Genomic DNA, 144,179 nt, shown 5'->3' with positions numbered 1-144,179 from the left:
CTATTGTGGATTTCCTTATTCTCTGAAACTCTGTTCTATCCAGGAAAGACATATATTGATCAGGAGATTAATAATATCTAGCATATGAAAGATGGATTTGTAAAGGCTGTGGTTGTTGGGGCTATATTTGTGAGTACCCCAGTAATATGGATGCTGTATGTCACTGCAGGTGCAGTGCCAAAAATGTAACATGGTACAACAATGTCATGTAGTGTAGCAGATTTTTGCTGTAACCTACTGTAAACATGATGGTCTTAAAACTAAGTTTTAGAATAAAAAGATAGATTTCCTCAGGGGGGACATGTTTATAACTACATTAACATCTACGGAAATGCCCAATCCATTCCAGTGACAGAATGTTTTATATATGCTAATGATATAACCAAAGTGGGAGGATAGCTAATAACAGACCTTTTTCAACTCAATTGCTGTCTGAAAAATCAGTACCCCACTAAAACGTTAGTGACTCCCTTTCATCTCTGAGTCACGATATAATAATTTGATATGATTTGGTATGGAATATGACTCACTGCTGTTGAAATCATTGGGACTGACACTGGATTGTAAACGTGAGCAGGTAAAATGTAAGTTTAGCTCCTGGAATAATATAGCAAAGAAGCTGAAGTTGTGAGGGGAAGCTAGACACCGCTGTGAATTATGAAAATTGCCTGCTGTTATTTGCAGCCAAATGTGTGTGTCCAGTGGGGGAAAGGTTGGTTCAGGCAAAAAAATAAAAGGTAGATGTCATACTAAGTCAAAGCTTTTGTCGTGCTCACCCCCATCCATGGACAGTCTTATCATGCCTTAGGAATCACCCAGCCAGGGATCGAGACTGTGGTCACAAGTAAGATGAGACAGAAGACACCTAAATCAGTCATTGTAAATGGATGGGTTGCAGCTGTTGCTGGCAAAAGTAGGGAAATAGCTTTCTTATAACAAAAGAATCTCTTAGGAAAATATCAAATGTGATGCTGTTGGAGATGCAGCATTCCCATGTCATTCAGTATAATTAATGAGGGACGGAAATTAGTATTGATGTTAGCTAGCACCCGTGTGCAGGTGCAGAGTTGGGCTGGCCAAGATGGAGATGTTAACATTGTTTTTGAGAAAGAGCTGGCACAAAAAAATCAGACAGAAATAGGATTGTTATAATGACACAGACATATGCAAATGTGGGGACTTGGACCAGGGAACATCCACTGCTCTGTGCTCTCTGGAGAGAGATGTTTAATATCAAAGGTTTGGCCAGGAATACAGATGAAACATGGTGAAGCCTTGGGGAAAACAACACTGAGGACAAAGTGGATGAGACAAGCTTCAAAATGCAAGGAAAATTACTCCTAATTTCCACTAAAACTGTTGAGTTCAGTTTGACAATTATTATTTATGGAAGCAGAGAACCTTCTGGGCATTTCACACACTAGTTTGGCTTCAAGGTGGATTTTGCAGACCTTTTGGCCAGGACCTTCCCAGATTAGGCTAATTCTTACAGTGATTTAGACAATTTCCCAAACTGAGATCTAGTCCTGCAGAAAAAGTCCATCTTTCGTCATCTCCCATCTCATGATTTGAGGTGAAGTGTGAGCTCACCCTTGGGACTTCCATGGGTTTTGGTAGATGATTCAGGGACAATATGAGTTGGTGTCTCCTAAGTGCTGTGTATCCTTTCGGACAGACGCTCCCTTCATGTTGTGCAAGGATGCTCACGGTGTAACTCTCTCCTTGTGGCAGGCCGTGGCAAAACTAACACTTCGGAGGCTATAAACAAGCCAAGAACGTGTGTCTTTCTGGCAGACATACGTGTGGGTATGATTTTATGCATTTGGATTTTTTCTCATGTGATAGAATCATAAATAAGTACAACACAATTCAAAATTGATATGTAAATGAAAGAGATTAACAAGGTTTATGGGTAGTCTGGACATGACTAGACATGATGGCAAAAAGAAGACACTGGCAGATAAAAAGGTGAATGAGAAAGCTGAGTGTTAAACATGTTTCACTGCAAGTAGGGAGCAGTATGCAGCCTCTCTCCCTTCCTGCCACAGAGAAGCTGCATCTCCTTGTTGGGATTTCATCTCTTTTCATTGGTGCTGGGTGTTGGGTTTTTGGAGCATCTCAGTCATGCTGTCTTTTCGCACAGATGCTACTTTCTCCATCTCTTCCATATAAGGCATGTACAAGCCAAATTTCAGCTTTAAACCCTGAAGGGCTGGAGCTTTTTGCTTTTCTTTGCAATGTAAGTTATTAAAAATCAGTAAAATTCATGGATAGAAGAAATATTTAGTCATCCCAGAAAGCAGAAAAGTTTTTAGTTGATAGGTTGGAAATAAAAAATCCAACAATGAAACATGACAGGTTTCATCCCACTCTCTGATCACTCCAGAAGCTTATAAAACAAATAAAAATAGTGGTTTAGAATGAATAGACTTAATGCGTCTTAGTCAGTGTTGCTTTTACTCTATTGTTCTGAAGCCACTGGCACCTGAGAAAAGAGACATACAGTTAAATAAAATGTCACAACATAATACGTCAATAAAATCTTCCCAGCAAAATAAATAATTTCAAATGTCTTTAAAACAAGATGAATTCACCACATTCAAATATGTTGTTCCCCAACATGTTCCACCCCTGCATAAGCTGATCACATCTGCCTGTTGAGGAGCAAATCATGTTTGGTTTACACTTGATTTAGATGTTTTTTTCTTCTGTCTTTTGTTTCATTTCTTGTTCAGAAATACAGTGTAGATGCCCAGCAAAGGCTGCTTTCATGAAGATTATGTCTAAATGAGTGGAAGCAATTGAATTACTACACTTTAAGAAGCTGCCATCTCCTAGCTGACAGTCCCTTGGGTGAATCCTCTGATTTGTGTCTTCACGCACACATGCACATGCACTCATCCAACAGAAGTCATTCTGGAAGTTGCTCTCTTTATTAATAAACGGGGCAACAACTTTTTGTCTTCTTCATTGTACATTCTCTAGAAACTCCATCTGGATTTCTTTCAGAAGATGTAGGGAACTTGTTTGTATTAAATTCTGTCAACTGTAAAGTAGAAGCATACAGTTAGTCAAAAGCTAATAACTAGGGAAAAAAAAAAAGAGTGATATTGAGTAGTGTATTTCTAATGTATAAATGTTATTTGTTTTATTATAAATTGTAAAGTTCCTCTCCTGAAAATGCATAAGATAGTCATTCTTCAGAAGGAAAAGAGAACTCCAGTGTGTACAGTAACTGATAAAACTGCTATGTATTTTATTAAAATAAGGGTGTGAAAGCTTTGAAAACATGATTGTAAGTCAGTAAATGTGTGCAAAATACTATTCCTGACACATACGCCTCACGTAAGGAAGCAACAGAAACTTTTCTCCCTGCCTCTGTGCTTAATAATGCTCCCGTGGTTTGACGATGCCAAGAAATCACAGCTCCTGCTGAAGTGCTTGGTGCTTTGAATACAGCAGGGACTACATTGCCTGATGGACTTCTGAGTCCATCTGATACCCTTCTGAGAACTGAGGGTATGCTTAGAAAGTAAACTGCAACAAATAATTAGTATAGCCTCCCTCTCTCATTTTTGGTGAAACCAAGCAGTTAGAATAAGAAATAGCCAGGACAACAAAAACCTATCAGCAGTGTGGAATGGAATACTTGCATTTTAAAATGACATCTTTTTACAGCTTCATAACACATCTGTTTAGACTCCTTGATATCCTACAAGGATGAAAAGGTGTCCAGAAGACTCAGATGATACATGTCCAAGCTTCACCAGCCATGGCTTTGCACCAGTATATGATATGAGAATTAATTTGTATTTGATTCAGCTTGCTCTGTGTTTCTTGCTCAGGAAGGTGGCTCAAGTATCCAACATTTCATTTACTTTTGCTGGCTGGAATCACTGTTGTCATGCTCTAAATAACTAAAATTCATTACAATTAGTTTCTACTTTGGTTAAGGATTACTTTGCATTTGGAAAAATTGTAAGGTTTATCTCTTGTTTTTCAGAAATTTATTTCCTTGTCTGTAATGCCAAATGTTTTGAATTTGCAACTTGCAGCATAATACTTGCTGATCCTTTGAGAATTTATCATGATAATTTAGTACCACAAAGAGAAAAGTAAGGCACAAAATTGCTGTGTTGAAGTGCAAGATGACTCTAGGAAACATGAATCAATTGAGCAGATGAGCTTTATGTCAAACAAATCCACAAAGTAGGATTGCACCCAAAGGATATTACAAATATTCCCTGAAAATCAGTCAGCAAAATCACCTGGTAGGTGAGAAGGAAATAACCACACTTTCTTATTCTGGAGCAATGAATTAGTTGCAAATCACTGATTTAATTTTAATATGCATGGATAATAAGACCGATATCAGATACAAGATGCATGTTGTATTTGAACAAGCACTGAATCACTAAGGCCCGGATTTGTGTTACAGTCAAAACCAGAGAAATGTGGGAAATGTAAAGAAGAGGATGCTCTGAGTCATGTAGCCTCTTGACATATAAATTAATTTGATGAAACCTGGGGTGTTCATATTAATCTCTAAAGTCCACTACAATATTATTTCCCATCTGCATTGATTCCTCTTCTCTCTGAGCAGTGACATTTCCTTTTATGCATCTCTGCCCAGATCGTTGCCTCACATCACCCCTTTCCTGTGACTCAAGGATCCCACTGTAGTATTTGGAAAAACTCTGCATTTCCGTTTTCAAATTGCTCCTCAAGCCTCACTTCTGCCAAATAATAGTGGTTAGGGATGAAGGAAGACTGCCAATAACTGGATTATCAATAATTACATCCTCCTAACAATTCAGCATCACATCCATTGGCAGGTTCAGCATGTTCAGCATCATTTTCCATTTCACTCAGAAACACTTTGCCCATAGCATACAGTGCAGAGGCCACAGAGCTTGTACCACCTATATGTACTTCCACAGGAGGCATCCTTTTCTTCTCTAGCAGATAGTAGACAGTCTGCAATGAATCACATACAACTCCACCAAAAGAAAAATGAGTATGGTAGTCACAGACACTAGATGACAAAAACTGCTCATTTTTTTATAAAGAATATATTGCAGAGATTAATCAAGGGAAAAGTTTTAGGACAATCGTACATTACTGTCTCTCTGATTTGGAATCAGCCCTCTGCATCTGAAAGGGAACAAAGGTATGTCTTCTGTTTGGTTATCCAGGAGTTGGACATTTTATTGTGTTCATAAAGGCTTTATTGTCCCTCATTCCCTGCTCTCATGTGATCACAGTCAGCATTTCTGCACATCCAGAGGAATCCTCCTGGGGACTGGCTAATGAAAAGTGCTGTAATTCAAGAAATGCATCCCCTTTGGCTGCTGCTATTTGCTTTTCCTTGGCACTCAAACAGATATTGATATTCAAGGGCATCATCTACTGACTGGAATGTCTTTCTTCAGTCTCTCATATGGATGCAGATTAATAATGCATGCAATCCACTCCCCCTCAAAAACTGTAATTTTATTTTTTTGTTGCAAAAGTGTTTTTTTCTATTTACATTTTTTCAGTTGAAGAATAGATTGTTCTTTACCATGACCTCATGTTTATCCTGATTTGCACAGCCACTGGGAATTACATTGCTCAGGGCATAGTGCAAGCCTGAATCTGTCTGTTATATTTATGCTAACAAGACCATATAGCTACTTTTCTGTTCACAGGGAGATGTTGGGGCGGGAGGGGAATGATAATTCAAATCTCCTAAAATAATGCAGAGATGTATTATTTCTTAAATCCATTTAAAAATAAAATCACAGCCATCCTGTAGCATCGGTACTGGATTCAGGCCTCTTGCAGCTGACCGCCTGTGAGCCCTGTGCTGCTAACACAGCATCTTGCTCCATAAGGACCTGTCTCTGTCTTACACTAACCCAGGGCTTCCTGCTTTTGACAGAGCACCAGTTTCACCTCAAAGCCCTCCAGCCACTGCACAAAACCAATGTTACCAGAGTGATATTTAGACCGGTAAAGACCTGGAATGCCACAGACACAGACGTTTGTGTTTCTTGCTTTTGCTGACAAATACCTGCTGTGATGAAGGTGGCTGAAGCATTGGAGGGAATAGATCTGGACAGAATAGCCAAACAACTTCAAGAGGAGAATCCCACAAATCCTGTAAAGGTGTTCATATAATCACTTTGGCACCATTTTTGCATGTCCATTTCCCCTACAATCTACATTGGGACTGAGCTTGTAAAGCCTATTGTACTTACAGGTAGCATGTTGTCAGCATAATGGGAATACAAGGAGGTCCTTCCCTGTTGAGAACTCTCCTGGAAACAAAAGAGCGTATCTCAGATCTTGGGGAAATTCTCAAAAGCAACCAAAAATGCTGCAAGATCACTCAAAGGGCACTTGTCATATGAAGCACTTAAGCAGCACATTGATTCTCTTTACAGTTTATTTAATATTCTGGTTATGTCAGATCTGGATTCCATTTGCATTTGAAAGGTACCTGCTATGGTCAGAAGAATATTGAGAGGAATTAATTCATCTCATTCTGCATTAGGAAAGCTCTTTCATGACTTCAGATATTAAGTTCTGTAACAGTGATAGCTTCAAATTCATTGTTCTCAATGACATTTTCTTGTTTGCATACTTTTGCATAGAGAAGTTTCCTATACTAGCTTTTTACAGTTATTTGATCTACCTGGCAAAGTTGGACCATGACATCTAATACCACAATATGGGAAAAATTAGTCAGTCAGGACAACACTAATGGATTTTTGAAGCTGATAGTATTTGCTATATCTCTTCAGATTGGGACAATGACTTCTGACATCTTTACTCCTTGAAAACAAAAGTGGAAACTGTTCCCAGTTCTGGTGTGGTCTCTTCCCAGGATAAGGCAGGTCCAATGGTACTTCAATCACACCCATGCCCAGAGGTACATCTCCAGAAAAACACAGATTCATTTTCAGACAGAGGTACTCATGACAAGTCCACCCGTGGACATTCAGGACTGTTTCTGTGCTTCCTAGAACCCACTTTATGAGGTAAACAATTAAATACAAGATCCACACCTCTCTATTTTGCACTTCTTACATTTTAATGCTGAGGAAATCAGAAGAACCGGCTATTGACATCTAGTTGATACGTTTCTCTTAGCTCTTCTTCTCAACTACAGAATGATAATCAAACCAAAACAATTGTGTGAGTAATGCAAGATTTTCAAGGTATCACCTTAGGCTAAAGTTGAGATATTTTCAAATGCAGGAATCTATGTTTGTTAAGAAGGTTTTTGTATGATGTTGAAGTTAAACTGGTTGCTAATCTCATTCTCTGAGATTCTCATCTAGTTCAACTCACCAAAATCAGGGATAGTTTTGACAGCTCCAATCTACAGCCATATTGGCTTAAATGCAAGGTAAACACATCCAAGTGTTACAAAGTAAAACTGAAGTTTCATACTTGAGAAATTTTAGAAAATATTTTTAAACTGATCAAATTTAAAGGGTTACTTTTGCTTATTAATAAAAGCTTACCTCTTAAAAAGTATTATTTAAAAGAACAGTATTTTACTCTTTAGTAAGCTCAAAAATGAGTGATTAGGCACTTCTTGTAATGCTTTGGGTAACTTTATTCTCAATCATTTAACAAAGTATCTGAAAAGTATAACCTTTTTAAAAATAATTTGTTCTACAGCACAAGTGCAGAGATAGATTGATTGTATTATTTGCTTAATTTCCCATTAAATTTGCATTCCAAACCCTGAGAATATTATTATTCATAATCATCTATGTTGCAGTAATTCTTAAGAACAATAAGGACTGAAACTGCACAGTGTTAGATATGTTCATGCATACAGTTTCACGCGGAAAGTTCATAATGTAGATAGTCATGAGGTGAAACAAAAGGGTGATTGTAGTTACACACACTTGATCGGTAGCCAACAGAAGGTATAGATGGAGATGGGCTTGCCCCCAAAAGCTAGAGCAGAGCCAAGAACTGATCTGAGATTATTTAAATAGAACTAAAACATGCTGTGAAATATTACTCCAAAAGTAAAAAAGTTTCTGTTCTAGCTCTCGTGCTCTGTAATAAGAATGAAAGATAAGGCCTTTTTAAGGGCTTTTAAGTATGAAAGATTACAATATGGGAGTAAAACGGAGATGCTGCTGCCTCTTACACATGCATAGTACTGGATTTCATAAACAAAATATTTAGCAGTACTGAAAATTAATGATAGACAATTCTGGCACAACATCAGAATAAAACATCTAGTATATTGACATAATTTTTACTTCTTCTAACTGACTCTGCTGGAATCTGATTTATTTCAGCCAGCCCTTGTTCCCTTGCAGGAATTGTTGACATAGTATATTATAGCAATCAATCAATATCTTATTAAATGAATGAAGCTCTTTCATTACCTTCCAGCCCAGATTGAATTGCTGCAGCCATAATGGGAAGACAATATTTTACCTTGCTGCAGGGAAACCCCCACCCTGCTTCCCAGCCCTGATACTTATTGTTCATTTTGCTCAGTCGGAGAGTAAGATTTACGTCTCTTGTTTCCCAGCAGCAGTTAGGAAAGAAGGCAGAGGATTAACTGACCATGGGACCACTGTGGCATCACTTTACCTCTGAACTGAGTGTGCAGCTTAGACATTGTCTGCTAGGGAGGGAGATGAGAGGAAGGAGGATTTCTAGAATGAAGGCAGTGGAAGGGGCATGCCACATCACCAAAAATGCAAGTCCTTACGTTGGGCTTATCATGTATCACTTTGTTGTGAGATTGCTGAGATCTGCGCTAAATCTTTACCAGTGTCTGGCATGTTATTAGGAGGCAGAAGAAACAAAGTAGGCTCCAAAACTGCTTTATCAACATGATTAATTGCTGGTGGCCCAGTGGCTGGCTGGTGCAAGGGACTGTAACTCCGGTGCCCTCGGCAGAGAGACTGTGAATCTCTTCTCTCTGTAATTGCTTCCTGCTTTTCTCCTCTCTTCCCTTTTCATATCTCTAGCTTCATTACTGAAAAGAAGCAATTTACCGGAGCTAATGAAGTAATTTTGCAGCCCCAGCACTGATGCACCTAAAGGGAAAGGAGTATCATTGGCCCCTTTGAAATAGCACGAGCAGAGCTAATGGAGACTAACAGCCATGGTAGCTACTGTTTGCTTCTTGACCAGAGAGAAATATGGTCCTGGCTTTAATTTTGTTAATGGGAGATTAAGAAATTGTATTTCCCCCAGCCTAACAAACCTTGTTTGAGTGTTTGTGTATCATAGCACTGGCTCTTGTAAATCCCTTGAAACTATGCACAGAGGTATTTTGAAAATATTACAAAGCCAGACTTAAATTAGCTTAGTGCTCCACAGAGCCATTCAATGCTAAATCAAACTCTTACATGTGAGATGTGCCTTTTACATTTGTTTTTACACAGTCAATCACAGCAGAGGTGTGGTGTTTCAGAGGAGAAGCTGCTGGCATGTCCCCTTGCACCATTGCTAGAGCTCTGCCTGGCCTGCAGCAAGTCAATCCAGCAGATCTGTCACCCCTGACCAGCCCCATCCACCTCCAGACAGAGCATTCAGGGTGTGGAACCAGCCCTGTTCCCAACACTGAAGGATTGGTTGGGGTTGCAAGCAAAAAGCCTGCTCCCAGCTGTGTTTTACAAGACTCTGTTTCTGGAAACCTCTAACTTCCACTTTGCATTTGGGCTAAGTTCACTTTTCAAAGGGTTACTCATGTTCCTGGTCCCAAACACAGCAAGTCCTCAGAAGGAAGGGGCTATCTGTTACAGAGGAGCCAAGGGCTAAGCAACTATGCATTCTCGGTGGCCTCCTCTCTACTCTTCCAGGAGAAAGCAGCTGCTGACACAGACACCTGAGAGGATGGATTTTGCGCACCCGTTTCTAACTAGACCATCTTGTCCAGGGTGTTTTAAAATGCTCTTGCAATGACTGTCTCTGGTATGCAGGCTGGGAGATGGCATTGGCGTCTCACCTTGTGACTTCCCAGCGCAACCAAAGCTTCTAAATCCCTCACACACTCTGCAAATCCCAGTCCAGGGTTGAGCAGCTCTGGGTTAGTGGCACAGCCAGGATCACCTACCTCTCCAGTGCCCTTGACGCCTGTTTCTCCAGGCAGGGCTGTCATCAGCTCCATGATATACAGCCCTCTTGAGTGACAAGGGAAATAAGTACTAACCAGCTAACATGGCCTGTTTTGCTGGCTATTGCTGGAAGTTAATGCGCCCTGGGGAATGTGCAGCACTTTATCACTCACTTTGGGTGCACATTTAGAGTATGAAACCCTTGCCAAGTTGAATCAAATATTTTATTGGCTGGAATAAGTGATTATGAAGCTTTCTTGGCGTACAATTAGCTCTTTCTGTTTCCTTTTTCCAAGCATTGCAAACCTTTTAGAAGAAACACCAACTGAGAGAAAATGATTCAAGAGAAAATGATTTAAGGATCACAGGGCAATTTTTATGCTTTAATGTTATCTGCACTGTAAGAAATATGGCAGGTCCCATATTTTAAATTTGGGGAATCAAAATGAATGCTTTTAAGAATTGCCTTTTATGCTAAGTGAAAGTAAGAGCAATGACTGACTGTAACAAGGGTAAAGCACCTTCCCAATGTCAGAGAAGGATTGTGGGTTAAAAGTTGACCCTCAGCTGCCTTTTCTGATGTTCTTTGTTCAATAGTAATCAGATTTAGAAAAACTTATGTAAGGCAGTTAAAAGTAATTCCACTATATGCAAGACATGTAAGGGAGCATAAATGACATAATTTATGGACAGCCAAAGCAAAGAGTAATACTTTGGAAAAATTCAAATGGCTCCTTCCCATCATCCGTCAGCAGCAGAGGTTATATAGACAAGGTTTTAGATTTGCAATTCTTCCCACTTTTTGCAGTTTTAAGGGAAATTGTGGGTACATTGCCTACCATAACCTCTATTAACCTTCACAACATGACAGATTCAGGCTGTGATGGGCTTAGACAGGGGGTGGGAGGCAAAGGAAGAAGCTCACAGATGAGAATCCTTTGCCTTCACACAGATTTTGTCTTGTTCTTAAAAGAAGATGTGAGCAAAGCTGGGAGCTACACTGGGTTCTTCCATGGAACAGGCCTGTGCACAAAGCTATTTGGTCTCCCCACATGGAACCTCCTGCCCTGTAAAGCTGCAGAGACATGGTGTGGCTGAAGGAAGGCTGAACTCTGGGGTTGGGGGCACAGCAGGCATCATCTACTATCTCTGTCTAAGACATCTAATGACACCTATTTTCAGGCATCGCAATAGTTGGATCCAATTTGGCATCGTGTTTCATACTCTGAATTCAGACTCCTCTCTGCACGTACTAGAGCTGAGCTCCACCTCCTCTTTCAAGAGAGAGTCATGCCTATTTAAACATAAAAGGGCAAGTAAAGACCAGTGTCTGGCCATGGTAAACCCAGAGAAGTCTTATTGGTTTCACCAGCATTTGCATTGCTTCTTACGGGCTCATTGAGGCAGAAGCTGGAGCAGAGGTTACTGGTGGTGGACATCAGGAGTATCTGAGCTGGAAAAAAAAAAGCTGCTCTGGACAGCTGAAGGATATATAAAAATACATGAAAGATTACAGAAAGTCTTTGCTTTAGATGTCTTAGATACACAGTTGTAAATGCATGAAGTTAAAGTCTCTGTGGGAAAACTAAGTGATGTCAAGTATTATGTACAAACAACTAATTTATTGCAAGTCTAATCCATACAAGAGAATGAATATTGCTAGAATATTGGATTTACATAGGATATATTAATGTTTTATATTAAATTATTTTCATAATTAGGCTTAGAATATTTACAAAATTATATAAAGCTTATGTTTTCTGAAAGTTCTAACAGCTCTGTATAATAAAGATTTGTAATGTACTAAATGACTTGATTACTTTCAGAAAGCAGTAGGGGTTTGGAAAAAGAGTAGTCAATTATGTTCTAATGATGATGCTTATATGGTGGACACTTGCTCATGGGAATAGTCCTGCTGAGTTTAACAGGATCAGTTGTATGAATACAGCTACTAGTGAACACATACGTGAGAAGAACCCAGGTCTGCAACACTGTCTCTGACAGGGATACAGCAGTGTCTTGGTGTTTCAGGGAAGAAACTAGAGCAAGCCTCTCAACTGAGGTGTTCTGACATTGGTCAAGACCATCTAGTCCCCATACTTTCACCTCAAGTGTAGTCACTAAAAAGCATTCCAGCATTCACCTTTGGGACAGCAAATATAAATAATTCAGCTAGTAGGTGAAAAAAAAAAAAAAGATGTGTGTAGCAGAGTGATCTTTGGTAACTCTTTCTATGCTTCATCTATTAAATATCTATGACCATATCCCTTCACAAAGAATTTGCATCACCCTGTGTTCTTTCCTAGGAATGGGAGAAATAGTACCAGAACTTCTGTTCTGGGAGGGATGAGGAGGAAAGACGGAAAAAGCTGCTTTTCACTACCTGAATATTTCTGTAAAGCTGTAGAGCAGCTTTGTTTTAACTTCTTGTGTTAAGCTGCATTTTTTCCCCAATTTCAAACAGTACAGAGACAATATCTCTTTTATGAAGAAACTGTGCTCCAGAAGGGATTAACTGATCTCAAGACCAGCAGAGCTGACTTTCATCAGCCACCCTGATTTAATTTGAATGTGATCTCCTGGCCTTGCTTCAGCAGAGTTGTACCTAAGTTGGAGAGAGCAGCCAAAGCCACAAACCCTTTGCATTCACACAGCTCAGCATTGAAGGTGCTGCTGGTTCCCATAGGAGGAAAGGAGAGCAATCCTGGTCCTTGCTTTCTGCTCACTGGCAGGGCCTCTCTGCAGCAGAGGGAGGTTCACTTGACCTCTTCCTGTGGGCACATACTCATGTCAAATACTAAGAGATGCACAGGACATTTAAGACCTTGGTCAACCAATCCAGTCCAGCTGAGCCCTGTAAGGCATTGTTGTTGGTACTTTAGGGCAGGGTGACCATATCTCTGCAGGACTGCACAGGTAGACTTGCAGAAATTATCACCCAGAAGCTTAAACACTGACTGCTTTTATCTTTATATGCATCTTCTACATGAAAGCACCATAACATGGATGGAGAGGGGTAACGCAGTAACAACCTGGGAGCTCTCAGCTTGCAAACCAACTACCTGTTGTCAACTGTCTGATCGATTATCCAGTACACCAGAGATTTGCAGGAGCACAAACATAATAGGACGGTGGATTAAACTGGCTTGGGGGTTTGTCTGTCATTGGATTTGCCTTGTGCTGCACAGAGGGGGAAAAATCAGCCATGCACATTCTTACTACAGCAAGAAGTGTTTTCTCATAGCTCAGAGAATTCAAAATGAACAGTAGCTCCATTTAATGAGTCAGTCTGGCCTTCTTACTATTGACTAGCAATAGCCTGTGCTAGGAAATATATTAGAGAAAGAAAAATTAATAGGAAAAAAAAATCTATTTTGTGAGCAATTGCAGCTGTCAAGCTGCTCTCAGACTCTTTCTCATTTTTACTTTTATCATTGCACAAAAGATGTTTGTTTCAGTCTCTCCCTTTCCAGGCTGGGCTGCCTTCTCTCAGGGATTTAGATATTCAAAGCAGAGAGGAGCAAAACGTAAACCCTAGGCAGATAGAACTCCATGAAACCTGGAGTTTCCAGAGAGGGCAGAGGTCAGTGCAAATTCTACAGAAAGAGATGTCTCAGCAGAGATCTGTGCCAAACACAGAGACCTCTGACATGCCCAGGAACATAGTGTTAATGGGAGGTACAGAGAAACGAGTCCATCAGTCAGAGCAGGAGAGGCACAGCTAAAGCCACCCAAACACTGTATTGTCTCATCTCTAGTTAAAATAATAATTGTCCTTCCTATATCTCTGTTCACCTCCTGGCAGCCTGTCTCTGAGCCTGCTTGAAGTAGCGGCTGGATGGTTATGGGTAAACAAAGTTTAGTTCAAGATTGAGTAGTCTGTTTAATTGTAGAGAGAAATGCTTTTGTTGGGAAACACTGAACAGAACTTCAGCTACCTCCAAAGGTAGGGCTGAGTATTCTGCCTAAATGCTCAGAGTTTAATAGGGCCTGTATACCAAGGTGAGTCCTGACATTTATCCCAGGCTTATGTAGGTGCATAAAGAGCTTGTGTACAACCCCCTGCACTGCTGAGGACAGCTGGCTGAGGGAAGGCTCCAGTGCTGGCCCTGGATGGCTCCATGAACGGAAGTGCCATTGCTGTATCAGAAAGGGAGTGCTGGAGCCATTTAAACTGTATTGTCATCTGGTCACTGAGTGATGGCAGCTTTCCTGCAGGGTCACACACTCCTGAGGTCCCTTGCTTGAGCAATCTGCATCAGAAGCTTTTCTGACTATACTTAAAGGACTTCATAGGTAGGACACAGTATCAGCTACACATATGGCTAGAAAATGTGGGAGAGGGTTTTGAGACCCTGTTTGGTTCCATCTGTGGCACAGACTGTGGTTATGGCAATTTTTTATAGCAGAATAACTGTTGAAAGGGTGGTTTTATGACAAAACTGGGTAGCTGTGCAGGAGATGAACCTAAAACAGGTGAGGCTAACTCCCACCCAGGGCCAAAATGCATGTACTAAATCATATAACCCCGCCTCTTCCCTTCCCTCATTGCAGTTGCATCCAGCCTTCATAGTATATATACCTTTAAAACAGTCACAGCCAACCTGGGCATGTGAACAAGTGATGGTGTAATATCAGCTCTGCTACAGAACTCTGTACCGTCATTGCTGCTCGGGCCATTAACCAAGTTAGTGTGTAGTAATAGTGCCTCTGTCCTGCAGAAACGTAGTAGGTTCAGTGAGGAGAGGGCAGGGAGCTGCACTGTGTTTACCCAGATTTTCCTGTGTTAGATGACACAGAACATGCGCTGAACTGGGCAAGATTTATGGGAGAGGAGAGGGAAAGTGGTCTCTGGTCTTTTTGACATCCCCAGGAAATCTGTGCTTCAGAGTCTCCATTATTTCCTATGAAGACACATCTCTGGCACAAATCTGCAGTGCTAAGCAGAATTTGCAGTCTGCTTTTACCAAATGACAAGTAAATTTGTTTCTGTAGATAAGCTTGTAGGTCGAACACAGCTGGTGCGGAAATGATTGGTATTAATTTCACATTTGTTTATGTCCATGATTTGATTACTGCAATCCCTATTATCAGCTTCTTTAAACTTTTACTTATTATCGGACATCAGAATATGATTTATTTCCTTTTGACAGAAAACTGCTCTCCACAAAATGACAATCCGTCAGGTAAAACTGTTGTGTTAATCAGTCTACTCATATCCTTATTCACGTGCATGAATAAGAATGACTGAAGTTGAATTAAGAAGAGATCAGGAGATTGCAGAATATTATCAATAGTCATGGTCAGGAGTAATTGTCAGGATCACCTCTGTAAAAACACATGATTCAAGTGAAGGTTTTCCTCCTAGTTCTTACAGAACAATGTTTCAACATCAACGCACTTGCCACATGGCAATGCCCCTGACTGGGTCCGTGGTGGAGACATTACATTAGCAAAATGCTTTTCAAAACAGAATTTCTTTTTTGTGATTAGGCTGCATGCAAAGCAGTTTTTCTTCTCCCCAGATTTTCTAGGCAAAGCATACAGAAATCAAAAGGGGAAATGCTAAGAACTCAAAGCAAAGCCAGACAAACCGAGTGCCAGCTCCCTTCCTCCTTTATGAGAAGGAAAGTTTGATCCTTCCAAGACAAGACAATCTGTGGGTTGCCTTACTCAACATTAAAATTTTGTGTGCACCGACCAGCAGTTTATTAAATTTCAGGTGTCATCCTTATGTTTATATTTTAAGTGTTACGCATTCTTCCACTGTTCATTTGAAGTAAGTATTTTAGTCAGTATGTAGAGCACATACTATAACCTCTTCCTCCAAAAACTGGTAGTTTTGACATCATACATTGAAACTTGTCTCCATAGCAAACATGTAGAGATGGCACACCTTCCTCAGTGCAATTCTTCCTGCTTGCTGGCTGGAATGCCTGTTTCACCTTTGCTCTTCTCTAATCATGACAGGTATATCTAAGTTCAAATCTGCTCAGGTCCTCATTGAGTGCTCACTTTCCCATCTAAGCCTGTCCTAAGATGTCAAGGAAGTTTCTTGACCCTAGGTATCACACAGCAGTGTCTCAGGCATGAATTCCAGAAATTCCTCTAAAATAAATAATTTATTTGTAAGGTAAAACATAGAGAGCTGCCTCCAGAAGAGGGACCCTGAGCAAAGAACACACTGGGCAATTCTGTTCCTAAAATCCACGCTTCCTATCCCTCACGTGTCATTTCAGGCTGATTAGACTCTGGGGTCTCCCCAGTCTTCATTGGATCCCCTCATTTTCATCAAGTGGGGAGCTGTTTGTTTTTCACTGACCAGACTAGACATCAATCTAGGTCCTGTCCATCACCTGCTATTTTGCATCTGAAACTAGGAAGAAAAATAAGTAATTGGCAATAACCAAAACATTAATAAGTTTTCACATTCTGCTGTTTCTCATCTTCTTTTGATGCACCGTTCCATTCATTTACTTGTCTCTAGGGATGCAGCTCCTGCTGACAATCAAAAACAGTCTTGCCTTCTAGCTTGAAATGCTTCTGGGACCCTTCTTTGTTTATAGTAGGCAGAAAGTTCAAAAGTTCACAGCTCACGGCCTAAGCACATTTAGCTACTTATGCTAAGGGAGTTGCGCTAAACAAGTTCTATATAAGCAATTTCTAAACAAGTTCTATAAGAAGCAATGTCTATGATATCTTCCCAACACCTCCTCTCATGGACATCTGCTGGGAAATTCAATAGGTGTAGACGTCTATCATTGTTTAAAGATTGTGATGTACAGGAAAACTTTGATATTCTCTTTCTGTTTCCTTGATGGTGACAGTAGGCATTCTGGACATCAGAAACAAGAGTGACACCAAGAGATAATACCTGTAGATCTCGTTTCTGAAATCTGCCTGGGCTCAGCTTGAATGATATTGCAAAGTAAAACGGGTTCCCAGAGTTATAACTTTTTTTTAATGTAAAGTCTTAACACTGTTCTAGAACTCAGTTCTGTAAAGAATTGAGCCCTCTGAAACAACCACAAATTATTTATGAGGTCTGTGTCTGAAGAAAATATATTTTAGTGTTCTGTTGCTTTAGATGTGAACATCTGTCTTGGATGAAGCCAAGTGGAGCATCACTGCAGCACTTTTGTCTCTCCCATTAGACGTGATATAGCGCACAGTCTATAAGTGATGGAAATGGTGAGTAGCAGCTTTCTTACCTGGCCTGCATCAGCCCCTCCTGCCATGCGACATGCAGGATCTAGCTTCTAGAGAGACCATAAGGCTGTATGTGCTATCTGGGCTCTCCTGCCATGCGACATGCAGGATCTAGCTTCTAGAGAGACCATAAGGCTGTATGTGCTATCTGGGCTACTCAGAAATATCTTACATGAAAGATTTCAAAACACATCCATTCTTCAGTTTCCTTGAAGTGACTCCTTGTGTTCTAGTAAAACCTGTGACAGAAAAAACGTTGAGAAGGTTTTGTGCCTTATCAAATAAATTTAAAAAAAAAAAAAAAAAAAAAAAGAATTAACAATGTTCCCCAACTGATAGCCTGTACAGATCCCCGGCAAAATCCTATGGTGAGTCAAATCACATCTTCCTCAAAGAGAGTGTCTCTGCATTTCCATCAAGAAAATATAATCAGAGGAGGACTGTGCTGCCTTCCCCAGCAGTGGAAGAATGAATGGTCTCTGCCAGGGTTATTCGTACAGGAAATTTGATTGCTAATGTGCATTAAAAGGTGATGTTAAAATGTTATGACAATGAGGACTACCAAGATCAATAGAGAAACTGATGTTCTGGAAAACCAGATCCAATTAGATGGAGATCTTGATGCACTGAATACGTCCACTCTGCACAGGCAGTACATCACAGCTGCAGCAAATGCAACGAATTTGCTCTTCACAGCCTGATCTGTCTCCAGCTCCTGTCACAGAGAGACCCGCAGGAAAATATCAAAAGTGCCCAAGAAATTTAGGAGCCCCTGTCCCTTAAAGCCCCTAATGGGCCATGAGCAATTTGAGCAAGCAAGTTAAGCAAGGTCAGTGCTGGGCAGGCAAGCAGTGCCCAGGGCCACAGCATTGCACTGGCACCAGCACCCCGGGAAGGGTAAAACAGGTGTTAAGTTAAGCAAATAGCCATGCAGGCTGGTAAGAAAGAAAGAAAGATTCCTCAGAGTTTTGGAATACCTTTCCCAGAGAAAGAATAGAAATACCTGTAACCGGTTGTTTAAGGGGAAAAAAGGTTGGTACAAATACACAAAGTTATACTCCTGATGTTACTTATCTGTCTAAATGTCCTGTCTCCTGCTATGTTATATTTTTTAACACTTGTGCAGTATTTATGCCTGTAGTAAAATGCATTTTGAAGAAACAGTTAGTGTGGGGGTTTTGCCAAGAATATATGATCAGATTTATTCCATCATAAAGTGTGAATTGCAGGTTGAGACTTGGAATGACTTCTCAGTCCTCTGTGCCTTAGACCAAGGCAGAAGATTTAACTTTGGTCCTGAATCTCAATTTCTTAATATGGAAAATGTATGCCTATAATAATCATGTTAAGAATAGAAGAAAGATAGATAAAGCATTACAATAAAATTTTGGGCTTATTTTAATACGATTCAGAAGCCAGCAAAGCAATCTATCATAAGCTCAATTTTGAATGTGAGGCCTGTGCTGCTAAAATATGTTATGTGCTTTGCCAGACCAAATCTTATTACAGTAAGGCATTAGGCAAAAGGAACAAGCATTCACATTTTATTTAAGTAACAAACTACATTTTGTTCAATTTTTGTTTCCAAAGATGATGTTTTAAATTTATTTGTAACACCTAATTAAGCTACGATTGGATTTTGTATAGTACAGCCTACCTGCTCAAGGAATACCAGGAATCAAAAGCAAAGTAATTGCAAGTGTAGACCAAATGGAATTTCTGTTCAACCTGAAACAGATGTCTGTGAACAGACACCAATATTCTCCAGAAAGTTCTGTCTGTATGATACAAAATACTATTGAAGGAATGGGAATCTGGGGAAAGAAAAAAGAAAAGAGTAAGCAAAAATACAAATGCTAAAAACATTTCCCCAAAATCCTATTACCATTTTTATTATTCATCTGTCAGGCCAAGCACAGAAAGAACCTTCCTCATAACTGCAGTGGACAAACAGAAAGAGGGCAGACAGTGTGGTGAGGACCTTCCAGGTCCAACATGTCCGTTTGATGGTAGCACATCTCAAGGCAGCTTTCCTAAAGTCACACTCATCAGCAAGAGCAAGAGACCTGAACTCAGTCCACAAGAAAAACAAAAACACATTCCTGCTTCCTTTAGGGAATTATTTTGAAATGATGTTGCTCTCCGAACTTCTATGTTTTTATTTATTTAAATTAAGCAGAAAGTTTATGAAGCTGGAAATCCAGCAATATTAAAGATCAGAAAAATCAGAGCCACAAAGATGATTAGGTCAGTGGAGCATTTCCCTTATGAGGAAAGGCTAAGGGAGCTGGGTCTCTTTAGCTTGGACAAGAGACTGAGGGGTGACCTCATTAATGTTTATAAATATGTAAAGGGTGAGTGTCACGAGGATGGAGGCAGGCTCTTGTGGAGGGGATAGATAAAGATTTGTTGCTGAATTAGTCAGGCTCAAAGGAATCTCAAGGCCGCTTAGATAAGCTGAGAACAGAATCTGCTGTGAGAGAGAGGGGCATTCCTCAATCACCGGGGTCCTGGCGTGGCGTGAATCATCGGACGTATCATCAGTGAGACTCCAGCGCATGGACAGCCCATGATACTCATTTAGCGAATCCATGCTTGGAGCGTGGACGCGTGATTAGAATATAGTTGCATATATAAGGAGGCTGGTTTCTGTAATAAATGACTTTAACGTGATTCACATTGAATCGACTTGTTTTTCTGAGTCCTTATTTCGCTCTAGCAGGCTCTTCTTGGTGACAACCAATGATAGGACAAGGGGCAGTAGATACAAACTGGAACACAGGAGGTTCCACTTAAATATGAGAAGAAACTTCTTCTCAGTGAGGGTGACAGAACACTGGAACAGGCTGCCCAGGGAGTTTGTGGAGTCTCCTATTCTGGAGACATTCAAAACCCGCCTGGACACATCCCTGTGTAACCTCATCTGGGTGTTCCTGCTCCGGCAGGGGGATTGGACTGGATGATCTCTCAAGGTCCCTTCCAATCCCTAACATTCTGTGATTCTGTGAAATTAGATGTCATGTTGTACAATTGACTGTGTTAAATAGCAAGTAAAACTGAACTTACTCTTTCTGTCTTAAAGCTATATGGTGTTTCTAGAATTTAGTGTACTTTTTGCATCTTTTGTAGTGTGAGCTTTTCATAAGAAAAATCATAATGATTTGAGTAGTAAATCAGAATTCATCTTCCTTTAACTCTCTACAAAAATTCTGTAATGCCTGATAACACAATTCCTGTGGTTTTTCCCCCTGTTTCCTTCAATATAGCATAGAACTGGGTTTTTTATCATTTCAGGATATTTTCTGCTGGTGGTACTAGTAAAATATGATTCTAAAGTGAGAGCATCCCTCAGTGCCCTACCAGGCTGGGGGTGGAACAGGATGGCTTCTGCAGCAGAGATGGGGTTCCTTTGTAAACAGGATTTCTCAGGAGTTTTGGCTTTTATTTATTTTGGTTTCTTATTGCAAGGAGAAAAAATCCTCAGCCTATGAATGAAAACTCAAGATATTCTAAGACTGGTTAAAAATCATAACATTTTGCTAGCAGTAAAAATGAAAATCCACATCAATCTCTTCTTTTATGTGACAGGGCTCCTGATATATGAGCCCCAAATGATTCTTCCCTTCATTTGATATGTTACAAACACTGACATGCACAAGGTAAGTAATTTTCTTCAAAGCAGAGTGTTTGTAAGAAGATCACGAAGAAATCAAATGAAATAAAAAAAACAGTTGGTTCATGTAAATGCCAATTATTTGTAACGGAATAAGAGAGCAGAACAGAAATCTCTATACATGGATAGCTCTTCTGAGTATGAGGAAATATCAAATGAAGAAGCAGAATCAAAAATACGTGATACTGTATCCTCTAATATGCATCAAAATGTTGGGGCTATAGGGTAATACCTCTCCTTATAGCTCCCTCAGGAAAACTATGAAAGTAAGTAGTGAGATGCTATTAATTTTAGTATCCCCTGATACTGATAGGAGAGAAATGAGAAAAGATGCACTAAAAAATACAAGACTGAAAATGGTCTTATTTACAGATTCTGTAGCATGTCTAAGGAAAGAATTTTTCTCAGTATTTCAAAATAGTGAACAAAGATGTAGAAGCTGACGGCTAGGAGCAGAAGTGCGTTTTTTATTGGTGAAGGTAACTCACCTTTGCAGTTATTTCCTAAGGGAGTAGCAGTCCATTGGTAATTTCTTTAGTTAAAATGAGATATTTTTTTCTGAAAATCAGGCTGCAGTATACATGAGGATTTTTCAGGAAGTCCTAAGGCTTTGTACTCTCAGAAACACACTATCCAGAAGACTTCAGATGTAAAGTTCTGCCTAATCTTGTTATAAAAATAGAGGCAAAAGCTGAGGCATGATTGATGTTTTTACACTTACCAAGGTTGGGGTACTGGTTCCTTCAGCCCAGTGTCCTGGAGAAGCCTTGGACTGGAATTAAGATTGAAAAACAGCCTTTGCTTATTTATTATTGGATAATTACTTTTGTTTTTTTTGTTTTTTTTTTTTTTTTTGCATCCTTGAGGAGATGTCTGCTGGTCCAGATGCTATACCCACACAGAAAGCTGCATCTGCCTCAAGGGTAGAGGATGTACAGCATCAACCTGTACAGTGAGGGAGCACAGCATCGGATGGCACGCATGTGGCATGCAGAAGTTAGAGCTCCAAGCCTGGGGTGTTGCTCGGGAGCACCTAGCATGGGACAAACAGGGGGTGCAGTCACACCAGAGGGTCTGTGTTCAGACTGGACTGAGTCAGGGTGACCCAGGATTGACTACCCTCCTCAAAGGTCTTCTGAGCCACCTGCATCCATGCAGGCTGAGCTCTCTGGGGTGGGACTCCTGCTCTTGAGGTCAGCAGAAAAGCTGCGTCAACAGTAGCCACCCAGCCTCAGGACGACTGTCCATAGCCTCCTGGCATTTTTGTCTGCTTTCCACAAGCCATTTTTTTTCACACCACGAGCTTATGTTACCAGCCAGAGAGGCCCGGCAGCACCTTCTCCTCTGCTCTTCAGGGACAGTGGTCTCAGCTCTGCCCTGGAAGCACAGGCACAGCATCGTGCCAAGTCCAGTAAGGATAAATCCACTCACAACTGATCCCACAGACATTGGAAGAGTTGGGTCTTTGGTTCAGCATCTAAGGAGGTGTCTTCCCCAGTTTTTGAACAGATTTGAGGCATTTCTTCTATGAGAACGTTGGTTGTTTCATTAGCAGTTACAGTTAAACCTTGAACCACCTTAGCTGAGCCCTCATTTCTCACTTTGCTGTAGAAGAGCTGTGCAAGTCCTTAGACATGACACATTTTCAGCCAGCACCGTCATTTTGAGTACACGTAGATGCAATGAGATATTTCCCTTAAACAATGGATCTCTTCTTCATCTACCAAGGTAATGATTTATGTCTCATCCCCCTGACAGCTCTGCAAAGAACAGTGACAAGATAACAGCCTACCTTCGGTGCAGTGTGTACTTTGATGTTTCTTCAGTGTTTATTTTGTCCTTACTACTGACTCCACAGACAGACCATGACTCACATTTAGTGGGACTTTTTCACTTGTTCTAACACTCAGGTCCTGCTGACTTTGCCTGAGGCTGACAGCTCTCATGCTGCCAGAAGAATGGAAGATAAACCTGTCAGATAGTGAATTATTCCAGCAGCATCCCACAATGCCATGCATCTTTCACAGGATGGATGTCCATGTGTCTTTGAAGGAGTGACAGAGCAGCTCAGCTGATCTCCATGCAAAGAGCAGCTGTGTTTCTATAAGTCCTAGCCATGGATTAAGAAGATGGACTGCTCCTGGAGCCTTGCTCACACCAGACTAGGCCGGCCCATGGGCTAAGACAGTGGCGTCAGTCATTGGAGAAATTCAAAGTGGTGCCCTGTCTTCAATCTCTACTATAGCACTTAAATGCAGATGGTTTGCCACTCAATGCCAGATGATGAAAGCTTCAGTTTCCATAAAACTTCTTTAGATATAAAATACATGGAACTTAGTTGAACAGATTTGTATAAAAGGTAGGAAATGAATCACTGTGAAAGTAAATGTTCCCCTGTTCTCACACTCTCTATTGTGTTGATGCATTTTATGGGTAATATTGCCAAAATGGTTTTGTGAATCTTCCAACAATATTTTTAACACCAATATGCAAAAAGTATCTTATAAAAAAAGCAACAATGGAATTGGCATGTGAGAAGAGAACAGCATTTAGCCAAAAGTCACAAAACCCAGTCTTCCCCTGGACTTTACATCAAGCCTTGAACATTTTAACACTGATTTAGCACTCAGGAAAATCCAGAGTAATGGACAGAAGCTGGTTGACTAGAAGCTACCAATCTGCTTCTAAAACCATGGGACACCGGTGTGTGAAGATGATTTCCCAAAGCAAATAGAGGGCCTGAAGGCTGCTCTAAATGATGTCCTTTAGGAGTGTCCATAAGAAGTAGAGAGAAATAGAGCTTCTTGTGCTCTAATCTTTTCCCATCAGGAGATGCAACCTCTTCAGAAATTATGTGTTTGATGGGAAATGGGTTCATTTTGTGAAAGTTTTGCTGCAACCACATTATCTTTTTTTCCCTTGAGGAGATCTATCTGGTTTTGCACTCGGTGTTGTATTGAGTATGGAGGAGCCTGGGCAGCCTTGGTGCCTGGCTTAGGAGCACCCTGGACACTGATCCCAGAGCCAAGTACCACTGGGATGGCTAAGAGACAGGTCCTCTAGAATATTTCTTCTCTGAAATAATTCTTACTTCAGAAGCCAGTAAAACCCTGGGAAAAGTAGCTGCTTCCTTAAATAGGATATATTTTTTACTGGAGACAGAATTTGCATCATTCAGGGTATGCACAAGTTGTTAAGTGTCCTGGTGGGAGATGGACGCATAGTATGTTGTTAGGTAGATTTATCTGGAGGTGCATGGAGGTCATCGGGTGAAACAGCAGATAGTTTATAACTTAATCCAAAAGCCTATTCCATGGAAAAATTAATTTCTGAGCAGGAAAAAATAAAGTTACTTTTTCTGTCCCACTATGCAGCTAAAACGTGAAAAAGCGATCAGCAGTTCTCAGTCACTGATTAAAAATACCACTAGTGGCTCCTGATAAAAAGTGTGCTGATGTAGCATCTCCACCCATGAGTTCTTCACCCAGCCATAATCCCACCATCCTCAGGGGAAATCCACAAACCCCAGTCTGCACTCTTTGTGGCCACGGCACCTCAGCCGTGTCCCATCCAGCTGCCTTTGTCCCTTGGGTGCTAGTGCTCCCTTGCAGCCCCTGTCCTCACCTGGCAAAGAGCATCCATTAGTCCTCCTCAGTCCCTTCCTCCCTCTGCCCTCTCCTCCTGCAGCTGGGCCTGATTTTAACTGCTTTCTCCAGTAACTTTAGTCATTATCAGTGTTTGGTAACTTCCTGTCTGCTGGGGTTATGAATGTCTTCCACAAGGCCACAAATATCTCTAAGAGTATTCATCCACAAAGTGGTCGACTGCTTCAGTACAAATATGCCTCACTTTCTCACAGGTATGGACTTTACGTCCAGGTCCTGCAATGCTCAGACTTCACAGCAATGCCTGTGACTCCAGCTTTCTAAATTATTCTCTCTGGCAGCTATTTTTCAAGAGCATTTTTGTGTCAGCATTCACGGTGGTGTGCTGTTGTAAATATTTCACTGTATTTAAAGCCTGCAGGTGGTCTTCTTATTTCTGGCACTTCTGTCCTGTGCTGTTTTGATGGGATACTTGAAAAAATATTGAATAATTTCATCTTAACATCTGAGCTTCAATTTTAATTGGGTGTCAGGTCAGGTTCTGAATTTAAATTGATCTGTGCATTGTCTTTCTTTCCTTCTTCATTCTTTTCCCGATCTTCATTCCCATGGGATAGCATGACTTTTGCAAAAGCTGTTCTAATACTTTTCCCATCCACATTCAGTGGTTTGCCCGAGTTAGCACAAAAGCATATAGAAGAAAGATGAGAAATCAGAAAAATCCATTCAGACATCTCTCATTTCTTTTAATGTGCTTTAAAATGCGACAAATTAACATAATCCATCTTGGAGAATTGATCAGAACATTGCACTTTTAAAAGGTAGTGGCTGTGGGCTTTTTTTTGAAAAAAAAAAAAAAAAAGAAAATACAAGAAAAAGGGAGTTTTCCACTAATGTTCCTCATCTTTCAATAAAAATAAAAGCCAAAGGAGCGTTCTGTGAAAAAAAATTAGGCTGTGCTCTCCTCCCTGTTCCCATGTGCCTTTTCTTGGTTTTCTGCTGGTAACAGAGGGCAGAGGCAAGACACCAGGTTCATCCAAGGTCCACGCTGCCACTGCTACCCCCTTTCTGCCCCCAGACCTGCCCCTCCATTCCCCATGGAGGTGTCAGGGAGCAGAAGACAGCAAGAGGCACCAGGGGCAGTCAGGGTCCTCCTAGGGCCACCCTTCCAACTGCCACAGAGCGGCACAACCCCTTCTGCACACCTTTGCCACTTGAACTTGTAAAATGAAAGAAACAGGGAAACAAAACACCTGTTAACTGAGAAGGAGAAGAGTCTGTGGATCCCAGATAGATAATCCTGAAGCAAAAGTAAACATCAGCACCAACACAGCTACCAGGAGGTGAGTTGATCTGCAGGTTTCAAAGGAGCCATTCACACAAGGAGGGTTCACACAGAAGTTCCTATCAAACAAAAGCTTTTTGAGCTTATCTGGGTACTACTCACTGCAGTCAGCAAGCTCTTACGCATCCTTCATTGATCACATTGGGGTCAGTGGTGGAATGGCTTGACAGGAGGGATCTGTCCTATAGACTCTGCTTTTGTAGGAGTCCACGGCACTATATGGGAATGACTGCTGTACAGTATGGATAAACGAAATTCATGCACCTTGGATGTAAGCGCTGTTTCATTCTCCTGAAGAGCTTCACTGCTGAAACACTAACATGGTCCCTGTGCATTTCACCTGAATGGACAACATTTTTATGGGTTTCAAAGACCAGGGGAAGAAGGCTTTATTTTTCGCTTGGTACTAAAATGGCAGTTAGAACAAAGCGGACTGTCTGTAGTTCTGCAAGTGGACAAGATCCTGAGATGGTGGGATTAGACAACAGTCACAAAGAGACAATGACGCAGTTGGCAACAGGCAGGCCAGGAGGCAGGATAGCTTGAAGAATCCTGGCCTTGTTGCATTTACACTTGGATTTGGATATAGAGGAAAAGTGCTATTTCATGCAATTTGGCCTCCTGTTATAGATCTTTCTTGATGTACTTTCTTTGGTCTTGCTTTTGCATCTCTTCCATTCCATGTCAAGAGCACAACTTGCTCCCATGGTCAATTTGATCATCAGTGGCGATGGCAGTCCCATGCTGCTTCAGAAGACCTTATTATCTTCTGCTGCTCATTCTGCAAAAGCCTCTCTTCGGGCTGCAGAGCAAGGAGTGGGCCCAGGTGACTTCTGGGGTCCCTTCCCACTCAAATTACTCCAAGAATCTACGTAGAAGACATTTAGCTCCCAACCAAGCAGGTGAGAGGTGGATACATGCTTGGGTGGCGGGAACGCCATATACTCTCTCCAGAAAGTACGATGGATGATTTAATGAATCATTATGGTGTGTGGGCTCTGCCTTCCAGTGGGTGAGATCTGTTTCACTCCAGCTTTGTCTCACATTATAAAGAAGTAAAAATGTGCTCTTCTGGAACTTTTTATTTATATTTCACAATAAAAGCTCTGACAGCTGAAATAAAGCCTTTCATGGATTTATGCTTTTCAAAAGTACAGACTCAAAGTCACAGACAAGTAGAAATTGTGGCAAAAGATTTGGACTTACAAGGAAAATACGTGATAAATCACAGAAAAGTGGGAAGACGGTGGGCAGATGGCATCGCTTTGAGCATCAAGGCTGACAGCCATTTCTCACTGTCCGTTTTCTGCTTCAGCTGAATGGGACTCAAACTGAGTAGGAAGAAAGGCCATGACAAACCACCATGTTTAGAGAGCAAGGACCAAGGGTGGTCTCCCACCAGCTGTGTTTTTTCAGCACTTGGAGGACAAGGCAGCCCTCATGACAAGATATTATACCTGGGTAAGTAATTTCTGGAGGCCTGTAGAGCACCTGTCTGTGTTTCTGATGCCAAAGGGGGGTTGAGGTGCTTACGAGATGTGACTTTGAGCAAGACCTCTTGTCTGTTTGTGCTTTCACAGTCTAGCTCTGTGTCTCTTTTGTCTTTTTCTTTCCTGCAAGTCACTGTGAGCTTTTGCTTGGCCCATGTAGAGAAGAGATAGTCGTGGAGAGGCCTTTCTGATGCTGAAATCTGATGCTGAGGAAGTTCATAGCTGGGAAGGAAGGAGCTCAGTCACAGAAGAAGGAGTGGTACATGCTGTGTGTGTTTTTAAAGTATCCTAAACATCCCCAATAAGAGAAAAGGAAAATGTTAAGAATGAGGCATGAGGCTTGTGAACTTTCTTCTCTCATGTGTTACTCTTATGGTATGTGTCAGACCATAATAATATGGATGGATAACAAGGTGTTATACAATGGACTAAATAAACTGTGACATGGGCAATGGAGATAAATGAAGAAAGAAGGAAGATATTACCTGGAAATTAACTCCCTTGCTGTTCCTGGTATTATACATCCTTCCAGATTCTGTCTTTATCACTTCAGTGCTTAAATAGTTCAATTTTGGTGTCTTACTAAGAGTTAAACTTTCTACATAATTCTAACACTTTAAGGAATTAAAACTTTATCGAAGATGTTCTAAGAAAAACCTTTGTTCTATTTAACTTGTTGTTTCAGGAGATTTACTTTCCAAGATTTACGCACATTAGTTCCAGCTGAATGCTGTGAGGCAACAGTTAAAAATCTAGCAAGTATTGAAGTCACAAAACTGCTCAAGAGGTTATGTCTTCCTCTTAGCCCCTGCTTCTTGACTACCAGAAAACCCCTCTGCCCTTGACTCACTTTCTGCTTGGAGTTTTCCCTGCCAGGTCTCCTGGGAATGGTGTCAGCACAACTGAATGACAGCTGGATTTGCACAGCTGGATCAGCTGAGACGGTATGGTGGTGGACCTCCACAGACTCCGTCCTTTCAACATTTTGACCATTACACGTGGTAATAAATGTGTGGCAAGATTCCCAACAGCCTGTCTGCAGATGAACAACCTTATTACTGTAGAAAAAAATTCATTAGATCATCAGTCTCTGAAAAGAGGAGATGCTGCATCCTTTCACACAGAAGACTATCTTCGTGAGTAGTTAAGTGGAGATTGTAAAGCTGGTATCACTCAGGCAAGAGAAGCCTGTGCCTCCTGTCCTGACATAGTGCACTGCAGAGCCTTGATGATCCCCAAACCCCATCCTGCAGCATAGCCTTACAAATAGGCTCAGCTCATTTCTGCCTGGTGATTTAAGACAGAGCTCACAGGCCAGTGTCTCAGCTCCAGGCAAAGATGGGCAATGACTCAGCAAGAGGTCCAGATTCCCTCCACTGCATTTCATTATCTGACTAGAAATCCAGGATGAGGGATACCGCTACTTCATCAAATGGCTATCAGGTTTTCACCCATATGTTGGATGTTAGAAGCAGAATTTTTTTTTACTTCCCCCCCCCCCCCCCTTTTTTTATTATTAAGCTCATGAAAAACAGATGCAGTGGCACAGTTTCTCCTAAGTCTGTGCAGGGTGCCTGAAAAAGTGAGATGACTATGGAATGAAATGTCAAATGTAGTAAAGGTCTATGTTTATAACAGATTATTTCTCCTAACGATAACAGAGCCCTTACATGCACCGAAGCTAGGCTGGCTTGATTCACTAACTTTCACTGTTATTGATGAAAGACTTGAATTTTTTCCTCATCTTGCACAGGTTTATTAATTCTTAAATCAAATATCCATTATTTTGTTGTTTCTCAACTGAAAATGCCTGTTCTGAGACCAATTAAACTGAAGTATAGGGTGTATTTCTCATTCTGGCAAACAAATATAGCAAGATCTTTGTGAATGTTTTTTCTTGTAAGAGTCAGTGTTTCAGTGTTCATCTACTTTAATGAATATTTTGATGCTGCTTTGTAAGATATGTGCCTGTATTTACCTGTTTATCTCTGGACAGACATAGTTTATTTTTGAAAATATTTGTTTGTTTGTTTTTTTCTTTAAGAAACAGAAAACTTAAAATTGAAAAACAGCGCTATTTCTTCTGCATTTGGACTTTCCACCTTTTCCTTTGGAAAAATTGAGGACAATAAAGGAAAGCAAAGTATTTTTAAACCCAAATTTAAACCGAATGAACCCAATGGGTTTTCCTAAGCATTATTTGTTTTCTTAATTTTCTATGAAAAGTTTACTTTTTTGAAGTGGTTTTAGTAAAATTAACCATATTGATCAAATGTTACAAATCAATTGTCATCAAAGAAATGGCATATTGGTAAAATAAGAAACAATTTTGCCCAAGTCTTTTATTAAAATATGGACCTTATATATATTCAAAATATTAATTATAAAATGCTTTTCTATCTCCCTCAGCATTCTTAGAAATGGAAGTGCTATGCTGTCATAAGGAAGTTCCTAATTTATCGGTGATGCTACGTTCAGGACTGATTGCAAATTGAACTAGGGAGTATTTTCTAATAATATTTCTGGACCCATTTTGATGACTCAAGAGGTCTGGATAAGATTTGAAAAAAATAGATGGCCTTCTAGATGCTTCTTTTGTTCATCTCATTATTACTTAAAAATCACTTTATACAGAGTAGTTTGGATTGGCCAAATGTCCAGATACATTTCTTTGTTGATGTTATTACTATTGCTATGATTAACATTATTAATAATAAAGATAATAATAAAGATAACAATATGGGAGATATCAACATTAGTAAGAGTAACAACAAGACAATGATACAAATACTATGGTCAGCTCTACTGTCTGTTTCTGACTACCTTTCTGCCAGAAAACTTGGTTTAAAACAAAAACTTTGATAAATCAAATTTAGGTAAACTCAGAAGTGCATCAAAGTGGTAAAAGACAGAGTAGCACAGAGCAGAGCAGCATTGAGTAGAGTAGAGTAGAGCAGCATTGAGTAGAGTAGAGTAGAGTAGAGTAGAGTAGAGTAGAGCAGAGTAGAGCAGAGTAGAGCAGAGCAGAGCAGAGTAGAGGGGCAGCAGTGCGCGCTTTCCTTTTTTTCAGGATTAGCTGCTGCAGGAACAGTTCCACAATGGGACTACTGTGAGAGGCAGCTGTGGTCTGTGACTAAAAGGATCTTCTTCAGGGGCATTAATAGACTTTTATAGGAGACATTTCTACGGTAACAAGAAAGATAGTTTACACAATGAATGCACTGTGGTCCAAGGATGTAAAAAAAATTTTACAAAATTTCTCCACTTAAAAAACATGCACTAGAAATGAGCTATGAGATAGTGGAAGAACTTTCCACACTTCTCTAAGAAAGAGAAACCCAGGCAGAAGGATCCTATAGGACTCACAGTGTGTCAGTCTTGGTGTTCTCATTACATACTATAAATGTAATGGAAAAGGCCATGACTCTCACTCTGCATTGCCATCTGCAAAGTAACTGCACCTCCCAGATTTGATTCCAGGTGGGTGGACTGGAGTTCATCCAACTCATCATTCCCTGGGGAACTTCTCCATCTGAATGTGCGTGGTAGGATTACAATAAATGTACACTTTATGGTGACGTTTTGCATTAATACTTGTAACTAATGAGCAGCATAAGTATATTCAAATGTTTCTGTAGATACACACGTAATATACAGATGAATTAGAGACTATAATTTACCATCAGCTTGTCTTTTTTGCCTCACCTCAGAAACACCTCACAATCTGAAATAGTGATAAATGAAAACTCCCTGAATACTACTTCTGCCAGCTATAACCCCGATTTTAAATGAAGTATTCCCAATTCATTCTTTGAAGTAACTTCAACTATGTCCATTTGGACCAAGACTGAATTTAGCCATTGAAATTCAATAAAGTCTTTTGGCACAGGAAATGAACCCACAGACTTCTGTGGATCTAGACACATTGTTTTCTCAATGATACAGCTAAATATGCACTCAAAAGTTTTAGGCTTAGATCAAAGAGTTTGTCTGCAATTCACTCAACAGGACTAATCCCATTTACCTCATTTGTATGAAGATCCTCCTTTGTTTTGACCAAAGTCAAGCCTGAGAGGGCAGATGCTGGACGTCATGCTACAATTCTGATGCCTGGGCTGTAACAGGATTAAACATCTTGAAACACAGGAGGAAAGATGACAGTGACAGGGCTGTCAAAGGCAGAAGACCATTTTCATGTTAGAGAGCCAAAGGATGAATTCTACAAAGTGACATACATCTTCTAGATCTTTTCAGAGACCATCTGAATGATGATCCTCCTTAAGCCAGGGAAAGAAATAGCTGCCATGTGTTTATGCACATCCTTTCCACCCCAGCTTAGGGACCAGCTTCTTAGTCAGTGTATACTGAAAATGTCTGTTAGCACTGAAGCTGGACTCATCATGGGCAGCTAAGAGGTCAGTCTCCAACTCTCATCTGTAATTCCGCTTTAGCTTCCTCTTTTCAGTTCACAGCAGGGTTCACCTTTTTATTTCTTGGTCTATGATCAAAAAGTAGCTAATTACCTAAGCAGCATGGAGTTTGAATGGAGTTTGAATGATTGACAGATAACATCCCATGAGGGAACAAAAAGCTGCATTTTGAAAAGATAAGACAATAAAGACATTTCAACAAGAAGTCAAACAGCAGGATTCCAACAGGGAGTGCTAAAAGACTCCCAGATCATCACACCAGAATTGGTCTTTGGCAGCTGGCTTCATGAGAAGTGACAATTTCAGCTCAGAATATTTCATCAGCTCTAGCTCTTTTGTTCAAAACGTGAGGCACCTGAACTCAGTTAGTAGGCTTATCAAAATGAACAAACACATCTCTAGATCACTGCAAGAGAGGAGGACATGAAGCATTTCACACACGATTTTGCGTTGTTTTCCATCTTATACCTCCCTTCTCTGGAGACATGTCACGAAGAAAAAGCATTTCAGAACTGCACGTAGTATTGTGACACTTTCAACTCCAGCTTTGCTCTGCCTTTTAAAAGTATTTTCAGGATCTCAGCTGCTTTCAGAGACCACTTCACTCATATGAGGAGGTGACCTGGCCTACAGATGTCTGATTATTGGCATGTAGAGAGAAGCCAGAAAGAAGAAACTAGATTGTACCTATATTTTTTCACCTTCTTCACCTCTAATTTCAGGGGTTCACAGTATCACAGTATCACAGTATGTTTGGGATTGGAAGGGACCTCAAAAGATCATCTAGTCCAATCCCCCTGCTGGAGCAGGAACGCCTAGGTGAGGTCGCACAGGAACATGTCCAGGCGGGTTTTGAATATCTCCAGAGAAGGAGACTCCACAACCTCCCTGGGCAGCCTGTTCCAGTGTTCTGTCACCCTCACTGAGAAGAAGTTTTTTCTCAAATTTAAGCGGAACCTCTTGTGTTCCAGCTTGATCCCATTACCCCTTGTCCTATCATTGTTGGCCACCGAGAAAAGCCTGGCTCCATCCTCATGGCACTCACCCTTTATATATTTATAAACATTAATGAGGTCCCGCCTTAGTCTCCTCTTCTCCAAACTAAAGAGCCCCAGCTCCCTCAGCCTTTCTTCATAAGGGAGATGCTCCAATCCCTTAATCATCTTGGTTGCCCTACGCTGGACCCTCTCCAGCAGTTTCCTGTCCTTCTTGAACTGAGGGGCCCAGAACTGGACACAATATTCCAGATGTGGTCTCACCAGGGCAGAGTAGAGGGGAAGGAGGACTTCTCTCGATCTACTAACCACCCCCCTTCTAATACACCCCAGGATGCCATTGGCCTTCCTGGCCACAAGGGCACAGTGCTGGCTCATGGTCATCCTGTTGTCCACCAGGACCCCCAGGTCCCTTTCCCCTACACTGCTCTCTAATATGTAATTTCCCAACCTATACTGGAACCTGGGGTTGTTCCTGCCCAGATGCAGGACTCTACACTTTCCCTTGTTAAATTTCATCAGGTTATTCCCCGCCCAACTCTCCAGCCTGTCCAGGTCCCGCTGGATGGCAGCACAGCCTTCTGGCGTGTCAGCCACTCCTCCCAGCTTAGTGTCATCAGCAAACTTGCTGATAGTACACTCTATTCCCTCGTCTAAATCGTTAATGAATCTATTGAATAATATTGGCCCCAGCACTGACCCCTGAGTTGATTTCTTTGATAAGAGCCGTAAGTGTAGGCAAGTGGAGAGCCCAAGCCTGTGGCTCTCACAGACCCCAGAACCAGAAGGTGTCCAGGTTCCCACCTGTCCCAGCTGTTCCTGGACACCAGATTTTGCTCATAAGATGTTCTGCTAACAGCAACCCAAGAGGCACCGGCTGTCCTCCTTTCCACCTGCTACTTTTTGACAAACATGCCAGATCTACATTTTGTTAATGTATGTATAGCTCTACAGGCTTTATGTTGCAGCCTGTGGATGTGTTTCCACTGACTTCATTGGTCACAGGATCTCCACCAGTAACCTCTCTGCTGAACTGCAATGGCCAGCTTCAGTGTGCTGTGGCATCCTTTTATTCCTAGCCAAATGTTTGCATACCAGACTGATGTGTTCACCTCCAGCATTGCCCCCTCCACCTGCATCTTCATTCATCACCAAAACTCATGCTGCACTTAGCCTTGCTCAGCTGACCTGCCAAGTGTCCGCTTTCCCAGACGCCACATACAACAACAGGGCAACATCAACTCTCAGGTCACAAACGCAGCACATCCCTGTCCCCAGCCAGGTCAGTGCAGAGGACTACAGCAACATCATACGCTGTGTTTCTTCAGGAAAGGATCTGCTATCTGGGGAGGAGGCAGCCTGTGAGACTGTCCCATGTGAATTGTCTTAGGGACCCCATGTGAACCTGCATGTCCCAGCAACCGGTGAGGCTGATTTACATATGTCAGTGCAACACCAAGGGCATCCACTAATGCTACATGGTCTGGATTTCAGACTGCTTTCAGATGCTTGAATCCTTTTCTGACTGCGCTTGAGGATGTTTTGATTCAGTACAATGCCCCCAGCCATGCCACCATGTAAACAACACTTCAGAGCTTTTCTGTATCAGAGGTCTCCTCTTGGTAGCTGTGAACTTTAACATTCTCTACCTTCTCCAACTGTGGAGCAAATCTCAGTGCATTTGCTGTGAGAAAATTCCTCTTGAAAGAACAACTCTAATTTAGAGCAGTTGGTTTCATAAGCAATCACTCTGCTTAAAAGAAACAATAGTAAAGCATAATTTAAGCACACTATAATAAAGATAAGAATTTCTCAAGCACACATAATTTTTAGTACTATATGCAGGCTAATTACTTTAATAGAAACATAAAATTGCTTCTCAAGCCCCAGAGAGCAGTTTAATCAAATGTGCTAAAACATAAAGAAAATATTTGTTGCAAAAAAGACAAAAGCTATTATCAAGACATTAGTGCCACTGTTTATCATCAGTGATGATGAAGAGGTGTTTTGTGGCACATTTCTCCACTGGCAGGAATGTCTCTGTGTTTGAATTCAGTTGAGATGTGAAAGTGCTATTCCTGAACATAATCAGGAATCGATTCTCTGTGACACCACCAAGCAATTACAGTACCATTAAGTTCCATTAAGGTGGAGACACTGCCAAATTTAGACTCAGCAATTAAAATACTAGATGAAAGTGTGTGATCCCCGTACTTTCCTACCTTTTGCATGTCAAAAGAAGACTTGTCAAACAAAATCAGAACTGAGAATTTTTACGGAAACTTGTACAAATCAGAAGTTCACAAACTTTACCCACATTTTAGCAAAGCTATAGGCCCTGAATGAAATTAAAAATACATACTGACCTCCATCTTCCATCACTTAACAAGGTTTCTGGAAGTCACCTATTAATTTGTTTTAACATAATCCATAGTCGTTGTTTTTAAACCTCACAACTATATTCTCATAAAAGATGCACCATTTAACTTCAGTTTCCTTTTTACGTGTTGAAACTGTTCAAACAACGATTTTCCCTGAAGTGGCAGAAGTCCCCAAGTAATCAGTGATCAGTGTAAAAAAATTCAGTCTGGGAACTACAATAACTCGGAGGGAAAGTGCCTGAAAGCAATTTAGGGAAGATATAAAACCATCCAGGGCATTGTACGGTCAGACTCTGAAGTTAATGGAGAGATCCTTAAAACACAACAAACTGTATCTGCAAAATATTTCTGTCTTGTGGTGTCTTTTGCTAGACAACGATGTTTCTGCTCCATACAGAGTGCATTCAGATGCATACTTACACATCATAATATAACTGATGCCATATGAGCACTCCCATCATGCCGTGCCATCACAATACATCAGCCAGCTGGCTCCCCATGCACTAAAATACTCTCTAAGAAGCTGTTCTGAACAGTACAACAATGAAACAGCTTTATTGTATTCAGACCACAAATACAAGCAGTACACAGTGCATGATTGTCTTCTCCCAGAGCTCCACCTGCTTTTCATACTCATAATAAAGCGCTTCCATGATTCAATCTCCCATGTGCAAGGGGAGCTGTTTTCAGTTCAAGCTGCCCATGCCAGTGCCCTCCATATCCTGGGATGGGAAAGGACCTGCCCTTGACTACCCTTTGGGGTCAGCTGCATCCCAAATGAGAAGGGGCCTACACCAAGGGGAGTCCATCAGGAGCACCACCATGGAGGGTATCAAACAGACGCTCACGTCAAAGTCACCCATCACTCTGGGATCCATGGCCTTTTCCCTGATGGGATGGGGGTAGGCTTCCCATGGGTTCACCACACTTTTGACTGGCACTGCAGGCTGAAAAAAGTTTTCCTTTGTGCTCCCTGTGCTTTCCCTGATTCTTTTATTTATTTTTTTTTTTAAACTAGTTTATTGTAATTGTTTTGTTCTGTTTCTATTGCAACTAATATATGTTTCTGGACTGTACCCCTGGGAGAGATTCAGCTCAGCAGGTTAGTATCAACTAATATCACTGGATACATCCCAAAGGAGGCAAATGGGAGTTACAGTTCCCAGGGGTAGTGCCTGCATTCTTCCTGTTCATTTTATTCAATTTCAAGAGAAGCCAAACTACTTCCTGCAGCCTGCACCGTGCAGCTGTATATCCTTGTTTTATATGCACACTTCTACTGGTTTCAGCATCACCGGGACCCAGGGGCAAGGGGAAGGGAACAGGTTTGTGCTCATTTGAGAGAATGGCCCAGAACCTGTTGTCTCTTGAGCGTCTGGAAAGGCTCAGTGTACCCGGGGGGTCCTGCTACTCAAAAAGTGAGATCTTATCCAGAAGTTTGCTAAAGAGTGCAAAAATACTTGATCTTCCACAATCCATATGTATGCCCTTCCTACAGCAGGTGACTGAAAGGTGCTGATTTAGGCAATTTATATGGATGAGGCCACAACGCTGCTTTTTCCTGTGCTGCTGCTGTCTGGTGGATGTCAGAGGAAGCAGCAGGGTTACTGGTGTTGGCTTTCGGCACCAAGTGCAGCTGGGTTAAAGCAGAAGATCCATTGGTTTTGTGACAACTGAGGACAGTAAGGATGATTTGAGGGACTGTCTGATTTTAATAGGCAAATGCAGACTTGTTGATGGTCTCTTCCTAGTGAAAGCACCCTGCTTTTGAGCCAAATCACTAATCTTGTATCTTTTTTTTTCTGTCAGGCCATTACTCTCCTCAGTCTGTAGATGCTGGAAACAATACAGTTCCTTCCACTTTGTATTAAGAATGACAACGTTACCACAGAAATGATGTGGTAAATGGTCCATTCAGCTGATAATTTAACTTCAAGCACTGAAAAAATATTGGCACCAGAAAATATCATCAGTTAGATCCAGAAATATTTTCTGTGCCACATTAAAAAACTGTATATGACTTGCACTAATGGGATTTAACTTAAACAAGATAAAGACTCAAATTTTCCTTGAGTTGCAATTTCCTTCAAGAGCACTAGAGACTGTCTGAATGCCAGGGACCTTTCCAGCTTAGACACAATAAAGTTAAAAGAGGCTTTCCAGTCTTAGACATGTCGCCTTTTTTCTTCACTGCACTTCAGGCTTGAAATACTTAAAATAGGCTGAAACAACAACAAACCCCACGCTGAGGACAGTTATTTGTAACTCTTGTCATTCCTCCTTCGTCTCTCCTTGTTTTGACAGTCATTCTAGTTTGACTCCTTGTTATGCAATTGCCATATCACATCATCCTGAGTTTACCAAAAAGACTGCACTGCCAAACAGGTAGGTGGGATTTGCATATGTCATATTTGAAATATACAGGGGCTAACTATGAATTTATCCATATATTTGAATGAACCTTGCAGTGTACAATGAGGAACAACTAGATTAAAATAAAAGGCACATGAGAATAAAATATTATGGTTTAAGGCTCACAGAAATAAGCTTAGATGCACTGGAGTGAAAAATATTAAACAGCTTTAACTACAGTTAGCTTTAAAATAGGGATGTTAAATCTTAATTTCAAGCCTTGAATCAATGTAGCATTTACCCGATGCTTAAGCACTGAAAAAATTTCTTAATCCAGTATTTACATGGATAAAATTTGAGAACTTGGATTTAACCATATACTTAACAGTTTTACTAAGCCGACAACAGAATACTTTAATTGTGGAGAATTTTTATTTCCATAGCCAGTAGTGAGGAACAATTTGCTCAGCAAGTAATTTATGCAAATTGACTTAAATGAAAACTTCTCTGCTTTGTTAAAAATACAGAAACTTCTGAATAAGATTCTTCATATCTTACAGTGCTGACTCTTTCACTTCCTGTTTTTCTTCGGTGCTTTTCATCAAAATTAAAATTAAAACATCTATTTTGGAAACCCGCTTTCCTATTTGAAAAGTTGATTTCTTGTTTCTGTCTGTGATGCATATAATACTGTCAGAGGGAAATGAATAGGGTGTTTATATTCAATAACAGGTTGTGTTCATCTGGTTGTGTACCAGAGCTAATTGAAATTCAGTAGAAATTAAGTTCTCAGACTTCCATTTTAATCACATAGTCTCATTGAATTCTGAGAAAATTGCATATTTCACTTGGAGGAAGGGTAGTAAATACAGGAATTTGGGATAAGAGACTAGGAAAAAACATAGTATAAATTGTATGAGATATCAGTGATAGTAATATCATATGATGGGTTTTTTTTTCCTCTTAGTCCGTTGTGTACTAAAAGGCATTTAAGTATCAAGTCAGTCTTACATACTTTTAAGAATACTCTGGAGTCTGATGCTTGGTTGAGCTCACAGGTGTCGGGGCCTACCGTCTTTACTTTGGATATAATCTTTCTTCTGCCATATGGGTCAAAACAGAATCATAGAATCATAAAATCATTTAGGTTGGAAAAGACCCTTAAGATCGTCAAGTCCAACCATAAACCTAACATTGTCACAGATACCAAGAAAACCTCTATCCTAGAGACCAGCAGATAGTGGGCAGAGAATCTGCAAGAAAATTGGCTGTACCCTGTTTCCCATGAAAAAAGTAGGACCTACATAAACCTTAAGGAAGTGAGTTATGTAAAATGAAGAGCTGTGTAGGACCTTTCTCATTTTAATATTCTTTGGTGACTCTTAGAGCCTTCTGAATGTACTCCCTATATTATGTCTTACAGCATTTTTTATTGGCTATGACTCCTAAAGAAAAGTCTGTTACGAGTACCAGACTTGTCTGTGTGTGCTAACACAGGAACAGTTTTTGACCCTGCATTGCTAGAAGGGTAGGTGGGGCTCCTCACTTGAAAATTATACTCCAAATGAGGGTTCAAAGATACTGTTAGTCTTTTAGCTGTGACCACAAACTGCATAGAATATTGTTGCTTCAATGTGATACATCACCATAAACGGGTTAAAACATATTATTGTCCATTATTGCCCAACAGTAGCCAAGTGAAGCAGTCAACACTTCAAAACATATCCCCTAAGCATCCACATGCATACAAGCTAGACTGAGTAAATGGGATTTCTCGCTGCTATGGGCATCTCGAGAGCCAGCTCCTCCCACCCGGACAGTTAGCTTAGATTAGACACCTCACTTACAGATTACTAAAGTGGGAGAATTTTTCTCACCTCCTGAAAATGGCTTTACTTTTTGAGTGAAACGCCTCTCAGCAGACGAGACTATGATCTATTGCAGCATCTCAGCATATATATAGCTTTCCAGCTTTTGACACCAATATCTAAAAAAGCCGGCAAAGCTGATATTGGATGACACAGTTCAGGCCACAGGCATGAATCTTCAAATTTTTTACAAAGAGCCTGGGTTCCTTTGGTTCGATGATGTGAATCAATACTACTCCTGGAAAAGATTAGGCAGAGGCCTGCCTGCATGGACCGGCCATACTCATGGTCCTTTGCTGAGGTCTCTTGCATGCAGTTTGAAGGCTATTGAAAACCAGAATAAGTAGTTTACTCCAGTTTTAGCTACAGTGGTTGGTGTAGCTGTTGCACACTTACCAAAAAAGTGGCTTCTTCAAAACAGCCATGCTTCATCCTGGCTAGGCATGACAAGGAGTTGTGACCTGGGCAGACTCCACCATGTGAGCTAAAGTTACTTGGTGGGAAGCACATGGCTGTCCTAAAATCATATGGGTCTTACCAAACCAAGCGAAATATCAGACACCATAAGCTTCTGTGCTTTCCAATAATAGTGTAAGCAACCAGCATCCATGAAGAAAAGCTGGTATGACCTTTTATAACTCATGGTTGTTCTGGCTACTAGGGACTATTTTGCCTGTTTTTCACCACCTTTGTTGGTAGGCCACAAAAAAACATAAAAAAGAAGAAGAAAATGTGATATTGTTCTCATATGAATCATCCTTCCCACTAAACTGTCTCCTTGACTGGCAGTTGAGTTTGTTAGTCATCCATCGTTTCAAAATTGTGGGTGGCAATTATCCAGCATTTCCTCTAGGTGTCAAGTCATACGGATAATCCCCTGGGGTGTTTCATTACACCCACTGGAACTGCTGCGGTTTTGATGTCCCTATCCTTCCAAAGCAAAGAAAGTACGTTTTTCCTTTCAGGCTGCAACTGCAAAGTTTTTCAATGTTTCCACTGATTTTTTTCACAGATGTGTGATACTTTCACAAGCCATTACAGGCTCTGTGAAGTAAGGTCATGTTGGCACCTTCATCAGTGGCTTTCTTCTTCAATGTAGAAGAAAAAAACATGTATCTTGAATGGAAAGTGAGCTGCTCAGCCACATGTACATAAACAGAAGTCAAATAACAGAAAACTAAGGTGAGAAATGTGATTCACATTCATCATTTTAGCTCACTAAAGTGGCTACTTTGATTTTAGTCTCAGCAGTCTTGCAAAACCAGCTCAGCCTCCTCAGCTCTGCAGAGGAAACGGTGAGAATGGCAGGGGCTCAGGCAGGAGGGGACTGGCTTTGGGCAAGGCACTTTGAGGGGAAATGCAGCGCAGGTGAGTGTCCAGCAGCAGAACAACACAGCAACAGTTCTTCTGGGGAACAGTAAGGTCTCTCCATAGTGGGTCAAGGGCAGGGCCCCACACTGGTGTCTTGCACAACCCTGTGGGCAGCATTTTGGTCTGCATTAATTGTATGTGGGACTTGGTGAGTCTAGTGTCATATTTTAGGGCCAAAAATCAGGCATGATAACTGCCTCTGAGGGAGTCTAGTTTCACATAATTTCAGGTCCCTGGTGTTGGAGACCCCAGTGGTGCTTTGTGCTAGCTACCCCCAGACTGTGAGCCCTCCAGACTCTGAGGAGCTATCACCAGGCTCTCATCAAAGGTTGCCTTCCTGAATTACTTCTCCTGTCTGACCAAATCTCACTGGAACAGTTAGGTAGTCCATACCACTTAAAATCATCGTATTTTCTACTGCTGTAAAGACATCTCAAAAGCACGAGCCTTAGTATGTGTATATAATTGCCACAAAGAAGCAAAAAATAAATAGCTGAGCAATGTCTGTTGATCACCATAAAACCTTCAGGTCTGACAGGAGCCTTTCTCCCACTGCAGTTGGAGAGGTTGGAGTCACTTTTTCATTATTTTAATGTAAACCTTCAGCAAACTCACCAGTTTTAATGTCTCTGACTAGTATATCAGAGCAGCAGGTACATGTCTGTGGGGTTAGTTCTGGGATTTTCTAGCTATAGAAATAAGGAATTTCAATAAGCTAATTATGCCTTGATAGTACTGTGCATGTTACATTCTGTAATGATATTGGACAAATAGATGTGCATTGTTTTTGTTGTCTACTCCAGGATATTTTTTATTCCAATTGAGTCAATGTGGGTTTTAGGACATGCATTCGAAGAGGCACAAAGTGAAAGACTGACATGAAATATAATGTCAGGCTGACTACTTGAGAAGCAGTACCAAATCATACGTGCTGAATGAGAGCTGGGATGAGTGACAGCTGAAGATAGCAGGATGTACCTGTTAGACAAAGCTTAACATTTTTTAGATGCAACAAATTGTGTGGTAGCAATAACAAGTAACTATATGATCATTATTTTTATTTTTGTCCTGATTTCCTCTTACTTGCAAATAAGTTCTTGCTAATAGAACTTAGTACAGTACCAGTTACTACAGTGAAATTCCCATTCAATGGTGGGCCTCTAAACTTGAGGTCCTTTCAGAATAAATCCATTAAATAAGGAAAGAAAAGGAGAAGCAAAAAAAATGATGGGTCATCCTCTATCTGATTTACAGCAAAATTTGGACATGTGAAATTAAAATTATAATTCCATAGCTATTATTATTTGAATAATTTAAAAAAAATACAAGGAGGAATCAGAAGAAAAAGTGGAACAGAAAAACCAATGAGCTCAAAAGAGGGCTGGTATACTGTATAGAGAGAAGAAACATGAAAGAGAGAGGAAACCAAATAAAAAAAATAAAAAAAATTTAAAAAAACCCAAAACAATACATACTGTAAGAAAAAGTGCACTGACATTTATATTGTATTTGACAGGGCTAAGAAAGAATCCCAGCTCAGAAATTACTGGGTTACTCACTCTCTCATTGCTGTTCAATGTGCTCCATTTCCCAGAGGTGGGTGGTTCCTTCCACCATAGTTAATTGACTTGTAGGACTCCTTGCTACAGGAGGTTCTGGTTGCTAAAAGTTGACTAGAGCTGAAGTGGTAACTAGAGAAGTTAGCTGAAGAGAAATCTTTGGACTTTTCTTAAATACAAACCAGGAAGTCATTGAGAAGCCAGCAATTGAAAATTGGTATTCTGGGAAGGTAGATATATTGTAGTAGACAGTAGATGTACTGTATGCTTGTTCTGCTGTTACACTGTTCTTTGCACATCCTTTTTTTGGCCAGTATTCGACGCTGGGTTAACTAGACCTTTGTTCTGTTGGTGCAGCTGCTTTTTATGTTCATATTTGGAAAAGTCTGGACCAGATACCGATGTACCTAAAGGCAATGAAGACTGAGTTTTTTGGGATTTTCTTGCAATTCCAGATCACTGCAAGCTTTACCAATGGCATCCTAAGAAGTTTAAGTCAGAGCAGTGCAGGCTGCAGAAGATTGCTCAGACCTGTATCCAGTGGGATTTTGAGTGTCTCCAGGGATGGAGATATTCACTCAACACCCTTACAATGAAAATTTTTCCTTAGGTTTAAATGGAAATTCCTTTATTTCAGTTTGTTCCTGCTGACTCTTGGCGTGTCACTGGACACCACCAAGAAGAGCCTGGCTCCATTTTCTTCACACCCTCTTATTGGGTATTTATACACATTGATAAGATCCCTCTGAGCTTTCTCTTCTGCAAGCTGAGCAGATGCAGCTCTCCCAGCCTTTACTCATACAATACATGCACCAGTCCCTTAATCGCCTTACGGCCCTTCTCTGGACTCATTCCAGCATACCCATAGCTCTGTTGTATTGTGGAGACCAGAACTGCACCCAGCACTCCAGATGTGCTGAGTAGAGTGGAAGAATCACAGCCCTTGATCTGCTGGCAGTGCTCTGCCTAATGCAAGTGAGGATGCCATTGGGTTGCATTGCTGCAAGGAGCCATTGCTGGATCATGGTCAGCTAGAAGGAGTTCTACCAAAAAAAAACCCCAACTTTTCCTGTGCAATCTACACACCACTCTGAATGGAAAAGATTTTGACCTTTTGACCCTCTGAATAACTGCAGCTCTAGAGGAGAGATTATTTTGGTACTAGGGAAGAGTTGAATCATGGTGGGAAATCTGTCTGAGCAGTCTTTCACAATGTGGAACTACTTATGCTCTAGCAGTTCCAATCTTAGGCAAAAAAATGTATTTCCCTGTTAGACAGGGCAAAAGAGACCCACGAAATCTCACATTGTTTATGCTTGATTAACAAATAAGATAATAATGTGTTAGGTCATTTTGCATTAAAAGTAAGGAAATCAAATATAACTAATGTATTCAAAAATACTTTGGCCTTTTAATGGGAAACTACTACAATTAGGTTATTTTATTTTTAGATTTGTCTATGTCTTCATAGTAGTTCTTTGCTATTTTTTTTCCTGAAAATGTCCTAATCCCTCTTTGACTCTTTTTATCAGAACCTTTATTAAAACCTGTCCAAGTGAATGCCACTGGAGTATATACATAGCTGTAAAACTTTTGCTTCGTAGAGACAGAGAAAGTGGAGTAGTTGGCAAATCATTCTTTTTTCTTTCCCTTTCTTTTTCTGAATACTTGTTTTTAGAGGAAAAACTATTATTTGACTGGAAATGTTAAAGAAGCAAAGCAGCTTTTCCAGGCCATTTGTATCATGCACACGGAAAAGTTATTAGACTATTGGACACGTATTTCTCTGATTAAGTCTTAAGGGTTTTTCCTAGTGAGAAATTGTGAACTATTTCATTAAGAGCTAAAATGATGTCCTCTCTGAGACAGCATGACTGTCTAAAAATGATGTTCATTTATCTAGTTTTCATTTAGCTTAATAAGAGCAGAAGTAGCATTACATAGACAAAAGGTGGAATACATTTTTCAGTCACGTAATGTCTGCCTTTAAATTGGAGAACCTTTGACCTTGAGTGTTTCTGCCAAGATTGATTTTTCATATCTGTCCAGCTAAAATGAATTGTAGGCAGAAAAAGTATTAAGCATCTTCATTTCTATGACATTTGACTAGCATTGCAGCATTAAAACATAACTGTTGTTTCTGTGCTTTTTACAGAAATTTATTTTTAATGTGCATGTATTTGAAAAAATGTATATAGTGTATGCACTATCCAGATCTGAAATGAAATACTGAATGTCACAAAAATAATGCTGTTAAAATCTACTGTTGAAAATAGTCTTTAAAAAAAAGTTGTCAATCTTTAAAATATTTTAAATAATCAAAATGTCTTTCGAGTTGGAAAAGTGATTATATAAATGAAGACATTTAACAAAGAAGTGCGCACGGGAAACCTGAAGAGTAAATTCTCACATTGGAATAAAGCTCGCAGTGGAGAAATGTAGCTATTTGTGGGTGCAGTATTTCACACTTAATAATATTCAGATATGAGAAAAGAAGTATCTTAACCAGGTCAACAGCTGTTTCTTCATGCTCTATTGCCGAAGAATCATCAGCAGAGAACCTGACTCATGTTTTTTCTTTTTCAAGTAGCATTTAACATTAGTTTGCATGTTTATGTCAAACCCATTCACAAAAAAGTAATTAGACATTTTAAGAGCAAACATTCCTTTGACAGAAGAATTAACAAAAGAAGTTGATTTTCCAGGATAAAATGGGCTCAAGGGACACAAATATACACTACTTTGTAAACATGGGGAAATAAACTACTTGTTTTATGGTTTTCATGTTGCAGCTATGATGCTCATTACATCACTAAAACTCACTAATGAATAAGTGTAGGCATATGAGTCAATGTAGGAAAGGGAAAGACCTGCTTCAGAATGCTCTTTAGAAGTTTATCTGGAAAAAAAAAAAAAGAAATAAGTCATACATCTCTCATTGTAATTTCATATCAGAACATAGAGGAAGGACAATGAGGAAATGCAAAAATTATTTGGGCTGATACCATTAGAAAGGCTTTGTCTGGCTTCTTTGTTTTTGCCATCAGGTTGTTGTTCAGTGTCCCCAGCTGAGCAGTTTGTCCCCACCAAGGTGTCTCTCAATCATAACACCAGGCTTTCCCCCATGGGCACATGGAGGAAGTGCCCACCTGCAGCAGTGTGGCTCTGCCAGGTGTGAAGGGCTGGCTTGGTTTGCCCACTTTGCACAACATCACCCATCACAAATGAGATCAGACGAATCTCAGGAAGCTGCTGTCAGTATTGCAGCAGGGTCGGTCCTGCTCTCCATGTATGGGACTGGAAGGGGTCCGGGAGATCCCACATAAGGCACAAGCTCCATATCTCTGTCTGGATATTGGTTGAAATCTGAATAATCTTCCAAGTATCCATGCCTACCCATGTCAGGTATGTGCTACCTCATGGGCCTACATGTATCAGCATGTGCTACCTGAACAAAGACCTCAGGGCATAGTCTTTTCATAACTGGTTAGTTATTAGTTCTTTGGTTTAGTTCTTGTGCAACAATAGAATTTTTTTAGCCCATGGATACATATTGTTGGTATTATCAAGCAATATTTAACTCTGAAGAAATACAAACATGGAAAAGTAAAGCCCTGCAAGATCTTTTTATTTAAGAAGTTTTTAGTTTAACTTAAGTGACTGAATTATGAGCAGAACCCTTGTATCAGGTCTAGTTAGCCAAGGCACAGAGTATGAGAGCTGTCAAGTTGCTTCCTTGGGGTGTGATGCAAGTTTTACATACATGTAAGGAACTCATCCAAGTAATCTTGGTTACAAGAATGAGAAACTTTCATGTAATTAAATAAGAATTAGGAATTGCCTGGAATATGCATATGTAAAAGTGGATAAATAAGATAAATATGTGGGGACTGGTTCTTTGCAACTATCCCTGTGCTGATGACAAAGTCAAAGCTTGGTATCCTTGACCAAGCTGAAGGAATATGTTTGTGAGCATGGAGATAAACAGCTATAAAGTCTAATTTCCATAATTGTTTTTTGTGCCTTCCCAGGATAGAGCAGTTTTGATACAAGTAATAAAGCATGTTTTGTCTGACTGCATGCCAGAAAGAACCTCCTGACCCTTCAAAAGTGGCTGGTGAGTAACCAGTCAGAGATGAACCCAGAAAAAAACTTCAATTTGACCCTGTGTAATCTGGCAGCCAATAATACTGAGAATGCCATCAAAATAATAGTGTATAACCCTACATGCCATGAACTATCCTGCACATCAACCAGAAATTGAGATATACTTTGTTCAATGGTCTTGGCATGATGAGCAGTGAGAATATCCCTTGACAGATGAAATGAAGTCTAGTCTGAAACCTAACACTGTGTGGGAGTGGGTTATTTAGAAACTAGGGCTTAAAAGAAGATAAGCTCTTTCTTTTGTTTAACAGCTAAGGCTTTCATATCGGGAAGTGCAGTGTGGCAGCTCTCTGTAGCAGGCTGTCTGAATCACTGGCTCCTTGAACTTCTGTTAACTTCGTACGCACCTAAATCCGCCGTGGGCATGGTGGCAGGACATCTGCAAATGACCCTGTGACAGTTATCCCATGCAGGAGCTGAGGCTGCACCCCAAGGGCAGGGGCTGGTGCTGAGCACAGCTGGGCTGGGTTATTCTGTCTCCACAAGCGTTGGCCAAGCTGCTTCTGCTGTCCAGGAGCCATCACACCCAACCATCACTGAGGGAAGGAAGGGTAGTCCTCTCTTTTGGCCTGGGAAGGGAGACAGGTACTTTCACAGAGCACATCATTCAGCCTCAGATGGGATAACTTGCTCTTCCTCCTCCACCAATCATTCAGAGAGCATAAAGCAAAATTCTAGTTGCAGTTAATACTAAAGATGCTTTGTGCAAACACAGTGAAAATAACTGATGTGGATACTGGAAAAATTAATGATCAAATCTGACAATAGCAAAAGTGAACAGGAAATACATGTTCAAGGGCTTTTTCTGGACAGCCACTCTTTGCTACTGCTTTAATCTATTCATTCAAGAATTGCTTTGAGTGGAATGTAACATGCGGAACGGTATCTCTCACGATAGCCAACATTCTTTAGAGAGTTTGGAAAGCTGTGTCCAGGTGAGACAGACTGGAAATCAGGGAGCGGCTCTGATCAGCTTATTTGTAAGCCCATACTGGCACCACCACATTTCGTGCTCAAGAAGCAGATAAAAACTTTCCTGCACAATCCTCATGAGTTGTGAATTATGGATGTACCTCTGCAAAACCTTGAGTTCCTGACTAAAAGTTAAATAAAGCAGAAGAAAATACTTTTTTCTCTTTTCTTTAATATTTTTTTCTCTGCACAGATCCTTCTCTCTGTTATTTTTACATGAATTTTATGTTTTTCTGGGCAGTCATCCTTAACCCCATGCAGACATACAGCCTTGGGGCTTTTCTGTATTTCCACTCTGTCTTTAATACTTTAAATAATATGTGTACATTCTTCTTAGATATTGATCCTTCTTCTCTTCTGAGCAGTCAGATGTGCTTTGCATCATAAATGTCAATGTTCATAGTGCTTTTTACATACAAATAAGTATTTTCATCAGGAAGAACTTGCTGTATCTGTTTTGGGAACCTCACATGCAGCATTGCCTTTTGTTAGTGGTCAGTCGCTGGACCCAGCTGCTTCAAATCCTGTTAGCTAGCCTTTCAGAAGTACTTCAGCATTAGGATCTAGGCTTTCAGAGCTCCCAAATATGAAGCATCTCCTTGTAAAGACAACCAGCACTGGTTGGTGAGAGACTTCAGTGGAAACATGACTGTTCCACAGAGCAACCTGAGCTGGAGATGGCCGTGGGACAGGGCTGTAGGTGCAGCAGCAGGTACATCAAGGTCATTCTTTCTCACAGCAGCTGTAGCCAGGACCCACATTGCCTCCTCCCCGAGCCTGGAAGCATCACCAGCTGTTACAGCAGGGGCCAGCTGGTGGAAAGTTGATATTTAGACACACCGTTCCTTAAGCACTGGGAGTCAGAAAGGCTGTCCATGCTGTTCCATCTAACCCCTTGCTATAACTACCTTTCTCTCCTTGCAGCAGCCACAGCTCCAGAATCAGTGAGGCGGGGGGTCTTATCTCCTTCCCAGCAGTCACATTTCCATCTCTCAGAAGCTCTTACAACAGTTGGCAATGATTTCCATCTTTCCTGGAAGCCTCTGTTTTCCACTGCTACAAATTGGAATCACAGATACTGTCCTCTCATGCCTGCCTGCCTGCCTATTGTGGTTGAGATACAATATTGAGAACAGTAAAGCCACCCAAAATTTATCCCTTCAAGATTACTCTTTATAGTATCAAGAAACTTTTCCAGGTATGAGTCAGATGGGACTCACAGATGTGCTGGCAACAAGCTCATTTTGAACTCTAGTGGTGCACTAGGGCTCAGCAAACTCGGTGAAGCACCCCTCCATTCCTCCGCTTCACCCTGTTTTCAGGGGAGCACAATAATGGCTGATGGACACCCAAACTGGCATGTGTGTCCCAGTACCTCCTAGCATCATGCTGAAGCAAGACCTTGGCACATGGAACAAGGCTGTGTTGGTGATGTTCCCAGGACATGGTCACCTCCAGTGCTGCACAGTTGCCGGTCCCTTGTCCATCCTTACAGGCAAGCTTTTTGGACAGTTTGGAAGCCAGCACAGGCCTGGAACTGTTCCCTACAGGCAGGTTGCATGTGTTGGCTTGATTTAATGGCTGTGACTTTCAAGTGACAGACATGGTTAGGAGGTGCTGGCTGTCCTTGGAAAGCATCATCCTTCCCTTGGGAAATGCAGGTTTTAGGAGGCAGAGACGAGCCAGCCTCTCCCCAAACCACTGCCTGATCTGTGGCATGTCACTGAACGGGTGCAATCTGTCTGGGTGTTACTTCCCAAAATAGACACAGGGATGCTGGCAAACATAAGGAGCCTTGGTTGAACAGAGCTCACTGTCTGGGCTTCCCTCAGCAGAGTCGAGTGCAGAATGTGGGAGTGCTGGGGAGATGAAAACTGTGTGACCTCCACTGACCAAAAGCCCCTATTCCCCTCTAAGACTCAGTTATGTCCAGAAGTATAGGGGTGGTGGCATTAGCCACAGGGAAGATCATGAGTCCACGTGAGTTTGCTCATTCAGCATGACAGCTGTGTTGTGACAGCTGCTTCATAACTTAGCAGAGCAAGTCATTATTTGTCATCTCAGTTTTGTTCATTTTTAATGAAGGGACTGTTTTCTAAAAGTACAATTCCTCTGCAGAAGTGTGCCTTCTTGATCCAGTGCAGTTGTAAGGGCTCTAAGAGCATCTTCTTTTAATCATGTCATATTCTTGAATGCTGGCTGTTTCCCTAAAAATTATCCACAGATTCCTCAAATTTAATTATCTTAGGGGTAAGAGCATCTAGTGTGCTGACATCAATCCAAATCAGTCTGGATGACGTTTTCAAAGAGATCAGGCTGTGTTAGTCCTTAAGGCATCTCTGCATGCCGTGGCACTACCCTCAGCAGCAGCCCTGCCCTCTGGCTCTGTGCAAGGCTGCTGCTCTGCCTGCGTGCTCAGGAGGCAGCGTGCCTCAAGCTGTAGCTGCTGTTTAATGAAATAGCAAGGCTCTAAGTATTAATAATAAACTAACTCCACGGCAGGCAGAGGGGGAAGTATCTGCCAGAAACTTTATCCCTCCATCTCCTCCAACAATTCATATTTTCCCTGCTATTTTACCCACGCTTTCCCCACTCTCCTCCTGTGTCCCTCAAACAGCTCTTTCAACCATGGTTTTGTCTGCCTTCCACAGGAGCATGCAGAGACCATTCCTGCTTCATGCCACCATGCAGGCTCTTACAGGAGCTATTCTGCAGAGCAGCAAGTTACCACCACCACACACCTCCACCTGATAGCTTACGTGCAGTGACTTGTCCTCAAGCTCTAGTAATGTCCCCACATACACAAAGAGATGCTTACGGCTATCATACATCTGCCTTCACCAGTATTTTCTCTATTCTGCACCAGGCAGCATTGAATGTATGCAGATAGAAATCTCTGCCAGAGCTCTACATGAGTTCGGCATGGAGCAAAGTCACCCTTGTCACCAGTAGCAGGCTGAGAACTAGTCATCAGGTCTCCAGACTCCCAATGCCAAAGGGCTCATATGGAAATCCCCTCCTGTAGTGCTCATCTTGGCAGTGATGGTAAGGGGGAAGAGGAGGAGAATTTTTCTTGTGATAATGTGCTCTGTAGGGCTAGGCTGGCAACAGCACATCAGTTGGCCAAACTCCTGGTAGAAAGAGCCCAGAGTCTAAACACACTGAGAATGACAGGTAAAAGAAGACAAGTAACGCATGCAGATTCACCCAACATGCTATTGAAAATGCCCACAATTAATTTTCAACAGTATGTATTCTCACTCCTGCAGCCTTCTGAGATGCTTCTTAAGCAGCAGAAGAAAATGCTTTCAAATTATAGTAACAAACAGCCCAAAAGAATTAAAATCACTGTTGCTGTATAACTGTGAGGACTCATTTGAGGAATGGACACATGGGTAATGCATTAAATGTGAGCCATTTCGACTGTCTGAAGGGCTCTTCTGGAGGCACTTTTGCTTGGTTCACCTGCACCAGCTGCTGAAATCCAGACCAGCTGCCAGGCTGCCCTCCTGCTGCCCGCTCCCCTGCCTGTTCTGCCTGTGCCAGGCCTCTGCATCCCCCTGCTCAGCTCTGATGCCTGGCTGGACAGCTCCAATTTGTCTTTCCCTACCCTTTTGGGCTTACACCTCTAAGAAGATAATGAGGCAGGAAGAAATCTCTGCTAGAGCCCTGCCTTTGCCACTGGTTCTTTCCTCTTCCTGAAGCCTATGGCATCAAAAGGCCAAGTCATGCCAGGTTACTGGGCAGACCATGGACCCTACTGTGGATTTACCGGATGCATTCGGAAGAGCTGTGACACACTAAATATTTACTCTTTGCTGCTGAACCTCTCTGGGCTCTGATATATTCCAGAAGTGTTCGTCAGGGGCTGCCCACTAGAGTATTGAAAGGGCATGTGGCTTGCTGTTTTAAAAATGCAGCCAGATTGAAAGTAAATTTAATTACGGCAGTTTTCTACTTCTCCTCGGAAGACTAAATGCCACCCATGCTTGCAAAACGATGCAAGGCTGTTCCTGGCTTCCATTCCTTTAATTTCCTCTCATGGTCAAGACAAGGAAGGCAGAGCATGAGAAATCACCTCCCATTAGAGCACCTCATGGTATTAATTCTAGACAGCTGGCTCGGTCAGGTAGGATGCACCCTCACACAAGGCTGCACCACCTGGAACACTCCTGGGAACAGAAGGGAATTTTTTTCATGAAACTGTCATTTCCACTGCCAAAATGGGAACCCAGAAATGCCTCAGTGATTTCACAACCCAACTTAAAGGAAAATTCCCTCCTGAGTTCACATTTCATTCAACTTTCAGAAGATAAGAAAGGTGTACTGACCAACACTGGGGACATTTCTCTTAGCAGCTGTCTAACACTTTATCTATTTGAGATCAATAACAAACGCTTCTGAATGATAACATAAACTACAGCAGATGTAAATGATGCCTCATAAGAGACAAGAAAATCATCAGAGCTTCCTCTCAGCCTGTATTTCTATAGGGTCTAAGTGCCCAATATGATGACTTTTAGCATGTGAAATAATTTATCTGCTGTATTTTGGCCTTTTGCAAATTGTTTTATATGTTTTTTTCCTGTTTTGAACAATGGTAAAAATATCAGCTGTGCAGAGGGGGCTGCATTAGGGTGACACCAGGCAGACAAGTCAAAGAATTGAACAGCAAACATTGAGGAATGTAGAAACAAGTGCAGATGGTTGACTGGGCAGAAAGCCCCATTTTTCTGTGCATTTAGACCACTGCCACCTGAGTTATAACACTGACTTAGACCAAACCATTTCTCTAAACAGACCAGATCTTTTAATAGAAGTAGGTATCTGAAAGGATCCTAAGAGGCCATCTAGTCGAGTTTAATCTGAACCTAGATGGTGTCTGAGAAGCTGTTGCTGAATCTCTGGTGGCAGGGATTGACAACCTAAGTGGTCTGTTCTGCTCTTGTACCGTCCTTACACCAAGGAAATGGTTGTGCAGCTGAAAGAGATCTAAATTGCAGGCAAGCTATAAGAATCTTCTTGTGAATATTCAACAGCACAATTAAAATGTTAATTTTGCATGGCTGCTTTCAGCTGGTCACCTGCACTGTTATGGGTCACTGATTAGATGAATGTCATACAGAGAAGTTGGTCTCCATGCAAAGAGCACATCAGGTTTAGAAGTTGCCATTTGTGCTCAGGCAAAAAGAAACTATGGATTTTATTCTCTAGTGTGCTTTCAGGAACAGTTTATTAAGCAGTTGATACCAAAAAAAATTCAATGAAAGGGAGTAAAGTTACAGATTTCTGCAAATATTTTCCCGGTTGCAAAAAGTGCAAGTGCAGCTATTATCAAAAAGATCACAGCAAAACTGTGGAGGCAGAGACCTCAGCAGCTTCTTGTCTTCAGAGGCAATGTCATCTTGTATTCACAAGCTAACAGTAATGATCTATTGTCTCGGAGTTGTAGCTTTGCTTGGCTTACTATGAATCATAACCACTTGCTCATGGAGAATAAAGGAAAGGGAGAGAATAAGCAGAGAACGCATAAGGAATCTTCCCCTTTATCACTTAGTAATTGCAGCAATCAGGATACCTCCTGCCCCTGCCTAGCATGGTCAAGAAACAGTAATTTATATTCATGAGAGTGTCACGACAGTTCTGACACATCATGAGCCAGAACATGACAATAATTTGGGATTTTATTATCAGGCAAAATATTCACATCAGTAGCTATGTTTTTTCCCTCTGGTTTTGTTTATGAATCAAAGGAGTTTCAGAACAGAGAAATTAAGAAAGGCTGCCTGTTCGGTGGAATCTCTCAATCATATGTGAGATAACTGGTTTATAAACCTAATTGCTGTGGAAAATGTCACATACACGCATAGGTATACACCTATTTTTTTGCATGTATATAAAAATAAGCCCACAGTACATGCAAAGATTTGTAAAGTACTGATCAATGCACACCACCTGAGTGAGAAGTGTGACTGTCTCAGCATCTGTGCAGTGTCGCATGTCAGAACACCTGAAGGACACCTGATGAACTGCTGTGTATAAAATCACAGAATGCTGTCCTTTGAGAGGGAGCTCTGGAGGATCGCCTGGCCCAACCTCCTGCCCAAAACAGGGTCAAGTCTAAAGTTAGATCAGGTTGCTCAGGGCAGTGTCCAGACAAGGTCTGAGTATCTCCAAGGATATATTGACAATCGTATCTCTGGGCACCCGTTCCAGTGTGTGACTACTCTCATAGTGAATTTTTACTTTTCCTATTATCTAACGGGAACTTCCCTTGCTGCAACTTGAATCTGCTGCTCCTTGTCCAGTTGTGTACCTCCTGGAAGAGTCTGGCTCCCTCTTCTGTGTGTCCTCTGAGTAGGCAGCTGAAAAGAGCAGTAAGCACCCATCATTGCCAGCTCTTACAACTGCTGGGACCTTCCCCATCTCTCCTTATCCTTCATGTGCTGTAGCACTCACCTATCCTGTTGCCCTCCACTGGGCTCTCTCCAGTGTGGGAATGTCTTTCTCTTACTGGGGAGCCCCAAACTGGACCCAGTGTTCCAGGTGTGGCCTCACTGGGAGAAGAGAGAGGAGCAATCCCTTCCCCAGACCTGCTGGCCACACTCTTGCTAAAGCAGCCCAGCATGCAGTTGTCCTCACCTCCTGCCAGGGCACATGGCTTCTGCAGGCTCAGCTTGTCCACCAGCTTGCTGAGACCTCTCTACATCCCCTCATCCACCAATAAAGATTTTAAACCGCACCTTGTATCTATCCCTGGGACATGCCACTAGTCACTGGCTGCCAGATGGACTTCTTATGGCTGAACATCCCCCTTCGAGCTTGACAGTCCTACCAATTCTCTACTCAATTAATCACCCACTTATCGAGGCCTTAGTTCATCAACTTGGTTTTGATAATATTATGGCAAACTGTCAAAGATCTTTTAAAGGTCATCGTATACGACATCCACTGCTCTCCCTCATCCAGAGCCAAGGCAGCAATCATGTTGGTCAGGGCTGATTTGTCTGTGGTAGATCAGTGCTTGATGACCAAATTACCCTCTTGTCTGTCCTGTGCCTGGACTCACCTCTCCAGGGCCTGAGGTTAAGCTGACTGACCTGTAGATCCTCCTTCTGGCTCTGCTTGAAAATGGATGAAACATTTGCCTTTTCTTCATCATCAGAACCCTCTCCTGATGGTCCTGGCTTTTCAAAGATAATAGGGAAAGATTTCAGGTTGACATTGACCAGCTCTTTCATCTTTTTTCAATGATCCCATGGGTTTATGCATATCTAATTTCCTTGAGTGGCCCCTAACTTAATTTTCTTCTACTGTGGGCAATGCTTCCCTTCCCCAGGCTCTGCTAATCATGTAGATTAATCTGATGAGAAATGTATTTCCTTTTGTTACAGGTACTCCATGTTATTCTAGTTGAAGCTTTGGCATTGCTTTCACACCTCAAATTTCTGAAGTTTTTTTTCTCAACAAATTTTTGGTTACTTTTGAAAATGGTGGGGTTTACATTCAGTCGTCGGTGATTTTATGCTGTTTGTGGCTTTTGCCAAGCCGTTGCATCAGCAAAACATGTCAAGTAGCTGTAAAAGTTACAACCGTTTGCTCCAATCCAGTGGCTTAATATTTGGGGAATTTTCATGAATGAATGGATAAATATATCTAATTCAAATAATAAACAGATGAGTGCCTGGTCTAAGAGGGTTGTGCAACCCAGGTGTCAGGTCTTAAAAAAATATACTGTTTACTGAGTAAGCAGAGCTGGACTGACTTTGGAAATCTAAATTTTCAATGTGGCAGATGGTAAACACAGACCAGAGTTAATCCAGTTGTATCTATAATTGCATGCACACAACAGAGAGCACAATTTAGTCACTTTATTTGCAATTTATAAGAACACATTTTCTGTTGCTACTAAGATCTTGAACAGGCAAGACTGAAACCTGGTATTTCTTTACACAAGTGTTTCACAGTAAGAGAAATCTGCGCTAATGTACTGGGCAATGTTGTTGGAAATATTGATGAAGAGATTACCACCCACAGAGTTCTGAGGCCCAGAAGCTGAGAAGAAGTTGAAACCTTATGTGCATGCAACTCAGACAACATCCTGTTGAATAACAGCACCTACTGACTTGATAACAATATTTTCTAAGTCACTTTTAGCAGTTCATATGCTTATTCATATATACAGAAAACATATCATTTGGCATTTCTGCTAGAGGTTTGGAGATGCCTATGCTCAAATTACTGAAGAAAATCTTCTTTCACCTGGAACTGTGATGAGTAATAGCTTCTCTTGTCACATTTAGTTTGATGCAGAGAAATAAATGCTTTACATTTGAGCTTGACCTTTGTATAGAACTCTGGTCAGAAAAGGAGGACCTTTTCTAACACTATGTAGGAGCAAATTACTTTAGTGGGGCAGGCTTCATCTGACTAACAATGAGAGGATTTCAAGGGAGATGTCTGTCTTTTGTGTAATATGAAATTGAAGTCAATATCTAAAATTAGGCTCCTGAACTGACTTTAAATCAAAAGTGGCCTGGATTTCACACCTGCTGAATGTGAACACTTTGCAAATAAATGAATGGGAGTTACTGCAAATGCAACCTCTCTGGTTGGAGGTTTATGAAAGTTCCAAAATTATTTAGAAACTTAATAATAGTTTGTAAGTCTTGATAACTTAATAAAGCAACTATGTGCTGTATCTTTAAGCAACATGATTTGGAGATGTTGGCCTGAACTACAAACAATCTATAAACCCATGTCCCAGAGACACAGTGCTGTCTGCAGCTGGAGACAGACCCCATGTGCTGTACTTCGCCATGCACTGAAGCAGCTGCGGTTCACTGCACTGCAAAACCTCATTTCTAGTTTGCCAGAGGTTGTTCTAGGAACCACCGCACCCCGCTTTGTTTTACATCTGTTCTAAACACTAAGTAGGCTGTGGTCTTTGAAAAGAACATGCATCTTGTCAGTGAACAAAGACAGGAGAGGAGGTGGTGAGAGAGACACCATGATAAACCTTACTGACAACAAGGTTTGCAAGCTTTTCTCTTGAAGTTCTCCCTGGTGTTCAGGAGACAGCCCCGGATGACCATGTGGCCCATCAGACTGACAATAACCAACACATGCCTTGTGAGGACTTGTCTGAAACCTAAAACCAGGAGCTGCTCCTGCCTCAGGTTGAAAGTACAAGAAAAATAAAAAAGTAGTTCTGCCAGGATTCCATGAAACTGTTGTTTAGAAAACCAATACATCTTAGCCCTTCACAACTTATTTTATTGTGAACAAACAAAGAAAACTGAGTTTAATGCCAAGCTGTTATTTGTATATTCCTCTGTCACTCAGGAGACTGTTCCCATGCTGTGCACATTGGGGGGAATCAGTTTTGTTCAATAAGCCTTCTTCAGGCAGGATGTCTCTAGTGCACATGAATAATGGAAAAGAAATAAACTCCAATCTGTGCAGCTTTTTATGAAATACATATCTTAGAGCAAAAATGTCCGAACAACCTGAAAACACATTGTGTTTTGCCCAGAGTTGTGTTTGAGTGTTCAGTACTCTCTGCCTTGCCATTCACTAGCAGAGCATGTTGCAGTACCTAGTGTCAGTGGGACCTGCTCCAAAGAGTTTAACTACAATGGCTGAAAAATAAAATAAGAGGGAAGCCTGAAAAACAGATACAAATAGAAGGGTGCCTTTGAAGGCGTAGCGTAGCTTATCAAGGAAGCACAACATGAAAAGCAAGTTAGTTAGCAGAAAAGGCACTTATTAGACTTGATCACGTCCTTGACTGTTGTTTGAAGATCTGCTCTTTCCACAAAGTCTTCAGTATGAAGCTCATGAGATGCTCAGAGCCACCAACTCAAAGACTAAATAGGATAAAGTTTTCCATTTTAAAACGGAAATAATAACAGTAAACAAAATTGTTTTAATAATTGTAACTCTATATCTGTCTTTCAATAGATGCCACAAACCCAGAAACTGATTTAATTGTATGCTAATCCTTACAGCGTGTCATCACAATGGTGTTTCAGTCTCTTTTGTGATATGTTAGATCTCCTGAAGCTCAATGTTATGGGGAAGATGCATCCTTACTCACACTGTAAGGGGGCTGCTCCCCATTCATTCACCAAAGGGACTCGGGAGCTCTGTCCATACCGGCAAACTCCACTGCAGTAATGCACGGTCACAAGCAAGGTATCAGTCCTGTGGAAGCAATGGGGTGAAAAATCTAGCAGAGTCAGATTTGTTTGCAGCTAGTGAGCGTAGAAGGCTCTTTGTCATGACATCCATTGGAGAGAAAAACTGCTCACTGCCCCCAGGAGAACTTGTTTGCCTCCACATGTTCTCCCTTCAGTGCATTCATGGGCTTCCACACCTGGAAGAATGAACAGAAACAGTTCTTATATTTTTAAAAAGTGGAAGTTGTTAACACTTGTAACACAGTAAATGGAGATGACTGAGAAGTACGCTAGGAAGGGCGAGGCAACAATTGGACAAAATGCATTTACATGCCTCCTGTTTCACCTGAACCCATCTCTGACACAAATGGTTCAGATGTATATATGTATATATATGAGGACCTTAGAGATAATAAGACTACTTAGCGATGTTGATTTCTTAATGTGCTGAGAAACTGCTATGACTGGCTGCATCCATGGATTTACATCTCAGTGCTAAAATAGAGGGTAGGAAAAGAGCTGTTTGTGGTTGCAGTCAGTCCCTGCAGGCTAATTCTTCTTTTTGTTTTTTCCTGCCTGGGTGCTAGCTGGCTGTCCTTCCTTGCCCGCTGCCCAAAGCTAGAAGCTAAATTAAAACTCTGAGGTCTAAGAAAGTTTGGCAAACACAGCTTCTGTTTTGTCATGGTCCTGTTTCTGTCCTCCTTCTGCGAACTTGAGTCACCAGGATCAGCACAGTGAAGATGAGGTGGGTCAACACATCACTGGGGATTGTTTCCCTTTGAAGTATCTTCTCTGTATTCCTTTTTAGACCTGAAACTTCAGAGGAATTACTCCCGCTCATTGTACCCAGGTGTTGCTTGCCTAAAAAGGCCACAACATTCAATCAGTCAGATGTATTATTTTCCTTCCTGTGGAAAAGATCACCAGAACTGAAGTAGAATGATTAGGAAGAGAGCTGAAACCTTGGGAAGCTTTGGGAGCCCTGGACCGCACATGAGCTTTGGCTCGTGCTCTTTATCTGGAGCAGGGTAAAGGAGTGGGAATGCATTTCCATGCACATGCTCACAAGCTGTTTGTGGAGAAAGGGTCTCTCTGCAGCACTTCTGGTTAAATCAATACAGCAAATGCCAGGGGAAACTCACTGCAGAGCTGTTGTAGCTCCCCTGCCAGGTTTCCCTCTCCCAGTTACCTGCCTGCTGCTCATTCTCTATAGCCTCATCCCTCCACCAGGACATCCACTGCCCTGATTTATTTATTCTTATCTGAGGATTAGTTTTCAATTGTCCGTCATTCAAAAAGGATACGGACTGCCTGAGGGAAGAGTTGTGCATGTGAGCGTGCAGTAACAGAGGCCCAGGGCTGAGCTGCAAGCAGCAACCTGAGATGACGACCTCAGACCAGAAACATTTCGCTAGTGCTGTTTTTCAGGAGATAACATGCTTTGTGTCACCATGTGAGTGAATGTCGTGAGGTGAGCAGGATATCCTAACTTCTGGTTGCCAGCGTGATATCCTAAATTTTGACAGCCAGCACCAAGCTATAATGAACATATCTCTCTTTTGCAGGTGATCAGTTTTTAAGACAAAAATAAACTATTCAGTCCCTGTATTGTTTACAGTCAAATACAGCAAAGGACAGCATTTTAGAACATATTTTAAGGGAAATAAATAAAAATCCCAGCCATAAGGAAGTAAAAACAAAAATATTTTCTTAGTACATTAAATTATTGCCTTTTCTTTCTTCCAAATCTTCCCTTTTAGTGAGTATCAGATGAGAATCTCAGCAAGGATGTGTTTCAGGCTGATGTCTTCAGAAGCAAAAAATAATTCATGAAGGTCGAAGTGGAGCTAGTGTTGTTTAGTTTATTTCTTCCAAAGCTTTTACCTCCTCTAAATACATCACAGAAGGTGACCTTATTCATTGTTTTAAAATATGAGAACAGAATTAAGTTTATTTAGCTGAAATCTTGATGATCTGTCTAATTTCTGTTCATCATCTAATTTGAGATTGTATTTTACTTTGTGCACTTTATTAACTGGTCAGTGTCAGAAAGCACAAAATGTTTTGAATCAACACTGCAAAGAGCTTTTTCTCCTAACAGCACCATAGGACCAGAAAACACATTGAATGAACTTAAAAGGGGAACAGTTGGCTGTGAAAATATCCTCAGTGATTTCCTTTTCACCACAGAGGAGTATTCATTGGGGCTTTTGAACCTATATGGAACAAAACATGAAGGTGTGGTATTTGGGTATCCTCTGTTGATAAGCAGGCACTGTGTATCTAGGAGATCCTTTTCTGCTATCACTGCCTGGGAGTCTGTGGATAATTAACTCTTAGGTGTTGCCTGCTAAATGGGATACTTTTGCAGTTCCAGAAATCTTTTGAAATTTCAATGATGCCACATGGTAACAGTCTACAAAGCTGGTAAGCTGGACCAAAAAGTGGGAGAAGGTACTATTGTGTATCGGTGTGTTTGTGTTTGTCCTTCCTTCTGTTTCTGTGCAGAGCCTTGTGCAACAAAGCCCTAGTCTTGGCTGGAGCCTTTAATAACACCAGGACGCAAAGGGGCAGACTGAGAAACAAAGTGCATTAGCAACAGGAACTAGGGTAGTATAGAAAATGAGGAGTGGGCACAGAAGACCTTGAGAAATATGGTTCTCTCTTGTAAAAGGCAGAGGAACCTAAGCAGATGATATATAGATGTTGCATCCCCATTATCCAGGCTTTTCAGCTGAAACCTTTCACCAGCTCTGGCTGTTACTGCTCCTCTTGAGTATCTTCAATTTTCTGTGTCTTCCTTACTGACACCATATCAGTCCCTTTTATGTTCTCTCTACTCCTTATTTTTGTGCTGATTTAGTTGAGCACAAATTCTGTATATGACTTCATGAAGGTAAGATGGAGTCCCAGTAGAGGTTTATTTTCCTTATCTTCTCTTTTAAGTCACAGCCCATATTAAGAAATAGAGACAGAATGTATTAACACACCATTCATAATGTTCTTCGCTGCTTTTTTTCTCAGAGACTCCCTGGCCACCTGTCCCCTTTCCATAAAGTGTGACACTATCTGGTGATCAGACCTGAAACTTGGATCAAAGTCAAAAGAAGACTCAGTGCTCATAACTCTGACTTTCAGCTCTTGCTCTGGAGATCCTTTCTGATGGAATGTCTGCAGGATAACAGAAGGCTTCATGGCTGCCTTTGGGATGTATAAACACAAATATTCATCTGAATGCCCCTTAATTTGTTTCAGTGAAAAAAATAAATTAGCACCCACGTAGTAACTGAAGCTTCAGGTTTTGGTTTTTTTGTTGTTCCTTTCCTCATTGCTCATACAAATATTTTTCAGCAAAACATAACTGAGTGAATACTGAATTTGTACAAAGCACAGGCAACTTTGGAAGTGCGAGGGGTGACATATCTGTTAGGCATGTACCCCTTGTAATTGTGGAGCTGTTGTATCTACAGTGCTCCTTAGGTTTTGCCTGCAAGATGCCTTTGGGAACACCATAGCACATGGCAGAGGTGAGCTGTTCGCAAACCTCTCCTCTAGACCACAGCTACTTTCTGCTGGAAAAGGCCCAGAGCCACCAAATGAGCTGTCCATGCTAACAAAACTATTTTAAATAACCAAGTAGAAAACTACTGATCCCACTAACTGGGAGAATCCAAGTCTGTTTCAATCTTTTAGACTTCAAAGTGCATTTTCGTAATAAGTCCTCTCAAAACACAATATAATTAACAGAGTTACAGACTGAGTGTGCATTTGCCACACTGTTAAGTCATAAGATGACAAAGATAAATAAAACGAAATTGAATGAAATGCTGAGGAAGGCAGGTTTGTAATATGACTGATTTTATCACTGCAAGAAGAAATTTACAGATGTACTTAAGATACTTCACTGACTCTGTTCCTTGAGGTCTCAGAATCAAGAGATCCAAGGGGATCAGAAGGTAATGCGCAATCCTGGCTGTCTAATGTTTCTCACTTTTTCTTTCCCAAAACCCTTTCTTCTCTAGACAATGCAAACAGTTTTTCCAACCAATATCCCATCAAGACCTCCTGCTGCATTAAATGTGTCTCACTCTGAGATTCACACTTTGGTGCTATGCAGCAAAGTAATGTCATCGCTTCACTGAATCAAACATCTTTCATTGTTCAAAGGGGTTGTCACCTCTTTGACAATGTCAAAATTAACTGCTTCACAGCAGGGGAGGTCTCAGAAACACTGAAAGTTCCTGCCATCACTTAAGTATAAGCAAGATAACAGGCACTTAAGACATAGAACTGTTAATACCTGATCCTTCTTATGAGGATTTTCACCCGTAAGAAAAAAAAAAAAAAGGCAAAAACTGCTGCTGAGATGAGGGAACAAATGTTCTTTAAAAAAACCTCTCTGCTTTTCTTTCTTGATGTATAATAGCCCATATTATTTCAAATAAAATGTCTCTGATATTTGAGAGTTGCCTTATTCCTGTGTATTGGGACCCAGCAGTGCCTACAAGCCAGAGAACAGCACTGTGAAAAGTGATTGAGCTGTTACAATCAACCATCTCTGAGCAAAGAAAGCAGCATGTTGTGGAAACTAGCTTCCTGTTTTTCTCAGGGAAAATATGCACTTTCTAATTTTATATTAGTTAAGAAGAAAAATACTACAAAAATTGTACGGACACAGCATAAACTGCCTTTTTGAAAAGGGGATGTGTATGTAGATTCAGGGACCCAGCAACTAACCTTCCATAGTCTTAAGCAAAGTTTATTTAGCTCACAAAACTAAGATTTTTGCTGCAGAAATCAGAATATTTTTTTTTTTAAGCTCATCTACGACATCTAACTTATGATATTTTGATCACAAAAGGGAATAGGACAAAAGTAGAAAAGAAAATAGGAACACTTTGAACCACTGGGGTCTGGGAATTTTTTTGCTAGGGTAAGCAACAGACACATTACCATGGTGTTGCTAACAGCTAGTACAATTTAAGCCATTCTCCATGTTCTGTATGCTCAGTGAGTGCCAAATAAAAAGACATCTATTCTGCAAACAGCACTGAGCAAAGGCAGCACAGGGTAACACACTCTCCTACTAGGGTAAAATGGGCTGTTTTCAGAAATACACAGTATAAAGGACTCTCAAGGCACCAGAAAAATTGCGATTATATTTGGATCCAGCTTTCCACTTTCAAAATGCCTTTTTATGGACATCTACTGCAGAAATCTGGTGTTCCCTCGATAATGATTGCGCAGGGCAGGCACACTTGCTTTCTGGCATTGGCTCTTACTGTTACTGTGCTTTTACTGACAGAAGAGCTTAAATCTTTTCAAAAGCCAGGCCTCCGGACCCCATCTGAGCACATTCACTTTGCTTGTGTCTCAGCAGTTCCCCATCACCAGCATAAAAAAATGACACAAGGACAACATCAGCTACAGTTGCAGATGATCCTAGCCCTGTGTGCATGTGTTCAAAATACAGATTCACATAGACATTTACATACTTATGTGAACAGAGTTTTTTTGGGCCTCAGATTTTTATATATTAGGTTCACTTGATACAGGTTTAGTACAATAAATTTAACATAAAGTCAAGAACAGTTTCAAAAAAACCTCTTCTTGCTTCATTTTTGCCTTGACTGTTCGATAATATCAGCTATTTTTGTAGGTGTTTAAAAATACCCATTTTTGTTAAAAACCATAGATAGGTAAAGAGATTAGCACAATTGCCTGACAATCCATGCGACTTAAAATAAGTATCAATTATGAAAATAGATATACCCAAATACAGGTAGATATACCCAGATAATAGAACAACATATATGTATAAATATATATGACATCACCATTGCTGACACACTCATGGCATGACTGGAAGTAGCAAGAGAAAGCTGGGGGTTTTCAGAATGGTAGTGAAAAGCAGCATGACATTTGCTCTGCAGTCTCTGTTTCTATTTGAAAAGGATAGTGGTACCTGGCCAAAGGAGCCAACCTGCCAGCTCTGGTACCCACGAGGTGGTTTGGGAACGGTGCAGAGGGAGGGTTGCCCTGATGGTACCCATGAGCTTAAGTTACCATCACATCTGAGGATAAAGAGTAAATTGTTCTTTGGGTGTTTTTCCGTTTTCTGTATCACCAGGAAAAATCTACTTATAGTACACTACGAGGCATATTAATCAAGGAACCTTAAGGAGGATGATGAAAGAAAATTATACAATCAGCCATGGTAAAATAAGATACTGTTCCTGTGTTCAGTCAGAGGGAACAAAGGGAAGGCAAATAGATAGCTGGCTGAGATGAGGTTCCCTTATTAAGTTTAACTGGAAGAACACATTTTGCTGTTTTATTTTTTTTTTCTACCTCTGCAAATCTAACAACCGGCCACAAATCTTGTCTGATGAGAAAACCAAGAGTTGCGTCATTCTCCCTCACCCAGGGAGGCAATGTCCACCCATTTACACTGGGCATTCCAGTGTGGGTATTACATGGGCTCAAACTGGGGAGAAGCTGGACAGGTCCCTGGCCACGAGTACAGGGGACAGGGGCTGCCAGGGGGCAGCAGCGGGGTCTGGGCTGACACCCAGAAGAGCCAGAGTTCACCCTGCACCATCCCCGTGTGATGTGGGGCACAGGTGTGTCCCCCTCCATGGCACTGATGGAAAAGGCATGTTGCTTGTAATCCCGATCTGTTTATAGTTCCGTGTTAGTCCTTCAGGTTGGGGGTTGTAATTAAAAAATTAAGGAAGAAAAAAAAACGACCACTTTCCTGAACAAAACTGCTCTTCTAATGCTCATTAGGCTCATTTGTGAAGCAAAACATCCCCAGGGGACAATTCCGCACTTATAAAATAAACATTTTCCACGCATGTGGTTAAGGACCCTCATAAAATATGTAACGAGGCATTTCTGTTCTGTGTATGCCTAGCTTCCTGGCATGAAAGTACTTGTAGAGAATTGAATGCAACTGTGGAAAGATAAGCAAGAGAGATAATAAAATATCTATGGACTAAAGACAGAGATTGGCAGGGAATTCAACAAGCAGTTTCTCTTCTATTGGTATATATTTCCACTGGGAACTGAGCTCTGAGAAGGATACGGGTTGTTTTCTCCAATCTGTAAGTCGGAGGAAAGCAAATCTCAGCATATTGTTACTTAAAATTTCTCTTTCTTTTGACTCACTATAGAAATGAGAATATTAAAAGCTTAAGCTTTCATTTTTTTGAGATTTTTCAAAAAATAAATCCCTCTCTTCTGAAGCCTTTGGACAATTGTCCCTAGAGCAAAAGTCCCTCCAGCTCATTGAGTTCCACTATTTTGGATGCCTCCTCTCCTCCTCAGAGCTGTGCCTTGCATTTTGTGTGAGAGCAGAGCCGAGGCAGTCAGGAATCAGCCTGCTGGCATCTTAGGAAAATCGATGGCACTTTTTGAAAGAATCACTTTGAACTGACAGCCCGAATATCAGTGAGAGCAGCGCCCAGCTTCATGAAGTCTAAAGTGCTCCTTCCCTGCAATTACATGGCAGAATTCTCCTGTTTTCTCCCGCAGCACTTTCAATTAACTGTACTCTCCTTTACAGATCTGTAGCATGCCACTTTGTTAGATAAATATTTAGTATTCTATCAAATGGGATGCACCTTCACAGAACTGCAGTCTTTTTTTCTGCATTTTTGCCGTCTGCCTAATGTGAAACACCAGAGCGATACTAAATAATTGATACCTCGTATTTAAGAGGTATGAATAATTTATTTTTATGTCTTGTAAAAGGCAGCCTCCTCCCTGTTTTTACAATGCTTGTGCAGATTGAAGAAACAGTTTGTTCAACCTCAAATTGAATGTGGGTTTTTTTTTTCAATTTTGAGGTGGAATTTTTAGAATATATTTAGATACCTTGGGAACAAAAAATCAAACTACCTTATTTGAAAATTATTAAATAAGTTCTCTGACTTGTATAGTGCTGCTGCTCATATTATAATGTACAATTTGGTATTAACTCAGGAATACTTTTAAAACTTAAATAGTTCCGAAATAGAAAATTTCACTGACTTGTGAATAAAATATTTTTCCCAAACACTGTTCTCACTTCCAACATTACTGCATGTCCCTTTGTGAGTATCAGCATATCTGACACAAATGTACAATTGTACAAATGTACACAATTGTGCCTGGAAAAATGAGTATTTTATCATAGGGTACAATTTAAATCTGTTCCAAAAGGTGCTGAAGAATTTGTGCCCCGCCACAGAGGGCTCCCCATAAAAGGCTTTCAGGGCTGAGGTGAAAGCATTACCCTGTACAGTAAAAGGAAATGCATTTTTGACCTAAGTAAAAATGATGTATTTTTACTGTTAACTATAGGGGAACATTATGCAGCCCATGGCAAAATATGTTAACAGCACAGAGATGGTGTCTTCTTTTATGAAAGATGTATTTTTGTGTTCTTCAAAGAGGTAAGTCTACAACAACAGCAAGCTTGCAGAAGGAGAATGCCACTTGCAAGAATCTCTTCTGGGACACCGGCCAGAAAAGCTTTTTTCTTTTCCAGTGGCTGCTTCCTTAAGCAAAAAGTAAATAACTTCACTTAAAAGAAAAAAGAGCTTTGTCTTTTCTTACCTTCTCTTACATTTTTTTTTCAGATCTTTCTTTCTGGAGGAAACAACATGAGAAATACCAGCTGAATTTGCAGTTTAACCTATCTGAATTTCCATTTTTGGTCAATCAGAAGCTCAAGCAAAACAAACCAAAAAATCACACTGCTCTGCTGGGAAGGATTATCTGTGATCACCTTCCTATATTCATTTTCATTTTCTTTCAAAACCTAAACATGCATAGCTACTTAGCTGTATTTTCTAGTCAATACTCATGTAGGAGGAGCTGATAGAGCTGCCTCTTCAAGATACTGTGGGCCAGGCTTTCTGCTCTGCTTTCTGAAACATCCCTAGGAGAGGCTTTGGATCAAGTACTGACGTCAATTTCACAAAATCAAACCAAACAGGACTCTATGGCTCCAGTTGTACAACAAAGCACATAGAAATTAGAGAATGCCAGCTAAGGATGCTGATGTAACTTAAAGCCAAACTCATATGGACACATCACGACATAACTTTTAGTTACCTGAGCACAACACTTTTTTTCTGCAAACTCTGCTTCCTTCAGCTCTGCCGCAAACCGCTCGTGGTGGTGTAGACTGCGCTTTGTGGGAAAGCCAGCCCTGCTTCCCAGCTCATGGACCACATCCCTCCCAACATTGTACTCCACTGGGCACGAGACCTGCTTTGTCCCAAAGAGGATCCTTGGTCAAGAACTGGAGCCACAAATGCACATTGGAGCAAAACTGTCAATTCGTCTGTCTGCCCAAGTCTTTTTGCAGCACTGTCTCCGTGATGTCTGAGTGTCTTGTGGGCAAAATTCTGAAAATTGTTATAGTGAGAATCTCAGAGTGAGAAAGATGCTAATTTTCAAAGTTCTATTAATATATATATGTATATGTGTTGAAAGCATTTATGCAGTGCGTGGGTTTCCAAGAGTACTAAGTGCTTCTAAAAACTGACATTTTCCTGTCAGTTTTTGTTTCATGAAAGCCCTTTAAAGCCCTCTCGGAAGTAATTAGAAGATATTTTAGTAATTGTTAAATGTTTTAAAGGAGGAGTTTGCTTTTGATCACATTTACACGAAATGTAGCACTCACCCATGGCAAGTGCTTTGCCCTCTCCCTTGGTTAGCATCTTGCCCTGCCTCTACTGTTGGTTTGTGCTGATGGAGTTCAAGATTTCAGTTCACAAAATAAATAGAGCTGCCTGCATAAGAAGGAGATAAAGAAGGAGGAATCAGGAACAAGGGACTTAAACACACCTGCTGTGGCTGAACTAATACTGAGGAAAGCAGAACATATTATTTACTTCTTTCCTGATGTGAATACTGCAGCCCTCATTTTGCACTGGCTTGTCTTTCTTTTGTTTCTTGTGGCAGAAGGCCAGTGATGCCAAGTGGTGCAGGCAGGATTTCACAGTTCGCTAGAAAGAAAAGACAAAACAGTGAGAGATGAAAAATACCTGTGCAAATGCATTAGTTCCCTGATGGGTGCATGTTATTTATGGTAGAAATAATTTCTGTTCATCCAGGGCCCTGGAGCTTTTCTCACTTATACAACTTTGATATGCAAGGGCTGAAATTAACTTAACAGAGCAAAGGAAAGAGATATTTTAATGTAATATTCCATATCTACATGCTTCTTGTTCTGTACAGTTATGGCTTTGCCAACACACCAAATTGAGTCCTTCAAAGTGCCTGTCTTCTGGATAGATAGAACTGCTAGAATATCATGACTGCTAAAATTGCTTGAATACTATGTTCAGATAATGTTGCCAACACTCAGAGCTTCTATTCAAACAGAGTGAAACAGCAGACAAATGTTCATGTCCTGCTTTCCTCAAGACTGTCAAGCTTTTACTGTAAAGATACCATCTCATTTGTTTGTTTACCTGTGAAGGTCTAATCAATATTAGATTTAAAAAGCAGCATGAATGTTAATAGCAGGCAGGGAGTAGAATACCATCCATGCAGCACCTGGCTCCTGAAGCCCTTTGTTGTGGGAAGACCTCATTTTACCTTCCTAAAGTTTGTTGTCATAGGTGTGCCTGCTAGCAGCCAGGCTCATCAGCCAAAGCAATGTGCTGTGATGCCACAGCATCCCAGCCTCTCCTCTAGGCTCTCCCAGCTTGCATTGACACCACCCAAGTAACTGTGCAGATTCACACAGCAGCAGAGAGATGTGTAATGCCTAAAGAGAGTCCTAAGAGGATCCCTAAAAGAAGAACCCCATGAGTAAGCCAAGTCCCAGCCCCTGCAAGCCTGGCCAAGCACACTGGAGAGATGATGCACCACTGAGCATCAGGAGAAAAAAGTGCCCTTCAGCCTCATGGACTGGGGACATCCTCCCTGCATCTCACAAAGAGGAAGAAGAGCTGCTATTTCTCCTGATTTTGCTCTTGTAACAAATGGGAGAAGTATTTCAGTTAACTCTCCTGTCTTATCTTTCGACCAAAATTGTTACTGCTATTGAAGTGGTACCATTTCCTTTTAATCTACACAAACTGGGAACATAGTTACAGCAAGTAATGGAAACTAACTGAGTTTTGCTGAGAAAACTTTCCAGTTGATCTAAACTAATATTTTTCCAGAATTTTCTTCCACGAGACATTTCAATCTGAGTTTTACTTTGGTTTTTTTGTTTGTTTGTTTGTTTGTTGAAGAAACAACATCAAAACAAAACTGTGAAGATACCATTGAAATGGAAACCGTTTCCTCTCAGCTTGGATCCCCCTCTGCTGTTCCCTGCAAAAAACACCCATGACAAGAAGTCCCAGCAGTTTGGGTGCTCTGGCTTCAGGAAAGAAGTAACCTCAGGCAAAACAGCCACTTGAACTGCATCTTTCCTTTTTATAGGCAATCCAAAGATTCCTTTCTTGTCAGCTGTCATTGTCTTTGGAAGATTGCCTTGACAGCCTTCATCTCCCTTTCTGAGGTCTTCAGTGGATAAGGGAAATACATGTCCATCTAGATCTTTCAGAAAGTTAGCTTCACCCACCAGCACCATCTTTCATCTTTGATGAATTTAGATACATAAAGGGTATCTCGATTCAGAGCTCCTAATGTTTCAGAAACATCATCTCACTTTCAGCAAAGGACTGTCTGCCTGTAGCTTGCAGATGGAAGAGCTTTAGAAATCCAGTACTTTCTTCTGAATGCATAATTTTTCAAAACATGTGCTTTGTGGGGAAAGGAAAAGGAAAACAAGAGAAAATTTTATGAAACAACTATGAAGTTTGGTGCTCCCCGGCAGAAGACACTGACATACTGGAGAAATTCCTGTGGATGGCCACCAAATGATTAGGGGCCTGAGGCACATGATGGATAAGGAGACAGTGAGAGACCTGGGTTTGCTCTGCCTTAAAAGGGAGGGCAAAAGAGAGATCTTATTGCTCTCTTCAGCTGCCCAATGGGAAATCATAGAGAATATGAAGTCACACTGCTCTCAGAGATGCACAGTGAAAGGAAAGGAGGAAACAGTCACAAGATGAAGAAAGGAAAGGCCTAATGCATACAAGAAAAAGGATTTCACCGTGAGAGTGGTCAAGATAAACAACAGGTTGCCCAGAACTTGTGGAAACTCCATACCTGAAGACATCCAAAGACAGACTGGACACAGCCTGAGCAACCTTGACCTTGTTTAGAGCAGATATTTGGTGAGGAAGGCCTCCCTTTCAGCCTACACACTCTTATGATTCTAAAAAAAAAAAAAGCAAAAAGTTTTCTTTTTGCCTACGGTATTCTGATCCCCAGCAAAAGGCTTTTAAAATTATAAAAATAACATTAGGTAAATTGACCTTCTCCAGCTTCTCTGCTGCTTTTTCAACAATAAATCTGTTAAATGCTATTTTTCATTGGAAGACCATGAATCAGTGTCCTTGAAAATAACCTATCTATTTTGTCAACAAAGCTTAGTCCATCTGGTTTATGCTAGATACTCCGACTTTATTAAATTAAACCTTGGATATGCTATCTGTCCAGCAACAAAGAAAAACATTGCTAAAGACAATTGGTCCAGTCTGATCTCTCTGTGCTGTGTAAGTGAAGAGGAACTTCACTGAAGTCAAATGAATTTATGCTCGTATAATAGTGGTTCCTGGGGGAACATAATGAATCTTGGCTGTCCAAGGCTGTTTGACAATAAAGGAGAGCAGTTCAGCAGAAGCTAATGGTTTTACAGTGTTTACTTCTAGAATGCCTAGGAAGGCAGAATACCTCTGCAATTCAAGATTTCATGCATAGCTATATTGGGTCAACAGCACAAAATCACTTCTGGCAAGGGAAAGACTTGCTCACCAGGTGGTAATGGGAATTGTTATAATAACTGGGAAGAGCATTCTGGGAGTTTGGTGTAGGGTTACAGTAATAAACAAGGGCTCAGGAAACAATCTGGAATTCATCTATTTTTTTATTTTCATATTTACGTCTGTACGAGAATTAACTAGCTCATACCTGAAGCAACAGAAATTTCTAAATGCAACATACACCTGAGATCACCACAGTGATCTTTGAGGAGGCCAGAAGGAAAGAATATTCTGGGAGGCTTGTTCCATTTTGTGGGTGAAGTTTGATAAAGGATCTGCTTGAAGCCTATTGATGACTTGCTTTGCTTAATATGATCCAAAGGATTACCTGCTTTTTATTTTTCGGGAGCCAGCAACAGAAGAGATGAAAGACATGTGATATGTTTCTGGATTGGTTTGAGTTTTCTGAAAAGATTAAGTCTGGTCTTAGTCTATGTACTCATTATTGACATCATAAATCCAATCAACACACTATAATCAATGAGAGGAAAGACAACTGAAGGAGATAAAAATTTGTCTGGTAAATGAGAGCTGAAGAAGAATGCAAAGTTCCTTTCCAAGTTGATATAGACAAAAAAAGTTTAAGACTAGACCATTGATAGTATGCGTACAGCCTCAGGAAAGCAGCAGAAAATGCTTTTGTTGTAGAAAATAAAAGAACTTTAACATTTATCAAGATTTCACCTGAAATGCAATACCTTCTATCAATTTAAGCTCAGAAAATGTACTGCTTTGAAACTTCTGTAGGTCTTCATAAGAAAAATAAAATGTGTAATGACTTCAAAAACACATCTGAAAATAACCATTTTGAATATTTATAAAAGCTCATTTGGAGAAGGGAAGATGGTTGTAGAAGATTGCCTCCATGAAAATTAGCCTTAGAAAAAAATCTGCATTTCTTAAGCCAAATCAGCTGAAGTTTTGTGTGTCTTTAAGAAAAGAATCCAAGCCCAGCCTTTTTAAAATATATGCTTTTTCAAGCATATTCACACTAATTTAAATTATAAAAAGGTCCTTTCTGGTTGAACAACAGCTTTCAGTCTTGAATATCACCTTTGGTACAATAGACTTTAATACAATGCAAGGGGTTTTTTTGTAGAGTCCAGAACTATCTTAGGTCGTTAAGGATCTTGCAGAATGAATCATGACTGTATATAGAAAATATGCATAAGTGTATATATATGTATATTCTCTCTGTTTCTGGTGGTAGTTCTGGAGCTTTCTTTTTTTGTTAAAATTGTGTGTTCTGTTATTGACTCACATCACACCTGATACTTTTCTGCTGCTGTGCCCCTTCAACGTTCGGTGTCTAAGAAGTGAATCACCACCATGATTGAGAGGAGGGCAGATGGAGGTTGGGCCCATGTGCTTCTGCCTGGGCTTTGCACCATAGGCCATGAGGGGCTGGTTTCAGGGCAAGAGCAGGGAGAGCATGGGCTTCAGAGCCCTTTCCCCACTCACTCCCCATGCTGAGTGGGTATGGAGAGAGGAACTTCAACTGCATTTATCTGCCAATAGCATATTCCTTCCTCACAACACCACCCCAACACAGCTGGAGCTGGTAGGGATATGCAGCACGGACATTGCTCTTGCAGCTGGGGATCTGTTTCTTACAATGGTCTATAGACGAAAGCACCTCCTGTGCCCTTAAACTCCGGTTTTATCTACACGTGAACACTAGAAAAGTTAACAAAGCACTGCCTAACTTTGTTCCAAACAATCCATTTAAAAACAAAAGCTTAACAGCAGTATTTGCATAGAACACTGCAGCCCTCTTTCAACAAGATATGTTTTAGAAAAACAAAAGCACCTTTGAAGTAGTTCTTGAGTGCTATAACAATGCACAGGAAAGTACAAGAGCAATTAAAGTACGGATCCATTTGAAACTGAGTAATGCAACAACATGTGATGCTGACAGTGTCAGGGAGCCATGGAGAGCATGGAAATGATCATGTTTTCTATCTCTGTAAAGGAGAGCCAAGAGAGCTTCGATTTCCAAAAATAAAAGGAAGTTTGCCGACATAAAGAGCTATAATAATATGGGATTTCTGACCAGTCTGTGACCAATTACTGACCAATTTTTCCCTCCAGTGATGTGGCTGGTGGAAACCTGCCTTTGAGGTTCTCCAGTGCCCTCCATTATAACAGTCTGATTTCAGCCATCGGCAACTCAGCCTATCCCAGGCTATGTCACCTAAAATGTTGCAAGGCCTTTACAGGCAAGAGGGGGGGATAAATTGTAATGAAAACTATATTAGCCATTCCTGAGAGCTTGTTTGCCTGTTCTGAGAACTCAGGTAACTTTTCCCATAGGATTTGGTTGGATATTGTACATGGCAAAGACAGCTCTTCTCCTGTCCCCTAAAAGATCCTCTCAGGTTCACCTGGAGTTGAGAAGCTTCAGCTGATGGATGTTATTCCATATCAAGTGTGACCTTGTAATTTAAAGTTAGACATAACACACAGCCAAACTACAGTCACGTTGCCATTTCCTACCTGGTTGGCTGGAGATCCGCACCTCACCGAGGGAACGTATGAGAATGCTGCACAGCCGCAGCAGCTAAGGGAGTACTTTTGCTTTCCTACATCCTATCCCATTCTCCCCAACTCCCAGAACCTGCTCAGACAGAGCCCAGGGCAAGCTGATCTCCACCCTGGGGCACAGCAGGGAAAGGTATGGCCAGCACTGGTGTGAGAGCCCCGCAGCTGTGTCAGCAAGGTGCCATGCTCCCTCGAGCACCCCTTGACTCCCAGCAGAGCCCAGTCACTTGAGCACATAGTCACCAGTTTCCGGGTTGGAGCTCAAGCTTAGACCTTGAAAATTTCCTCAATCAACTATTCTACAGCTTTCTAAAAAGCAAAGACCATTTCTGAGCTTCCACCAGTCCAGAAAAAGTTTTGGTCTTGAGGCAGGAGAATTATTCCAAAGTTACACAGACCTGGGATTTGAGAAGAGATGTTTTGTATGCAATCTTAGCCTGCTCTGTGAATGCCATTATAGCTAGAAACAATCCTACACAACCGATAAAATAAGACACTAATTGTTGTATTCATTCCCCTGTGAAAGCACACTCTGGCACTATTAATTGTACTTAGTCACAATCTGTTCATCATCTAATTGTTCTCCACAGAGATGAAGAGAACCAAATATTTACCCATATAAATTTATTAATATCTAGTAATGAATCATAACTCCATTCTACAACTTTTTTTTTTTTTTTTAAGGCAAGAAAGAACTGCATAAAGGAGATGTGCAAGGTTGAGCTGAGTTTAGGTGTCAGGTTGCCACACGGAGTGGGGGCTCGCTAGGGACCAGGGCCCATGAGGGCTCCCTGGAGGTCCAGAGCCCATCCCACCTCCTTGGCCAGGAGCAGGGCAGCCAGGGGACAGTTGAGGCAGCCCCATCCCCGGGCATCGCTGTCGCCGTGGCCAGAAGGCATGAGAGGAAGAGGCTCCACGACCCACCATGCGGAACACAGGGGCTGCAGGGACCCATCCAGCCTTTCAGAGTGGGGGTCCAAGACCTCTGAGGATGCAAGCCTGGCCTTGGCTTGTATATCTTCCAGCCCTTGTTTTGGCACATTTTGGCTCTCAGGATGATATTTCTACTGCATTTAACTTCAACACAGATTAAACTTCTCAGTGGCAATGCTGAAGAGACACCTTCGTTAAGACTTGAATGAATTAAACACATGACCTGGCACTCCACTAATCAAGCAGCAGGACTAATTGACTTTCTCAGCATGCCCTACAAGAAAAGTACCAAAAATACTTTCCTGATAATATACTAGATGGTTTCAAACTCTGAAGGTGGAGTCCTCAACTCACCCCAAGAATTACCTTTGCTGCAAAGGTTGGTGGTGTGAGATAGGCAAGTGGCTCACGTTAATCCTTGCTTCTTCCAGATAGATTTGCCCCTTTACAGAATAAATTGTGAGCATAGATGTGACAGGTTATTTGATTATCCTGTAGGGAGAAAAATGTCTGACTTTTTGTGGAAAGGGACATTTACCTTTCAACATACAATGAAATATGTAAAAACAATGTGCATTTAGTCATTGTATATTTTTGAAAAGATTGGAAGAGTAGATTTCACGTTAAGAATTACAAGAGGTTTATAGCTCTTAGGTTGAAAATAATGCAAGCTCTCCCTACATCTGAATGGAAGCCAAATTCAAAGTCAGAAAACTAGTACAGTGGATATCTGTCCATAATACAAACTGAGTATTATCGAGGCACGTGTACATCACAGTCACGAGGTGGGATCCTCACCACACATTTCACAAGAGACCTGAGCGTACAAAGGGATGCCCGTGATTTAGAGTGTGGCGGGGGGCACCAGGATCTACGATGACCTCCCTGAGGTCCCTGAGGTCCCAGACTCTCACCAAATCAGTATCCCAGGAGGGCTGCAGTGCCTGATCTGAGACAGCAACACTTTTTTTCTACCTTCAAACTGGAATAACTGAGGCTTTGAACACTTTTAAGCAACTCTTTTTTTACTGCCATGATTTCTGAATACAGACGTGTGATTGTCAATTAGGTATTTAACCTCTACATCTAATGAACTTCCAGAGGGTGGTAGACATTAAATATTTGATATGAAACCAAAGAATTCTACTCCTCTTGAGTAGCATTTAACGGACAGTCTAAGATTCATGCTCCAGTCAGATGGGCTTGGCACGGAATGACTCCTTTTGAAAGTAAACCAGAATTAATGATTATGCAATGAATACAATTTACCATTATTTCTGTCACTTAGTAAAATTTTCCACTATGTTTCAAGATAATATTATCGCCACAGAAAATGACTTTTTAAGTAAGGCTCTTATATCCTTAGTAGAGGATTATTCTTCATTTACTAAGCACATAACATATTGCACAAAAAAACCCACATTTCTATACACAGTGTGGAATACAAATGTCCTATGAGTTTAAATTTGGTAATTCAAGCTCTTTCTTATTCCTTTGGAAGCTATTTAGCTGTGAAGGCTCTAGAATATATAGTATGGAAAGAAATGTCAAGATTCTTCCGTGGAAAATATCTTCCTCTTTGTCCTGGTGTTCGATAGCCTAAAATCACAGATCTAAACAGGTATAGGAATATTTTTTCTACAAACCAAAGTTAAATTTATCTTGGTAAATGACTTAAAACACAAAGCACTAGAAATTTGATGTGGATATGCACAAAGTCCAGCAGATGAAGTACCCAGCTTGGGAAGCCTGAAAATACGTAGAATGGTAGTTTTACGGCCTGATGATATTCCAGAGCAACTGCCTCCCCAGAAATAGATGAACTCCAGAGATTATATTTATAAAGACTGTGGGATCATCTCATTAACAGTGTACTCCCCAATACATTATCTCAAAACATCACTAAATGTATTGAAATACAGTTTTCTTTTACCACTGTCTGTGGTCAGTTGTGTAGTACCTCTGGGTAGAATTGCTACCACACCACACAACACTTGATGACAGGAAAGTATCACCAAAATCAAATTTCCTAGCAGTAAAAGCTCACTGCAACAATAAAAACAATTATCTCAACAAGTAATTTCCTCATAGAAAGCAGGAAAGAGTACTCTGCTAGCTTTGAGGATGCTTTGGAATACGCTATAAAACCAGGGTGCTGGCATATCCGAGTGATTATACACCTGGTTCACGTATTTTTGTTGCCTATTCCTTGCTATGTTAGAATACTGCTTGACTGAATTGTCCAGCAAAGATAACAAAGCATGAATATAACCCACAGAGCCCATGGACACCGCACTCTGTGACGGGTCTGTGCTCTCAGCCTGTTGCTTGGTCTGGATCCTGCTGAACACCGTGGTATAATTATCATGCATTTGAATGGATACAGAGTTGTATTATATTGCAATTATATTTCCACATCTGAAGAGACAGTCATGAACTGCAGTTTCATTCTGTTTGTGACAAGGAGGAAAGAACAGAATTTGACTGTGAAACTGTAAAACTTGCAAGGATTTATACCATGTTATTCAAACAAGCACACTAAACAATTTAAACATTTGGTATTTGAATTAAAGTGAAAGGATTCTCACTCCTGAGTAAACTGAAATAACAGGGAAAGTGGTTGTTCAAGATCATATCTCAGTTGAGGGCTGCCTAGCTCTTCTGACAAGCAGATAGAGGGCTCCCAAATCCTTCTACATGTCCTCAGCTCCTGCCTCTCGATGTGATAACAGCAGAAGTCATTTTTGAAGCAGATGTTCTGCTGCGACAGTGACATTTCTGACATGATGTACAGGCCCTTACTTGACTTAAAAAACACTTTGCCACTGTGCCCTGTTTTGCCCATGCTGGACCACGTGCTGGCGAACAAAGACTGATTCTTTCTCTAAACCTCGGTGAGACTTTTTGTCATGAACAATATTACACTAGACTGAGAGCCTAAATGCAAAATGAGCCCTCCCAGGGGAATCACGTTAGATTTGAAATCAGATCACACCAGGGCAACCTGATTATGCCATCTTGTTTCTCCTTTTTTTTTTTTTTCTTTTCCTGAACATCTAACGGTTTATTCAAGGTTTTATTTAAAGGTATTATTCTCTCTGAATAAATCCTCTATTACTGGCATCAAGAACTGAGCTAACCTCTGTTCTCTAATTCAATGGTGACATCCATTTACTGAGCTGTGTATGAGATGAAGAAGTTAGGAGACAAGCAAGAATTTTTCTAACATGTTATTAAGTAGATTCCATTAGGCCTTGCATCTTTTCCTTCAGGGACATGGATTTGATTCTCCTGAAATGCAAATAATCATTCAAGACAGGAGACATTTCAATGTGAAAAATGTTTGCTGCCAAGAGAAACCAGAGGCAATGAAGAATACAAATTGTCATAGCACACAAGCCAGACAAATTCTTCAGAAAATTCCTCCATGTTGCCTTAACCTGGATCAAAACCACACAATGGGTGTACAAGCTATCATGACACCTCTGCATTTTAATAAAATAACAGATCATCTGGTAAAACAACATATGGACTTTAAAGAGTGACAACAACAAGAAGGCAGTGGAAATGCACAGGTAATGCCTGTTGGCAAAAGTGAACAAAACCATCAATACATATTCCGTGAAAAGGGGCACAATGTAGAATAACGCTCATTAGGATTAATAAGTACATTTCACTTTTGCCCCTTAAGAAAATAATTCAGTATCCAGTCTAGACTTGTTGGATCTGCTGTCTGGGCTGTTTTTCCTTCCCTGTGCTGATCGGGAATTGCTGTGACAAGCTGCGCAACCAGAGTGTCCATGCAACCCGAGCAGACTCAGGCTGGCAGTCTGCATGGAGACCAGGAGTGCAAAGCCAGACTGCCCAGCTCAAACCTCACAGTTTAATGAAGCTAATCGAGCCCTTATCATCCTAGTATGCATTTACATTGATAAAATGTGAATGTCTTTTTTTTTTTTTTAAATCAAGGGCTAGAATTTTTACATTTTCTGCTTTTTTTTCATAACAATGCATATTACAATAATCTCTGGGGTTTACAATTTATTAGAAGTATGCCTAATACCTCCAAACTGAGGAAAGTTTTTTCATTAGTCAGAAGTATTGCTAATGAGATTAGCTTCTTTCTCAACTCTCATCATTGTTCCCATTGTAAACACCAAATTTTAATTTCTAGAGCCCAAAATAACTGATTTGCATTTAACTATGTTCTCTTTTTTTCTGCAATATTTGCAAAATGCTTTGTTCCATGGATTTTCTTGGGTATTTGCTTTTTCACTGGGAACTTGCAATGCCAAATGCAGAGTTTCCAGTGGGTCCCATCGTTTCCGTAGCTGGCGATCCTGTACAGAGGTTTCAACAAGGTTTTAAAGGTGGAAGAAGATTAAAAAAAATATTCTAGATGTCAGGTAAAGCTGATTTTTTCCTGAATACCCTTTAAAAATAAATACTCCAGAAAATTGCTACCTTTCTGTATTTATTTGAAAAACTGACATTTGTGAGTAATGGTTGGGTACATGATCCTGTACTCTTCTTTACTGAGAAGGAAATCAGAAGGGATTTTCAGAGACTCACCTTGTTAACATTTTTTTCTTGCATCAGACAGTTCGGTTTTCTGACCCATTTGGGTAATTCCAACAGCTGAACAAAGGAAAAAAACATAATTAAGACCTCCGTGCAGTGCCCAGCTAACACCCAAACTCTGATCCTATCTGTGGTGTTGCTTCTTCCCAGGTACCTGATGGCCACAAAACTTCTTAGAATTGATGTGCTGATGTGGAAGGTAAAGTCCATGAGCTCTCGAAAGGCATCAGAATAATCACACTGAGACATGATAAGCTGCAGCAACTTCGACGCAGGCACAGCGCTGCTGCAGCATCCTCACAGACCAGGTCAGTCCTGATCCCCTGCCCCCTTGCAGCGCACCCAGAACAAGGCTGTGCTGCTCCCATTGATTTGAAAACAAACAGCAGCAAACCAGCACGATGCACAGGTTTCATCACGCCTGGTGTTTTCCAGGCTGGGCTTTGTTACAAGCTATTAGAAGGTGGCACTGAACTGCAAAGATGAGATTTCATTGTGCTATGAAACTCCCACAAAAGGGGTGATTGAAAATGCAGGTTTGCTTGGAGGCCTGTTTGTTAAGATGCTTGACTCCATTTAGAGGCACACCTTGCAAGAGAGAGCTGTTGTCAGAAAATGACCCTCCATCCCTTTCAGCTGCACCAATTCAGGGAATTCAGTCCACTGGAAAGTTCCAAAGATTTACGGTTCTTCAGGCACGCAGCAGATAGCAGATAGTTGAGTGGGTACTGCTCAGATCACAAGTCTGATGGATCTTTGCAAGGAGGAAGGGTGGGAGCTAGAAATCAAGCAATTGTAACACTAAGGTAGTTGATTGTTCTGTGGCTGACTTGGGAAACATTTGTGGAAAGTGAAAAACCAAGGGTGGTCCTACAGTCAGGCTGTGGGCTTCACCCAGCTCATGGGAGGAGTCCATCCACAACGACCCCTTTGCTGTGAGAAGATGAGAACCATTTGTCAGGGCAGCAGGTAAAACCCAAAAAAGCCCTTTACCGTTGTCTGTACCAGTGTTTAAACCTATAAATCACAGTCTCAACAACTAGCATCCTTCCACTAGCCCTGGGTGAGGCTGGACCACTGCGAGTTGTGAATGAAAGAAATACATCATGGCCTGAAACCAGCATTCTTTCTCCGGGCCACACTCACCCAGCCACAGGAGATGAGTACAGAAAATAAAATCCCTGCAAGGCTCCTGCTTTCCTTGTTTCTCTGAACTGGGATTTTTACATCTCCTGTTATGGCTTGCATGCATGGAGGTACTCTCATCTGGTGACCCCACTTTGTCACTTAAGTAACAACTCTGGTTAGAGAACAGGGGAACAGAAACAGAAATAAATAATCTGAATGTTTCTATGTTTTTATTACTTAAAAAAAAAAAAAAAAAAGGAAACAGTCTACCATAATGACAGCATTCCTTCCAAAATCCTTGCACAACTGAATCAGAAGGAGAGAGACAAACTTTCCCTGTAGCTCAGTGGTTTGTTCCCATTAGGGAAGCCCCGTGTATTTCCAGAAATTCAAAACTTTCGGTAACTGTTCCAAGCCACAGGCAATGGCAGAAAAGCCATGAGCATCTCTACCGCCTTCAGCAACTTTCCTGTTCTCTGCAACTTCAATTCTCTTGGAGTTTCATTAATCAATTTATTTACTTCATCAGATAATGAAGTTCCTGGAACCCACATAATGGAGGAATTTCCACCTTTGAAATAATTTTGTGGAAGTTTAGTGTAGCCTTATACTTTTTTGTTAAAGACTACCCTCAGAGATTTCTCAGTACTTCAGCAGAATGTTTATAAATTGTTTTATAAAAGAAGGGAAAACATTAAAACTGTAAAATTAAGGAAGAAAAATAATTCTGTGGAAAACTGAGCTAAATCCTCGTCCCGCCAAAGTGCAGAGCAAACCCAACTAAATCATTTCAACCAAGCTATGCTCATTTCCATAAGGCTACAAATGTCTCTCCAGCTTGTAACCTGTATGATTCTCCACTGTCAAACAGCATCTGTAGCCTGTCTTTGCTTCTGCACTTGTGCTTTTCTGATCGTTTCCTTCTTACTGTGGGTGTCTCATCACCTTGTAAATAGAAAAGATGTTCTATCATCTAAAACTTTAAAGTATTCATGCCTCTATCTGCTGCCATGAAACAGGGTTTGGGTGGTACAGGTAGTACTACAACCATTTGAAAAATAAAATTATGAGAGACTTTGGAGAACAGCATTTGCAGCAGGACTCCAAAGTGATGGGAGTGTCAGGCTGGTTTGGGCCAACAGTCAAACAAATACAGGAGTAAACAAGCACTAGCAGCCTGTTGGAGGATTTCAAGGCTACTGTGGAATGGAGGTTGCAAGAGGAGCACATTTATTACTTTCCCTGCTAACAAGTAATTGAAGAATTGATTAACATCTTGAATGGCAGCACACCAGGGTGACCCAGACGCCTTCATTAATTCGTTGGCATTTTCTGCATGCTGAAGATTAGCTGCTAACTTTGTCCCTTCATTGTGTGGCTCATTGTAGTAGGCTCCTTTGTGCCACATGAGAACAGTGGGCTCAGCTGCTCTGCATCCCCCAACGGGCATCCCTCAGGTACAGGGTCTCCCAAGGCTCCCAGTGGAACCATGCAAAGGGTGTGGACACTTTCAGGTCTTCTACTCCCTTTAGGAGAGCCAGGTCATGCCAAGGAAGCATGTCTCTAATCAAGGGCTATATGCAGATTATTCACTTCCACTGTAACTCCTTGTACTTTTTCTCTGTTCAGAGATGCTGTGCAGCACTTCAGCAGAGGACAATCTGGCAAAGAAGTGGTACCTGACCACTGAAACTACATTAGCATGGTGACTGTCTCCAGTTGGAACACAGGAATAAGTATATTAGTTACAGGAGCCTAACGTGTTCCAAATATTTTCTGCTTTCAAAACAATACCCACAAAGAAAAAATTTACAAATCAACGACAATTTTTTGTTTTCTCTGGGTTTTTTTTCTGCTTTTCTTTTCCTTTCCCTCCAAGAAAACAGATTTTGATGGTTACATCTTTCACATTAATCAAGGCAAGTAAGAAAATGAGACAGGAGTTGACAAACATTGTACGGGAGGTAAGTGACTAACATTTTGCAGCTAAATATATTTTATGGAAGACATTAATTTACAATGTAGGAGATTAAATACTCTCCAGATTTTAAAGGAAATTAAATGATATAAATTTCCAAGCCAGTACATATAATTCAGGACCTTTTATTCTTTGTTTAAATTGTGAAGGATGAGAGGTCATCAATAGAGATTTATGTTAAATATAGAGAACGATCTACATTCCTTGATTAAATCTGACCTTTGACTAGCAGAGATAGAAAAACAATATGTTGGAAACGCGTTTCAAAGAAGACATCTCCACTGAGGTTTTCCTTTCAAGAGCTTCATCTACAAACCTTTGAAGGCACAAAAGTCTTGATTCATTGCCATTTAGGAACACAAGGAACTTCAGAAGGACCTGGGGATAAATGATGAGTCACTGTGTGACTAAGGAGAGACTTTTCTATTTAATACAAAATTTAAATATTAAATATATGTGTTATCTTCAATGAAAACATGGCGTAGTAGCGAATAATTTATACTATATTCCCAAATGGTGGCAATTTTTTTTTTCTGCTGGCTTCTATAATTGATTGTAGTCCTCCCTAACTATTTTTGGGAAAAAAAGAGCTTTTCACAAAGTTTTTTGTTTCGTTCTTTTACTTTTGAGCGACTTCTACTAGGTCTAAAAGATAAGACACAACTTTGCCACGTTATTTATCATTTCTGATATTGCACTGAGTCCTTTTCAGTACACATGGGAAACAAAATCCAGCCCGTCCTGAGGAAATTATTGTGACTTTCAGCTCTGGCGTGCACAGTTGCTTTATTCTGCCTTGTCACAGAATGCTCATGTTTTGGTGCTTCCAGGTCTACTGGCTCTTTCTACACACTGTTATAACCTCTTGCAGCCACAATTTACTATCGTTTTCATGTTCATCTTCTATTTGCTAGTCAGCAGAAAGGGGAGAATTAAGACCCCCTCTCTTCATTGTTACTTTGGTGATCCATCACCTGAGGGAGTTGTCTTCCCATTCTCTCGGGCTTCCCATCTCATACTCAGTTGCTACAACCCTGTGTGGTTTGGGAGCTGGAGAATTACAGTCTTACTTTTAAGCAGGAGCTAAGCAGTTCAGATATAGAAAAGACTCTACAAAATCTAACTTTGAGCTCAGCCTGAGCTTGTTCTGAGGTGTGAAAAGAATGGGGTTTTTTTATCCTTTCAAAATGTTTCCATTTCTGAATTTTCAAGTTCAAATTAAACCAGAAATAATCTAATCCCCATGGCAAGCAGCACTTTCCAGATTTCTAGTGTATTTGAAGGACCAAACATCTTGAGACTGTTTGGATAAGGATTTGCTGCAGAAAATCATAATTTTGTGAGTGTCTTGGCTTATTGTCACTCTAAACGTTTCTCGCCAGGAGTAGGAATTATCTCATAAAGCCAAAGTCTGAAATATTTCCTCAATGAAAAAAAACTCTTGACCTACTGAATGAAGACATTTCTGCCATGTGAAGAATGTTATCAGAGGCTCCCTTAGCCCACCAGGACTCTGTGTGTTTGACAAGGATGGTTAGACTCTTAGGTTCAAGTCAACAAGCTGCAACAAAGAAAAGGCATGGAAACCAACAGCAGCACTGGAGAAAATAAGCAGTATTCACCAGGTGGAAGAGTGTTTTTCTCAGGCCATTAGGTAGGCAGCACTGCTCAAGTAAACCTCATTGCATCACTTGCTGATGTAATCCATGTGCCTCACAATTAAAATGCTTCAGCAGTGATTTAAAGGTAATCGAACTATCTTAATTGGGAGTTTACTTGCTACGTGATATCTTCATATAATTTTAGTTTACAGCAGGATGAAAACATAAATTAATATACCCACACATAATATAATGATGCTTATTAGCTGTAATCACAGCTATTTATGAATACAAACTATGTATAGCACATTAATGAATACTAAGTGGAAATGCCAAATGCCAAACAATTTGCAGTTATGGAAACTTCACATTTTACAGTCAGGCCATAACAATTCATGTACCACTTTTCCATGCTGTATAGTAAAGGAAGGTAATGCTATTCAACCAACATACAATAACAAATGAACTATACGGGGGTTTTGTCTGTTTATGTTTGGTACCTTCCTGTTGTCTAATCCCACAGTACCAACACATAGCCTAATGCTTTATGAGCCCATCTTACAGAGAAAACTGATTTCTATAGAGACTTACAACCACAACCTCAGCCTCTCATCTTTTGGGAGGAGCCCTCTGAAGGGACCTGACACTTCTCAAAGAGCACCGTGAGAGTGAAGACAACTGATTTATACCAGGTGCCCTATTTGCATGACAAAGTCAGGCAAGAGGAATCCTACTCTGACATTCCCTCAATAACCTCATACCCACCTCTTCCCTTGTCTGCTCTCTAGATAATCGTAATAAGGAATGTTGTGAATGAGTTATAGTTGTTTAAGCTGCAAGTGATGCTCTGTTACTTCCTGGAAAAAACTCCTTTTCTGGTTTCTTTGAGTTGCAATCAAAAGCTTAGGCAAAAAAATCCTTTCTTCCTCTGGGAACAAAAATTACAACCCTTTGAGAAGTCTCATAAAAGCTGTGTTAAACAATTTCACTTACAGTTCATACTCTAGGGAGCTCACACTGTGTGCATCTGTGTATGGGGAAAGCCATTTACCACATGCCTGCACCAGAGGGGAAAACCAACCAACCAAACAAACCAACCAAACAACAACAACAAACAAACAAACAAAAAACAACCTTGAAAAAGACAGAGATTGTAATTGGCAGTGGATACTGTGATCAGGCTGGGCATTGTATTGGACCTGCTTTTCTATTGCTATTTTCTCGCTCTTTGTTCTCACTGTTTCTTTTTGAATCAACTCTTAAGAATATATATTTAGTGCCACTTTGTTAGGGCTGTTGTAAGAAAAAAGAAACTTGACTGTGAATTTTGCTGAAAGCTGATCTGCTTAAGCAAATAATTTATCCCACAACATTTTCTTAAACTTTTGAGAAAAGAATAAATAAGTGAATTGCAAAATCTATGCACTCTTAAGGTTTCCTAGTACCAGTTTAGAGGGAGCACAGAACAGATTTCACTTGTTTGTAGAGCATAATAAAGTCCTCCCCCCGACCCTTGGAGTTTTGATTGTCATCAGTTTATTAAAGGTCAAGCTCCCGAGTAGCTTCAGTTCTACATTTTGCCATATTCATAATGTTGCTAAAGAAAGATGCATCTGTCTTGCATTTGGCAGGGTATTCCTGTACGCCTGTTCAGGCCCTTCCCCTTCCTGCAGAGATGCAGATATGCATTTTCCCTCAGGGTGCTCGCAGGCAATAGTAGGAGAAAAGACAAGCTCTCAGGTCCTCCTCTTAATGTTTGACTTTGGATAAATATCAGAACCACGAACGAAACGATACAAGGAATCACATTGCCAAACATGATGTCCAACCTGGAGAACCTTTTCCTTTTCCTGACTTAAAATGAGACTGTCTCAAGACCATCCTTTGGCCTTCCAGCAAGGACAACCACCTCGGCGCTGGGAGACCAGATGTACTCTGCTTAACCCAAGCACGGATCTTAACCAGGAGCAACTGCTTTTCAGCCACTGCTTTATGTGGAGGAGGGCTTGCCCGACAAGGTAAAGTGAGCCTTCACTCAGACATGGACTGAGAACAGCCCTGTAGGCTGCTGGCTTGGGCAGGCACTCAGAAAAGGGGAGCACCTGGTGTTCACCACGGGTACGTGAATGCTGTCTCTACATGAGGACAGTTAGGAGAAAGACCAGTTAATTTCTCAGCACCTCAGCTAGCCTTTCATGAATGGCTAAAGGTCTCTTCTTCACGATGTGAGACGTGAATTCAAATGTCTGTACAGAAACAAACTTCTCTCCCAAGGTTTAGGTGAGTGTTATAACCACTTTTTCTCCAATTTACTGTTTGGTCCCTTTGAGTTTGTCCTGTTAAGAAACAAAGCAGAGGAATTAATCTGAAAAAAAAATATATATATTTAAAAAAATCAATATTAAAAAAATCATATTTTCCTTTTTTGAAAATTAGATAATTTTGCTTTGAATCAAGGAGCAGAAGGCAAGAGTACTTCATGCTGCTGTAGCCGTAAGCTGAACGTAACTTATTTCTTTGTGTACCACTGGAGTGCCAGCTGCATCAGTGCTAGGTGTTTCACCCAGGAGTTGTAGGTCATTGCTCTCACTGAATTCATTCACACTAAGATCAAACTTATCACCTGCTGTCAAGCCATTAGTGTTATTATTTTTTTCCTCTCTGCTTCTCTATGACTTGCAAGGTAATAATTACAGATATCTCTCCTTCTGTGAGTCCTAATCTGCAAGGGGTTTCTCACTGAAGACAACTGTTTTGATGAAGCTTCTTGTGCTTCACCACAATAAAAGCTTCCTGCCCCAGTATGGAGAAAAAAGTAAAGTGCATAAAGATCTGTTTCTAAATTTGTTCAGATCTCTAAGTTTGCAATGCCCATCCCACAGACTGTTAATTAGGCCTTTCACTGTGTTTCTTTTATTATTTTTAAAGGCAGTTGAGCTTGCTGTTTTAAAAACAAACAAACAACAAAACCCTTTAAAAATAAACCCGACAGACTCAAGCTGATGCTTAATCAGCATCTAATGATCTGGAAAACGGCTGGTTCAGAACCACTCACTCCATGCACACTGGTGAAGCAGATGCTTGGCCAGGCTGGTGAAAGAGAGGCGATACGCTAGTTCATAGCAGAGAGAAAGGCTCTTCAAGTGCAGTTTGGGCTTCTTTGGTGTGAAATACATTTTGTTGTCACACTTCCCGTGACATGTACAAACGGGATCGCAGGTCTCCCACAGTATTCTATTATGCTGATTTTTGGTCTATGTAACACATTGAAGAAATAGCTTTTCACTTCTGATCCTTAATAACTGCACAAATACATTTGGGTTTGGTTTCTTTTGTTTTCCTCCCTTAAGTGTTTTTTCCCTAGTTTTAATTTCACTGGATTTGCTCACATAGAGCTGATATCTCAGGAAAGGGTGGGTGGGTGGGTGGGTGTGGAAGAAGATCTGAATTTGTGGCAATGATATTTGCAAAATCTGGACCTGATTTGAAGTAAGCAAGTAGGACACGAGTGAGGCAAAAGCAGGTTCATACAGATGACTGAGATGCAGGATATGCTGGTTTTACCCTCAGCTTAACCACAAAGTTCAAATCTGACTTGAGGTACTTCTCCCCATCAACTTTTCCCCCTTTATACAAGATATTAATTCTAGTAATTGTTCCATGTAAGATGAAACAACAACAAGATTGTTTCAGAAACTGGACTAATTAACACTAAGGAATCGCCCACTATGAATATAAACATAAATTAGGATATCAGAGTTGGGAGAACTGCTTCCAGCAAGAACTGAAATTACATGCAAGTACCACAGTCAAACTTAAAGGACATACCTAAAGATGGTCTACGGTCCATCCTTAAACGCATGTTTTAAGCAAAGCACAGATTTTAATCCCACTTAATTCAGAGAGTCTTTATCTTAATAAGATATTACACTTAGAAACTGGTAGTTCCCATTGATTAATATCCAGTGCTTATCGATATCTGCTTAAGCATGTACAATTAAGGATCTTAATATATAGCAGCCTCCTGTCCATGTCTGTAAATCTTGCTTGGAGCCATCTAAAAGGTAGCTGTCTATTAAAGACTAAGATAATATTGTTTCTCATTATGACATAAAACATCATTTCCCATGGAAAACTTGATTGGAAGAGGCTGGTTGCAGGAATGGCAACAACAAAATAAATACCAGAAAGATTTTGAAACTAAGATTCACAATATTTCAAAGTGTGTTTTTTTATTAAAAACTTTTTCATGTTGTTTTCAAGTCCATTACATAGCACTGTCTGGCAGTAGAAAACATAATACTCTTCTGCTTGTAAAGTATCAAAATGCATTAGGTTAAATGGATGTGTTCCATTTTCAGTAGCTACTATTTGTTTAGAAATTGGATAAAAAATAATGTTAATATCTGTTCTTTACTCAAGATTAACCTCTCCTAAAAGGTCTGTTATTTATTCCTTCAGACTTTATTAAATATACAGTATTGCTTGCATCCTGCAAGTTACTTACTTCAGCTCGTGATTAGCAAGAAATGCAATTACCTCAAAAAAAAAAATACACATGTATACATTTTTGGAGCACAAAACCATTGTCACTGTGCTGGAAAACACAATTAATCTCAGGTCCTTCAAAACAGAACTGCCTAGAGATAATAACTTAAAAACTGATGCAGCTTGACTTACTGACTTTAAGCAGGTAAACAAATGTAGCTAGAATTGTTGGCTTAAGTACACTTTTGGGCAGTGGCCACAAATGGCCATGTTGCAAGGGCCTGGGTATTTTCGGCATCTTATTCTTGTCGTATTAAGAAAATATTTTAAAAGACTGAAAAAATTCTGGGTGGTTTTCTTCAGCAAAATCTCAGCAAGGATTTGTAGACACTGCTTAAATGACCGATATTTAAGACTATGGGAAACTAACTCATCTCTCTAGATCAGAGCAAGGTTGTTCTTGGGCGGCTGTGATCTGGTATTGGATGCGTGGCTCTGCACACCAATTTTCCGAGGATCGTTACATGCCTGCAACTGTACGAGTAGTTTCCTCACTGGGATAATTTTTTCACTCTTACGCCAGTGATAAATTTGCTGAAATACCCATTACTGTAAAACTCTAATTTAGTGAAGTCATTTATCAGTGGCAGACAAGGTGCCCCTATATCAGACTTTGCTGGGAGCAAGTGCCACTGCGTACATTTATTTTGCAGCTTTATTTCATGTTATTGATTTTAGAGTGGCCATAACCATTTCATCGAGACCAAGGTACCCCACGGTACCTCTCACCTCATTGTCTCTGCATCAGTCTGAAGGCTCAGGAGACTTCTCCCTTTCTCTCCTTTATATACTTAGCTATAAAATCCAGTGTGGCAAGCCCAGAGCCTTGGTGTGTCAGGTCCATGAAAGGAACAGAGGTGCACCAGGGGCAACATGAGGACACTGCAGACGATGAATAGTCAGTCTGATCCTGGTTTCCTCCTGACCACCAGGAGAGCTGTGCCTGGGGCCTGGGTTGCACACTCCTCTCAGGACATCTCTGGTCACTAGAGATGACAATACCACCTTCACCCATGTTACTTGAGTCCATCCATAACACACAACACCACCGAACTGGAGAGATGAAACCAACCTCTTGCCCATGCAGCAGCATCCCAAAGGCTGGAATTTTGCCCAGAATATGTTTTTCTCCCAGGTTGCCGTACAGCCCTGCGCTATCATACCTTCACCACCAGCAGACCCAATGGTACATTTTACTCCTTCTTCATTCCAGTCAGCAGCAGCTGGCCTGGGCTGTCAATATGTTAAGCTCCTTGGGACAGAGCTCATCTCTCAGCCCCACAGTTGCCTCACATGACAGAGGTGGATCTATTACATGGTATTCTCCAAAACAGACAGCAGGTCATCTTTACAGGACAGCGCAGTCCCTCACAGGCATGAAGGACTAGTGTGCGCACGGTGCTGCCTCATAGGGAGACATCCTGACCTTGAACCCTACAGCTACAACCAGGTCTACATTCCATGGCCTTTTAATGTCTCATCCTTCACACCCACTGGACCTGCAAGCGTTATTATTTTTTCTTGAGATAACTTTTGAGTTTTTTCTATCTCTTTCAAAGAAATCCCTGCAAGCACTACAGGTCCTGTTTCTCACTGCTGCCTACATTCCCCCTTACCTTCTACTTATTTTACCACTTTCTGACTGACAGAGCCTGGGATTTGTTTGAGAAATTCAGTGAGACACACACAATTGGTGTTTACTGCTCCCAGTCATCTGATTCCCCTGTAATTGAGCTTTTATCTCCTCACAATTTTGTGAACACTGTCTTGTCTCTTATCTTCCTTGCTTGTGATGAGCAAGGCAGCTTTCATTGCCTCTCCTGTCACATGCTTCTGTTGCCCCTGAGGATGCTTTTGTCCATGAAGATTCACAGCATGTCACACCCAAAGAGCACAGATTCCTTCCAAATTTAGGCTTCAGATCGCACAGCTGCCTAGCTCTTCTGCCACATGGGTGAATGAAACACAGTCAAAAGCACTGGGAAGGGCCTCAGTGCCGGCAGATAAGGAGGCTCCTCTGGCAGCAGGGGAAAGCAGCCAGCCAGGTGCTCTGAGGCTGCAGCCCCGACTGCTCCCTCGCCCCCCAGCGCTTCTCTTAGAAAGACAAGTCACTGCTGTAAAGATCAGTGACAATAAGAAAGGCAAAAATTATAAACTTGCAGACCTTAACATTTTACATCCAAATCTTGATTTGTTTTTCAGTGGCTGGACTGAAGTAACAGCCAGTCCCTTGCTCTTCTCTTCTCCCTACTGTCTGTCACACGCACAGGTAATCACTTGATCACAGCCTGTCTATAACAATAAGTGTCTGTGTTGTACGGAAGAGGGTATAATAACCAAGAAAATGAATTCAAGTATATTATTTCTAGTATCTGAGGAATATTTGATTTTTTGTAAAAGTGAACCTTGTAACCTTGGCCACTCGGAAAACAAGTTAGTACAGTACATATAGACAACATATTCCTGTGGGATAATAGTGCTGCTTACAAGATGTACTTACCCATAACACATCTAGCACAAATGTTTGCTACCCTGAGATAACTTCAGGGTAGCAGCTACACTAAAATTACCCAGAGAGTGTCGGCAGTGAGAAAAGCTTGATAACACTGTTTCTGTCCCTCCAGGTTTGCTGTCATCTCACTGTTCTACAGGTGGAGTCCCTGTCTCACCCACACAGGGAGATTGAGCTAGAACTGGCTCTGTCTTGCTCCTTTTACCTTTCTTGAAGTTATCAAGCAATAGCCGGGTGTTATTATACACTCAGAAGACTTCACCATAATTCCCAGATGAATAACTGGGATGAAGCTCTCAAACTCTCATCTATTCTGATTCTATCTGGCATGAAACAAACACCATCAACTACATAAAAAGTGCGAAAATCCCACATACTCAGAAGAAGCCAGAAAAGACAACCAGCTTTGTACACTTTTTAATATCTTGATCATAAATGTATTCTAGACCCACACACAAAGATGAAACGAAGCATGTAAATATCCATTCTATATGTGAGAGAAAAACTAAGCATTTAAATGCCTTTTTTGTTATCTGTTGGGGTAATCTATTTGCAAATAAGGGGCACTGTAATTAAAGTATCCGGCCAAAAATGATTGGTTGAGTTTATTTAAGCATTTAACATAATCTATCAGCTAGCACCTATAGGTTTGTATCTAATTTTACTTAATTCAACATTTATATCTGCAATGCGAATCTCCCTGTGTGGTGCTAAATCACCTGTGAAACATCCTTTTACAGATTCCGATAAAAACAATGTGATTGGTTAATTTGATATTCAATAAGCTGTATTTTGGTTTATGCACTGATGACACAACCCACTAAAAATCCCATCCCATTTGAAATGCCGTACTGAGCACAGAGGACACCCTACTTGCTGCATGAGCACAGCTGTTAGAGTTAGCCAGACTAATTTGTACAATATTTCCCATGGCTAGTGCCTTGTGTCCCTTGGACAGGTTGGAACAGATTTGCCATAAAATATGATACTTAAAATCAGACATTAGAGATGTAGCTCGCACACATTTACCTTCTCTGTCATTAGCAGAAACAGACAGGCTTGGTAAAGCTTGTTAAACATCTCCAGTATATTGTGTACAAGTTTTTTTTAGTTCACTGGCTGAAATGCAAAAAAAGCCAAAACCAAACAATTTTCAGTAATCTGATATCCAGATATTTCATTTGACTGAAAAATGAAATCACACAGAATCACAGAATCGACTGGGTTGGAAAAGACCTCAGAGATCATCAAGTCCAACCCTTGGTCCAACTTCAGTCCATTTACTAGATCACGTGGCCTGTTTAATTTTCAGTACAGATTACCTTAGAAAATATAAACTAAGTAAATAATGAAATGAAAGTCTGAGTATCTTTTCTTTACCTGAGAAGACAACAAAATTAGTTAGACAAAGAAAACTTTACATAATTGTTCCTTCAAAGGAGCTGCTGTGCAAGCAAACCATCAGAAAAGAAGATGGGGTCTTTTTCCTGTGAGAAATGCAAATAGCACTGGGCACTATTTTGTCTCTTCCACACTACCTTATTTTCTCATGTGTAGATTCAAAACACAGACATCAGTTCAAAATGAAGATGAATTTGCAAACCAAAGCTACCTGCAAGACATGAACAGCTGTGGCACACCGGGGAAAGTCTGTGCACCAGTGGGACTAGAAATGACTCTGAGTAGCCAAAGCTCCCACGACCAAGGGCTCCCCATTCCCCTCCCAAGCACCCTGCTCCAGAGCCGGCTGAGCCACAGGGGCAGTGATGGGGTGAGCTGGGAGGTGATGGGGTGAGCCGGGAGATGGGGCTTGTCCCACCCCTGACGGCTCACCCCCAGCCCTGGGCACACACGCTCCCGGCAGCGGGGCTGGCACAGCATCTGTCCGTCCTGGGGCTCAGCCACCCTGCAGCACTTGTCCGTGAGAGTTAAACTTCAAGGCTGACTTGACACAAGGTGAGCAAATGACAAAAGACTAGAGGAGAGGATGACAGGGTGGCTATTTTGGAATTTTTTTCTAAGTCCTTTCTGGGATTTACAGCTGGCTAAGCTGTAAATGGCAGTGCAGAGAGCCATGTTGTTTTCCAGACCTTGTGTTCCACTGTCTCAAATGATTAGTAAAACTGTGGATAAAAAGCAGTGTAAGACATATAGGAGCATATGCTGATGGGTGTTGAAGAGCTATAGAAAGCAGAAACATGACACCTACTTAATAGAGCATTTCCAGAATTCCAGGTTGCAAATGGCAGTCTTATGAGATGTGTCGGCCTTCAGAGCTGTGCTTGGACCGAGCATGAGTGAGCAAACACGGTGCTTTCAGGCATGAAAAACTACTACAAGTGTAAGAAACTGATTAACAAGGCATATCATGTGCATTCATCTGTCTGAACAAACTCATCTGAAATTTGGGGAGGAAAGTAATCAATAATTCCATGTTTTTACTCATCTCAGTATCTTACCAATGCCAGGTTCCCCATGGAGCAAGCCAGCCCACCCCACCTGACAAATACTGGTACATATTGTCTAGAGCAGCAATGAGAGTACTTCCCAAAAGAAATGAAGTTGCAATGAATCACTGTGATGAATAGCCTGGGGCAACAGCTCATCCTGTGAAGGACAGTTTTAAAAATGTTTTTCTTTTCTGTCAATGAAATATTGTCCTGTCAGAGAGCGCTGATGAATGAGTTACGCTGGATATGACCCATCTCTGGAGCAAGATGAATCTGCTTTTTCCCAGGAAACAAAGCATGAGGCTTAGAGAGCTGATCTATGAGCCAGGGCACTTATGAAGCATTTTGATCCAGACAAACACACAAAGCAGCCTCTGGCTGGTGTGGCTTCAGAAGAGTCGAGCCACCGGCTCCCTGTGCCGCAAGAGTCATCAGAACCACCAGGTGCAACAAGTATTTGCTCATATAAGAAAAAAAAAAAATTGGAGATTGGGGCTGTAAAACTAAGCAAAGGGCTATAAACCCATTTCTAAATGAGCTAATCAATAAAAATCAGCATCACATTTTCCAACAGCGCAATGAGGTTTCACAACAGAAATTAGGTCAGATTCACATTCCTCATCATAAGCAGAGCTGATATCTGGTTACCAGGGATATGTTCAGAACATACATGCCATTGTCATACCTTTCATGAATAGCGCAGATTTTGGAAAGTGGATAGAAACGGTAAAAACAAGATGCTTTTAAAGACTGGGGCATGTTTCATACAGAGCAGGTGCCATTAAACACATAGCAAGAAAAAACAGATGAAGCATAGTCTGCTTATGTTGCAGAGACTGTTGCACTTTTGGAGAACTTTATCTAATTTGAGCTAGACTGGATTCTATGAATCTATAATAGGCTGGGGCAATTATTCTTATGTCTCTGAGAAGGTTAAGTTTAGAAAGAAATCAGCAGAGTTTCCTAGGAAATGGGAAGGGATGGGGACCGTGTCTGTCTCAGGATACCAATATTGACATCCTTGACTATAATCACTGCACCCTATCTAACTCTCCAATTAACAGTCAGTCACCACTGACTTTGGGTACAGTTTCACAGTGCAAGGTCCTTTTTTATTTCTCTGGTAACTCCACAAAACTTTAACATTTAATTAATGTTAATCTGCATTTCTCAGCAAATTTTTAATATTCATCCACTTCTCATGACAGCCCATACTCTGTTGTTTCTGGGTGCCCTGGCCAGGATCCTTCAGCTAAGAAGTAATAAGTGTTTTCCGTGTCTGGAAAGGTGGAAGTTTGGAGAACGTGGCATCCTTCATGCTGCAGCTTTGGCAGAGGAGAAGGAGCTGAGACCACCTGCCCACCCTCCACACACCTACCCCAGCACCATCCACACGGGTTCCATCCAGTGCATCCTGATGGCACGGTGGTGTCCACAGTCACATCTCTAAAATTCACTGGATGAAGCAGAAAATATCCAGTCTATTTTTTTCTAGTAAAGCAGCAGATTTTCAAGATGCATTTCAAAATTATTATTTTCTCCTTTTTCAGAGACTTGGTCTAGAAAGGATTAGATTTACAGAGGTACCTAATTGCACATTCATAATAACCACATTTAAAAAATCATGTTATGGTTCAGTTCCTAGAAAAGATGTAAGGGTTTGGGGTGTAGATTTGGATTCTTAAAGGGTTAAGATAACCAGGGATATTTAAAAGGTACTATGCAGGTGAGCTGCTTTTGTAGCAACACTAAGAAGCTGATGATTGAAGGTAATCACGAATATCTTCAAATATTGCTGCTAAGAACAGTCACGCTTATATGTTTCCAACACGAGAAGATGATGACAAGACTTTTTCCCTAAGAAGACAGGCTTGGGACCCCAAGCACCCTGCACAGGAGCTCACCTGGCTGGGTGAGCAGGGCTGGGCGAGCAGGGCTGGGCGCTCCAGCCGTGGCCACATCATGGGCAGCCATGACCACCAGTGCTGGTAAGAGCAGAGACGCTCATGACGGCCGTGTGATTAATGCAAACTGTGCTCGGAAACGCACAGGGCAAACCCTGACCCACATTAATCACATTAGGAAGGGGGATTATTTTGCTTGTCAACACGATTAGGCTGTGTCAGAAGGAAACTTCTTCCACATTTGCAACTGTTAATATTTGCTGAAAGGCTTTAAAGCATTATTTAATTAAACTTTGTTTGACTATGAATAACGCCCCTCTCTCTTGCTCTTTTCACCCAATTGCCTGCACCATGCTGATAAGGGTGCTTTTGTCCCACCAGTCTTTGTGGGGCTGGGGTTATTTTATTTGCTAGTTATGGAATTTTTAGTGTGTTTTGAATTCTGAGCCCTTCTAGTCTCTGAATTGTTTCACCCTGCCATACAAAGAGTAGGTAACAATGGCATGCAAGGGATCTTTCACAGCACCTGTGTTTCGTCTGCGTTCTCAGTGGGGAGTTCAAAGCTGGCCAGAAAGCCTTTCACACACAAAAAAATCACACATGAACTGGTTCCATGCAGAAATGACACAGATCTTTTCTAGAAAGAAAAAAAATGTACACCTTAGAGAGAGCTTAGGTAAGTGAGTGAAGACTGAGATATGCAGCATCAGCAGGAGGTGGAATCTGGGTCTGCTGCATTTCAGCCCTCAGCTCCCTTCCTCCCTCTCCCTGATCCCACCAAAATTAAAGCACAAGATTATCTCTAAAGGGATGCCTTTCTGTAAGGATCTTCATCGTCAGCCAATCTAGATTTTGCAATGGAAAAATGTTGCATACACCAAACATTCAGTTAATTGCAATATTTCTAGGAAACAGAAGTTTTTAAATCCAAAACTATTCTGAATCAAGCTGGAGATTTTGCTTCCAAAGATTTTTCTTTAATTATTTTTTTTTATTTCAGCACTATTTATCCATTAACTTATCAGGGATAATGGAGAGCATGTTGCTTCTTGTGTTACAGAGTGCTAATGTATAACATTTGTCAGATTTGGTAATTTTCTGTTTACAGGAAGCCAACATTTACCAGTCATTAGTCTTTATCCTTTTCATCTCTTTGCAGCAAGGAGTGATCTGTATTTTCTCCAGTGGAGTCATTGAGATTTGTAAGCCATATAGCCTTGGATCTGATATTATTCACAATGGGAACACTCTCTCAAATTAACTTATTGGAGAAAAATGTAAATCAATTATGTTTACAACTCTCAACAAACAGAATTAAAATCTTCCACCAGTCTGCTTCGAGTTCCTAATGATTTGTGTGATTAACCCAGTGTCTGGGCTTTGCAAGAGAGCATGAGATGAATTGGTTTCTCTTCATTATCTGACATTGTTCAGTTATTCCTGAGGTGTCCTCAAAAAAACAGGCAAGCAAACAAACCCCCTTTAAAATCATTATCCATGGAGCAATGGGTACCACCCGCTGCCATTCCTCAGTCCATTGTACAGCGCATGTGCAAGCCAGAAGGTCACGCTCTTGAGATGGCAAATGAAGTACGATCAATCACAGGCCAAGAACAAAGGTACGACCAGCCAGGCTCAGGTCTGCCTGCTCATGAAGGAGTGAGGCTGAAGGAAAGAGTGTTTGGTGTACGATACATAGAAATGCAGTTCCTGAAAATAATAAGCAACAGCTGAAAATGTGAAGCTCCAAGTGCCACTCACCTCCCCAGCACAGCAATTTAATATTGTCCTCTGCAGCATCCCCATTTCCACTTTGGACCAGTACAGTAAGGAGTCTTTGATGATCCCCAAGGTCTGTCTGCTTTTGCAGTCATGTTAGAAGACAATCTCTGACCCGTATGTGCTCAGAAATCAATGTGGTTCCCAGCCCTGAGGAGCCCTTTGAAGCCAGAAGGATCTGAACTGTGCCACCCCACAGGTCCTGCTCCCGGGCTGACAGCCATGGGGGCCACATCCAGGCTCCCCATCTCTTCCCGCCAAGACCAGGGATGTCTTTGGGCACATCTGAAAGACAGTGCGTGGGGTTTTGCCAGGAGACCAGGCCTGCAGCTCTTTACCTTTCTGTACAGTGATGTCTCACTGGTTTCAACACTATGACCACTTTTGTCATCCCAGCACTCGTGTGAAGCAGAAGACTATTGTTACCACACCATGCAGATGGGAGACTGAGCAGAGACCAAAGCCCGAGTACAAAGGGTCTCTAGGTTCCACAGAAGTGCATTATTTCAGGAGAATCTATTGTCCAGGCAGCATCCAAGAGCCCAGACAGCTTTCCTGAGACGCAACAGCCAGTTGCCACACAAGACATCAGCCTGAGCCACTGGTCAGGCCGTGCTCGCTCCACCAGCCGGGAGCGAAGGCACCAGCCCTTCCCCCAGAGAAGAGATGAGACTCCACGCAGCTGGGAGCAAAGGGATGAGCCTCCATCTCCGCGAGAGTCCCGATGCGTTCTGCTCTCCCAGCGGGATGCGGCTGCAAGCCCCTGCACCAAACAGCAGCTGCATGCGGCAGGAGTTCTCAGCAGCCTTCATCCACCTCTGAATTTCAATAGCCCAGATCCTTCACATCCTTATGTAAATCTCTGCTCATTCTAGAATTTGACAAAATATATACCTTATGCACAGCCTGGACCTATATCTATAAATCCAGCATTTACTGCTTGACACACAGATAAAATATCACATCATTTATTCCAACCTTACAATCAGAAAGTGAGAATTACAGTGAATGGAATCTTTTCTATCCTCTGTTTTAAAAGGTCTAATTATTTTATTACTCAATGTATGTACATGCAGATAAGTAATAATTATTCCAAGTATTATCCTGTGTAAAAGAGCCAGTTAATGCTCAGAGATAATAGTGCAGAGGCAGCTCATTATAGCAGTTTGTACAAAAATAACAGATTTTTTTTTTTCTTCCAAACAAAGTTGTTCTGGTTTGATAATAGCAAGTTTCAATCACTTCTTTATTTGGTGAAACATTAAACTATGTGCTGCTAGTATAGTGATTATTATTTTAATGATGAATCACCATGTGGTTTTATATGGGATCCAAAGAAGAATTAGTCATCCAAAGGATCTGAAGAAAATTTCATGTAAGGTTACATTAAAAGAAGGATGATCTTGAAATTATTGCACATCTGTTTATAAACAGCCTTCTTACAGGAAACATTACTTACAACTTCCTGCTGCTAAGAGATGAGAAAACTCAGATGAGCGCGCAGACGAAGAAACATTGGTGTTTTCCAGCACCCCAGAACCCCGCAAGTTCAACATGCAGAAAACCAGTTGGGTCATGGAGGCTGAATTTATACCCCAAAGCAGGAAAACTGGCAACACAGGAGGTGGCTTTCCTGCAAAAAAACTACAGCCTTATTCCATGATAACCTCACTGCCCAGCGTAACCCTACTCCCTGGGGGTCTCCACGCATGCAAGGTAGTCCTGTGACAAAGCACGTTTTGTTTTTACAACCCTTTTTTCTTTCATCTCCTCTCAACGAAGCTTGCTTCATTCAGCTCCTCCTTACCTAATCCCTCACTCTACTTTTGCCCTGAAATAAAAAATGCGGGAGAAAAAAAGGCAGAAAATATAAAACAAACAAAACAATGTCTTGTCACCCTCAGCTCCTTTCTCTCCTTCTCCTGTGTTTTTTCTCCTGCCTAGAGGCCACAGGCACATAATGGCCCCAGGCCACGGGCAAGGGCCACCACAGGACCAAATAAGCAAGCCCAGGGCACCTGAAGCATCAGCCAGCTCCATGATGCACAAGCCATGGAAGGGCACAGCAAGAGTTTGGGTTTTCCCAGTGCCAGGAATTCCTCTCATCCCCACAAAAAGAGGGCTGGAGCAGGGGGCTCAGGGCGGGGTAAGGGGTGAGGCCGGGATGGAGCAGCTGCAGGTCCTGAGGGGAGATGGTGCCGGCAGCAGCAGGCGTGTTTCTAACGAATACTCACGTCTGTCTGTCTGCTCAAAGGCGTGACACCTCCGTCTCACATTTAGCCACCACCTTCTCCCTGTCGTGTTTAGGAGGGGCTCTAAACCCTTGCCATACTCATTGCTGCTTTCCTTGAGCAAGTAGTTTATCAGTCTAAATGTGTAAGTTCATAATCATTGTTAATTTTGACTCATTACTAAGGTAGTTGTTTCTTCTTTAATACCAGCTTGATTCAGAGAGGGAGTTTGGGATTCCAGTTGGAAGCAAAAGCTGCTATTAACGCCCAGCCAGGTGACGCCAGCTGCCATGGGTGACAAGCAGGCTGCAAAGCAGGCGGGAAGCTGGTGAAAGCGCTCGTTTGGCATGAGGAACGCTCCCCCAGGCTGCAGGGAGGTGTGGGAGCAGGCAGGGCACCCCACCAGAGCTCCAGCGTGGAGACCGCCTGCCCTCGCTGTGGATGTCACCTCCCTGGGCTGTCCAGGGCCCTTGGGACATCAAAGCCACGGTCTGTTGAAGAGCAGGGTCCTGGGAGGACTCAGGAGCTGTAGCCACCTCAGTGACAGCCACAAGTCACAGTGCATGGTCTACAGCAGCAGAAGGACCCTATCAACATTACCAACAGACAACCACCTCCATCCCACACCATGTGCTGCATTACCGGTACACAGAGCTAAAGCCCTCAAACCCAACCTCAGCTGCCAGCCCCTTGCCTAAAATCCCCACTGAGAGATCCACGCAGGCAGAGCTGGGCTCACCCAAGCTCTCCAGGTAATGGTTTCTAACCTGGATGATTAAATCAGAGATCAGCTAAACTCAGCTATTTGACAATCTTAGTACCTGATTTTATTTTCAGTTTGCATTAAAATATTTCAAAAACCTCCAAACCCAGAAAATCTATCTGTGGGAAGAGCTTGGTCTGCTACCAAATGAGCGCTGAGGAGCACAAACATTTTTGGTTCCTGGGGACAGTTTTGACTGGAGGATAACCAACTGCAGCATCCCCACAAGGTCTGCTGGGGTGCCTCTCCCAAAGGGAGGCAGCTCACCCCAAACCTCACAGACCAACACTGGGTGATTGCTGAGGCTGCAGCCGGCATCCCCCCAAAGCCAGCTCTGCCCCAGAGCTGTGCCCTGGGAGCAGGGCAAGGCTGGGCTGAACAGCCTGGGAGACACCAACCCACTGCCACCCCCTCTTCTTGTGGGACAGGGACTGCCAGGGCAGTGCCAGGGACTTTGGCATGAGAATGTACCTTCAAGGAAGGAAAATAATACACGGAGGAAGAACTACAATAAAATCTCCATGGAAAAGGAAGACTTTCATTTCAAGCCTTTCTGTCTTGCATCCCTTGGAGTCCTGTCCCGCAGTGAAAAGATAATATCATGGCTATATTGAACACCATTTCATAGCTCACTTCTGCTTTTGGTGAAAACGCATTCTTTTTGTTTTTCTGCAACAAGATTTATGTGTGTGCCCAGGGAACAGGAAGATTCCCTTTAACCAAACAAAGTATTGTTCCTGCCTCTAGGCAGACATTATGGATCCCTGCAATTTCTGTCTTCCAGCAGAGGAGGCCAAGACTGTGAATTTATTTGTGTACAGCTTTTGTGTTTGTTCTACACCAGTCACAATAGGGTGAGCGATGCTGCTCCTCAGCCGTGATCAGCTGCTTTGACTCAAAGTCCAGGTTCGTCCTCAGGCTGAGGCGCTGACCCATCTCCATCGCTGGCACAAGCTGCACCAGCCTGGCTACGTGGGCACAGGTGAATTTTGCCACCTTCTTCCCTACATCTGGGATTTATCGGAGGAGCGGTGCTTGCCCATGTCCTGGATTCCAACTCGTCGATGATGCTGCCAGTTGCAAATCTTATTTCTACAGCACTGATGGTTTCCTTTTCCATAGATTACAAGGGACATTTTTATCATCTGAATTGCATGAGCTAGCAACACAATTCACTGGAATATAGTATCTCTATAAATATTTCATAGAAAATGCCAAGTACTATAAATTGTTTCATACTGCCACTAGAACACTGCTGAAACATAGTGCACACCAAAGGCATTGCAAGGCCCGGAGTCCAAAACCTACGAGGAGGAGCTGCCTGTCCCATGTGTTGGCAAGGGGAAGAAGATACATTTAAAACCTTGCTTGAGGAAGCTGTTCACCAGCACATCACCAAAAGCCTCTGTAAGAGTTCTAACTTTTCATGGCACACCATCTTTATCTCCACCCCTTACCATGCTCTCCAGGGGCAATCTCTGCACCTGCCTCCTCTGCCCCTGCTGAGTAGATGCGCTTTTTATGCTGCGGATGTTCGTACTTTCCTTTCCATTGGCAGGGGGAGTGAGAACTGTTTCTGAAAAAATAAAATAACCAGCCTGGGGCTAATTGCCAGTGTTAAATAGTTCATTTTTTATTTAAAGACGTGGTGTTTTAAGGCCATTCTCTTTAAAAAGTTGGTGTAATGTAGTGCCCTGAGGCTGAAAAAACAACCTGGAAATGCTTTGATCTCCAATGCCTGAGGAGAGGCAGAAATAGTACATTGGGTCTTGAGCTGATGGACAAAAAGCTCACACGTGAGCAGTCTGTCCGCACCAAAGTGTTTGAGTAACTTCCAGAAAGGTTCACTTGCCATCCAGCACAGACAGATGGTACAAAGTTTCCTTTCCTGTGTGTCACATTAAAAATAAATCAGAAAAGCCACACAGTTCCTTTGGAGGGACGTCAGGGGCTCCTGCTCATTTGGACAGAGGGGCCCTGGTGCAGGGCCAAGGGCAGTGGGTTCTGAGTTTCCCGAAGCTTCAGATATTGCTGTAAAATTGCATTAATTTTAATAATCTTAAACAGGTTTGCAAGCCTTCAATAGGTTTGTTTACCAGCAAAGGGGCAGAGCTAAGGACTGCCGTGTTTCCAAGACAGTTTTTCAGTGTTTACAGCTGAAAAGCAAATAGCAAATAGCAAATAGGTAAAGAAATAGGATTTCCCTCGGTGGCTTTCTCTGCCACACCAGCAGTGTGGAGGATGGAGGTGGTTGCCCCAGGCCGCCTAAAGCTGGTCACACCATCAGCACAAGTACCCATTTGGGCTCCAGAGGATGCTGCAAGAGTGTGACATCGAGTGACACCTGATATCAAAAGAAGCCAAATGAAAGCCAGAGTGTGTGGTTTAGCTTTAATCAGGGTTACAGATCATGCCTCATGTTCCCGAAAACACCCTTGCTGCAGCACTATGCTCTTAAGCATCACAGCTATTGGAAAACAGCAACTGAATCCCACAGGTAGCACCAATATTTCATATTTATAGCTCTCCCCAGTTCACTTTAGGCAGGGAACAAAGTTTTGCTCTTACAAATGACTACACCGTAACTAATTACACAGTGATCAGTTTGTTTTAATAAAAGAAGTTATGTGGTAATTATGAGACCCAGAAGTAATTATAAATCACAGATAAGGTTCATGTGACACACGCAAAGAGCTGCACAGGTATCTCACTACATAAATTATGTTCAGGAGTAAACAATAAAATTATTCATTTAAGTCTTTTTCTGCAGTATAGCACTGGGTATTTTTGATTTCTAATGTTTTACTTCCTTACAGGGACTTTTTAATAGTGGTCTTAAGAACCCTTGCCATCAGTTTTTGTAATCACTCCCAAATTTGAAAAGTAGTAGTTACATTTTTTAACTGAACAAGTAGTTCTGATCATCTGGGTAGTTTCAACTTTGCAGAATTAAGCAAAAAAAAAATCAAAACAACCCCACTCCCCCCAATATGATAGGAACAACTAAGGAAACAAGATGGGCCAAGATGAAGATACTTAACTTGTAATTCATGCCACAGCCCAACTATCACAATTCACAGAAAGTTAGCGAAGGAGGTTTCATCCTGCAAAGTTTGGGACTTGCTCTCAGAAGCCCCTTTGACTCCCTGGTAAGCTGTAAGCTGCAAAGATTTGTCTCAGGTAAGAGCAGAAGAGACCGCAGCTCCAGCCCACATGCCACCTGCTGTGCCTGGATCACTCCACACAGGAAAAGCACCCCACAGAAACAGGCAAGAGCAACAGACTTCAGGTAGTATCCATTTCTTAGCCTGCACTTGGCATTTCAAGACCTTCTGGGGTTTGAAGCACATCTTCCACATCCCTCTTCGAGTTCTCCAAATGTTTTATCAGGAGCTGCTTTACTCCCCCTATATTTGAGACTGATTTTTACATGGACTTTTAGAGTTCATCCACTTTTTGAGATGAGCAGAATTATATTTTGGCCTATGAAATTGCTGAATATTGGTTTCAAAATAACTATCCACACCGTAGATAACAATAACATCTAAATAGCTTTTACAGGATTGCCTCTACCTCCAAGTACACCCTTGGCATTCCAGGTTGATATTCCTTGCTTGCTTTGTCTCACTGTATAGCTTTTAGTGAGCTCCTATTGTGATATCTAGTAAAATCTCTACCACGGTTTGGCATTAGGAATCAAACTAGTAAATTCCTATAATGTGTCCCCTGATACCTCATTTCTGTTGTTTTGGTCTTTCGGGGTATTTTTGGTTGTGGGTTTTTTGTTGTTGGTTTGGTTTTTAATTCTGAAAGCCATTAGCCAGTCTTTAAATCACTGCCAGTCAGCACTACAGTCCAGACACCCTCAGCCTGGCTGCTCTTAATGTATGGAGGTTATAGCAGTTGTTTTCAAACAGCTAGGAGGGCATCTCCTGCTTTAGGAGTCAGCTGTGGCTTTGTGGAGTCAATGTGAACAAATATGAGCAAATCGAGAAGCTAATTACATCTGATTTGCTTGTTCTGGAACATCTCCACTCGGTGTGCTGCTGTTTCTTGACTTACACAGGCATCACTGTGGGAAAGGACAGGGATTTAGGTGTGTCCTGAATCACAGCAACCAAAAGAGGCTGTGGATGAACCTGAAAGGTTAGGGATGGGGCCACAGGGTCACCTTCTTTGCTCCTTCAGCACAGGACTTGTGCTCATAAACCAAAAGGGATGTTTCTCCCTGACGCTCTGAAACCTATTTGACCACTGTGTTAAGGATGCCTCACATGGCCACACCAGGGCTTAAATCCTGTAATATCAAAATAGCTTTAGTCTGGCAGCGTCTCACTGGTTGGTGTGGATATTTTTTCTAAAGGGCAATTTGTTATATTTAAGATGTGTCATTTCTTGAAGTTCCAGACCTGCTTTCAAAACTATGCCTAAGCAAATACTGCAACAATCTACTTATTGTAGCAACGTGATCAGACACACTTCATGCTTTCATCTGCAATAGAGCAGGGTACAGACCATCATATCCACACTGATCACATGCCCACGAGGAACAGGTACGTGTTTGTGCCTTACTGCACCGCCACGCAGTTCCTGCAGCAGATTTTGCCTCAGGCAGTGGACCAGCAAGGGAAGCCCTCAACCACAGCCATTGAGGAAAAGGCAAAGTCCCAGAATCCATATCCCTGTTGTGCAAAGACACAGATTATAGAGAAAATGTGGGTAGGTCTTATAATTAGAAAGTGTCACACTGTTCGCTGAGCATCTGATGCTGACCAGAGAGCATGAGCTGCCCGACTGGAGCAGTGACTCTGGACAGGGAACACCGGATCCTACAAAAGACTTGCAACAGGTTGTTGCCCTTCTGTCCACTATGGCCCCAGTTCCTTCTTTAGCCTCCTCCTGGGTCCTTCTCTGCAAAACAGACTGTCTTGACACAAAGACTTTTTTCCCCTTATTCCTGTCATCTTTGTTTTCCTTTGCGATACTGCTGGGAGGTCACTCAAACTGTAATCTCATGTACCAGAGGCTTTGTCTGTGGTTTTGCTTCCTTTATTTTGGCATAATATCAAGGAGATGGGAAGCAGAACAAGTCGTTACTACATAAATTTGTTTCCATAGCAACAATAAAAGTGTTTTCCTTCCTCAGGTTTACCATTCAAATCCTATAGTCTCATCTGAGGCTTGGGTGGGCAGTGAGAGGTTAAAACATTTCCCAACCTACTTGCTCATTGCAGAATTTTAAAACCAGGCTACTGGAGTGAGTAGAATGTGCCAAGTAAAAGCAGAAAAACAGCCTGAGTTCCAGGATGTGAGACACGGGCTTGGGAAAGGCGAGCGGAAAACAAAATTTTTACCTCTGTAGGACTTGCATGCAGTAAAGCGCACTCCTGCAACACAAATCGGCAATGGCAAAGAAAGCGATGGAGAAAACCCATTACACAGTGCCACTCTTCCTCAGATTGACTGTCCCACCACAGCGGGATCAGGAAGAAACACTGTACTAACTCACCCGAGAACATGACGCCAGGTTGCTGTACCTGCAGTACAATCAAAGCAATTGCCTTGTCCCAGGATTGTGCTCTGAGCCCGCTGCAGGGATGCAGGGTGCAGGCAGGCAACGCTGCACCCCCAGCTCGGGGGGACTGAGAGACACCACCAACCGCTGTCTCCTGCAGCCTCGTGCTGGGAAGCACAGTTCATGAAATGCTAAAATTGCCAGATGCTCAGGAAGAAAATTCAAGGAACACAACAGACAAATTGAATTCCCCAGCAGAGACTGGGGAATTTCGAGCCTGAGGAAGACTGGACCCCAGAGTCCCCATCGACCGCTGGCACCAACATTTCTGCCGTGGCTTTGGCACTTTGTGTGATGGATTAGCGCTTTCTCTGGAGAAAAGTACCTACTTAGAAGACATTATTGGTTTTTGTAAAGCCAGTTTTTCCTAAATGTCCTTTCCTTCCCTGCCTGCCAGCCTCCCAGGCAGGGGCTGCAGATGTGCAGTCATATGCACATCAACGCATGTCAGTCACACATCATTAAGACATCCAAGTCATTTGAGTAAAAGGTTGTTGATTGCCTCTGTATCACAATCTGACTGAAGTCCTGCCGTATGAAATCAGCAATTAAGAGCATGACAGGCTGAAACACAGATCCATCTGAACAAACCTTATTGTACCTCAATGGACATTAAAATGCACTTATTTCCCAAGCTCATCTTCCAATTGACGACATTCATTTGGAATAGCTGGATAGGAATAGCATATTTTAACTCAGGAAAAAACCAAAGCAGCAGAGTCAAGTTTCACCTTTTGTAAAGAAAAGCCCCAAATGAGTGTTCACTTTTACTGCACCTGAGGGTATATTCTAGGAGCACTGTACAATATCATCTTAAGATGAAGTTTTCCAGTGGTTAAGGATTGCAAAGGTTTGCCCCTAGAGGCTAAGAAACTGTCACTTCAAGATACTTAGGTCAGGTTCATTTTCCCACCACCCAGTAGTATGTGCTCACATTATAAAATTACAGTATCACAGTATGTTTGGGATTGGAAGGGACCTCAAAAGATCATCTAGTCCAATCCCCCTGCTGGAGCAGGAACGCCTAGGTGAGGTCACACAGGAACATGTCCAGGCGGGTTTTGAATGTCTCCAGAGGAGACTCCACAACCCCCCTGGGCAGCCTGTTCCAGTGCTCTGTCACCCTCACTGAGAAGAAGTTTTTTCTCAAATTTAAGCGGAACCTCTTGTGTTCCAGCTTGATCCCATTACCCCTTGTCCTGTCATTGTTTGCCACCGAGAAGGGCCTGGCTCCATCCTCATGGCACTCACCCTTTATATATTTATAAACACTAATAAGGTCACCCCTCTGTCTCCTCTTCTCCAAACTAAAGAGCCCCAGCTCCCTCAGCCTTTCTTCATAAGGGAGATGCTCCACTCCCTTAATCATCTTCGTTGCCCCACGCTGGACTCTCTCCAGCAGTTCCCTGTCCTTCTGGAACTGAGGGGCCCAGAACTGGACACAATATTCCAGATGTGGTCTCACCAGGGCAGAGTAGAGGGGAAGGAGAACCTCTCTCGACATACTAACCACCCCCCTTCTAATACATCCCAGGATGCCATTGGCCTTCTTGGCCACAAGGGCACAGTGCTGGCTCATGGTCATCCTGCTGTCCACCAGGACCCCCAGGTCCCTTTCCCCTACACTGCTCTCTAATATGTAATTTCCCAACCTATACTGGAACCTGGGGTTGTTCCTGCCCAGATGCAGGACTCTACACTTTCCCCTGTTAAAATTAAAGCAGAAAGAAATATAAATTCTCAAATCAGTTCTAACTGGGCCTTTGATTAACAGGGTATTTTCTTCATCTTTGTGAAGTTCTTGTAACTGATTGGATCATAACCAAAGGTGACTTCACTGATGACAGCATGATATTGTTAACATGTACTCAAGTAGTAAAGGGCATGTACGAGGATGAGATCCTTCTGTGAGCAGACTGACTGCACCATCCCATTTTTTATGCGGGTTTCTTATGCAAGGGAAGAGCATGTCCAGTTTCCATTGCTCTGGTGGACTTCTATGCTACAGATTCTCTACATTACTCTACGACAGCAAAGCTAAGTGATATCTTGCCTTTGGTATAACCCCCCAACAGAGTACTGCCAGTCTACTCTCCTCTATGTATCTTACTGGTTTTGCTGTTAATCTGACAGGATAAACATATACCAGTATTTTAGATTCTGTACTAGTTGTTTTTCCAGTCAAAACCAGAAACAGGAGCCTTCTGGGAAAAAAAGGTAAATATGCTAGCTCACTTAACAGATTATTTAGATTTCACATCATCCCTCTAAGAGCATAATTGGCATAAAACAGAGAGCTCATCTGTGCTAGAAATGGTGTTGCAAATGGTGGTATTTCAACAAACCACTTATTAAGGGCTTTACAGCAGTAATACGCACTTGTCTCGATATTCTTCAGCATTTGTAACAAGTTGACAGATATTCAGTAACTAAAGGCCATTTTATTAAATAAAGGATCCTTGTTTTATAGTCTCAAGTACAAGCTTTGGAACTGTTAGAGAGCAGTTTAAACACTGAACTCCCCAGACACACACATCTGTTGTGTAGGATCATATATCACACAAATGGGCTTGTCGAAACACCTGACATTTACTCATAACACACACTGCTACAAGTGGCAAAACAATTCAGTTCTTGGTCATTTATATGTTGAATTTATACATTGAATTATAGCTCTCAATTTCAATGAACAAAGAATACTTTGGATGGTACTTACATAATGGTGCATCCAACTAAAATTAAATTCTGTGATCTACATGTGCTTTAATCGGTAGACACAAACCACTGGAAAAGGTGGAAGGACTCAGCACTGTTTAGTCTGTTCCCAGGGCAGAGCTGTGGCCACTGCAACTGCTGAAAACGTTCCTACCAAAGACAGGTTTTGCAGCAGGTAGGCAACCTCCATGAATAGGAGCAGATCATTTACAATTATTGTAACTTTTAACAGCAGCCATTTGATTTGCATCAGTCTTTACGGTGAACTTCTTGATGTGGTTCAAAGGGGAATCCTTTCCTCACAGTGAGGCTCTTGGGTACCAAACACTGGCAGATGCACCAAGCCCAGTCCAGCACAGGGACACCAATTGGTAGGAGCTGGGGCAGACAGTTCTAGCACCAAGCAAGACGTGCAAAAACTGCGATGCTGCATCTATACCCTCCAGCAGGAAGGATTTCCTTTGAAACCCTTTCCAAGAGGTCTCAAAATCAACAGTTCAGTAGGACAGCCCCAGCATGGGAGATGCCTTTTACAGTTACTCAGCTTTTATCCTTCCTCAAAGGCAGATGGACACTCTTTGTTCATGCTTAATCAGTCTGCTGAGAGATTCAGCCCTCCCTCTGTTATTATTTTGGCTTACACAGAGTACAAATTTTAAAATATTATAACAGGCAAGGCATGATCTTGCTCCTTCACCAATTGTTCAATATTTTACGCTAGAAGTCAATGAAAACTTGGCCACTGACTCATCAGTGAGTAAGCAGCCTCTCATAAATATGTATCCAAGAGGAAGAAAGCCCACTAATAATTATAAAAGATTACAGTCCAAATAGCTGAGAATGAAACTCCTTCATAAATTCTACCTTCAGTATGTTATGTTTTTAAGCGAGAAAGATCACATTCTAATAGCTCTTGCTGGACAGCTGGTTTAAAAAGCATAAACCCACGTCATAGAAATAATAAAACACTGAAGGAATTACATTTATAGTTGTTCTTTTTAAGATGTATAACTTCGTATTTTGCAAATCAAAACTGTAGTAATTTTTAATGAGACATATTTCTGAATCATTCCTTTTCTAGCTACCTAAAATTCAGCTCCCTCCAACTACTACCAGTTTCCAGGCAATCATATAGTCTTATCACAGGTAAGATTTAGCCAAATTAACCAATTGTTATCACTCTCTTTCAGTTCCAGAGAGCCAAATGAACTTACGATCACCAAAATACAGAGGATCTTTCTTGATGATATGCTGAATGGCGAGAGGTCTCAAAAGATGGATGGTAGGAGCCTTTCAGTGCTCAGTTGTATAACAGCAATCCATGCCAACATGCACAGGACAGAGCTTAAAACTTCATCTTCGTTTGCAAAGTGATCACAGCTATTGTTCATTATAAGGTGATAATTTTTTTCTAAGCAACGCTTTTGCCATTTGAAATTGCAAGCTGCTAGCAGTTTTGAAGTAATTTTGATGAATGCTTTCTTTTGTTCATTATCCATCAATCCTTGTGTAAAATTCCCTACAGAACATACCCTATGCCTTAAAAAAATGAAAAAATAAAATTAAAAAAAAGTATCTTTGTCATTCAGCCTACCTGTGGACAGGATGAGATGTCGATTGACCTTCTCAGCTTAACGGGCATTTTTCACACTTGTAAATCAAAGAATTTCACCAACCTGTGGTAGCGTTGGCTTTGCAAAGTTTCTGTGGGGCCACCCATGCCTGCCACCCCGTGTAAGCGCTCCTCAGATCACAGCACGCCTTACCATTAGCACCAGCTGTCTTAAAGCTTTAAAGATATTTCATTCCTATTGTAGAATTTTGGCTTTTGTAAGAGTTGTTTTAAACAAGAATACAAACATAGTACAAAATAAGAGCTACCACTGGCAATGAAAGAAAAAAGTTGTCAGATTTACAGGAAGAGGGGCTGTGGATGCATAGATGTTTACCCTCACCTCCAACTCACTTTAGTTTTTGTTTCTCATACCAAATCGCAATTTTTCGTTATAAATTTAATTTAGCCTTTAGAAATGTGTATTGTCTAGGTATAAACAGCAGTAGACAGGTGCAAAAGAAGTGTTCTAGCTAGTTTCATTGAACTAACAAGTTTCATTAAATGTGCTGATTAAAATAACCATGCTCTAAATCGCAATACTTGAAATAAATTTGAAGCAACTTGGATATTGACTGGAGAGGAGGGGCACGTGTGATAGCCATCAAGGAGTGGAAACAAACTCTGTTATCAAGCACCCAAACATTGCTTTTGGTATTAAAACGAAGTAGATCTGGCCACAAAAATTACTGGTTACTTTGCAGTTGCCTTCAATGGGCCAAGAACCAGGACTTGTGGCCTCAGCCCTGCAGCCTGATGTCATCTCCACCATTCTGTCCCTATTTGGATTAAACCCTTAAGGATCAAGGATGCTCCTACTGTGCAAGGAGCAGAGGAAGATGTAGCAAAGCTGCCTTAAGTTGCACAGGAGTCTTTCAATCAACCTGTTAATAGAAATTAACAACCTACAACCTAAAATCCTAGCAAAGAACTGGGCAGAGAGGCGAGGGAGAGCACAGCAGGCTGTGCCCCCGGTCAGGATCCAGGAGCTTAGCTCTGGCAAACAGCATGTTGAGACAGATGGAAATGTGCTCACTTGTCAATGCTGTCATCCCCCAGGAGGAAAGAAATTATGTTGTCTTGAACACGCTGTAGGTAAGAGACAGGGAAAGGTCCAGAAATAGAACGAAACTAATAATATAAAACCAGGTTTGGAAGATGAAATGAAAGGTGACTTTTCCACAGAAAGGGGGGTGGATTTCTTAGCAGATAAAAAAGTAAGACTTTTTTTAGTCACAATAAGTATCACAATAGGCATGCATTTTCCTGATGAAGACTTATCCTATTACCTACTAATTATTTATATTTGTTATACAGTATTATGAACAGGATAATTTCTGTTATTGAGGAGTTTACAACTTCTGATCTATACAGAATATTGAGTAATATGACATGCTGAGCTTTAAAAAGTCTTTGAATTCTAAATACAGCACAACCAACTCACAAATTTTTTCAAAATTTTAGAGACTAACAGTAATTTATATCTAGCTTTGAAAAAACAGCAGAATTTTCTTCATAAGCCAGTGGTACCTTCAAGGTGAATTCAATAATGAACTACATCTTTTATTTTAAAGTGCTTTTCAGAATAAGGCTCAAGAAGAAAACCAACTTCCAATTTCAACAATCGCATGCATTTCTAATACTTTTCATTTCTTTCCATTGAAATGAGCCCACTCTAGTACCATAATTTTGTTCTTTGGCCACTGAATCCACATCAGAAAACAAATGCTAACTGCATCTTTTCCATTAAGGTAGAGGATTATACACAAACAGAAAAATGTTTTGCCCTATGGGTGCTAAGATTAAAAAAAAAATAAAGCTTTCTATTTTAAAAATGTCAATTTACTTTTACCAAATTCTTTCAGTCTCCGCCTTCCATTAGTAGAAAAAAATATTGCAATTAACAGAAAATTGTTGTGATTATTCCATTTTAACAATTTGTCCTGGTTCTGGTTAAAACACGACCAATTATCTTTTAGTGGCTTTTCCTTTCAGCTACGCTCTTCTAAGTGACTGCATTTGTCTGAAGTTGGCTGCATGTTTTTTTGACACTTTGCTCTGCAGATGATAATGGCTGATATTTGCAGTTTTACTGAGCTAACAGCAGGAATGCTATGCAGAAAAGGCCCGGGTTTATCTTTTATTGCTCTAGGAGCCAAGGTCACTGACAAATTTCATACATCCCACAAGTGACAGGGTTTTATTTGCAGGAAGGGGTGGAAATAACAGGTAAGCCAAATAGACCAATGAGGCATTCCATGCCATCCACATCATACACAGTATAAAACTGGGAGATCATGAGGGTGTCACTCTCTTTGTCCATGGCCGGCATCTGAAGAAGACCCTGCCTGTTCTCCTGCCTACAATCCTGATCCCGGTTCCAGTCCGTGCATCACTCAATCCAGCTCCTGTCTACTGCCGAATGCAGTCCAGGACTCTAGGATTTCCCAGCACCTGCTCTGCAGCCTCGGGCATGATGCTGCACTATGCTGGGAAATTCAATATTGGGTTTGTATCTTTTGCATTATTTTCTCTCATTATTAGTAAAGTTTCTTTAACTTTCCAACTTGTAAGTCCCTCTCCCTTGTCCTCCTATTCCCCTTCAGTAGTGGGGAAGGTGAGGGTTAACAAATTATTAATTAAAGTCTGCCACACTTTATTGTTGCCCCGCAATAAATGCGGACACATTTATTCTTGCATAGAAAGCCAAATACCCAGAGACATGTTTCAGACAAGTTATCCCATCAGCAGTGCCCACTACTGCACAGAAACCACATTCAAGTCCAAGTGGAAAAGGAAGTTTCAAAATGCTTCCACATGCATTAAAACATCTTTTAAAACCTTTCAGTTTTTGCGTTCCGAGTCTTTAGAAATGGCGATTTCTTTATTAGGTTTGGTAGCTTCATCCATCAGTTCCTTCAGTTGCCCAATCTGTTCATCACGGAAGTCATTAAGTTTTTCTTCTGTGAGCTGGATTCCATACACAGTCTTTTCTCTCAAGTTTTGTTTGTCCTCATTAATTTGTTGCTGTATCAGTGCTGCGTAGTTCTAAAGAGGAAGGGATATAAAGGTCACCAAAATGACAAATGGAGGATTCAGGTCAACTTTTAATACCGTCTTACCGTAATAACATACTCTTAATCAACCTTCTACAACAGCCTATTAATCTACATCAAATGACAAAACCCCACACTTTTTATAACAAAGTTAAGACATTTCTAGTATCTACAGTCAGTTTTAAGTAGATGATAGTTTAAAATGTGTGTCCTATATGTACAGATTAATTTAATTCTGTCATATCATGTACCACTACTGAAAACAAAATATAACTACATAAATATATTTGACCTATAATTAAAACTCTTAAAATACATGTTTTCTATCTAGAAGGATATCAATAGGATTCACTTTCTAAACTGCTGTATCTGGAAAAGCGTTATTCTTGAAGAAATATATTAGAAAAAGCAATCTATAATTAGACACTATCCTACAGCCTTTCTGTCTAAACACTCTCTGCATTTCTGAGAACTGACCATTTGCACCAGCCCTGGACTGCTCCAAAGGCAGAAGGAATTCAGCAGCTGTGAGACTTCTGTTATTCTGCCAGTTTTAGAATAAATTAGTTAGTAAAATTAAAAGTTAGGACAGATACCTCCATATTGCATGCTCATTCCCTGAAGAAGACAAAGAAATATAACCCCCTTTCTGTATTGCCCTGAACATAGGTAAGTTTTTTCGAACTTTCCTTCAATCCCATTGTAACAGAAGGCATTTAGACCATGTTTATTTAAATAACAGTATTTATGTCAGTGGACAGGCAGAACTGTCAGTACGTACGACATCCATACCAGGCTGAGCGCCATTATAAGGCAAAACCTCTCAAGGCAGATACGCAACTGGCCAACAGCTCACACCAGTAATGCGGGCATAGCTGGGAAACGGCTTTCCCACTGCTTTGGAGAGATCTTTGACCATTAGAAAAGTTACAACACTCAAGGGTTTTGCAAGGACGGCAGTTCTGCAAAAGTAATTTGGCTGTTGGTGCTACCCCTGAGGCTGCTGCGTTCAAAGCCCATCCGTGGGGTCCTGCCCCTTCCTCGGCTCCCCGGTCCAGCCCCATCCCGCTGCAGTCGCTCTCCGACACGTCACCATGAGGGAATTTGTCAAAATCCTCATGGCGTGTGAACCTACTCAGATGTTTAAAAGTTAAGCACATGTTCAAACACCGGGTTGGGAGCTCACGTTTTTCTTTTTCTTAAGTGGAACTTAAAAAACAAACTACACAATTAAGAAATTAATTTCAAACATTAATTGCTGTTGGAAAAAAAAAAAACACAAAACAGGCTTCTCTCCTATTTAGTAAGGTATCCTTTAAAGTATCCTTAAAGTTTCAAGCACAACTTAGAATATAGCATAAAAAATGGAACTAAAAAAACTGTAATGGTAATACCTTTTTTTTTTTTTCTTAATAAAGGATTAAGTATCAGGAATATTCAAAACCATGGGATTTTGGCAATGAGACATAAGCATGATTTTAATTTCAAATTTTCAGCTGAAAGGAGCCTCATTTTTGAATACTGAATTGTTAATCCAGTTACCAAAGTTACTAAAGCCACTACTTCAGCTGTACGTCTAATAATTCCTGAGAAGTAGATAAAAAGGAAGAATGTTATTCATAAGCATGTGATAAATTTGAAAATCACTACATTAACTAACATAAATACACTATGCTGTTTATGTACCATGTCAAGCCTCACTAAAGTCAGCAGCCCTGCTGCAAAGCTTAATTCCTGGCTCTTTAAAGAAAACAGATAGATAAAACAAAGCAGGTCAAACAACAGTAAAATCTTATTCATACAGACTCTGAACTAAACCAATTCCTCATTTCTGTAGTGGTAGAACTTTGTGTTAAAGTTACCTAATAAGAAAAGTAACAGTTTCATAATACTGAGGTTCTTCCCCACATCATCTCTGCCCTTTCTACATTAAATACACATTCAAAAACAGTGACATTACAGTTAATCCCTACAGTAATTCTACATCTCTGTGATATTATTTTATGGTAGAGTTGGTCCAATATTTAGGAGGAAATAAATACCGTTTTTTTCCTGATGACTGAGTATATCAAACAGTAACAATAAGGTAAAAAATTCTAATGGGTTCAAAAGTCTTCAGCTTTGTGATCCACAGGATTTCTCACCAAGGCAGACAGACAAATGTGATCTCTGAAGCTGTCAGCAGGCAAGTAACACACCGACATGTTACACATCAACTATTCCACCTCATTCTATCTCCAAATTTCTGCACAGAACAATCCGGTCAGTATTGGCTCCAGACTCCAAAAAATAAATTCGCATTACACTAAACAACAACATTCAAAGCTTATAATTCAGAAACAATACTGAAAGCAAGCAATGCGAAACTCTCCACATCTCATCAAGAGACCTGACTAAATGTCCAAGCCCGAGATCCCTTCCATGCAATGTCCCACCAGGGCAGGTTCCACAGTGGGAGAAAAGTCCTTCCCTTCACTAATGACCAACCACCTGGGAGCAGCCAGGGGCTCCAGCGCATTGGCATAACTGTTGTCTGTTTAAAGACTGGTTACAATTTTACAAACTTTGTTGACTAGAAGATCATCTTTTTTTTAATTAAAAAAAAAAAAAAAAAAAATCAAATTAAAGACTGGTAGAGTCTGCAATATTATTTCGGTTTTCAGTCTAGCATCAAATCATCACATTTCACAAAGCATCAGTGTTAAAGAAGTGATGGTCCTCGACAAAGCCACAACGCCCACAGCACCCTGCATCTGAACGCGCAGCGCTGGACGGTGCTTCTCCCTCCCCGCTGCCAGGTGTTCTGCTCTGCAGCACTCCAGCGGGCTCCCATCTGGACGTGTCACCGCTGGCTCTTTTCCCCCCATTCGTTTTCTAGCTGAACAAATGTTTTGTACATGCCAGAAAGCCTCAACAGTCATGGTTTCACATCGATTTGCAATGTGAACAAAAATTCAAAATTAGACCCTGAAAACATGCTGGGTCTTGGTTGGCTTACGACAGAAAACTTCATTTTACCAAAAGGCAGTGATGCACCAAAGAAAATACATTTCAGCCTTTACAAAAGCACTGAAAAAAGATCAACTATATGGCATACCTCATTTTCTCTGCCTGTGATGCCAGATGACGAACTAACAAAGCTTGAGATATTTAAGTGTTTAACACCTTACTGTTCCCTCAGAAATTCATACTGTTATTAAGTGATCAGTGATTTGTGGAAAGATACTACATCATTTGCTGGTACACAGTTCTGTAATTTAAGGTTCAGCTTCTATACAGGAAACATGCAATTTTGCCAACTGCACACGAACTTTTAATACATTGAACTCTGAAGTTCAGTAATAGGTTTAAAAGCATAATTTAAAAAAAAAAACAAGAAATCACGCTAACGGTTGTTCCTTCAACAATATACCTTTGGTCACAAAATATGATGAGCACAGTCCCTCTCAGGCAATAAGGAGAAGCAGCATGTTTGTGTATGCTTTAGTTTTCATTATAACTTAATAGATGCAGAATTCAACTATTTCCTGGTGTCATCTTCCCTACCAGAAGAACTGAAACAAGCCCTCTGCTTTACTTCTGCCTCTCAATTTATTTTACATACAACCACAACTTCCAAATATAACAAAACTCCTTTGTCAGTCATGACAGCAATCCCTGGCAGATTTCTCAAGGGCATCTTATTCCACACTCTGCTCACAGAACCCCAGACAGGAGACAAGTAAAGCTGTGGCCTGGTAGAGCCCGGCTCAGCGCACACAAGGGCGGCAGAGGCAGACAGGTGCGCTCCTCACTTGCACAGATGGTCAAGGGTGGCAGGTCAGCCAGGGACAACCTCTGCACCTCAGGTGTTCTTAGGCTGGTTGGTTCTTTCTTTGTACATAGCTCTTACTACAATGATGCTCTGCCTGCACCAAATGTACACTATCTGGGCATCTACAAAAAAACAAACAAAAACCAAAACACCAGCTGAGTACTAAAAGCCTTTGCCCCTTATACATGACCACCAGCAGAAACAAAGAGGATCAGAATCAAGGCCAAGTCAAGATAACCTCTCCTGACCATTTACCATCAAAAGATGGCTGACTTATCCAGTACCCAACCATGGCATGCTGGCCATCCACACCACAGACGGTCTCAGAGCCCCACTCCTCCCAGTACCCAGCCCAGTCTTAACAGAGATTAACAGTCTGAGGTGCAGACTGGGCAGCTCCCTGCATCACCAACCTCAGAGACACCCCAAAACTCTCCGTATCACCAATGCAGGGAAGACGATGCCCCACCTCAACGCACTGGTGCTCTCCTTAGAGGTGCTGGTTCTGCCCAGAGATCACATTGGTATCTATAGCATGGAAGTTGAATCTGGCCATTAGGCTCTCTTAAAATCCTCTAACATGATTAAATACTTGAACCTCCAAGTGATTTTTACAAAAAAACAGAAGGTATTTGCTGTAGTCCAGGGGTAGCTACTCCTACATTTACACAGTCCTACAATTACATTTAGCCATTTGAAGGCAATTGTAAGCTGATGTGGCCCCCGGTAAAATGAGTTTGACATCCCTGCTGTAGTCAATTACCAGAGTTTTTTCTTTAAATTCAATAACTGAACCAAATAGTTTTCTTCTGCTCTCTGATTCATAAGCATTGGCAAAATGCACAAACTATCAGAAGGGCAAGAGGATAGGTGGCACCTGAGGTTTTAAAATGCCACACATTACAGAAAGGGTGTCAGACTGGTTTTCAAAGACTAAATACAAAAATAAAAGCAAAATCCACACAACCAAAAGCCTCACTCCCTGACTGTTAGATGTATAGACTGCTCCCTGGTACAGTGCATGCTGACAAACCTTTATCTCATATGTGAATATAAAATGATGAGAAACATGATCTAATTGCAAGATTAAATGGGTTAGGAGCCTATCTGCCCATTTTCATTGGGAAGAACAGTAATCATCATTTCTATTTCCTTTGGCATCCTCCTCACAATGTACAATACTATTAATACATTTTAGACAATCACTCCAAAAATCTCTGTAAGTTTCATTTAAATAGAAAAAGTGAGGATAGAGGTCTCTTCACAGTAACTACCTGTACAATTCACTTTCTTGCCAGATTTCCAGGTTTTCTCTTTAAAAAGGCCCATAGTTTTAACCTCCCTTACACAGTTAAAGTCAGCGTCTTCATCCATTCCAAAAGACGAGCTTCACATGCAGTCGAAGTAATTATAACACTGATAAGCAACAACATTACCTGGGGCCAGATCAGAAGCTGCTACTCTGAGATGTGTTAAACAAACACGGCAGTCAGGCACTGAAAAACACCATCAAATTCTTCTAAATTTATTTTCTCAGGGTGACAAAAAACCCCCACAAGTTTGGCCTGACAGACCGCCCCCCTCGCTCCCTGGAAGTTAACTTAGAATTGGAGTATTTCAAACCCTACTTCTTCTAGGAGCAAAATCAAACACATGCTGCTAGGACGGCAGCACGAAGAAATGCCTGTGAAGGAACAGCACAGCAACGAACAACCTGTTCTGATCACTGTGCAGAGATTTGTTGAATGAATTGCTTTATGCACGTTCAGCCAGAAATCTGCAACTGATTTACTCTATTTTTTACTATAAAACTGTTCTGTTTGTTAAACTGAGTATCAGCAAAAGATAAAGTCTTTATAGAAGTGGTTTTTAAATGGGAGATACACCTCATGAAATTCCAGAGCATCTTTATATATTTAACTGAACCTGTAAGTATAGTTGGAAGTGTAATAACAAACCAAGGAAAACAGACAATTTCAGTGGATATTTTTATACACTGATACGTTAAGCCATAACAACTTACACTTCATCCTATAAAGCAACTTGAAATAGCTCATAAGCATTTTTAAAATTGCATAAAATACAATTACTGTCAAATAAATTACCTAATCTGAATAAAAAGCTATGTGAAGTCACACATACTCTAACAGGAAAGTGCATTATCAGACAATTTCAAACCACATTTGTTTTTGCAAAGGACACACCATGATCACTTAAAAAAACCTGTCAATATACTATAAAGGGTGGTGAGTAAACCTTCCTCCTGCTTTTGAAAGTGCTCATCAAATGGTATTTGAATGACACCAGCTAATGATGTATGGCTGGCATTATCAGAGTTTCTTAAGTGGAAAATTAAACTTGTAACTGCTGGGAAAAGGGCAACAGAATGTAGACAGGAATTTCACTTTGATGTACCCAGCACAGCAGAGGACCAGCTCCTACTGCAAGTCCTGACAGAAGGTGAAAAAACAACTTGCTCTTCTGGCATTTAAATCACCTGAGCATCCATCACACATGTAACAACAAACCGGAGGCAACTCTCAGCAAAAGGAACTTGCACAAACATTCAGAACTGGCTTAACACCGTTCCTATCAAAAGTCTGAAGGATACAGGGCGAGTGGTTATTGCTGAGTGGCTTTGCGGGGGAAAAAAAATAAAATAAAATAAAAATTCTTGACTGTTAGTGTGAGCACAAGAGGGAAATCTCAAGGATTATTCTCTTTCTGAAAATGCTACAGTACTTTACATGTAAGCCTGGAAAACACCATCATCCAAAAGGTATTTGGCCAAACATTTCACCCACAGACACTCCAGCTCCAGTGCAGCAGACAGCGCTCACATTGCGAGACAACAGTAAGGCCCCTAAAACAACACTGTGCTCCAAGTAAATAAAGCACTACAAACAAGCTGATCATCATAAAATTATGGCTAGTCTATGAATTTAACAGGCATATATAGAAAAAATCTAGTGACAAGATTATTTATTATAAAAACCAATGTTTTCCCTCATGTTTTCTTGTTCTAGCATCTCCTTCATTACCAATGTCACAGCACAGAATCTGTGAACAAAATGTTTACTGTCTACTAAGAGAGGCAGAGTTGTGCAAAGTAACACCAAGTTTTCTGGTTTCAAAAGCAGGGAGATTTTGCAGCATGGACAGGTGACAGAAAGCCACAGAACAGCCCTTCAGCGGGTGGTCCGCGCTACAGCGGCCACAGCTGCGAAGCTGGAGACCTGAGACGGCGCTGCAGCAGCAAAGGTACCTGAGGTATGAAATAACATTCTAATCCGCCTTCAATTCACTCACAAACCTCTGTCACTCAAATTAAACACACTGTAAACTCAAGTTGTTTGGCTTGAGTGAAGCACCACGGTTGCTAATGGATGGGATACCAGTCACTGTGCTACAGACTACAGATTTAATTAGCTGTTTTGTTGTATGATTTACTTATATTTCATGAGAGCAATTTGGTTATAAATGCCGCTTTTCTAAGAGCTGTTTACTATCTTCTGACAGCTCTTAGACATAAAGAATAAGATGTTTTACACAAGCTAAAAATCTGCCATTTCTTTTACACGTCAAACTTCAGCCACCCTTGATATTTTCTGTTAATAATAGAAAGGTTCAGTGGAACTAAAGTTAGGATGTAATGTGTTAAACAGGTACATTTTATTCAGACGTTTGCTATGCATAAAAACGTGAACACTTAAAAAACAGACTGAGTAGCTTATATGACCAGTCATAAGTCACTAAGTTGAAAGTTTAAGCACATATGAGAAAGAATCAAAAAGGGCATCAGAAAGTGTGCCTTATTTTTATTAAAGCTGCAACACTGCTCACTCTATTTCAAAAAGAAAAAAAATAAAGCGTGATTTTATACAAATTTTTGAGAACTTCAGGTTATGTGAAAGAACATAACCAAAATTTTAAAAGGAATTTTTTCTAACCCAGCAACAGTAAAACTTGCATTCCTGCTAGGATGAGATCCCTGCTCATCCCCTGTGCATCACCATCTCTTCAACAGGGTAGTCAAGCAATCCCTGAAGGGAAAAAAAACCCACAATACCAAGAACCTAACAGAGTGGGGCTGAACCACTGCCCCTGCCTCTCTGCTGAGGCAGCCACCCCAGTGGCACGCCACAAAGGGAAGGAAAAACAGGGACTGCAGAGCAGCACACAGAGTCCATTTAAGCACAAATGCAACACACAAAAAGTTCAAAAAATGACACAGTTTGACAGAGGCCAAACCGGTTCCTCACGTACCCTTCAAGGCCATGAGTGTGGAGAACCCATCTCACTGAAGAATGCATCTCCCACCCCCAAAGAAAAACAACGCAAGCGAAAAAAAACCCTTTTCTAGCAAATATACCCACTTGTAATTAATGAGGAGCTCTAAAAATGAGTTGTGTGAAGAGCAGCTTGGATAAGCTATTTTGTATTTCAGTCCAATATTAGACGGAAGAGTTTGTAGAGGCCATTTCAAGCCAAAGAGACAGTCTAACACTTGCGATGGGATTGTCTACATTTAAATGTTACGTGTCTAACTGCAGCAAGGGACGCAGGTTGGCTTCGTGCTGTGCGTCACAAACTTCTGTCTTAAAGATGAGGTGATGACTGGACACACTGTCCTCCAGAGATGCGGGTCTCATCACTGCAAAAGCAACGACGTGTGTCTCTCTCCCTCACTGGAGATGACTGGATTCAATCAACTTCCTTCCTTTCTTATGGTAAATGGGAATTGTTCATTAGTTTGGGGGTTGTTTTTTGTTTTGTTGGGGTTTTTTAATTACAAAAGGCAATAAAAATACCATTTCTCTTCAAATGAATCCATAATCTCTCCCCTAGAGCTTGTTTTACCTTTGGGTAACCCTGCTGAAGTCAGACTTGGCAACAGTGCAGTTCCTTTTTATCCTTAGAAAACTTTGAATTATGCGGTATTTTAATTTCTGAGGATGGAAAACCATGTCACCATTTCTAATTACAATGCATAGAAGTAAAACAGATTTCTCCAGGACAAAGTCAGTGGTTCGTAAAAAATGGGTACAACCAGACTCAAAGTTTTAGAGAAGTTAATCTGAAAGAATAAGCCAAGAGAACTTTAACAACATTATGCTTTTCCAGGAGATTCAGGAAGGATGCTAGAATATGTGATTATCGACCAAATTTCAGGGTAGTGACCACAGTAACATAATGATGCACACACTGCAAATATACAGAACTGTTACCATATAAGGGGTTTGGGTTTTGGGAGGAGAGAATGAAAAATCGTTCAGCTAAAATGGAGCCAGGGAATATAATTATGTAATACTTAGTAATCAGCAAGGAGAATTATTATTTGATCAGGAAGGTATAAATGGACTACTTTTTTTAACACAGTTTAGTAATATCATTAAACTGGAAGAAATGACATTTATTTAGAGGAATGTTAAAAAAAAAAAGCTTCATGACTAACTCAGCTTTGCTTGTAGCTTAAATAACGTGTTATTTTAATGTCCTTTTTTCATGTAAGACTTATGAGATCATATTTTGAGGTGAAATTGGGAAGTTTGTGGCCTGACCATCAAGGTAAACATATGTCAATGCTATTATGTCCAAAACAGAGCACAACAGCTTGACAGAATCTCAGAGTGACTTTATTGTCATTTGTGGAAAAACAAGCATCAGTACTGTACATCAGGGCCAAAATCTAGGTCACTAAAAGCTTCTTGCACCAACTGGTAGCAACCATAGTCTTTAAGATCCTCTCAACTTATGTTAATAAGCTTCATCTCAGACCTTAAATAGAAAGCTTGAGCTTGCTTTAGTGAAGAAGGGAAAAAAAATCAGAACATACTTGAAGGAAAAACAACATTTCAGAAAAAATAAAATGACCAATCAAGTTTTGAAAAGAGACATCGACCTAAAATGTAGAAACGGGTCAGGAGAAAGAGGTGGGAAGTAGAATGAAAGAGATGGTCATGCAAATGGGTTCCAACGACTCAACAAGATCCTGTCATGGCCCTCTCCCCTTGGACAGGCTGTATCACTCAAAGTGTGAGCTCCACCAAAAAACATACTTATTCTATGAAAAAATTTAAAAAGAATCTTCTCTGAAGCACATATCAGTGTTTGAGAGCATTTTAAATTGGTACTGGAGACAAAAACACTGGTAAGAGAAATATATTTAAAAAAACCCATTTGAACTTACTATAGTTAATAATTTAAGAACAAAACATGGCTAATTATTCAGTCTGGACCTTTATCTGTAAAAATTATAACAAAATTACACTGTTACTAATAACAAACTTTAAGATTGCTGTGACTGGACAAATAAACTACAGACCAGAAAAGTAAAACTTCCTTCAAGAACATTATTTCATATTTTCATACATATCCTAATAAATCCTCAGCAATTTGGAAGACGGTTATTTCTTGACTCATTTTCTGTTTTGCTTTGATATTTTATGCTGTGCCTGGCAGCTCTCTGGCTAATAAAAAGCTGTCCTGTGCACTTCTGTCTACTGCTGATGTTTTGTCTGGCAAACAGTATGCCACAATCTCACCGAATGTTCAAGGGTTTTTCACATGCTGTTAATTTAAAGCAGGGCAAGGGAAAAAACTGGAAGTGATAGTTCAATTTTAGGAACTTATTCAACACATCAGTTATACAGTAATGTTTCTATTTAAATATTAAGCTAGGATATCTTGGCAAAGTGCTTCACTGCAGATAATTCTCTGACAAATATAAACACTAAGTACCGGCATTTTACCTTAGAAAACGTAAAGACTGTTTCAGCACCATAATCACGCAACTATAATTAAAGCACACAATGCAAACATCACTTATAGACTCCCATATCAATTCTTTAAATAGACAACAAGCATCTTAAATTTGCAGTTATTTCTTCTTTCACTATTACTTCCAGATTTCCAAGGAAGACAATGATTTCACATATAGATATTCACAAAAGGAAAATAAAACCTGTTTCCAAGACAACCACATTAGTTTCTAGACTGCTAGATACTAAGAACATGCAAAAGATCACATATCCCAGGTGATGACACTTAGAAGACTTTCCACGCATGTTCTTTTACTCAATTTATAGCCAATGAAGCATGTTAAGTGTACATACATATTAAAAAAAAGACTCAGTATTCTTATTTCTCCATTACTCACATTCCTATATGCTCATTAGATCTAAAGCCTTAAACTAACACATTAATAAAGAAAACCTCAAGTATAAACAAAAATTTAATCCACTAATAGGCATCTTGCATTGATTTCCCTGACACCACAAATAACCTTTCTGCTGAGGGGGCACTGAATTTTTTACTTTAATGGACCTGTAGAAGAATAATGTGCTTGAATGAATTAAGTAAAAAGTCATGGGCGATATTTGATAAACAGACCAGAAGGTCATTAGTGTAAAAGTCAGATCCATCCCTCAGGACAAACAGTTTCAAGTGAACAAATTCTACATTTCCTGTTCCAATGCAATACATGGGATACTAATTTAGCCACAGAAAACACTGAGTCAAAGGCTGATTTTCTTGGCCAGTCTTCCCATGGTCCCCCTAGTAACAGGGAGGAAAGACAAGCCCTACCTGGGTGCCTGTGGAGGCATTTAAAACAGACAAGCAAGGAGCCATTTAAGTTTATCTACCTGTTTCTTCAACATGGCACAAGCATTTTGAGGTGTGCTCTTCACAGAGCACTACATGGGAAACTGGCCATCAATAGAAGCAAATTAAAAAATACTGCCACAGGTGAATTCTTATAGGAGTGTTACTTAGATAAATACGGCATTCAGTATGGTACTTTCAAAAATCCTACTCTATAGAAATAACTCAGCGTATTTAACCGCAATCACTTCAGTCCTTTTAATTAGCAGCAATAAGGCATCTCTATGAAAATAAATGCATACTGATGTAACTGAAGTTTTCCTTCAGACAACTAAAAACACACTGGTTTATATTTGTAAACTCACTCTATGGAAAGAAGGCTTATTACTGCAATTAACATGTACTTCATAGCACTTAATAAAAGGAGAAAAACATCAACTCTCTGCTATAACCCAGTGCAAATTTTTAAAGTTCTTGATGTTGCAGCAAAAGTTCCCACTCTAAATATAATTTTAAAATTGTGGTGCTATTTTAACAGTTTCAAAAAAAAACTCTAAACCTACAAATCTGTGTATCTTACTAAGGATTTTTAACTTGCAGATTTTATACAATCCCTGAACTACTTCAGAAGTAGCCGCAGAATTGAAGACAACAAATGTGTCATCAGTTCGTTCAAGAGGTGCTATAAAGGAGTACTCATCTCTACTGACTACATCAGTGCACCCAAATCTGAAAAACCCCAAAACTTCCATAATCATTTGCAAGTCACTTTATCCAACAGCTCTGACATTTAAGAGGATTTTCATAGCGTCTGTCACAATGCAGCAAGTATGTGCTGGTCTGTCACAGAAGACTGAAGGGATTAAGTACAGAAGGAGAAAGGAAAATTCACTGATCTGCTGAACAAATTTCAAAATTCAATAAAGGACTGTAGAGACAGATAATTTGAAAGCACTTCTGAAAAAATGCCATAAAATATTCTGTACTGTGCTTAGGAAGATCAAATACAGATCAAATTCAAGACTAAACACATTCTCTTGTAATCTCTATACAACAAATATTTCAAAATTAACTCACCTAAATCTTGTTCTATTCCTTCTTTTTTGTTTCTGCTACTGCAGGAGGTTTTCCAGCTATTAAAGGGGACTTGCTTTGAATTAGCAAATGAGAGGGAAAACAGGGTAGGGGAGTAATAAAGGGTTAGAAATCAAGTAAGTCAAATAGTTTAGTGCTGCGCATACTTCATCTTGAAATGAACACCTAGTTAACAAAAACTTGAGCTTTCGCAACAAAAATCCAGACTGCCTACTTATTTGTAAAACTTCTCACCCATCTAGAACATCTCCCCTTTTCTCTGTACAACCAGAGGCTGTCCAGTCCCAAGCAAAAATACATGTTGAACAGGAATGCAATTTAATTTACCTCAATAATTCAAAGGAAAGCATCTTAAAAAGAGCATGAAAACAGCCAGGAAAATATCGAGGCAACCTATCAGAAACGCAAACGCACCACATTAAGAAGTGTGAAGCCCACTTAGCTCTGTGCCCTGGCTGCCAACCTCCCAGGTGCTTTCACAACTGAGTACCATGGTCTTCATCTATGGGTAAAGCACAAACGTTTGGAGCAGAGGCAGCCTGCCTGCAGAGAAGATAGCAAGAATGGCAAGCGTAGCATATTAATTCTATTTGTACGTCAAAAAACTTTGAGGTAAACTACCTCTGCTCTGAGTTAAATGGTACCATTTAATCACTTTGGTACGGTACATCCGCTCTGATGTTCTCTCCACACTAATACAATGATACTTTTATCATTAGCATCAATGTCGAACTGCTGAACTGTTTGTTTATACCGTATTAAGAAACAAAACCTTCTTCTACTGTATATGAGCAAGCAGAGTTTTCTAACTGACTACACAAAAAATTTTAGAAAAATCTCTGCCTGCCATCCACTGATGATGCACATAAATAGGCTGCTCCAAGGTTTCTACCACTCAGGGAACACCAAAACTACTCAAGACGTTTCATTTATGTTTCAAGACTTCTCAACACTAAGGAATTATCTCAACTTACATTTGCACAGCTTTAAAACTACTCTGGAGTTGCTTAAAGTAATACAATGCTATACAAACAATAAAACTTGAATTATTATTGAGGTTTTTTTTATACATCTTAATGAATTTTGCTTGCTAGCAAAGAAAAATATGGAAAAGAAAGCCTCATGTACATCTGTCCACAAATAGGCAGTTACATGAGAATCACCTATGACTTCTCACACTCCACTCTGTAGGATAGCTTATAGAGCTACCTATTTAAGGTAGACTCCCAAGTAAGCTACTCTACTTCTTAATTTAGTCACAGGATTCACTATAGAGTTAGGCCAAGATAGTAAACGGGAAAAAACTCTCAGTAAGTTGCCTGAAGATACTAGCAGAATAATCTTGAATAACGTCTACATCACCTACCACCCAGCAATGCTTCCCCTTGAACTACACTGATGATAAATTACAGGGTCTTCATGAGAAGGGGTTTATATCAGTCTTAAGGGGTGGTGAATATTAGCATGCTTTGCTATCCTCCAGAATGTTTCACGTGCCTGAAAAAAATCATGCTCGCTAAATGGAGGGGGGGGGAAAAAAAAAAAAAAAAAAAAAAAAAAAAAAAAAAAAAAAGAAGAAGAAGAAGAATTCTCCAGGTAACATCACTCCCATTGCTTTTGTGAAGCCACCAGTTCAGGGGGGGACTTAGACTAGTCAAACTAAACCTGTTCAGTGACGTAGTGGGAGCTCCTCCCACTCCCCAGTACCATGCAGATGTGGCAGGTGAGCACAGGACGCAGCTGTGGCAGGTCACAGCGCAGAACACTGGTCCGGCACAGGAAGGCATCAGATTGTGAAGGTCCCTCTGCCATCCCAGCATATGCCCCATTTCTGTCACAGTAAAGATGTGCAGACTAGAATAAACAGTTGCTTACACCATAAACCCACTTGTGCGCTGCTTGCTGAGCTGCCCCTGTGAGCCAGGCACTGCAGGCACCCGCACGGGCTGATCCCAGGGCCGGCACTGCCCCGGTGTCCTGACCACACTGCGCATCCCACTCACCCCAGCTCCCAGGGGATCTCCCCCCACCAGCGCCTGCACTACAGAAAATTCAACCGTAAAATCCACCTGCAGTTAGAGTGCTGGGCTAGCCTTTACTCTTGCACTAGAAAAACAGAACAAAACATAACTAATCTTCCCTGTCCGAAAACATAACAGTTTAACATTAATCTATAATTTCTTAAAAGAGGAAAGCACCAAAAACAAGACAGTACACCAACGGAGGGGGGGAAGCAATGGGATCATTTGTATTCTACTGTATTTATTTTTTATGAGAAAAATACAGCAGATCTCATCTTCACAGAAGTGCTTGCTATATCCACTATAGCAGTGATTTTACAAATCACAGCTTTGCAAAACATCTTCCTTTGCAGAACCCAGCTCAGTAACGCTTTCTGTCATCGGGTGGGTGAAGAATTTCCCTCGGAAAGTTCTGCCATAATTGCCATCAAAATTATCATACCTATTTGAAATATCTTTAGGATCCTACCTTCCCTCAGAAACGCTGCCTACAAGCAATCTAATCACAAATGCAAACAAGCAAAAAGTCCCATTACTTGGGAAAAAGCAAACCTTCAGCAAGTAACTTGCCAGTGATGTATCACCGTACCAAAAGCTTAAATCAACAAATGGGGTATGCTAAATAGTACAAGAGGTCACACAACAAAGCTGAACATCTGAAGGTGAAAAAAAGACAAAGCCAAATAAAACAAAGTGCTCATTCACACTGCAATTAAATCCAGTACACACTGTTGCATGCTTTCTGCTAGACTACTAAATAAATTCAAGTGAAGCAATATTAGATACCAATCCAGCTAATGCATCTGAAAATTCTAATGCCATGAAAGACTGGAACTGTGTCTTTTGGATATCATGGAATTCATTTTCAAAAGAAAAATCTGCACAAATTTATTTGTATGCTTAATTTATTACTACCTATACTTTTTATTATGCATTAAAAGTGCATATTTGTGCAAATAAGTGCACAAACAATCCATTAAAATTAATACAATAAAAATTAATAACGATGTAGAGAGCACTCACACCAGTATAATACTGTTTTCCAAGCCCTTGCTAATTGCCATAAAAGTCTTTCCATCACAGTTACACTTCATACTGTCTAGTACACTAACCCTCATTTCAGCCACATATGTAATTTATATGGCTGACCTGTGTCTCAATATAAAATCAGATAAACTAAACTAAACTATACTAAACATCCTGTTGAAATGTAAACACACAGCCAACATGATACCTACATGGTTACATTTATATATACTAAATCATTTTTAGGCAAAACTCAATACAGTATGATTTTCAGTTCTTCAGGACATATTATTCTTGGATTGAAAACAAGTGATTAGATGTATCACAAAGGATACCAATGTGTGCCAGTGATTAAGTACTATCAGAGTACTCAGCACTTGCACTTCAGCACCATTTAGTTGTGAATGCTGATTTAAATTATGATTTTCAGACTTTTATCATTGCAATTACTCTTGCTTGAATACCAGAAAAACCGGGAATTTTCTCAGCTAATATTTGAAAATTATATTGTAAGTCAAATATTTTCTCCACATTCTCTACACCAAACAACAAAAATCACAAGGATTTGTGACCGGACAAGGCCCTTGCTCTGAGTAGGGGGCTCCAGGGGCCCCCTCCAGCCAGGGGTTTCCAGGCCACCTCTGCTTTAGTGCTCTACTCATTCAAAAGCCAAGATCAGTCCAAGTTATATTTTAATTACTTTTCCTAAGTAAAAAAGATTTAAAACACCATCTCAGGTTACCGGTAAGATCTGACATTATGTTTCAATGATTATCAGACTTGTGATTTTTTTTTTAATGTTCCAGTTCTGAATATATCGTATTCTAACAAAGTTCTTTTCTCCCAAAGGAAATGTATAAAAACAACTAAAGCAACTACTAATTTCATTAAGACAAGTTCACATACTTAAGAGAATAGTAGTAGAATATTATCATCACTCAAGAATCAGCTGATTTATTCAAACTTTATCAGAACACAAGCTTTTACTGAATGCATGCATAAGGTAGTTTCCATCCTTTCGTAACAAACACAGAACTTCATTAGCAGCAATTTCTAAGAAAATAAACAGACTGCATTTATTATTTTACTCACTAAATCAAAAGAATTGAAGTTTTAATTGTACATTATGCAAATGAAGAACAAAACCTCCTTTCCACTTGAAACACAATACAACACTATGCAACAGTATCCAAAAAATACCTGATCAAAATTTATAAGCAACACATCTTAAAGATACAGTTCACCAAATCAGGCTCAACAACAACAAAGCACAAATTAGAAATGCCGTAATACACAAACTCGCATTAACCAGAGATGACAGTAGCTCTAGTTCTTCCAAGGACCGCAGGGGCTGCCCTAAACCAGCCATTACCCATGCAAGTTTAACTGGGCTCCTTCAGGCCCCCTTCACACACACAACACCCTCTCATGGGCACTGCACACAATGAACTTCACAATGTCACAGTCTCATCTGCTATGGCCCGTGAGTTTAAACTTGACCCATGACTTTAAGAAGTGGGGCAGTAAAAGGGAATGATGAGAAAGTGTGCTTACCTTACCAATACAAAGAAAAAGTATGAATGACAGCTGAGGTACGTTCTCAAAAGGACACTGAAAGGGTTAATATCAGTGAACACTCTCACTGAATTGAAGCAGAAATTAAGTTTTAAAGAAATAGCAGTATTCAAATAACACATTTCAGATCTAGAATGCAGAGTAACAAGACACATGTCTGGCAATCCCTCCTGACTAGAAAGACAGAACTTTCTGTTCCTTTCAGGAATATATTTTCCACCTATTCAGAGCAGACTGTTCACAATTGCTGCTACACAAATGCAGCATCCAGCTTTGACATGCAATTTCATTAAGGCCTAGAGAGTCCCCCCTTATTTTACCAGACCAGTAATGCAATAGCACTAGAGAGTTCAGAACTTGTTTCTAATGGCTCAGGTCTGTGCACAGGTTCCAGAAGTGACAACTCTAGGAGAAAGTTAGATAAATCTAATGGTTTATGAGAATCTGATAATTCAAGAGAGAAAGAATCCAGAAAAACAAACAAACAAACAAAAAAACAAAACCAAAACACAAACACAAAACAAAACAAAAAAAACCACAGAAACCAAACCTTGCACTTAGCATCAGAGGAGTTAGAGCTCTGTCTGCATTAACAACTTAAAACAGTGCCAGGGAACGCTTGAAGAAGGCACCAGAGCTCAGCCACCTACCCTGGGAGCACGGTGCCACTGTCCCTGGCGCAGGTTTTGATGGAGGACAACCAGCTTTCTCCCGCACAGCTGCTAGACCCAGCCAGTGAGCTGGCACAGGTCGGGACTGCTCCCAGCAGGCAGTTTGGATGTGGCCACCCTGTTTCGCAGCAGGGACACGGGCTGTTCTGCTGCCACATCCAGGCCAGCGATTCAGACACAGCTTTAGTCCCACAGTGCTGGGGCCAAACAGTCAAACTAACAGATCCTACCACGCTCTGCAAGAGGTGTATTCCCAAGTCAAATGCTCATTCACACACTGCTTGGTTTTGGATCAGAATCTCCTCCATGATGTGCAGTTATTGCATTGGGACAGTTTTTTCTGAAACCTTGTCACTCAGCCTGTGAAAACTCCAGGTGGCAGAGTACACTGTCTGAAACGGATGAGATTTAGCACTATGTTATCAAGCAGAATTAATGCAAAGGTCTGCTTCCATGAAAACAGGTAAATTACTAAGTTCTTCACCTGCAAAATTCAAACTCCTTTCTTTTAACCAAAAAAGAACAAAGCAACAAAGCAACAAAAAGGAAAACCAGAAATCATGTTATTTAAAAAGTAACTTTAATTTACTTCTTGACTGACAGGACGATTATGTTTTTCCTAACAATGTAATTCCTTTCAGTTACAGTGATGGTACCGAACTGTCCATGAATCAGACCACCATGCTAGTGCTGCCCATGGAATTCCTTCTCACTGGTCAATCAGCAGCAGAACTAATGAAAAAAACCCCACAGCTATACAAGATCTCATCTTTATAAACCACTAAGGTCATAATATATGTCTGTTATTTCATTACAGCTCTTCACATCATGGATCGCTTAAATAAATTCTTACAATTACTAGCTGTAATGGATGTTACAAAGCTCACTAGCGTGCTCCACTGCAAACAATCAACTGAAATTAAAAATTCAGGAGGCCCAGAAAACAACTGAATATCATGACTTGCTGCACAATGCTTAGAATTAAATCTAAGGTAAGTCAAATTTAAACTACTGTAAATGAAGTACATACATAGAACAAGTAATTTCAACGTGAACCAAAATATCCTTAATTCTGGAGCATCCTGCTTGCACCACAGCCTGAAGTTGACCTACGCTTTCCACCAGCTGCTATTCTTCTAAGCCGTAGTTCTGTAACTGTGGTAGACAATAGCTTTTTGGCCTAAAATATCACGATGGATGACCAACACATGCCATATTCATGTTAGAAGGGACCGAAAAAAGAGAAAGAGATTCAGTTGAAATGTTTCACCTATGTCGAGAAACAAAAGTAGGAGTAAATACGTTTTTATACTATATTTTCGAAGAAAACTTTCTACTCTTAACAGCGCCATGTAATACCAATGTACTTTGCAATGGCACCCAAAAAGTGGCATTGTTAACAATAAAGTTTCTCTTTTGGTGAAAAAAATATGTATATTGGGCTAGTACTATATGATTCCAAAAATATAATAACTTTAAAACTCAACAGATCCCTGATAAAATAAATAATTCAAAAAGAGAGTTTTGTGTCTGCATACTGAGGCTCCATCACCTTTGGGCATACTCTACTGGGGGTCACTGTGGCTGATCAGAATTTTTTAATAACTATTCAGCTGCCAGGTTAGTCAGATGAAACCAGAGCCAAAAGCTACTGTGATAATTATCTCCCTTCCTGATGCCATAGTAGCAAGAAAGGTGTGCTTCTATGTCACATATGTCATACTATATGACATCTAACAACTAAAGAACCAGTTGGTTATCCAACTACCATTATCCAATGTTGATTTGCAATATCAGCAATCATCCAGTTGTCAGACTTATAGAAATGCAGGGAGGCTGCTGTTGGTAAACTCAAGCCATGCGCAGAGGAAGACCCAGCCCTGGTGTCCTCACCGCTCTGCTGGGGCATGGTCACAGCACGTCCCCCTCCCTTCCAGCCCTGGGGCATTCGATGCCCATGGGTAAAGAGCATGGAGCTGCTCGGCACAGCTCAGCGCAGGGTCCAAGGCGCAGCGTGGGCACGGCCACTAATGGAGGCACTGAGGGTGTTCCGCTGAGATGAGAACGCTTGCTGGAAAATTCACGTTACTGATCTGGATTACAGGATGACAGCGTGGAAAGAAATACTGCAACGGAGAAAAATAAATAGCAAAATACTATATGGTGCGTCAAAAAATACACATCTGTTAAGGAGTACAGGAAGAAGAATGCATTTAATCTGATGAATGTGCCACAGGAAAGCCTGAAGAGGAATGAACAAAAGCAAACCTATCATGTTGGACTGTTTAATCGTAAGACTATGAGAAAACAACTGTGAACAACTCCAAGAACTTTCCAACTACAGGAAAAAAAGGGATTTTTACCATGTCAATATCTGTCAAAAAATGCAGAGTCAGACGCTGGGGTCTACAAAGTTCCTAGAATGTGATTAGGAATTTTTCAAATTACTTTTTAAATATGGTGGAGATTAGAGTGCAGGGTGTTTCTCTTAGGCTAGTTCTCCATCACAGGTTTGACTCATCTATAAATCCAGTTGTGAAAAGTAATTTGAGTAAAAATCATCACAAAATGAGACACCAGCACTCTGTAAAAGGAAGCATGAAAAAGGAACATACAAGAACTCTTTGCAGAGAGATCAGATATATTATGCCAATAGAGAAAAACAAAACCAGTCCTCAGAAAAGCAAACTTCAGCACCATTGGGAAATCATTAGTGCCAGAGTGTGGCAGGGTGCTCTCCCCGCACCCCGACCTGACCTTCTCCCATAGCCCTGCTTCAGTGACAACCACCAGTTGTGGTTGTGATGGACGCGTCTGGTCATGAGGGATGCAGCTGCTCAAACTGGATTTGGCGGAGGCAGATAAGGACACAACAGCCAGGGGCTAATACATGGCAATGTGCCCACCTAACACAGTGCTGGTCAATGTCTGACTCAAGCAACATTTGGAAAGCATAGTCTGAGACTAAGTCTGGATCCAGCCGCACCCAGGCTCCTCTCTGAGGAGTTTAGAGTGTAAGAGGGTCCTCTCTGAACCTCATGACTCAATGGGAGGGCTTCCCAGATGGTTTTGTCTGACCCTGCCCTCTACACAGTAAATAATCAAGTGTATCTTGCCATCAAATCTTGTTAAATCACTATCATGCTGACTGCCTCACTGGTTTATATCAATAAAGTTTATTGTTGCTTCCCTCTCACAAGAGAAGCGCATCCCTCCCTCTCTCGCTCCACCCGCAACAAAAGGCAATGCTTTGAGGGATAACACAGTGCTGCAGGTGCCCTTTTCCCTGCCAGGGTATTGAAGGGGAGCCACACTCAACACTGCAAACTACTGGGGTAGCAAACTACTCCAAGGCAAAGCGAAACCAGAAAGGACATTAGGAAAACATAACAGCTAAACCAGGTAGAAACCACAGTAAAGTTTTTGAATTAATTTTTTTAATTCTCAAAATCTGCAGCAGTACGTTATTAAATATCAACATGTATTTTAATGAAGAGTTTATCAAGGATTGAATATGTGAAAATTCTAGTTAATATTAGAAAATTCAATATCCTATTTGTTTCTAGTACAGGAACAAGCTGCCTCAATTTAAGTATTTGCTGCCACCATGTGTACACTTTGAAAACTGCAACCCTATGAAGGATACTTCTCATTTATCAAGCCAAAAATCAGCTATCAGACTACACACGAGGACATTACAGACTTCAGTTAGAAGGTGATGAAGTTTCAAAGATTGCTAATGTAATACAAATTCTTCCCTCAATACAGACTGCTTATACATCAAAGAGCACACAAACTCAATTCAGTTACAAAGACCACATGCTTCCACTACGCAATCATAAAAAGCAAGAAACTGATTATGAGCTAAATGGTATTTGGTGGTCCACAGAAAATAAACCAGTTGCTCTGGTTCACTCTATGCAGATATCAATGCTACCAACACAATTCAATAATTTCAGGCACGACATCTCCAAAGAAGCAATGGTGATGGGAACTTCAGATCAAAACCTTCCACCAGGATTCTTCTTGTTCAGACTCATAAAAGAATGTTGCAGCGATCTAACGATCTATTCATTTCCTCTAAATTATGGAACAGAATGATTCAGGAGGAAAAAATAGTACAAAATAACATAAAACTAATGTGTCAATGTTACATAATTCAGGAATTCTCACAGAGCAAGGGAATATGTATCTAAATCATATGTATTCTACACCAGTTGCTAGCCAGTCTTGAAAGGTGGGTGCAAGATCAATTTAGAAGGTATTCTACAGATTTAGGCAGTTACTGCAGGGGTGGGGAAAAGTGCATTATGATCTCTTTCCCCTCAGTCTGCTCTGTCTCTCACTAATATCCCTGAAACAACAAAAAAGGAGCATATTAACAGGACTCAAGCTCCCAACATATCACTAAGCCTAAAAACCAACATCACTTCTAACTTCCACTGTCATGAACATTTCATGATAAATATTTCATCAACACTACTTCTGGAAATTACCTTTAAAAACCTATAAAAATCAAACACTTTATCAGACACTATGATTAAATACATTTTCCAAATCATACCCTTCAAAAAAAGCAGCTTGAAATTAGCAGTTTTGAGACACAGAAATAAAAATATTTCAGCAGAAATGTTCTGCTCAGTGTATTCCCAGGAGTGAGCTGCATAAACAGCAGGATATCAATTAGGTGTACAGTTGTACGTACAAGCAGTTTCAGTGTTAAAACAGCCAAAGCTCTCAGCATTAGGGAAGACAGCTAAAACAATGTGAAGATTGAGAAAGATGCTACTGAATACAAGATAATGAAGTGGAAATCTGAGTTTCAGCTTCTTGCAAAAAAAAAAAAATATTTAACTGACTTTAATATTAGCAAACCATATAAAAAAAAAAATTCATCCCTTAATGGGTCCAAACACATCAGTGTGTCTTGAGTACAGCTCTATATTCAGATGTCATACACACATCTGGAGCTTTAAAAATCCTCCAATTTGTATAATGCTATTTGTTCAAACACCTCAAATTATGCTGAAAGAAGGAAAAAAAAATCCAAAACAATTACTTAGATGGGCTTCAGAATCCATTTTAACTCACAGAAAATATCAATTTTATGTCTACACAGGACAGAAAAGCACATCTATGCAGCATGCACAATTACAGCACTCATAATATTATTGCAGTAATTACAAAATATGGTACTTGACAGCACTTGTGGAAAGTTGGCAGTGTTCATAGTGTTGATAGTGGAAATGCACTGAAAACGCAGTAAAACCTGCCATGCTTACAAAACACTACAAGCTGACAATATTTACATAAGTACCAAACAAATGCTAGAAGGAAGGTGTCAATAAAACAAGCAGAAATCCTTCTAAATTTGCAATTCCAATTCATATTCCATTTGTCTGTTTGACCCACTACATTGTCTTAAAATACAAGAAAGTTCAAAAGATTTGTGGATTAGTTACCTTGATATTATCTTGATCTGAAGACCTAACCTGGTAAGGTTCTCCAGATTCTACTGTAAAATACTTCAAATAATAAACAGTGCTGGAACATCACGATAAGGGCGAAGCAAACAGAATACTCATTTCCTTTTCTTTTTTTCTTTTTTTTAAGTCTAAGAGGAAACAAGAAATCTAACAAGACTCATACTTGCATACATATAACCTAAAGAAAACTTTTTAAGACACCGGTTTTCTTTCTGTAACCTGTACAGAGTTAAATGTTTGAAATGGCTGCCAAGGAGCCCTGAAAGATTATCAGACTAATTTCCAGCAAATCAGATAAATTATTAGATTCAAAGAGTACTCAGGGACCTGAATGCACACGGCAAAAATAACAGATTCCTGATCACTACAGCTCTAACTTAAAAAAATCTGGAGGCCCTGAGAACTATGTGCTATTATGTATATAATTTATACATAACAAAGGCTTTTGATTTCCTACAACACATACACGAGTACTAGGCCATACTAGCTAGCACAGTTACACATACGCTGTCTCATATGGCTTGGACAGAATTTTATACCACCACTAGATGGAAATGTGAATTACCTTTTAAACTGACAATTCTGTCAATGCTCCACTGCTTCTCCTGTGTCTGACGATTCCTATTTTCTTATTTAGTGATCTAATCACACGCTGGCTGTCACAAACCCATACTCATTAGGAAAGTATACATGAGCGGGCATACACAAAACTTCTAGTGTCTTCAAATCTGAGAGCATTAGCGTAAATATGCCCTGCTCATTTCCCAAGCCAGTGCTACTCAATGCAAGGAATAAACTGTTATACACATCAGAGATTTACCCCACTCCTACAGCAATTTAAACTTCTCCATCTAAGTCGGATCTTATAAAGATTTCTGTACTCTGCCAACAAATTTCAGTTGGGATTTAATTAATGCAACACTTTAATATCAAAGGCATATTTTATACTTTACAAATACATGCAACAATCAAATCATGTGAAATTTATAAATCCATTTGCACACCACATATTTATACAAAGTTCCATCACTTCAATAGAATTCACTATGCAATGTACTATACCCCGAGGTGACTGGCAGAAGCAAGTCACTCACGTTACTGTCTGATGTGACCCCCCACAATGATTCAGATATTATCTCCTGCTGTGTCAGAAGAGTTGTAAATTAAAACTTCAACTAGCAGACAGGCACGGTTACCAGGGCAGCCATCTGACTAGCTACATGTAATCCCAGATATGATAATATAGAGATAATTGGCATAGTAACACGACAGAAGCACTGAGAGTACTGATGCCACAGCTTATGAAATTTTGAATTTGGAAACTACAGCAAAGGTCTAAAACAAAATCTCACATTTGCATTTAAGTCTTATTTTCCATCAACCCCAGGCCACACCATTTTTGAAAGAGGGAAAAAAAAATAATAAAAAAAAAAAAGCAGTGTATTTGCACATAACAAAATTACATGAAAGAAGTTAATCAACTGCTATCCTGCACCAATATGTACACAGGAAAAAAAAAAAAAATCCAATAAGAAATTACTGGTTTTAGCAGTGCGCAGGCGAATCTGAAAGAGAAGGATGCTGCTTTCCAGATGAGAAGTACCGAATGCCCCTTCCCATGACGGGTGTGCAGCACACACAAGCCAGCAGGGACCCACCAGCTCACCCCACGTGTCTCCACATGAGAAAGCTCCCTGACAACCTGGATTCTCCATGGAAGGGGAGCAGATACCAGTTCCTGCTCTAAACCCAGATCTGAAGGAGCACTGAAAGGATGGAAGTGATGCTATAAATTGACAAGGATGTTATTACTGCAGAACTTTGCTACAGTGATCCATGTGATCAACCTTTGCCTTTATTTTTCTGCTCAAAGGGACAATTGCAAATGAATGCTGGTTCATGGGTGCACTGAGGCAAAACTGCCATCTTACACAGGCAGACTTTGAATCTTACAGCAAAGCAGGAACGTCAAGTCAGACAAACAGGCTGATTTTCTGTGGCTGGTCACACCCAAATCCCACAGGCTCTTCAATTTATTGGCCATGGCTCTCAGAAAAGTGAGAACTTCTTTCCTGCCTTTTGAGAAATATCAAAGAAAATAGAGGAAATTGGCTCCCATTTAGTTCTTACAAATTAATATCCAGTGAACACCCTAAGTGGGGGCTAAACACATAAGTCTTAGTAGGAATTTACTCTTAATAAGAAGAGAGCCATAAAAATCACTCAAAGCAAATTCCAATGTATCCGGTAATGTTACAATGAAATACTACTCTTAAATCCTACTTCACAACTTTTATTGAAGTCATAAAATGGCAAAAACCTTAAAGTTATATTTCATTTCCAAAAAACGTATTTCTTTGTCAGGCAAAGAAAAGATCACTTATATAATGCACTTCACTGAAACTGAGAGTGGAACACAGAAAGTCAGCAGCTGTTTTAGACTTACGCAACCTATATATTTGCTGAAAGACAGCACAAATACATGTCCCATTCCCACTCCGGTTTGAGTCCAGTGCTGGCCACAGCTCCCCGTTCAACCTATTGAACTTTCTTTGGCTCTTTGCTCTTCAAATTCTCTTTCAACATCTCAATGTATTTTTGAGTGTCAGAAGCCTAAAAATCAATCAAGAAGGGGAGGGAAGATCATACTAGCCCAAAGAATTAAGAAGGAAAAAAATTCTGTCAGTGTATCCACTCATGAACAGAAAACAGAAACAGAAAAAGATGTATCTGGACAACTACATCCTGGGAACTATGATGAGACCATCCCACAAAAATCCCAGCACACTAAATACTGTAAGTGACATAGGCAACTGAAGACAAATTTGATGAATGACAATTATTTGTATCATATCTGATATCATACCAATTAAAAAAATTAACCATACTTGAGAGGCTACATGACCAAGTTCTCCAGACAGAGGGATATAGTTACACCTTAATTTTATCAATATAACACCTAGATTTGTTATCAGGAATGAAAAAATATCACCTTTCTTCTGAGTATACAACAGCAGGTGTCAGCTCATCTGAAAGCTTATAAAAATGCTTTCAGAGTCAAGAGCAGCCAAAGCTTTTCAAAGGCAATTTATTCAACCCATTAGATGTGAGAAAATGTCATGTAATTCTGCAGAATAATTCTGCCCATCTCAAGATAGTCCAGACCTTCCTATCTATAAGGTCAGGCTTCTTAAACAAGCTAAGTACAAACTGGCCATTTTCAAAATTAAAAGAAGAATTAACTTAAATGATGTAAAACAAATGATTACTGAAATTACTTAGCTGAATATTCTACATCGTATCATTTGTAACCTGGAGTAAAGTAATTATCTTAATATTACCTATTCTTAAGTAAGCATTCTCATCAGCTACCATATGATTTAGAACACTGTTGAACTAATTCACTTATTATATCTGTCAACATTAATTCAATAGCATTCCAAGGTAATAATCACTATCAATCCAATTATATCAGCCAACTCCTGTAAATGAGTACCAATTATTTTAATTAAAATATTAAATATTTAGAAAATAGAAAGGAACATATATTAATAATTTATATACTTGATTTGAATCTACCTGAACAGCCATAATCCCTGAACAGCAAAGCTTGCTTTCTTTTTATCACCCTTTAACACTTTCCAGCAGGTTTCAAGACAAAACCCATCAATCCAACACGCACAGAAAAAATGCAAAATTTACATTGTTCTACCCTTACATAAATGTATACATAACTGCAGATTATTTCTATCAGTCTTATTCACTTAAGATCTCTTCCAAGGATATTCAACTGATAGTTTTCCTATCTTGTACACACAAACAGGTCAGTTTAGGTTTCCCATAAAATGACATGAGCCATCTACACAGCTGAGTTCTAACACTCCATCCTTGTGCATGGCAAAGAAGACGGATCTTATCTTCTTTATGTGGAAACAATACAAATCATTCACATATTAAGATAATATTATTTGAGAGCCCTTTTACATCTTTTTTTCCTCTATTTCTTTTCAAAGCTAATCTTAGAAATCTCCCTGTTCCACCTGAGCTTGTGTGCACTGTAAGGATATTCAAAATGCCTGTACTCATTTGAGAATTAGGCTGAGCACTCAGGTCCTGCACTGAGATTCAGGTTCTTCCCAAAGGCGATGGAATAGAACACAATGTTAAAGAACTATGGCAATATTAGAAGCTATGTTTGCTTAAATGCCCTGAAAAATTAAATTCCTTTAATAGCTCTTTTTAAAGCTTTTAAAAGTAAAATCCTACAGGTTTTTCACCATGTTTCACAAGAAATGAAGGGAATTTGCTCAGCTTGTTTTCTTTGACAATGTGCCCAGTTCCCTTGAATCAGCATAATTTAAATACCAAGGGGAAAATAAATTGTTTGGCACAACCATAATGCAGTTAAAATGCCAGGTCTGATAACTAAACAATTTGCAAATACAAATCAAATTGGAGGACAATAAAGTATACTACAAATACAGACTATGAACCAGTATATTTTCAAGCACACACAGAAGGTCTGACTATCCAAACAAAGCCTGAAGAGTTTTAACAAAAGTAGTTTCATGTTAAAATTAAGTTGTCCTTGGAAATTTTCACTCCAAAAGCACATGGGGTGGCTTATTAAGATTATATTTCATACTCAAGTCCTCATTCAAAGTCAAGAAACATCGATGCAGTCATACCCATAACCTTAACCCTCTGGTGAATACACATTAAGATACACTATTTAAATATAAAATTATGAATAGTATTTTTCTGTCATATGAGACACCACAGCACTTTGTACCAGACACACTGCATGCAACAAGACATGAGGAAAAAACTTTTCCAGATGGAGTATTGACAGCACTCAAGTGCATACTTAAGGTATACACCATGTACCTTAATGAACAAGCAAATCGGGAAAGGTGCTTGACATGTGCAACACGTCAAAATACTGTTAACTTCCATTAAAAAAAAAAATGGCTAAAACTTAACAGGGAATATAAACATCATTTTTAATTAATGTTGTAGTGACCTCTTGGGGGCTTTTTTTTTGTTTTGTTTGGTTTGCTTGGGTTTTTTTTTTTAAATAAAAATAGATATCAGGTCAATAAGTACAATTATGATTCATGTATGTGAAGCAGCATATCACAGATCTGCATGTCACCGTGTGATTCATAAGCCCTTCAAGAACTGGACGCTTCACCCATACGCCAGCGTGTTCTGCCAGAACTAGTCTAGAGCCTCCAGCCTACATCTGATTTAAAAGGGTGTCTGCTGCCCAGGACGGGTGCAAAGAGGACACCCACATGAACTGAAGCACCTTTCTGTTGCCTAATCCAAGTCATCTACAGTCCCTCTTCCTCAGTTATCTAGCTCAAGGCTTCAAGGAGCTGGGAACCACGGCATATTGTAAGATGCAGAGTCCCACATGCCATAAATGTGAAAGTCTGATTTAAATTCCACCCTTGAAACAGATTATTATTATTTGCAGAAGAAAAAAAATCACAGAGCAAAGTAAAAATTAAAGATGAGAAGAGCCACATTAACTATGTGCTAATCTCTCCCAGTACCTTGTTAGAAGACAGACATATTTTCAAAGTTCTTTATACACACACACTCAAAACAGTTATTAAATCGGTTTCCTTTCCTTGCACATATCATAGCTAATAGCACTAAATGTCATGTTTCAAAATTCAACTTCTGTTCCTTGTAGTCTAATTTTTTCCCAGTTTTCCCTATAATCTACTTTTAAAACATTTTAAAACAGAGAAACATTTTCACTATTTGTTTACTTCACAGAAATGGCTAAAGGTATTTCAATATAACATTTTCTTCCTTTTCTGAAACTATTTTAAGGAAGATTTTAGCACTGAAAACAGTAACCTGTAACTTGTCTTTTTAGCTCATGTTAAAATTGGAAGCAGCGACGCAGAAACATTTGGGCAATATCAAGTAAATGGCAATGAAGAATTACAATAGCATCAGGCATTTGAGAGGTAGATATAAATTTTCCTGATTTCAGGATCTATCAGTTGGCAAGAGGCAATTAAAATGCACTTATTCCTTTCCTCTGAAGAGAACACCAGAGTTTTCTCCCCACTGGCTCCTGATGTCCCAGCACAAGGATATTGGAGCTGCTTTTCCCACCCCGCCAAGATTTCAGCTACGGCAGGTAGATGAGACGGGTCACACCTCCCCCCATTACCCTTCTGATGGTCAAACAGCTTCCAGGGCACAGCAGAATAAAATTTTCTTCCACAGAAAGGAAAACAGCTTCAAGATTCAAAAATACTACCAAAGCAGTAGTTCAGCGAGCATGAAAATTAATGGGAAACTTGTCTGTAGATCTGTCTCTTGCAGTTATTTTCATGGTCTGAGAGGTTTTCCTCTGTGAAGTGTCTATAACATTTGCCTGTCCTGTGGATATTTTGGGGTCTACTAATACTCTGGCATCGGCTGAACTTCAGGCGTGTGTGGCAACTACCTCCAGTCTCCCTCCTCTGCTGCTTCTGAAACTCATTACCTCCTGATCACTTGTTTGTGATCTGCTTTTCTGCCCTTGCTGGTGTCAGCCACTAAATTCAGGAGAAGAGGGGGGGGGCGGGTAAGCAGAGAAACACTGTTCACCTAAGACTTGTTTCTTTTAGAAAACACTCCGAAAAAATGTCACTTGAAAGCGAAATACAAACTCATGGGGAGGCTATTTACACATATGTATTGAGCTAATTATAACTATACGATTAGCTATGTATGCAGTTACAAATACATACACATTTATACAGTGTATTATTATAAGTTATACAGGTAATTTTGTGTATTTCTTATACATGTATACATAGCTAATTATATAATTGTCCTTCTCTTATAAGTACTTGTGTGTGCATAGTTATAATCACACATAGATGAGACAAGGAAATAAGAACCACAAAAGGTAACCTGCCCAGGGATGTAGAACTACAAGGAATTTTGTACCTTTGCAATGAGTTTGCCCTTCAGGGGGTCGTGCCGGACGAAGAACACACACTCAGCACACGAACCAGCGATCAGCACCTCAGTGGTAATTAGCAGCGAAGCAACTAACAGGCATTTTCTATCTCCTTTTCTACGACACCTATCCCTAAACAACGCCAATCCAGCACGCCACTGCTACGGCAGGTCACCGCGGGGCCGGCCACCGGCTGCGAGAGGCCGGTGCCCCTTCCCGGGCCGGCGCCTGGCCCCTCCCGGCCAGGGGAGGCAGCGAGGGCCAGGCTGCAGGGCCCGGAGCGCCCGGCGGGACGCGGCTGGGGAGGCGCCCCCCCATCAGACCGCGCGGGGCGGCGGGCACTTGCCTCCCATTCCCGCAGGAAGCGCTGGGCCTCGGCGGGCCCGGCGGCCTTATGCTTCCTGAACTCCTCCTTCACGTAGCGGTCCCCCAGCGCCCGCAGCGCGGCCGGCAGCGCCCGGTGCAGCAGCAGGATCCGCCGGTACAGGCCCCGCGCACCGCCCGGCATGGCGGCGGAGCCTGAGGCGGGCGCACCGGGGCGGAGCCAGGGGGCCGGGGCGGGAAGGGAAGGGCCCTTCCTGGGCCGGGAGAAGCGCAGCCCTTGCCGGGTGCAGTGTCGGCAGGGTAGGAGCGCGTCTGGAGACTAAAGCTCCGCTCTATTTGTCAGAAAATAGTGCCGAATGAACTCAGGGACAGCTTTTTGCAGAAAGTCATCTGCACCGTGTTCACCTGCACAGTGTCGAAGACGCTGCCAAGCAATTCAGCTGCAAACCTTACTTTTAAAATAGATGGAGGGTGAACAAGCAGCTTGAGTTGTTTCAAAAAGTATGTGTGCAGATGGCAGGGACACGATAAAAATAAAGGTTAGTTTTTAGTTCTGTTTTCACCACCAGGAGAGAGAGCTGTGCACTTTGTACCTGTGTAGAATTCAGTGCAAATGAAATAGTCCATTAAACCCAAGCTTCATAATCTCAAATTTTCTTTATCTGCATTTTTAAGCATGGGTTAGAGACAAGAGGAGACGTAGTAAGAAATCTCATGAGGCTGCTCAAGACTTTGTGCCATCATGTTGTGACCCCTGAGCTCCCGCTTTCTGCAGTCTCCCACCTACAGCTGAAGCTGCAACTCCCAGCTCTACATGAAGCTTTTTCAGCTGTGTAACATCACATCTAACCCACCCACATGGAAAAATCTTCAAATGTCAACAGCTGAGGATATTTTGAAGAAAGCAAATAGTCTGAAACTCAGACGATGGCAGCACTGACGAAAGTCCTTCCTCATTATGGAGCTTGTTAAATTCCTTCAGCCAGTCAAATCATTGACACATCAAAACTAAAAGGAAATATTTCCATAGGCCCAGGGAGCATTAAGCTTTCCCAGGATGCTCAGAAATGTCATTAAAATGTACTGCCTCATCAAAAGCTAAGTCCTCATAT

General features: G+C 40.8%; 1 protein-coding gene across 6 annotated transcripts; it reads right to left on the bottom strand.

Annotated features, from left to right (window-relative positions):
• Window positions 1-55,361: 55,361 nt before the first annotated feature.
• Window positions 55,362-143,683, bottom strand: SDHAF3 (succinate dehydrogenase complex assembly factor 3). 6 transcript variants are annotated; one of them, XR_010470030.1, is made up of 6 exons: window positions 143,090-143,357; window positions 78,614-78,679; window positions 74,408-74,533; window positions 67,527-67,687; window positions 66,789-67,084; window positions 55,362-57,883 (listed from the first exon to the last, which is right to left on the bottom strand). XR_010470030.1 is itself a non-coding variant. In XM_065051134.1 (4 exons), exons 1-3 carry the CDS (start codon window positions 143,249-143,251, stop codon window positions 67,541-67,543), a joined length of 375 nt encoding a protein of 124 aa, XP_064907206.1. In that variant the 5' UTR covers window positions 143,252-143,360; the 3' UTR covers window positions 55,362-57,883; window positions 67,527-67,540. The 6 variants fall into 6 exon arrangements, 3 of the variants coding, with proteins under 3 accessions (XP_064907206.1, XP_064907208.1, XP_064907207.1); XR_010470029.1 differs by lacking the exon at window positions 74,408-74,533 and having other exon boundaries at window positions 143,090-143,360; XM_065051134.1 differs by lacking the exons at window positions 66,789-67,084; window positions 74,408-74,533 and having other exon boundaries at window positions 143,090-143,360.
• Window positions 143,684-144,179: the final 496 nt, after the last annotated feature.

The sequence above is a fragment of the Columba livia genome, chromosome 2 (genome assembly GCF_036013475.1).
Source record: "Columba livia isolate bColLiv1 breed racing homer chromosome 2, bColLiv1.pat.W.v2, whole genome shotgun sequence".
NCBI classification, from domain to species: domain Eukaryota; kingdom Metazoa; phylum Chordata; class Aves; order Columbiformes; family Columbidae; genus Columba; species Columba livia.
This window is presented reverse-complemented; position numbering and strand designations above follow the sequence as displayed.

Excerpts from the sequence above, each read along its gene's own strand:
- SDHAF3 (XM_065051134.1), bottom strand. The coding sequence starts at position 143,251 with ATGCCGGGCGGTGCGCGGGGCCTGTACCGGCGGATCCTGCTGCTGCAC. Across the intron at positions 78,680-143,089 it reads GCTTCCTGCGGGAATGGGAG|CTGTTGGAATTACCCAAATG; the intron begins GCAAGTGCCCGC and ends TCCTTTGTTCAG. Across the intron at positions 67,688-78,613 it reads AAGAAAAAAATGTTAACAAG|CGAACTGTGAAATCCTGCCT; the intron begins GTGAGTCTCTGA and ends TTTTCTTTCTAG.